Source organism: Odocoileus virginianus, chromosome 10, assembly GCF_023699985.2.
Source record: "Odocoileus virginianus isolate 20LAN1187 ecotype Illinois chromosome 10, Ovbor_1.2, whole genome shotgun sequence".
NCBI classification, from domain to species: domain Eukaryota; kingdom Metazoa; phylum Chordata; class Mammalia; order Artiodactyla; family Cervidae; genus Odocoileus; species Odocoileus virginianus.
This window is the reverse complement of record NC_069683.1, coordinates 53,211,735-53,355,913: the sequence shown is the minus strand read 5'-3', so window position 1 is coordinate 53,355,913 and position 144,179 is coordinate 53,211,735. Positions and strand designations below refer to the sequence as shown.

At 38.5% G+C, this 144,179-nt stretch overlaps 4 protein-coding genes and 1 pseudogene across 5 annotated transcripts in view; 3 read left to right on the top strand and 2 right to left on the bottom strand.

Moving 5' to 3' along the window:
• Positions 1-28,096: 28,096 nt before the first annotated feature.
• IL18 (interleukin 18) lies at positions 28,097-54,675 on the bottom strand. Its single transcript, XM_020882273.2, has 6 exons — positions 54,535-54,675; positions 36,927-37,016; positions 35,952-35,963; positions 32,267-32,401; positions 31,284-31,417; positions 28,097-28,679 (listed from the first exon to the last, which is right to left on the bottom strand). The coding sequence occupies exons 2-6, from the start codon at positions 37,006-37,008 to the stop codon at positions 28,458-28,460; spliced, it is 585 nt and encodes a 194-aa protein (XP_020737932.1). The 5' UTR covers positions 37,009-37,016; positions 54,535-54,675; the 3' UTR covers positions 28,097-28,457.
• A 135-nt stretch (positions 54,676-54,810) lies between these two features.
• On the top strand, positions 54,811-63,610 carry TEX12 (testis expressed 12). 2 transcript variants are annotated; one of them, XM_020882281.2, is made up of 6 exons: positions 54,811-55,121; positions 58,319-58,922; positions 60,921-60,999; positions 61,718-61,829; positions 61,920-61,971; positions 62,736-63,610. In XM_020882281.2, exons 3-6 carry the CDS (start codon positions 60,937-60,939, stop codon positions 62,878-62,880), a joined length of 372 nt encoding a protein of 123 aa, XP_020737940.1. In that variant the 5' UTR covers positions 54,811-55,121; positions 58,319-58,922; positions 60,921-60,936; the 3' UTR covers positions 62,881-63,610. The 2 variants fall into 2 exon arrangements, with proteins under 2 accessions (XP_020737940.1, XP_020737935.2); XM_020882276.2 differs by lacking the exons at positions 54,811-55,121; positions 58,319-58,922 and adding an exon at positions 58,952-59,003.
• A 3,490-nt stretch (positions 63,611-67,100) lies between these two features.
• Positions 67,101-136,942, top strand: BCO2 (beta-carotene oxygenase 2). The gene is made up of 12 exons (XM_020882268.2): positions 67,101-67,255; positions 77,440-77,644; positions 111,080-111,291; positions 111,502-111,617; positions 112,440-112,542; positions 117,030-117,158; positions 118,413-118,573; positions 119,498-119,665; positions 133,652-133,789; positions 134,376-134,558; positions 135,470-135,580; positions 136,691-136,942. The coding sequence occupies exons 1-12, from the start codon at positions 67,168-67,170 to the stop codon at positions 136,802-136,804; spliced, it is 1,728 nt and encodes a 575-aa protein (XP_020737927.2). The 5' UTR covers positions 67,101-67,167; the 3' UTR covers positions 136,805-136,942.
• On the bottom strand, positions 124,988-126,930 carry LOC110130359 (arginine/serine-rich coiled-coil protein 2-like; annotated as a pseudogene).
• Positions 136,943-141,758: 4,816 nt separating the features above from the next.
• Positions 141,759-144,179, top strand: part of PTS (6-pyruvoyltetrahydropterin synthase) — a 9,687-nt gene continuing 7,266 nt past the window's right edge. The window contains exon 1 of the mRNA XM_020882267.2: positions 141,759-141,916. Within this exon, the coding sequence (XP_020737926.2) occupies positions 141,834-141,916 (83 nt within the window). The 5' untranslated portion in view covers positions 141,759-141,833. The remainder of the gene's footprint in view (positions 141,917-144,179) is intronic.

The following is a 144,179-nucleotide window of genomic DNA, read 5'->3' as shown; positions in this document are numbered from 1 at the left end:
GACAAAGGAGAAAAGGAAAGCTATACCATCTGAATGCAGAGTTCCAAAGAACATCAAGGAGAAGTAATAAAGCCTTCCTCAGTGATCACTGCAAAGGAATAGAAGAAAACAATGGAATGGGAAAGACTAGAGATCTCTTCAAGAAAATTAGAGATATCAAGTGAACATTTCATGCAAAGATGGGCACAATAACGGACAGAAACAGTATGGACCTAATAGAAGCAGAAGATATTAAGAAGAGGTGGCAAGAATACATAGAAGAACTATACAAAAAAGATCTTCATGACCCAGATAACCATGATGGTGTGATCACTCACCTAGAGCCAGACATTTTGGAGGGCAAAGTCAAGTGGACCTTAGGAATCATCATTACAAACGAAGTTAGTGGAAGTGATGGAATTCGAGTTGAGCTATTTCAAATCCTAAAAGATGATGCTGTGAAAGGGCTGCACTCAATATGGCAGCAAATTTGGAAAACTCAGCAGTGGCCACAGGACTGGAAAAGGTCAGTTTTTATTCCAATCCTGAAGAAAGGCAATGCCAAAGAATGTTCAAACTATTGCACAATTGTACTCATTTCACACGCTGGCAAAGTAATGCTCAAAATTCTCCAAGCCAGGCTTCAACAGTAGGTGAAACGTGAACTTCCAGATGTTCAAGCTGGATTTAGAAAAGGCAGAGGAATCAGAGATCAAATTGCCAACATCTGTTGGATCATAGAAAAAGCAAGAGAATTCCAGAAAAACATGTACTTCTGCTTTATTGACTTTGCCAAAGCCTTTGACTGTGTGGATCATGACAAACTGTGGAAAACTCTGAAAGACATGGGAATAGCAGGCAAACTTACCTGCCTCCTGAGAAACTGTATGCAGGTCAAGAAACAATAGTTAGAACCGGACATGGAACAACATACTGGTTCCAAATTGGGAAAGGAGTACTTCAAGGCTATATGTTGTCACCCTGCTTTTTTAACTTATATGCAGATTACATCATGCAAAATGCCAAGCTGGATGAAGCCCAAGCTGAAATCAAGATTGCCAGGAGAAATATCAATAACCTCAGATATACAGATGATACCACCCTAATGGCAGAAAGCGAAGAGGAAAGTGAAAAATCTGGCTTAAAACTCAACATTCAAAAAAACAAAGATCATGGCATCCAGTCCCATCACTTCATGGCAAATAGGTGGGGAAACAATGGGACTTTATTTTTTGGCGCTCCAAAATCACTGCAGATTGTGACAGCAGCCATGAAACTAAAAGATGCTTGCTCCTTGGAAGAAAAGTTATGACAAACATAGACAGCATTTTAAAAAATAGAGACATTACTTTCCCAACAAAGGTCCATCTTTTCAAAGCTATGGCTGTGGTTTTTCCAGTAGTCATGTATGGATGTGAGAATTGGACCATAAAGATAGATGAACACCTAAGAATTGATGCCTTTGAACTGGGGTGTTTGAGAAGACTCTTGAATCCCTTGGACTGCAAGGAGATCAAACCAATCGATCCTAAAGGAAATCAGTCTTGAATATTCATAGGAAGGACTCATGCTGAAGACATGGGGTCACAAACAGTCGGACATGACTCAGCGACTGAACTGAATACAATAGCTTTACAATTTGATAAGGAGATAAAAATTTGGTAAATAATTCATTCAATTGAATTACAGGCCTGGTCTGGATTCTTGGGTCAGCTGCCCACATTGCTCTCATCTTCTTCTTGTCCTGATTTGGGTGTAGTTTGAGGTCAACAGTCCTTTCAATAGACCAGTCCTGTTTAGAAGCCCTTCTTAAGTGGGAAATACGAGTTCAAGAGTCAGTTTTCTTCAGTTTCATTGTGTATGAGTTAGTTAAGATTACCTGACGAGAGTCTTTTCATCTAGGTTGGAGAGAGAGTCTTTTAAATTATGTTTGTTTTCTAGTATGCATGATCCCCTGGTTGCAGGTCATGGGGCATCTGAACTTTATTTGAAGATTACTGTGATCAGCTTCAGAAATAAGCTTAGAACATCATATTAATAATAATAGTTCAGTTAAACTTTACAATAATGTGGTATAGTAACAAAAAATTATCTTGGATATAGACAATAGATAAAAAAACCTCAATATACATGAAACTTCAATATCAACAAAAATATATTATTGAAACATAACTTTTCTGCTTGAGTTATCCTCATTTTTAACAAGTCTAGCCAAATTAAGACTTATTTGTTTTCAAAATAAGTCTGGTTGCAATAAAGTTGGCCTGATAAGGCTGCTGGTAACTTAAAGCATTTCCAGTTTCTGGAGGAATCAGGTAGAGACAAAAGATAAATATTTCAATTCTATTTACAAATGTATAATCTATCAAGTTTCTATGAACCATAATGAGCTTGAGGGGAACAATTTCTTCATATCTGGATAATACAATAAAAACATAATATTTCAGATAAAAATCTTAAAAATTATAACTATATTCATCAGTTTACTCAGTCCTATGTAACTAATCCTTGATCTTAATCTTTTTTTTAACAGTAACACAAAATCATTATTGTTTCCATTAGAATTATCTAATTTCTCACCCAGATCTGAAAGTTATCAGAAATCTGTATATGTCAAAAAGATTCTAGGAATCTTCAAGATGAAGCATTTTCTTTTGCAAAAGCATTGGAGTGAAACAATAACTAGTTATGAGTGATAAAAAACTTAAAAGACATGTTTAAAGATTGAATTACAGTTTAATTGGTAAAGCTTAACCAAGTTGCTGTGACATGCAACATTTTGAGATAAGAAAAATTATGACTGATAACATTATTCCAGAACATATTCAAATTTTAGAAATTTTATATAATTTCTAGAACTTCTATATTAATGACATTTACTCATACAGCAAAACCTAAGAATGTTTGTCACCACGCATTTGACATTGCTTCCCATGGAATTTAACATACTACGTAATCCCAATTAATTTAATATTTTTCTCTCTTTCTGTGATACTTCAGTGGCCCTGTGAAGCAAACTAGAGTTAACTAGAGGTCAAAAGAACTTAAGAATTTGGTTTGAGGAAGTTTACAAAAAATAAAAAAGGAAAAAACAAAAAAACCCCAAAGCCCAAAAAACTGGTCAAATGTGATCATAGGTCATTGTGAAACAGTACTAAGTCACTTAACCATAAAGTGACAGTAAAAGATTTTAAAGGTAAATATCAGCATTACCTGATTGGCAAATTTATGACCATATTCTGATTATGAAACTGACACGCTGCCTACTGCACTAAGAGGGCAGATTATGACCATATTCTATAATCTCTAAAAATATACATTTTTCCCCTCAGTGTGGTACAACACATGTGTCTAAAATCCAAAACATCTTTAGTATTTTAACAACAATACAAAAGAATGTAAACTTAGGCTTGCCTAGTAATCAGTGTTATAGTATTTTATCTTAATTTAAAATTATAGATACCTTCAATGAGTTTTCATCATTTAACTTAATTTAGCAAAACTGTAAAGTTTCAAGTTACCAAAAAACTGGAAAAACTAAGCCATAATTATTTCTAGGGTTCACTAAAAAGCTTTTCTCTTGTTTACATTTAATTTTTTGTCATTGAATAATTTTTCTTGCTGCAAAATTTGTGACAGATATAATAAGATTTTATTTGACTTTTAGTAACTTTAGGTACATTAGAAGTATTATACACAATGTTGATGACTCTAAAGACATGTCTATGTTAATTAAACCAACAAGCTTAAACTAACTTTAATATCAGACATTAATTTAATGCTGAATATTCCCCAGATCATGTGAATCTGAAATTCATTTGGTTCAGTTTCTTTTATATTTCTTAGAATTTATGTAAGTGCTTGATTTCCTTTAAGCCAATTGAGTAAAGCTCATTTATAAACTGATTTTTAAAGAAAGACACAGCTAGAGATCTCATAGCTTTCTTTCCCCCGCCTACAACGTGAGGCTTGCAGGATTTCAATATCTTGACCAGGGGTTGAACCCAGACCATGGCAGTGAAAGCCCAGAATCCTAACCACTATGCCTTCAGGGAACTTCCTCATAGCTTCATTTTTGAAACTTAGTCATGAATTGGGTATTTCAACATAAGACTTATTACTTTATGAATAACAGTTGGAATAAGTTAAATTTACTCACTTGAGTTTAAAAGTTTTCTTCGCCCTATTTCTTTTTTCATTCAGCTTTGTGTGAAAATGTTAGTTGCTCAGTCGTGTCTGATTCTTTGTGACCCATGGACTGTAGCCTGCCAGACACCGCTGCCCGTGGAATTCTCCAGGCAAGAATATTCAGTGGGTAGCCATATCCTTCTCCAGGGGATCTTCCCAACTCGGGGACTGAACTCAGGTCTCCTGCATTATAGGTGGATTCTTTATCATCTGAGCCTTCCAAGGCCATAGTCTCAGGAAATGTGGGTTGTGTTTGCATTCCAAGAACATGATAAGACTTTTAACTTCAAGATTTCTTCTAGGAATACTTTTGTTCTCTTGGGATCAGAGTTTTGAAAAAATATTTTATCAAGCCATTTTTTCTCTGAAATCTTAAGGATACTGTAGCCAAGTGGTGTTAAAAGGAAATCATCTTCTTTCTTTTCATATGAGTATTGCTGAAAGTTTCCCAATTTTGTAAAATACATCCTAGGGGCCTACAAGATGGAATAGAGATCTAATTTCCCATTTGTTTCTTTCATATGGCTTGTATTACCAGAAATAGACCAGAATGAGGCAACCCAATGCATAGTAGCCTCTAAAAGTCACAGTTCCCTAGCATGAGAATGGAGGATTTCCTACCTACTATTTCAGATGGGGGTGCAGATGAGTTTAGATCTAACAGAGACTTTCAAAATTACTTCTCAGCTGGTAATGGATGATCAAGAAGCTCCCTGGCACAGAGGGAAAAGTTAAAATGATGTTCCACTTGGAGATCAGACCCAGATGACTAAGTCTTATGATTTTTCTTCCTCAAAAGGAAAAGTTCCAATCAAGGAAACCCAATAGGGAGAATACTCTAATGTCATCAGATGTGAGGTTTCATCACTTAGCAGAGACACCTTATAAACCAGGAACAGAGCTTTGCTTCCTTCAACCCAAAATTGAAGGTGATATGGGCCAGCAATGCCTGGTTAGAAGCAAGCACTCGGGGCTATCCATGAGACAAAGTATTCAGGGAGCTGCTGGACAGGATCTGAGAGCTGCCACTGTCCAGACACCTACCTGGGGTGGGAGTCCCTTCATGGTTGCCAAAATTGTTACTTCACTGAACTCGGGTCTGTGCCTAATACACAGCAATCTACTGACACTGGGTTGTGGTAAAAGAAAGTACAGCATTTATTGCAGGGTGCAAAGCAATAAGAATGAGCAATTCATGCTCAAGAGACCTAAACTCCCTGATGACTTCTAAGGAAAGGTTTTTTAAGGCAATATTGGCGGTGTCAGTTGCAAAGTGCCTTTTTAGCTTGTGCATAATTCTCTGATTGGTTGATGGTGAGGTCAAAGGGTGAAGTTTTAGGAATCTCAAACTTCTGGTTCCAATTGGTTTGGGTTCTGTTGGTGGTCAGCATGTAGTTAACCTTCTTCACTTGGGGGAGATTTTGGTATTTGCAGAACAACTCAAGGATATGGCTCAGGATATAATCTATAGACCTTGAGGAGGAACTAAAGGTCTTTGTTTTATGGTTGAACTATTATTATTTTGTTTTGCTTGACTCTTTTCCTTTGTTTCTGTATTTTCTTACTTCTCTGGTTAAATTTGCTCTTTGGAACTTAGAAGGTATAGTAGGCTAAAAATTTTCTACAAGTAAGAGGTGGGGGGGCAGAGGAGATTTCTCCCTGGGAAGGCCTGAGACCTACTCAGTTTCATTAGCACTTATATAAAATCCACACTCTTTACGTCAGTCCACAAAACCTCTGACCAAGCTCCAATCACCTCTCCCACTCCATCCATGGCCATTCTCCCTTCTGCCAACCCTCCTTCAGCCACAGTAGTCTCTTTCCCTGCCTCACACTTCCCAAGCTGTTCCAACCTCAAGACTTTTGTACTAGCTGTTTCCTTTGCCTAGAATGTACTTCCTCATAATCTTTGCATGGGAACTTCTGTGTTGGTCTACAGACCTTACTTTAATGGTCACTTCTTCATAGATGTTCTTGATTGTTCACATTGCATTTTTCACTGTCTGATATTTTTGATCTTTAAAAAAATTGTCTAGTCTCATTTCCCTTCTACTAGAATGTAATCTCCTTGGGAACAGGGATCTGTGTCTCCTATTTGCTGAGTCATTAATACCTATAGAAGAGCTTGGCTTATAGTGGGTGTTCAATAAATATTTGTCAGATGCATGGAATTTACTCAAATAATTTTTAAGTTGGTGTTCCTTGATAGGTGGGTGAAACTAACGTGAGATTTGGGGATGCGATATATAGCTTCCAGGTACTTCCTGGTGGCTCAGACGATAAAGAATCTGCCTGTAAAGTGGAAGACCTGGGTTGGATCCCTGGGTTCGGGAAGATCCCCTGGAGAAGGGAATGGCAATCACTCCAGTATTCTTGCCTGGGAAATCCCATGGACAGAGGAGCCTTGCAGGCTACAGTCCATGGGATCGCAAAGAATCAGACACAACTGAGCAACCAACTAACTAACATACGTTGATCAGTTGGCTGAAGAGCAATGAGGCAAGGAGGTAAGGGAGCAGAGGAAAGACTGATAGAAGATGGTAATGGACCAGGAAACCAGGCTTATATCTTTATGGAACCAGCAACTGATGAAGCTTTGTGACTTTGCCAGGCAGCCCATGCTTGATCATTTTGTAAAGGAGTAGGGGTACTCTGCCCTACTCTCCAATACTTCAGGTTGTTATTGCTTCCCTAAATAATTTGTGAGCATTTGTCATAGACTACATTAGCCTTTGGAGCCTCTGCATTGGGAACTTCATTCATGGATATCTGTATAGTTAAGTGAAATAATATCTAGCATATAATAGGCATTCAATAAGGGGGAACTAACTGGGGTCCTTGAGACTTAAGAGAACTTAGAAGTTTGTGCATTTAATTGACTGACTTGCTCTGTCTGTAAGAAACTATCAAGCCCTAGTGTTTATATATTCCCTTCTTTTTAAAAAATATTTTTTGATGTGGATCATTTTTAAAGTCTTTATTGAATTTGTCACAATATCGCTTCTGTTCCATGCTTTGATTTTTTGGCCATGAGGCATGTGAGATCCCATCTCCCTGATCAGGGCTGAACCTAAACTTCCTGCATTGGAAGGTGAAGTCCCAACCACTGGATTGCATGGAAGACCTTTATTTTCCTTCTTATTTAACTCACATATGGAGTGCTTCCTGTGTTTCAGGTTCTGCACTAGGTGCTTGGGATACATTCATGAATAAAATGAACAAAGATCCCTGCCTTCATGGAGCCAGTACTCCATTGAGGAATCTCACAGTAAATAATAGCATAGAGTGCAAGTTAATTACACAGTATATTAGAAGGTAACGGGCCTATGATGAAAATTAATGCAGTATAAGAGGGATCAATAGTGCCTGGAGGTGAGCTGGCTATTAAATTGAGTACTAAGTGTTAGGCTCATCAAAAAAGGAAGATTTCATCAAATCCTTAAAATAGGTGGGGAATTAGACAATGGACATTTGGGGGCATGGAAAGAATTTCAAGCAGAGAAAACAGGTAGATTCTACCTGTGGAATCATGCTTGGTGTGTTTGAGAAGCAGAAGGCCAATGTGGCTGGAGTGGAATGAATGAGGAGGAGAAAAGTAGGAGACAGACTTGAGAGGTAAGGGGGAACCAGATGATGTAGGGCTTTTGTAAGCCATTAGAGGGACCTTGGCTTTCACTCTGATGGAATGGAGAGTCTGTGCGGAATTCTGAGCAGAAATATCTAATGATTTGACTAATGTTTCCAAAAGGACCACTGATGCTGCTAGATTGAAAATAGATAGTAGGGAAGCCAAGGGCAGGAGCCCAGGGACCAGACTGGGGGTTGTTGTAGTTTCCCAAGTGAGAAATTCTATGGGCCTAATCAGGGTGGTAGCGGTGGAGGTGCTGAGAAGTGATTGAATTCTCAACATACTTTAAAGGTAGAGTTAGGGAATTCCCTGATTGTCCAGTGGTTACGACTAAGTGTTTTCACTGCCAGGGCCAGTGTTCAATTTCTGGTTGTGAACTAACATCTTGCAAGCCACATGGTGAAGCAAAAAAATTAAAATAAAAAAAAAAATAAAGGTGGAGCTAACCTGATTTTATTAAAAAAAATTTTTTTTTCTTTCTTTCGTTTGCTGTGTCACATGGCATGTGGGATTTTAGTTCCCTGAGCAGGGATGGAACCCACACCCCTGCTGTGGAAGCACAGAGTCTTAACCACTGGTCTGCCAGAGAAGTCCAGACTGGATGTAGGGTTGAAAGAAAAGAAGGAATCAAGATTTTGGCTTCAACAACTAGAAGGATAAAGTTGCCATCAACAAAGATGGGAATAACAGGCTTTTGGGGGGAATTCAACAGCAAAAAGTACTGAACTATATGTATATATTTATATAAACATACATACAGTTGTTGTATATACGCAACAATTTGGGTGAATTACCAAGGCATTTTGTTGAATGGAAAAAAACCAGTCCAAAAAATTTACATACTTTATGATTTGTGTGAAACTCCGGAAAAGTTAAAACTGTGTGACAGAAAACAAATCAGAGGTTCGAGTTGAGTGTGAGGAATTTGGTCGTGATTAACTGTTCTATAGGATGGGGTATAAATTGATACCCGACCTTCCGGACAAATAGCTTTGTGAGATATAAGAAAAGGGGAGAACTATGCCCCCTCTTCTGGGTAGAGCTGTTGGAGGCAGCAAGATAGTATAAAATAAATTGTTCTGTGGAATACATAATAGATACGATCTGAACAGCCTCTCAGAGTTCTTCAGGCCCATGTGGGTCCAGAAAAATCAGAATGTTTTCAGGGTGCTCAGGAGTGCCCTAAAGTAGACTGGTCAGAATGCTTCTTTATGGAAGTGATAAAAAAAGAAAAAACCCAATTCAAACGGATTCAAACATAAATGGATTATATTGGCTCAGTGGTAGCGCGTAGGGACAGGGTCATTTGACCAGGCTCTGGTGCTTTGATCAAGCTCTGCCTCCGCGTCTGTTCTCTTATGGGTATTGGCTCTGTCCTGGGGCTGACTTCCCTCCTAACAGCAGAATGCGTGTATCAGTTCCAGGCTTTACATACCTGCCTGTCCAGGAGAACTTCTCTTTTCCCAACCAGGGGAAAATAATCCTGGAATTTCAATTGGACCAGCTCCAAGTAAGTACTCATCCCTAAAAGAACAGCTGTGGGGAATTCCCCCGTGGTCCAGTGGTTAGGACTTGGTGCTTTCACTGTCAAAGGCCTGGGTTCAATTTGGTTGGGGAACTAAGATCCTACAAGCTGCGGGGCAAAGAAACAAAAATAACCACTGTGGATAACAACTGCCATCAAAGCAAGAAGGATGGGATCATGGTTGAGCCAGTCAAGATCAGCCAGAGGAGGTGGTTGGGAGGGTGGTGGCTTCTGTCAGTCCCATCCCACTCATCCCATCCCACTGGCTGCTGCATAAGGGAGAGAGATCCCAGGGATCCTAGAGCAGCAACCAGCAGTTCTCCCCCGCCCCCCGCGGATGAAGCGAGCTTTCCTCCTGAAAGGGCTTTTGGGCAGGAATAAGGGCCTGCTCAGGAGCAACTGTAGACAGGAGGTTAGCTGAGAGCAAGGGGAGACGGCCCCTTCAGCCAAACAGTGTAGCAGCCGCCTCATCCCACCAGGCAGTTGACTAGCTTTGCTCCTGATACACCCCCGCTAGGACTCCAAAAGTAGTCAGGGAGCCAGAAACCTCCCCTCCCCGACCGCTACTGTCGGGGCTTGACCTACGCTAGCGCCTTGTACTGGAGCGGAGTGGTGAACGACGCTGTCACACTTGCCGGTGAGCAGCAAGGGGACCCAGCCAGACAGATTCGTGTGCCATTCTCCCCAAACTCCCCTCCCATCCAGGCTGCCACGTTCCATGGGGGAGAGTTCCCTGCGCTATACAGGAGGTCCTTGTTGGTGATCCTTATTCTGTACCACATTATCCTATACTAAAGTAACCTTGGGCGACCGTTGGACTCATTAACTGCTCATAAATAGTCCATGAACCCATATATCTAATTATAACAGACTGAATTATGGGAAGCACATGAACGGTAGAGCATCTCGTTATATAACCTGCAGTTGTCAATCAAGGCTGTCAATTGATGACGTCCTTGGGTTATGCAAATGATCGTGCCTTAAAAACTGTACCCAGCTCTCAGGGCCCTTCGCCTCCCTCAAGGGTGGCCCCTTCTCTCTTGAGGGGCTCTCTCTGCTCTTTCTGTGTGCTCAGAAGCTCAGTCATGCACGACTTTTTGCAACCTGTTCTTTCTTTCCTTATTGTTAATAAACTTTCTTGCAATAGATAAGACCTTAGATTCCTCTTTGCATCCTTATCTAACCTATCCCCCTTGCCTTGGTATTATTTACCCTATAGAACTTAGATAGAAGTTCTATATTTGCATAGTTCTATATCTACCTTCCCTCTGTGGGGACAGAGAGGCTGTTAGCAATAACTAAAATTTAAGTTTCCACTACCTCAGCATAGTGAGAACTTGGAGTAGAAATTAAAATGTAGAAAAAGACTTAGAAAATGAACTTATGCACATGTAAATCCATGGCTGATTCATGTCAATGTATGGCAAAAACCACTACAATACTGTAAAGTAATTAGCCTCCAACTAATAAAAATAAATGAAAAAATAAAAAAAGAAAAAAAGAAAAGTAAAAAAAGAAAAGAAAAGAAAATGAACTTATGGTTGTTTGGGGAAGAATGAGGGGAAGGGATAGTTAGGGAGTTTGGGATGGGCATGTACACACTGCTATGTTTAAAATGGATAACCAGCAAGGACCTACTGTATAGCACAGGAAACTCTGCTCAATGTTATGTGGCAGCCTGGATGGGAAGGGAGTTTGGGGGAGAATGGATACATGTGTGTGTCTGGCTGAGTCCCCTTGCTGTTCACCTAAAACTGTCACAGCATTGTTAACCCGCTATACTCCAAAACAAAATTAAAAAGTTAAAAAAAAATGTAGAAGGTAAGGTTCCTGGAATTCCCTGAAGTCCAGTGGTTAGGATTTGGCACTTTCACTGCCAGGGCCAGATCGGGGAGCTAAGATCCTGTAAACAGGTGGCATGGCCAAAAAAAAAAAAAAAAAAAGAGTAGAAAGTAAGGTTTCATTTCTTACTCATCAGAGCTTAAGGACTGAGATTCATACCGGCTATGATGATTAGCACTCTGACCTTCAGAGATAACGTCTAACAAATCCAAGTCCACCTGCTCAGGGATGAAAGACTCCTTCCTCCCATAGTCTGTTGAGATGCTGGTTGCCCACCAAGGCTTAGCTTAAATGAAACCTTTTCTGTGAAGGCTGCCCACCCAGCCAATCAGAAGTACTCCCCTGCTCTTCATTTTTATCCCTTCTGTTGCAGGCATCTTTGGAAGGCCCAGAGGCTCTTCCTGATGTGTGCTTCTGGCCTTAGAAGGCATTGGTATCTGAGAGCTTGCTGGAAATATCTCCACCTATCATTTTTGTTTTTTATCAAATGGCTATAAAAAGTGAGTTAATGACTCTAAAAATATCTTGTAGACCATCTTGCAGTCTGGGAGCCAGAAAAACAAGATATCTGTCTTTCGGTCTCCCCCAAAAGACCTCAATTGAGTAGCCCTTTTGGGGGCAGGTGGAATTTCATGACATCTTGCCCCAAATGTTATGATTTTCAATGCCTATACCTTTGACATTCTTCCTCTGATGACTCCGCAGATTAAAAATCTGCCTGGAATGCAGGAGACACAGTTTCGATCCCTGGGTCAGGAAGATCTCCTGGAGAAGGAAATGGCAACCCACTCCAGTATTTTGCCTGAAGAATGGCCAGAGGAGCCTGGTGGTTTATCGTTCACGGGGCTGCAAAGATGCCGACATGACTGAGCAACTAAGAACACACTTACCTTTGACTGTTTTTACTTTCTCATTTCCTGAAGTTGAGCTCTGTGACATATAATTAAGTCCTAGAGAAAAGATGTGTACCATTCATGGGGGTGAGGAGCCATTCATGAGCAAGGTCATTACCATTTTAGGAAAAATCAAAGGCCACATTTTGAGCATAACTACAGATGTGAATATAAAATTTTGTTCCGCTATATGGGTTTTGTGGTTCCAGAGACAATCATATGTAGAGTTAGCAAAATTCCAAGCCATGACTTGCCATTTTCTATAGTCTAGTTTAAACTGGATTTCTTTTGTGCAACAAAATCAAGAATTTAAAATTTGGAAGATAAGCAAACAAAACAAAATATGCTTCTATGTCCTGGCATTTTCTCTTTCAGTTATAAAGTACATGTGTTCAAAGAAGATAGGGAATATGCAACATATGTCTAAGAGCCAGAAAGAATGGTAGGGAAAGCCATGATGTTTTTATTCCTTTGGAGTGAGCAATGAGTTTATACACTGTAGGAAAAGAAGTGACCTAAAGCAAGATGGGTTTATTTCTTTTTCAAATATTTATTTATTCATTTGGTTGCACCAGGTCTTCGTTGAGACATGTGGAATCTTTTTTTTTTTTTTTTTAATTGTGACATGTGGGATATTTTAGTTGTGGAATATGGGATCTAGTTCCCTGACCAGGGATTGAACCCAGGCCCCCTGCATTGGGTGTGTGGCATCTTAGCCACTAGAGCACCAAAGAAATTCCAGGTTTATTTCTTATAGGAAGAAAAGGCCCTGTTTCTGTCTGACAGGTGTGTGTGTGTGTGTGTGTGTGTGTGTGTGTGTGTGTGTGTGTGTGTATGAGCTCAGGTGGAAGTGGATGGTGAGTACATGGAGAAATGTAAGAAGGGAAATAAAGTTTATTAGCTGTCATGGTCCAGTGCCAGATACTACTGAGAGTATATTATCTTATCTATTCTGTAAACTACCCTGTGAAGAGGGTGTTTCCCGCCATTACCATTTTATATGTGAGTAAACTGAGCCTCAGAGAGATGCGTCCAAAGCACACATCTCCCGTGTACTTTGGTTATGGGACAAGATTCAAAACAAGGTTGCATGTCTCCAAAAGTCATTCTCCTCATATCATCTCTGCATACTGCCTCTTTAAATATCCACATTTTCAGGAGTCAAATATAAGGAAGTTATACCAAAATAATTTAGAAAACTAAAGGGCCTACTTGAAAGTTGCTCAGAGACTAGATCTTAAAACTTAACATCACATGAAAAAAATGTTTTGCAACTATGTGTGGTGACAGATGCTAACTAGACTTATTGTGGTGATAATTTCACAATATAGACAAATATCAGATCATTATATCATACATTTTATTAAGAAGAAATAACAGGCCCCAGATACAGTCACTGCTTTAAGACCCTGTGTCAGCAAAACAAACTTAATACCTAAACTAACTGCAGTGATAGCCTCTCCCAGGAAAGTAACCTTTAACCAGTCAATATGGAATTACCTAGTCAGCATTAATCAGATATTCCACCCATTCCTAAAGGGCCCCTTCTGTTACCTTTAGGAGAACTGTGCCTAAAACAATGCTAATTATTTTGCTTTATAATTTGCTAATAATTTCTTTTTCTTCTGGTCCCTTTCCTTTTCTGCAGCTTGACAGAGCCTCTTTCTATTTTCTAGGTGGGATGCTGCTCAATTCATGATTAAATTAATAAAGTCAGTTAGATCTTTGTTAGGGAAATTAAATAAATAGTCTTGTTTAGGCTTCAGAGACAAAGCAGAGCAGGCCCCTGACCTTGCTTCTAACCTGCCTAGACACTGCTCTGACTACCTGCTGTGAATGCAAGACTTGCACCACCATAGATAAGACTGGGGACAAATCTTGAAATTGTTGAGCCCTTGAAGGGACCCTTGAAGGGTCCCTGGCCAACCAACGCCCAGGCTTAACAACAGTCCAAGTTTAACCAGAGCTGCTATTTGCTCCCAGATTGACGATGATATCAGTTTGCATCCTGGGATTATAAACAGGAGCCCCAAACTGCATTCAGCTGCAACCTTTGAAGTCTCACCCCTGGAGTAGATCCACCACCTGGGACCTTTTCCCAATTGGGACTCCACATGTGCTGTGTCACGGGACTGCCAGTGCTGCTTGAGTCTGGATGTTGGTCAAAATCCAATTTGGTGATGTTTCTCCTTCTCTGCTCTTTCTCTACTGTTTTCTGTTTCTCTGCTGTTTCTCTTTCTCTTTTCTTTTAATGTTAGTATATTGAAAGTAAGCTAGATAATTCTTTAATAAATACTGCTATTATTTATTTGTATAGAACGAATGTCTTATTTTGTTAATAAATCCTTTGAACCTGAGATGAAAGTGAAGACTTTCAGCACAAAAATCTTCAAATTTATTCTGATGAATTTTTTTTTTTGGATGAATTTTTATTTATCAAATTTGGGGGCAGCAGTGGGATTAGAAGTGAACTTGACAGCATTTGGGGACAATGAGAAACACAAGACATGTTACTCTTTAATTCACTATCTTTCTTGCCATTCTCAAGGGCCATGAGTAAGTTCTGAGCTCTGCTCTCTTTGCACTGAACTCCTGATCGAATAGGCTTTTCTTCACAGGGCAGATCAGTTTGGTGCCCCGTTGAGCTAGTAGATGGGTCTACCTAAACGCTAGCCCCTAACGTTTTAGCCTGCAATTCCTAGCCTTTGATTCTGCCCAAAGATCCATGTGAGAGTAGTTGGTGCATTGTGCAGTTCCTCATCCATGCAGAGCCCCCAGCCTGCAGTCCTCAATTATTGAGTTCTGCTGGTTCAACCTTTTCCCTTAGTCCAGAGTTCTATGGGAATTGTTGGTAGTTATCAGCTGGAGTTGAACAAGATCCAATTTAAAAACCAGGCTTTGTCTTGGATTGGACTGGATTGGATATGAGTGGACTGGTTCAGTGCTGCAAGATCTTAGGTGAATGAAATTTTGTTTTGAGTAAAAAATGGGATTCTTAAAATCCAAAGAGTTATTTAACTCTTTGCCATCTTTCAGCACATCTGCGTATTTTATGTCTAAGAACTGTGGTTCTGGAAGATACTGAATATCTACAAAATCTTTCAAAACTTGCCTTGTGTTCTGAGAGCTTGGCTTGGTAGCCTCTAGGGTGTATGTGTGTGTGTTAGTTGCTCAGTTGTGTATGACTCTGAGATCCCATGGACTGTAGCCCACCAGGCTCCTCTGTCCATGGAATTTATCAGGCAAGAACACTGGAGTGGGTAGCTATTTCCTTCTCCAGGGAATCTTCCCAATCCGGGGATCAAACTCAGGTCTCCCCCACTGCTGGCAGATTCTTTACCATCTGAGCCACCAGGGAAACCTCCAGGGTAGGAATCCCAGAATGTGGCCAGACAGAAATGAGAATTACACTCCATTTGTGGCTAGACATAGCTGGACATAAATGTGGATCGTGAAATAAAATTAATATTTTACAGCAAGACAAGAAAACCTTAAACAAAATTTTCTCTGCCTTTAGCTTCCTCTGTCCCCACACCATGCATTGTATTTCTACATTATGCATCGACCAAATCTCCCCCCTTGGCAGAAAAAGCTGCTGACCCTGAAGAGTGACAGTTTCCTAGCATCAGCAAGACAACTCCTTAAAAGATAACATTCCATCTTGATCTTGTCAACTACAAATTGGCACTTGCCGTGGGAACTTGCCATAGACCTCTACAAGGATGAAATCATGTGCTGCTGCAGCTGCTGATTTTCAACACCCCCTGAATGGAGTTCAGGGTGGAGAGCAGAAATGAGGCACTCTGTGCTCGGGGAAAACTGGCAAGACAGGTCTTCAGAGAGTTAGATATTTTTAGGAGCCAATATTATGAGCCTAATTCTTGTTTCTCCTCATGTCTAGAAAAATACTAAAATCCTTCATGGTGATGACTGTTTCTCGTGACTAGCAAAAACTTCACGAAACTAGCAGAAAGTTTCTGGAGAAATCTGTGCTTCATTGCCTGCATTCTCCCTTCACCAAAATCACACATATACTGATCTCCCCCACTGGATTTTTGGAGCAGTTTCTCAGAGCTATCTGAGGTGTTATCTTCTGGGCTGCAGTTCTCATTTTGGCCCCAATAAAATGTAACTCGCAACTCTCACCATGTTGTGCATTTTTTTAAAGTCAGTGTCAATGGGAAATTGGCACTTGCCAAGAGCATTTGCCAGCAAGTGAAGAACAACATGGACATTTGCCATCTGCTTGTGCTGCTGTAACTGCTGACCTTGAATACTCTCCAAAGGGAATTCAGATTGGAGAGTGTCGCACTCTGTGCTCTAGGGAAACTGGTGGAACAGGTCTTTAGATACTTAGATATTTTCAGGACTTAATTTCATCCAAATCCTTGCATCTCCTCATATCTAGAAAAGCACTAAATTCCTTCACAGTGACATCAGCTCCTTGTTGACTGGCAAAAAACCTTTTGTAAAATAAGTGCTTTTTTACATTGAACTCCCCCATCACCAAAATCTTATATATTGACCTTCTCCCATTGCCTCTTTGGAGAAGTCTCTCAGAGCTGAGGTGCTATCTCCCAGGTTGCAGTCCTCACTTTCCCCCCAAATAAAACTTAACTCACAACTCTCATGTTCTGCATCTTTTTAGTTGACATCAACAATGTTGTCAGGGGTCACATGTTGCTTAGATTTGAACTATGTAAACTGTCAATAACACATCATTTGATGCATAGTCTCAAAAGACTCACATAACCGTGCCTTGACTTCTAACAGGTGGGACAGTTCTCAGAGCTTTCTGAGGTGCTCGTCCTAGGTTATAATCCTCAAATTTGGCTCTAATAAAGATTTCCATTTCTTAGATTGATTAATTTTTCATTGACAGAATTAAATTCCTACAGCTAGGGTCCTTCTACACTGCTGCCAGCACTTGGAAATCACAAACTAGAATTACAGTGATCATTAGGAGGGATACTCTAATTGGATAAGATCATTTAAAGAAGAGGTTTTGTTGTTTAGTTGCTAAGTTATGTTTGACTCTTGTGTGACCCCATGGACTGTAGCCCACCAGGCTCCGCTGTCCATGCAGTTTCCCAGGCAAGAATACTGGAGTGGGTTGCCATTTCCTTCTCCAGGGGATCTTCCTAACCCAGATACTTATTTTAATTGACATGCTGAAGCTTCCACAAAGCTTCAAAGTTCCAAATTAGTTTCTTTGAAAATTTTGCTGCAAAAGGTAATGAAAAATGCTAAAACATACTAGGACCTCCCTGGTGGTACAGTGGATGAAAATCTACCTGCCAATGCAGGGGACGTGAGTTCTATCCCTGGTCTGGGAAGATCCCGCAAGCTGCAGAGCCACTAAAGCCGTGTGCCACAACACTAAGCCTGTCTTCTAGAGCTTGGGAGCTGCAGCTACTGATCCCACTTGCGGCAACTAGTGAAGATCGAATGCCTAGAGCCTGTGCTCCTCAGCAAGAGAAGTCACCACGATGACAGGCCCCTGCTTCAAAACTAGAGAGCAGCCCTTGCTCACTGCAACTAGAGAAAAGCCAGTGCAGTAACAAAGAAGCCCAGTGCAATAAAAAAAATAAATATACAAAGGAATGATGAAAAAAAAGAGCAGTGTCTTAATAAATATGCATATCTTAAAAGGTATGGAAAACAAAAGCCTATAGGACTGATGTAATTCCTATTGCTCCACTCTAGCTTCCTGTATTTGAGTATTAATTCTAGTCATCATCCATGTAAATTGCCTTTCTACTGTGAAGAGACTGTTAAGGGTTACCTTTTTAAAAACAAAAGCTTGGTTTGGCTTTCTGCCTGCATGGGACATGCAGGCTGGCAGTGCTTTCTTTTGGCTATCTTTGGGAGTGACTCTGAATCTTGGGAATGTAGGAACCTTTGAACCCTCTTTGAGAATGAATGCCTTTTGGGTCCATGAAGTTATTAAATACTCCCAGGAATATTTACTGTTTGTCCTGCCTGAAACCTGATAAGATACTGGAAGAACATATTGGAGCCTGATAAGAACTTTTTCCTTTTAAGGACTCTTCTTCAAAGATACAAATGTATGCCTTTGAGATGTACATATTCTACAGACTTCAGGGAGATAATTCTTTTCTTTTTTTTCCATTTATTTTTATTAGTTGGAGGCTAATTACAATATTATAGTGGTTTTTGCCATACTTTGACATGAATCAGCCATGGATTTACATGTGTTCCCCATCCTGAATCCCCCTCCCACCTCCCTCTCCACCCGATCCCTCTGGGTCATCCCGGTGCACCAGCCCTGAGCACTTGTCTCATGCATCCAACCTGGGCTGGTGATCTGTTTCACACTTGATAATATACATGTTTCAATGCTATTCTCTCAGATCATCCCACCCTCGCCTTCTCCCACAGAGTCCAAAACTCTGTTCTATACATCTGTGTCTCTTTTTCTGTCCTGCATGTAGGGTTATCGTTACCATCTTTTAAAATTCCATATATATGCATTAGTATACTGTATTGGTGTTTATCTTTCTGGCTTACTTCACTCTGTATAATGGGCTCCAGTTTCATCCATCTCATTAGAACTGATTCAAATGTATTCTTTTTAATGGCTGAGTAATATTCCATTGTGTATGTGTACCATAGCTTCCTTATCCATTCGTCTGCTGATGGGCATCTAGGTTGCTTCCATGTCCTGGCTATTATAAACAGTGCTGCGATGAACATTGGGGTGCACGTGTCTCTTTCAGATCTGGTTTCCTTGGTGTGTATGCCCAGGAGTGGGATTGCTGGGTCATATGGCAGTCCTATTTCCAGTTTTTTAAGGAAAGGGAGATAATTCTTATCAGAAGAACAAAATGGTGAAAGGTCATTTGAAATTTGAGTGAATGAAAAATCTTACATCTTCTCCACAAATATTAGTACAAAAAGATTTAGCCATCTGAGCATAAAAACTTAACTTATTCCAACTGTTTCTTTTGTAACTAGTGAATTTTACATTATATACCTGTCTTATGGTTAAAATTTAAAAACTAAACTATCAGTTTGTGCCTGTCTGTATATTCATGTGTGTCTGTACATAAGTGTATGTTGTAGCTGTGTGGTATGTTCAAACCTCAGATAATATTATAAAAATTAATCTCTACAAGATCTCTGTTTAATTGGATTAAATAAATAAGCACTTATATAAATTTATTATTCATAAAAATTCTCAGAAATATAGTGAAAACTAACCCAAGTGCTTTTCAGGTTCACTGTGATCTGGAAAAATATTTGGTACTAAACTTATAACAAGTATCGCCAAAGGATAACATGGTGGCGGCCTGAAGAGGCATTGGTGGCTTGGGAGGCGGCTTTGCAAAGATCAACCCAGAGATGAAGGTGGAAGCAGCGTAGTGACCAGCACCCCCAGTTCCCAGGGCGACCGCGGCAGCAGAGGTGTCGGGGTACCAACTGCTCCTGAGCGGCTGATTGGCTCTGAGACTCCTGGGCAGCGGGTGGGTTCCTGGGCGGCCAGTGGCAGTGATGAGGCTGGTGTGCCTCCCATCCTGGGTGTCCTCCAACATCAACTCCAACTTTCCCCAGACCCTCTTCCCAGCCACTCCAGCAGGGCCTTTGCCTCCATCCCTGGCTACACGTTGACCAACACCCAGTGGCCAGTGAAGGTTCAAATGCTCAAGGAGGAAGAGCAGTGAGACAACCAGGGCGCCCGGCATATCATCCAACTACACTGAGCGGCTGACAGTCATGTCCCTGATGGTTAGAGCCTGACAAAAGGTGGCCCACTGGAGAAGGGAATGGCAAACCATGCCATTATTCTTGCCTTGAAAACCCCATGAACAGTATGAAAAGGCAAAAAGATATGACATTGAAAGATGAATCCCCCAGTTCACTAGGTGTCCAATATACCACTGCAGAAGAGAAGAGAAATAGCTACAGAAAGAACGAAGAGGCTGAGTCAAAGCAGAAACAACACCCAGTTGTGGTTGTGTCTGATGGTGAAAGTAAAGTCCGATGCTATAAAGAACAATATTGCGTAAGAATCTGGAATGTTAGGTCCATGAATCAAGGTAAATTAGTGTGGTCAAACAGGAGATGGCAAGAGTGAACATCAGCATTTTAGGAATCAATGAACTAAAATGGATGGGTATGGGTGAATTTAATTCAGATTACCATTAGATCTACCACTGTGGGCAAGAATCTCTTAGAAGAAATGGAGTAGCTCTCGCAGTCAACAAGAGAGTCTGAAATGCAGTACTTGGGTGCAATCTCAAAAATGATTTCGGTTTGTTTCCATGACAAGCCATTAAATAAAACCACAGTAATCCAAGTCCATGCCCCAACCACTAATGTTGAAGAAACTGAAGCTGAACGATTCTATGAAGACCTAAAGACCTTCTGGAACTAGCACCAAAAAATGTCCTTTCCATCATAGGGAATTGGAATGCAAAAGTAGGAAGTCAAGAGATACCTGGAGTAACAGGCAAGCTTGGCCTTGGAGTACAAAATGAAGCAGGGCAAAGACTAACAGAGTTTTGCCAAGAGAATGCACTAGTCATAGCAAACACTCTCTTCCAACAACACAAGAGACAACTCTACACATGGACATCACCAAATTATCAATACCAAAATCAGATTGATTATATTTGCAGTTGAAGATGGAGAGGCTCTATACAGACAGCAAAAACAACACTGGGAGCTGACTGTGGCTCAGATCATTGGCTTCTTATTGCAAATTCAGGCTCAAATTGAAGAAAGTATGGAAAACCACTAGGCCATTCAGGTATTACTTAAATAAAATCCCTTATGATTATACAGTGGAGGTGATGAATAGATTCAAGGGACTAGATCTGGTAGAGAGAGTGCCTGAATAACTATGGACAGAGGTTCATAACATTGTACAGGAGGTGGTGACCAAAACCATCCCCAACAAAAAGAAATGCAAGAAGGAAAAGTGGTTTCTGAAGAGACCTTACAAATATCTGAGAAAAGAAGAGAGGTGAAAGGCAAAGGAGAAAGAGAAAGATATACCCAACTGAATGCAGAGTTCCAAAGACAAGCAAAGACAAGAAAGCCTTCTTAAGTGAAAAATGCGAAGAAATAGAGGAAAACAATAGAATGGAAAAGACTAGAGATTTCTTTAAGAAAATTGGAGATACCAAGGGAATATTTCATGCAAAGAAAGGCACAATAAAGGATAAAAATGGCAAGGACCTAACAGAAGCAGAAGAGATTAAGAAAAGGTGGCAAGAATACACAGGAGAACTCTACAAAAAAGCTTTTAATGACCCAGATACCCACGATGGTGTGGTCACTCACCTAGAGCCAGACATCCTGGAGTGTGAAGTCAAGTGGACCTTAGGAAGCATTACTCTAAACAAAGCTAGAGGAGATGATGGAATTCCAGCTGAGTTATTTCAAATCCTCAAAGATGATGTTGTTAAAGTGCTGCACTCATTATGCCAGCAAATTTGAAAAACTCAGCAGTGGCCACAGGACTGGAAAAGGTCAGTTTTCACTCCAATCCCAAAGAAAGGCAATGACAAAGAATGCTCAAACTACTACACAATTGCACTCATTTCACATGCCAGCAAGATTATGCTCAAAATCCTTCAAGCTAGTTTTCAGCAGTACATGAACCAAGAAATTCCAGATATACAAGTTGGATTTAGAAAAGGCAGAGGAATCAGAGATCAAATTGCCAACATCTGTTGGCTCATAGGAAAAGCAAGAGAGTTCCAGAAAAAACATCTAATCCTGCTTCATTGATTATACTGAAGCCTTTGACTGTGTAGATAAAGTAGATAAAGTGAAGTCGCTCAGTCGTGTCCAACTCTTTGTGACCCCATGGACTGTAGCCTACCAGGCTCCTCTGTCCATGGGATTTTCCAGGCAAGAGTACTGGAGTGGGTTGCCATTTCCGTCTCTAGGGTATATTCCCGACCCAGGGATTGAACCCGGATCTCCTGCATTGCAGGCAGACGCTTTACCGTCTGAGCCACCTGGGAAGTTTTGACTGTGTGGATCACAACAAATTGTGGAATATTGTTAATAAGATGGGAATACAAGACCACATAACCTACCTCTTGAGAAACCTGTATGCAGGACAAGAAGCAACAGTTAGAACTGGACATGGAACAATAGACTGGGTCAAAATTGGACAGTAGTACGTCAAGGCTGTACATTGTCACCCTGCCTTTTTAACTTATATGCAGAGTACATCATGTGAAATGCCAGGCTGGATGAATCACAAACTGGAATCAAGTTTGCCGGCAGAAATATCAGCAGCCTCGGATATGCAGATGATACCACCCTTATGGCAGAAAGTGAAGAGAAATTAAAGAACCTCTTGATGAAGGTAAAAGAGGAGAGTGAAAAAGCTGTCTTAAAACTCAATTGAAAAAAGGAAAATCATGGTATCTGGTCCTATCACTTCATGGCAAATAAATGGGGAAAATGTGGAAACTGTCTGATTTCATTTTCTTGGGCTCCACAATCAATGTGGATGGTGACTGCAGCCAGAAAATTAAAAGAGGCTTGCTCCTTAGAAGAATGCTATGAGAAACCTAGTCAGTGTATTAAAAAGCAGAGCCGTCACTTTGCAGACAAATATCTGAATAATCAAAGCTATGGTTTTGCCAGTAGTCATGTGTGGATGTGAGAGTTGGACCCTAAAGAAAGCTGAACACTGAAGAATTGATGCTTTCGAGCTGTGGTGTTGGAGAATACACTTGAGAGTCCCTTAGACTCAGGAGATCCAACCAGTCAATTCTAAGGAAATCAGTCCTGAATATTCATTGGAAGGACTCATGCTGAAGCTGAAGCTCCAATACTTTGGCCACCTGAAGCAAAGAAGTGACTCATTGGAAAAGACCCTGATGCTGGGAAAGATTGAAGGCAGGAGGAGAAGGGGACGACAGAGGATGAGATGGTTCGATGGCATCGCTGACTCAATGGACATGAGTTTGAGCAAGCTCCAGGAGTTGGTGATGGATAGGGAGGCCTGACGTGCTGCAGTCCATGGGGTCACAAAGAGTCAGGCCTGACTGAGTGACGGAACTGAATATCATATATAGTGATGGAATATTGATCGATTTCTCTCTAAGATTGAGAATAAGGCAAATATGCTGTTTCTCATCACTTCTACTCAACATTTTAGTGAGGTTCTAACCAATACAGTAAAACAAGGAAAAGAAATAATCCAAACAGATTGGAAAGAAAAAGTAAAAAACATCTACTCAAAGGTCCTCTGGTGATTTTTAAAAATTTATTTTTAGTTGGCAGATAATTGCTTTACAATGTTCTGTTGGTTTCTGCTGTACAACATCGTGAATCAGCTATGGTGATTTCTTTCTACTTAAGCGTCACCTTGCTGTGGTCCTTGATCCAGTCTGGTGCCCTGCGTCACATTGCTTCAGCCCACTTCTGATTTCCATAGTAACTGCAGTGGACAGTGCCGTGCTAGTTCACACTAACTATCTTGTCAAGAGTGTGCTGTATGTTTTCACTTTCTGCCACACATAAATCTGCCTGGCCAAGCACTGCTAAGAAGTGTGGGGATTAACATCCCCCCGGGCAACCTTCAATTAATGGGTGTCCGGAGCTTATGGGTATATACCCCTGCCTCCCTCCCTCCAGGGAGGTAATTTTGGGAGGCATTTTGTATGCTTCTCAGGTGGTTCTGGACAAATCAGGCCCATGGGGAGAACCTTGATAACACAGCTTATATTAGCTTGCACCTTCCCTTTCTCATCATCCTAGTTTTCTCGTTTTTGCTTCCTGGGATTATATCCCACATAAATTGCTTGCACACAAGTCCCTGTAGTAGACTCTGTGTTTTGTGGGAAGGCAGGAAACTCAAGCTAGAATTCTCATGGTGCCCTCCCTCTCAGAGCCTCCTCTTTGCTTATGCAGAACCACCCCTTCTGTCAAGACTCAGTTCAGGCTATCCCTTTGTATGTCCAAGATTTCAAGTGAAGCTTTGAAAGATTATTAAAAAGGTATACCAGATTCTGTCTAGATCAAGAGGCAGGGAATTTTTAGTTTTCCAGCTCACATTTTTATAGAAAGGAAAATTAAGGACCAAAATGTCAAAAATGGTTGTTTGAAGATGGAAACAATGGGCACTTTGAATTTTCTTCTTTCTGTTACACTGTATTTTCTAAAATTTCTGTAACAAATATGTCTTAATTTTACAGTAAGGAAAAAATAATAAAAGTTAACATAAAAATTCAATCAAATGGAATTTTTTAAAGTAATTTTATTAAGGCATAATTTACATACCATAAATTCACCAAATTTGAGGATACAATTAAAGGATTTTTAGAAAGTTTATTAAGTTGTGCAACCACTACCACATCCAGTTTTAGAACATTTTCTTCTCCCCAGTATGATTTTTCATATCTGTTTACAGTTAATCCCCATTCCCATCCCAACTCTAGGCAAACATGAACCTACTTTTCTGTCATGACAGATTTGTCTTTTCTGGACATTGTATATAAATAGAATATCATATAATATGAAATCTTCTGTATTTGACTTTTTTAACATAATATTTTAAAAGTTCATTCATGTTGTAGTATTTATCTGTATTTTACACTTTTTTATTAGTATTGATATTTCAATATGGCCCTACCAAATTTTATTTATCTCTTCACTAGTTGAGGGACATTTGGGCTCTTTCCACTTTTTGCCTATTATGAATAATGCTGCTGTGAACATTAATGTATAACTCTTTGAGGAAACTTATGTTTTATTTTCTTGAGTAGATATATAACAGTGAACATCTGACCCATATGAAAAAATTATACTTAAACTTATAAGAAATTGCAAAATTGCTTTCCAAAGTGACTCTACTACTTCACATTTCTGTCAGCAGTGTATGAGAATTCCTATTTCTTCATATTTTTTGTCAACACTTGTTATTGTCTTTTTATTTATTTATTTTTTACTAACTTAAGTATTTTGTTGTTCAAAAAAAAAAGTATTTTGTTGTTCAGTTGCTCAGTCACATCGACGCTTTGCTACCCCATGGACTGCAGCACACCAGGCTTCCATTAAATACAGTTACTGGGCATATACCCAGAGAAAACCATAGTTCAAAAAGACACATGTACCTCAGTGCTTATTGCAGCACTATTTATGATAGCTAGGACACGCTATTGTAACAACCTAGAGTATTGTTATTACACAAGACAACTTAAATGTCCATCAACAGAGTAATGGATAAAGAAGATGGGGTACCTACATACAATGGAATATTACTTAGACATAAAAAGGAATGAAATAAGGTCATTTGTAGAGACACCTAAAGACTGTGATGCAGAGTGAAGTAAATCAGAAATAGAACACAAATATCATATATTAATGCATATATGTGAAATCTGAAAAAATTGGTATAGGTGATCTTATTTACAAAACAGAAATAGAGACACAGACTCAGAGAACAAATAAATGTATGGATGCCAAGGGAGAAAGAGGGAGTGAAATAAATTCGGAGATTGGGACTGACATATATACATTATTGATACTATGTATAAAATAGATAACCAATGAGAATCTACTTTATAGCATAGGGAACTATACTCAATGCTCTGTGGTGACTTAAATGGGAAGGAAATCCAAAAAAAAGGATATATGTGTACCTCAGCTGACTCACTTTGCTGTGCAGTAGAAACTGACACATATTGTAAGGCAATTATTCTCTAATCAAAGTTTAAAAACTAAAAAAAAATACTTTTCAGAGCCCCCCAATATATTAATTTTACATGTACAGCATAGTAATTCAGTATTTTTATAGATTATACTCTATTAAAAGTTATTATGATAATGGCTCTAATTCTCTGTCCTATATAATGTTAATATGTCCTTGTTTCTTTTATACATAGTGCTTTATATCTCAGCCCCATACCCCTAATTTGCTCCTCCTTTTTCTGTTGTTTTGATCATAGCCATTCTGGTGGATGTGAAGTGGTATTTTATTGGGTCTTAATTTGCATTTTCCTGATAACTAATACACCTTCCCTGGTGGCTAATAATGTTAGGCATCATTTCATGTGCTCATTAGTCATTTGCACCTCTTTGGAGAAATTTCTATTTAAATCTTATGCCCATTTAAAGAATTGGATTGTCTTTTTATTGAGTTGAATATTTCTTTGTATTTTCTGGATACAAATTTTTTTGCTATACATACAAAAAATTTACAAATATTTACAAATATTTGATTTACAAATATTTCCTCTGTGGCTTGCCTTTTTACTTTCTTAATGACATCTTTTGAATAAAAATTTTTTGAAAAAATTTAAAATTTGGAATAATAAAGAGTCACAGACCTTAAAAAGATATTATCTAGAGAGGTCCCATGTACCATTCATCCAGTTTAACTCCCAATTTTGAATTTTGATAAAGTTCAATTTATTAAATTTTTTCTTTTACAGATCATGCTTCTTGGGTTGTGTCTAAAAGAAACCTTTGCCTAACTCAAAGTTCTTTTTTTTTTTTAACTCAAAGTTCTTGACATTTTCTCCTGTTTTATTCTAAAGGTTTTACAACTTCAGTTCTTACATTAAAGTCTCTGATTTTGAATAAATTTCTGAATATAGTGTAAAGAGTATAGCTAATCTCTTTGTTCATTTTGCATGTGGATATTCTGTTGTTCCAGCATCATTTGTTGAAAACTCTTCTATCAAATTGCTTTTTTCAAAAATTAATTGGCCATAAATATAAGGGTTTATTTCTGGACCCTCAAATTTGTTCCATTGATCTATATGTTTACCCTTGTGTCAGTACCAACCTATTCTGATTACTGCAGCTCATATTAAGTTTTAAGATTAGGAAATGAAAGTTATCCAACTTTTTTCTTTTTCAAAAAATTTTGGCTATTCCATGCTTTTGGATTTCCTGCTTCCCAGGTGGCTCAGTGGGTAAAGAATATGCCTGCAATACAGGAGACACAGGAGACACGGGCTTGATCTCTGAGTTGGGAAAATCTGGAGGAGGAGAAGGCAACCCACTCCAGTATTCTTGCCTGGAGACTCCCATGGACAGAGGGTTCTGGGAGACTAGTCCATAGGGTCACAGTCAGACACAACTGAAGTGACTTAGCACAGAGCACACACATACATTTTAGGCACAGGTTGTCAACTTCTGCAAAAAAACCTGCTGGAATTTTGGTGGAGATTGAGTTGAATCTAATGAACGATTTGGGGGAGAACTGCCATCTTAACAACATTGAGTCTTCCAAACAGTGAATGTGAAGTGTTTCGTCTCTCCATTTAGAATGTATTTAATTTTTCTCAGCAGTGTTTTGAAATTTTCAATGTTTAACACTTGTACTTCTTTTGTCAACTTTATTTATATGTTATATTCTTTGTAATATCATTGTAAATGGAACTGCTTTCTTATTTTTGTATTCAGATTGTTCATTCTCATATATAAAAATACAATTCATTTTTGTATACTAATCTTGTATTCTGTGACATCGCTGAACTTGTTTATTAATTTTAATAGGGGTTTGTGTAAACACATGGGTGTATATTCCTTAGGATCTTCTACATTTAGAATCATGTTGTCTGCAAATAAGGACAGTTTTCCTTCTTCCTTTCTAATCTGGATAGGTTTTATTTCTTTTTCTTGTAATTTTATTGGCTTAAACCTCTAGCATGATGTTAAACAGAATTTGCAACAGCAGAAATTCTTGCATTTTTTTAACCGTTAAAGTATGATATTAGCATTAGCTTTTCATAGATGCCATTTATCACACTGGGTAAGTTCCCTTCTCTTTCAAGTTTGTTGAGAACTTTTTACTATGAATTAGATTTTATAAGTGCTTTCCCTGCATTTATTCAGCTGATTGTGGGTTTTTATCCTTTATCCTATTAATATGGTATATTACTTGATTTTAAAATATTAAACCATCTTTGCATTCCTGGATTGAACGGTACTTCATCAGATTGTATAATCCTTTTTATGTGTTGCCAGATTCAGGATCAATCTGACTTTTAAACATATCCTGACTTTGAAAGAAATGCAAAAATTAGTCAAGTGAAGTGGTTTCTTTATAAAATCTTTAAGGTTTTAATCACTTATTGAAAACTAGAAAATTCAAGTATCAGTTTTATTCATCATTAGGACCAATTACCCCAAAGTTTCAAAACATTTCTATTGAATATAATCTATTTTCCAATTAACACTGTACAATGTGTCTTCAAACTATGCATTCTTTTTACACTATACAGATATTTTATTCACCTGGACAAGAAGAAGTCAATTTAATTTTTCAAAAACTTATTATTAATTTTTCAGTGACATCTTTGAGAGCATTATTCATTTTATCATTATCATTACAGGTTCAAACTTACAATCTTATTGAAGGATAAAAACTCAGACAGTTCAAACTATGCCATTTTAATACCTAGTTCTGGTTTTGAACAGTGAACATTACAGATTTATCTCCATTATCATCTTGTTTTTTCAAAATGAGTTTGAAAAGGTCATTCTCTTTTTCACAAGCTAGAAAGTATCCTCTGTACAATGAAGACTCAAACTGTATCTTATCATCATGTCCTGGAACACTTCTCTGAAAGAATATGATGTCATTTCCTTCATTATCAATGTTATCAGGAGGATTCATTTCCTATAAAGAAAAAAATTGCTTAATTTTTTTAGGACATGACCGATTTGAATATGTGTGGTTTATTTTGAAATATTGCACAGAACTAAAGATGCACAGAACTGAAAGTTTATATTCTCAAGAATAAAGAAAAAAAATCTCTGAAAGTAGGAATACTGATCTCCTCTCCCTCTTAATCTCTAATCTTCCATTCTTCTTGACCATTTTGGCTTTCCCCACCATGCAGTGCACATTTAGGTCCGGGCCTCTGTTTTTCCCAATATATCCATCAGATGATTTCCTTCTCTCCTTTGCCATTCAGTGGAATCCATTATCTGCTCAAGATGAAGTAGAGTTCCAGCAAAGGCCACAGCCTTTTTAGGTTAATATCAGTTCTTGTCTTCTTCAACCATTCACAACTGTAGACACTGATGACCTTCAGCCATAAGCCTAGGGTAGCTCCAGTTTGTGAACCAACTGTGAGACAGACAGGAAGGAGCAGGAATCCCAGCTGCTTCCTTCAGTGGAGCCAAGAACCGAAACCAGCTATAAATAGACCTGTTACTTGTTCCAGGGCTTGGTCAGCAACTTTTGGTGCTTCCCTGCCAAGCATTTCATTTCCATAGTAATCCTGAATTTCTGTCCTGAAGGTAGTCTGTCTCTTGGCTGGACCCTGCCCTGGGAGGTCAGGTGCTGAGTCCTTCATCTCAGTGGCAGAATGGGGTTTTCCAAAGAATGGCTAGATCCCTTGAAACTATAACCCTGCTGGTCACCTAACTGACACTACTGCCTGTGCTCTTCCCATTAGCGCATCATGCCTACTTTTCAGGATGGACTAGAAAATGTGAGGACCTCTTCAGGTTCTTTCCATGTTAATCCCAGAACCAGCAGAATATTTGAACTTTATTTTCACCCTCTGGTAGCAAAGATCTTCATGATCCTAACCAAGGACTGACAAAGAGACCTCCAGACCCAAAAGAGCACCCCAGTATCCTCTGTAGATGCCTGAAAGGACCTGGATTTTCCTCCCAGACTTCTCAACTGGAATTTATAAAGCCATAACTCTTGACCTTTGTCCTTTATCAACAAGTGTGAATCTGATTTAATGACACAATAAACTAGTTATCCCATTCTACTATTTCCCAAGCACTATTTTCATCTTCCTGACACTGTCCCCAATCTCTCAGTAAGAGTCTACTTACATGTGAAAGTGAAGAGTTAGTTGCTCGGTCATGTCCAACTCTTTGTGACCCCATGAACTGCAGCCCACCAGGCTCCTCTGTCCATGGGACTTCCCAGGCAAGAATACTAGAGTGGGTAGCCATTCCCTTCTCCAGGGAATCTTCCCAACCCAGAGACTGAACCTGGGACTCCTGCATTCCAGGCAGATTCTTGACTCTCTGAGCCACCAGGGAAGCCCCCACTTACATATAGATCAGGCTTTTCCCAGCTTCTGATCCTATCTCGCAGCTGAATTAGTTTTCCTCTATCCCACATGGCTTGAGCTTGGCCATCTCCCTCCTTCCCTTCTGATTTTGTTGCTAAGTAACAACATGCTTAATCCTCTCCACCCTGCCTGTCCACCTCCAGGCTTCTAAAGCCATTATAGTAACTGAGCTTCCTGACTGACAGATCAGAGAACAGGGATTCCAAATTGTCACTTGAAGGGGTGGTACTTTGCTTGGAAGGGAATGGCTAAGGGTTTTTCTTTTCTTTTTTTGGAAGCTCTATTTGTTACAGATGCACTGATTTTACTTGGATTATATTTTAGTGTGGCTTTTCCTTCTGTCCCAAGTTGCTCCTTTGCATGTCTGTGAAGGTCTTACTCTAACTTTCAGTGTGAACTGGGTGATCTTTATTGTAGTTCTTTATTGGCAAATCTCCACTCAGAAAGTCTTCATGACATGAAATTCACTTTTGAAATACTGCCAATATGTGAGCATCCCCTGGCTGCTCTCATTGGGAAGAAAGTTTTCTGAGTTAACTCATATCTACAGTTGGTTGTTTATCTAATAATAATGGAAAAACTAGAGAAAAATAATGATGGAGAATAGAGAAACAAGCAGTGGCCAAAAAGAATTTATATCTGGCTTTGAGATACATCATACCATTACTTTACAACTGATCCTATTAATTTTGTTCACTTAGATTAACATTGAAAATAACATATATCAACTGAATGTTATGTTGCAAGGTTGTAGCAAGACTTAGGCTAAGAAGCAGGAACAAAATGATTAGGGGTTAAAATATTATCATCATAATTTACACAGTAGAGGGTTTACAGAAGAACTATTAACTTCATTCCTTATAGCAGGACTTACTCTGGAAAGCCACATACAGTTCTTAAAATAAAATAATTCATAAATTATTCTGTTATTATTTATCTATAGGTTGATTATTCAGAAGACCTGGATTATGAAACAAGTGTTGAAAACCCTCTCTATGGCAAGATCGAAAAAACAATGATGTTATTACAGTAGATTAAAGAGTTTAACAATTTTCAGTAAATATGTTAATGGTTCTCTACTTCTTGCTATTCTTGTCCAGACAAAAGGTTGGACTGGGGATATTTGGGTTTTCTAATTTTGCACATAAATATGACTAAAACAAATTAAGGCTCAGTCTTACCTTAAAGGAAAGAATTTTGTTCTCACAGGAGAGAGTAGACATTTTCTTACACTGCACAGAGATGGTTACGGCCAGACCTCTAGTGAGGCTGTCTTTGTACATATATATGATAAATATGGTCTGGGGTGCATTATCTGAAACAAACATTAATAAATGAGAACATTAGTTAGAAGAATTTTTGCAAATAAAATGAGAACATTAGTTAGAAGAATTTTTGCAAATAAGTATTTAGGGGAGTTAGCCAAAAGACAGTCCTTAATAGGCCCATCTCCAATCCCACGCTCTGAGATTCAGTCACTTAGCAGATGGAGACTATGTACAAAGATTCATACATTCTTTAAAACATATTTAAGTATGTATTATAATATAAATACAACAGCTTTTTAAGTGTGTTAGAAATATTCTGAATTCTAAAAGATTTTCTTTAACTTTTAAACACTAAATAGAATATTAAAGCTCTATCTGTTAAGATTAAAAATTGAGCATTTTTCAAGAGTACACCATTCACTTTTCCAACTCTGCCTAAACTCTCATATTTGAAATTCATACCCTGGAAGGCACAGTAAACTTATACATTTTCTAAGCCACTCTAAATTTCTGGTGGAAGATAGACTTATTTGAAGTGCTTATATATTTATATTTAATCTTGAGTTTTGAAAATGTTATCAGCAATTTCAGCTATCACCAGCAGGTATTAAGGATCCAACTCAATGGAGATCACATAGAGTTAATGTTGTTACAGTGAAGGGATTGATGATCTAAGGATAGGTTCAAACAGCATGACCCCTAGCACTATCTTTATAGAATCATTTTTTCAGCCCAACTAAAAAATATGGATTCCCTATAAAGTTTCTTGTCAGTGAAATTCCACCACTATGACTTTTCATGTAAGCTACTGTCTATCACAGAAAATGTAAGCAGTTAAATGGAATAAGAAGAAGTAGCTTGTTATTTCCATATTTACAAATGTATATTAACAATACCTGAACAGTCAGAATCAGGCATATCCTCAAAGACAGGTTGATTTCCCTGGTTAATGAAGAGAACTTGGTCGTTCAAATTTCGTATGATTGAGAGCTTAGGTTCAAGCTTGCCAAAGTAATCTGATTCCAGGTCTTCTAAAATGCACATGAAATCCCATTAAAAAAATCTTTTTTCCAAATTTACAAATAGGCATACTACACATTCCATTTTCAATAACAATCACAATTTTCTGTATTAGAAGCTAAGGTAAAATTGTACAGTGTTTTTAAATGGACTTCCAGGGGACACCTTGATTCTTGTTATCACTCAGAACCACTCTGTTTTTTAAATCTTCAAATATCCTGCTTTTGACCACAATCTCCTATCTTTTTAGTCTCCTTAATACTTTTCTTTCACTTTATCTAGTTTTTCTGATTCTTGATTTTCTTCCTGTCTTCCCTTCCTTCTCTATGCAGCCTGGACCTCATGATCCATCATTTATACCCTTTGCCACTGTCTTAAATCCCAAACTCATTTATCTTTCCACTGCAGAACTCTAAACCTGGCTGCTGAACGCACTGCTGGTAACCAAATATACAAATGTACAAATTGGTGCAATAACAAACCTTCTTTTCCAGCTCAGCATTCTCTTCCATAGGCCATAGCTGCAATTTCAAGCCTTCTTCATTCTCCTCAGTGTCTCTACACTATCATCTCTGCTTTCACTTTCAGCAAATGATTTCCTGCTACTTCACTTACAAACTTAACTATGGCATCACCTCTTATTTCCTCTACCCTTCTCATCCCAAGGGAAATGTGAAAATGGGGCCTCTTCTGGTATCTAAGGCTAAACTCATCTGTGTGTAACGTACTTTCCACGAGTCAATCATTCCCTCTCTTCCATCAACTCAGCAATTTTACTTCCTGGATTTTATCCTGAGGAGATAGCAGACAAATGTGTAAATATTTCTCTACAAGAATGTTTACGGGATGACATTAATAATAAAAACAAACTGGACACAACTTAAATATTCATCAGTTGGGAATTGATTAAATAGATTTTGATATTTCCTTACTATGAATTATCATGAATTTAGTATAATTATGATTTAAAATAATTATTAATTGCCATGAAAAGATGTCCATGTATATTAAACTAGAAAAAGAAGCTTAAGTATGGTATTTTATTAATATATATGTATAAAACATCAAAATAATAGCAATGAATATTTGGGGGTTATTTTCATGTTTTAATTTTTCTCCATTTTCTTATCTTCATTCCTTGAATTATTTATAATTAACAAATTATTTTTATAATCAGAACAACATAAAGCTTTTCATTTTGAGATTTAAAGCACCTCAAAAAAAAAAAAAAAAAAAAAAAAAAAAAAAAAAAAAAAAAAAAAAAAAAAAAAAAAAAAAAAAAAAAAAAAAAAAAAAAAAAAAAAAAAAAAAAAAAAAAAAAAAAAAAAAAAAAAAAAAAAAGAAAAAAAAAAAAAAAAAAACTCACATGTGCAGCCCAAATTTTTATCCTGAGTTTAGAACCACATGTCTAAAAATCTACTGGACATCTCCACTTGGAAGTCATACAGATAAGATCATCAATCACCATCACTAAATACATCTTCTATCTTCCTCTTTGCCTCTCAAACCTCTCCATCTTGCTCTTCCTCCTGTGTTTCCTATTTCACTGAATAGTGCAAATTGCCTATGTGAAAAAACATAGGCATCATCTTTTCTTTCTTTCCATCCTCTTCAAAATCCATGTCCTATTGATTTTTCCAAGTTTTTTTTTAATCCATTCATAGTTCTTCAATGGCACCCCACTGTGCCTATCTTAATTCATGTCACCATCATTTCTTAAAGGGACTACAATAATAGCCTCTTAATTGGCATCCCCTTTTATTGTCCACACGGCAATTCTTTATACTGAAGCTAGAAGGAATTAAAATTCAATCTTAACTAAAGTTAACATTCAGAGAGATGATCATGTTATCTTTTAATTTTAATGAATGACATGGTCACCTTGAATAAAGTTTATATTTTCCATATTTTCCTTGCAGTTTGTGCTATGTGACTAAATTTGAGTCAATGGAATATGAGTGGACTTAATGTTTACAACTTCTAAATAGAGCCTTTCTTTGAAAAGAGTGGACCTGTCTTCCTCTTATTTTGAAGACTTTCTTGCTAGCTGGGATATAGATTCAGAAAGTGTGATGAAGATTTTCAAGTATGTAGATGAGTTCAACAACTAGGGGATGATGGAAGAGAAAAAGAAAAACTTTAGATTCCAATATCATCAGGCTGCATCCAGCCATAATAATACTGAACTGCTGCCTACTTGGATTTATATTCAAGAGAAGTATTTTTTTTAAATCTTATCCAGTTACTCTATTTTGGGATCTCTTTGTTACAGAAAACTAATCTGTATCCTACATCATACATATTGTGCTTAATGAATCCCCAAAACCCAAACATAAGGTTGAGGTTCCATATATCAGAATAAGAGAAACTATGGATCTGCCTCCTATTTTTCATTCCTCTCTCATTATTTTCCTACTGCCGCTCTATTCCCATTCTGAATAACTCGAGTCCTTATACATGCCATGCTTTCCTTTACATCTTTTGCATGTGTTCATCTCTGCCCAGAATACCTTCTCTTGGCTAACCCCTATTGACTTTTCAATTCTGTCCTCCTTTAAAATGCGCCCCCAGAACCTACTAGGCTAAGTTAGGTGCCCTGCTATGTGCCCCCACAGCATCCCGTGCCCTTGTAACACTCCACATTCCAATTGTCTTCCTAATGTGCCTGCTTCTCCCATTAGAACTGGGTTTTGCTTACCATTGTATCGGAGTGCCTAACACAGTGCCAGAGATACAGATGCCAGTACTTGCTGAATCAAGTAAATAGGCGTACAGCAATCTTTCAGAAACATGGAGTTATATGACAATAGTATCTCAATAAATCTGAAGAAAGAAACCTGAACGAATAGTATTTTTCAAAAGTTCCTGTTTTCTACTTTTGGTCTAGTAGGGATCATGTTAAGAATGGGGAAAGTGCTACTTTTAAGGAAAAGCATGAGAAACTAGTGACCTTTAATAATCTGGGGGTCTGTTAGAAGATCATAGGCGTTATATGGGTACGAGCCTCTCTGAATGCCAGAGGGGCAAGGGTTGGGTACATTCACTTCTTAGGAAGGCTTACTGACTCACCCTCACTGGTCTGTTTGCTCTACCCTCCCCCTTCTCCTCTACTTCCAGAATCCCCTGCACCCCGGGAGCCTGCCAGGCTTCTTTCCAGACCATTCTGAGGGGGAGGGTTGAAGAAGGAAGATGTTCCTGATTTGGGGCAACAATTCTCATCCTTCAGTACCCTGTTCCTATGTACTCCAGAGAACCCGTGACTTTCTGCTAACCTCAGGATGTGTGTAACAGGCAAGGTCTATTTTGGAGATTCTAATAGCTAAGAATTTCCTCAGCTGGGAGAAACATATTTTGTTGCAAATTCTTTTTTGTATCCCTTATAGTTATCTTTATTCCAAGGCAGTGCTAGTGAGTCCACATTCCTTTGAGGGAATATTAGCTTCTCAAATAGACTGGTATCAGTTCCTATCAGCTGAGAATGGTATTATGAATGTGTCTGTGGGATGTTTACTCAAGTAGCTATTTATTTTGCAAAGAAAGAGAAATAAAGTTATACTTTACCATCATTTTCAGCTAAAGGGGGGAAAAAAAGAAACAAAATATGTTAATTCTATATTTCAACTCAGAATGTCCTCTCACAAACCCTTTTATTACTCTTTTCTGCCCCTCTGTATTCTTTAACCCATATCTTACTGCTGATGGCCTTTGGTGGTCTCCATAAAAATATATAATCATACAAAAGTTCCCATAAAATGAAGCTAATTAGACTTTGTATGTTCTCAGGTATGGTAGGTATAAAACCTAAATCTAGGTTTCATAAATTTAAATTTGTAGCTAAGAAGAAATTTTATAAAGTGATAGATTTTAATCTTAAATTTATTGCTTCAATGTAAAGTCACTGAAGAAACTTTCTATGAAGCTTTCAAGTGAAGCCAAACTGCCCAAGGAAGATTAATCATAAGAATTTGTTTTTATTTGTCAAACATATTTACATAAAATAACTCACAGAACTCTAGATTTAAGATACATATCTCTTATGCAATTTTCCCATTTGCTTTGGGAAATTGTATTGCCCTAGATTTAAGATACATATCTCTTATGCAATTTTCCCATTTGCTTTGGGAAATTGTATTGCCCAAATGTATCCAATTTTGTGGGATTTTCATGACATGCACCTGCAGCCACCTTATGGGTGGGCTACTACGAACTAAATGCCAGGACAGGTGGCAGGACAAAGTATTGGGACCTTGAACATACTACAACTAATTTCTAGAGGCCCAATGTTTTTTTCCAGAGAAGTGTGTGTATTACAATGGAATTTGGTAACAAAAAACAAGTCACTTAATAGTTTGCCTATAACATCTTTTCTAGTTGAATGGTTGTTGTTCAGTCGCTCAGTCGTGTCCAACTCTTTGTAACTCCATGGACTGCAGCATACTAGGCTCCCCTATCCTTCACCATCTCCTGGAGCTTGCTCAAACTCTAGTTGGATACATATATCTAAACCCTGTATTTGGCCCACTGTTTTGAACTTACCTACAAAATAAAGTGTATTGTTAATAAATTTCATTTCCACAAAGCTGATGCAATAATTGTCTTCTACTGGTTCTGCAGCCATCTTTATGCCTAATGAAAGCAAACAGTCATCTGTTAAAAGGTAGTGATTGTTCCTTTTACAAGAAAGGAATCTTTTACCACTTACTGCCTTGTTCTACTTCCAATTTCAGAAGTCCAGCATGCTGATGAACACTCTGGACATTTAATAAATGCCAGGAGTCTTCAGTTTATGAATGCCTGTGTTCAAATGTTCTCTTGCAAACCGTGAGATATTTGAAACCTAGATAATGGAAGTATATTCTCTTTAAACAGTGCTATAAAGGGAGGATAAGTAGTCCATTATTGAACTGATTTACTATTCCAGTATTTTGTTGGAAATATACATATATTATCAGTATAAACATAGGATGCCAGAAACATATCTAATCCTGTCCTTTCATTAGGGACTGGTTCTGTCTCACCCTTACAACCAATGGGATCCTGTGAGTGAAAGACTGAAGACTGTGACTTCACTGTCAAAGTGCTACAGGTGAGGCAAAGCTAAAAATGGTGTTTCTGCCTGGGAGTGGGGGTGGGGTAGAAGGAGGCTGAAGGGCTCTGCATTTGATAGCTCCCTCTCTGAACCAGAGGAGCTTTTGATCTGGAGTCTGGACTGGACTATGTTATGCTTTTAGCACAAGTAATACATAAATACAATCTTTCTGTTTAAAAAAAATCAAATAATACAGAATTTGAAAATGCTAAGAATTTTTTTGCTCTTTTCCTCTGTTCCACTCCACCCAACCTCACTCCAAAATGGTGTGTATCGTTCCAGACCTTTGTTTATGGAGCAAGAGTTCTTGGATAGGGGGAAAAAAAACCTCACAAATATTTTCACCAACTTCTAACTGAAATTTAACAGTTCCTTCCATTATGCTGCAGGAAACAAACCACAGTATTATTCACAGTATCTGTGACTATCATTAAGAGACATACATATTTTCTACTGTATTATAATTATTGCAGAGATCTTGAAATATGGCTCATTACTACTTTGAAACATATGGACGTTATTATTTTCAACATGACATTTTGTTATTTAACGTGTTAATAAAGACTCACATATAAACCTATTAAAATTTGTTAAAATTTTTTTGGTAACTCTTTAATTATGAAAGATTTCCTTTCTAATCCTAAGTATTTAATTTTATGCATATAAAAACATGATTCTGAAAAGGATTCCACAGACTCACCAGACTGGCCATGGAGTGGGGGGTCCATGTCACAGAAATGATTAAGAAATTCTACTAGACTTCAGAGGTCCATGGCTCCCTGAGGACAGTTATGGTTGGTCCTCCAAGGAAGATGGTTAGGACAAAGCTGTCAATTAGTTTATACGCCTATACTTAGAGGTTGAGAAATGACTCAAATTTTTTCTAGCACAGTTTGCTAGAGGCCAAACATACATAGAGGAAGGAGGAAATTAAAACCCAGTTGAAAACAATTTACTCATTTTAAGCTAATATAAACTGTTACCTGGTGGCTACTTTTGTTACTTTTTATTATGGAAAATTTGTACACATTGTGAAATGATCACCACAGTAAATTTAGTAACAATCTGTTACTGCACAGTTGCAAAAATTCTTTAAAAAAAATTCTTTTTCTTATGATAAGAATTTCTAAGATAATTTATTAGTAACTTTCAAATTTGTAATAAAATATTATTGACTATAGTGTACATGCTGTACTTTACATCCTATAACTTATTTATAACTTGAAGTTTGCACCTCTTGATCCCCTTCATTCATTTTGCCTGTCCCTTCCCCCTCCCCTCTGTTGACCACTAATCTGTTTTCGCTGAGCTTTATTTTGTTTCATTTTTTTTTTATTTCACATATAAGTGAAATTATACAGTATTTATCTCTCTGTTGGATTTATTTCACTGCTAAGTGAAATAAATGAGTGTTATGCTATAACACTATTGGATCCATTCATGTTGTTGCAAGATTTCATTATTTTAATGACTAGTATCCCATTATATACACCACATCTTCTTTATCCATTCACCCATTGATGGATACTTATGTTGTTTCCTATTCAGTTCAGTTCAGTCGCTCAGTCGTATCCAGCACTTTGTGACCCCATGGACGGGGGCACACCAGGCTTCCTCCTGGAGCTTGTTCAAACTCATGTCCATTGAGTCGGTGATGCCATCGAACCATCTTATCCTCTGTCGTCCCCTTCTCCTCTGGCCTTAAATGCTTCCTAGTATCAGGGTCTTTTCCAATGAGTCAGTTCTTCACATCAGTTGGCCAAAGTATTGGAGCTTCAGTTTCAGGATCGGTCTTTCCAATGAGTATTCAGGACTGATCTCCTTTAGGATGGACTGGTTTGATCTCCTTGCAGTCCAAGGGACTCTCAAGAGTCTTCTCCAACACCACAGTTTAAAAGCATCAATTCTTCGGCACTCAGCTTTCTGTATGGTCCAACTCTCACATCCATACATGACTACTGGAAAAATCATAGCTTTGACTAGACAGACCTTTATTGGCAAAGTAGTGTCTCTGCTTTTTAATACGCTAAGTTGGTCATAGCTTTTCTTCCAAGGAGTAATCATCTTTGAATTTCATGGCTGTAGTCACCATCTGCAGTGATTTTGGAGCCCAAGAAAATAAAGTCCTCACTATTTCCATTGTTTCCCCATCTATTTGCCACGAAGTGATGGGACTGGATGCCATGATCTTTGTTTTCTGAATGTTGAGTTTGAAGCCAACTTTTTCACTCTCCACTTTCACTTTCATCAAGAGGCTCTTTTGTTCTTCTTTGCTTTCTGCCATAAGGGTGGTGTCATCTGCATATCTGAGGTTATTGATATTTCTCCCGGCAATCTTGATTCCAGCTTGTGCTGCCTCCAGCCCAGCATTTCTCATGAAATACTCTGCATATAAGTTAAATAAGCAGGGTGATAATATACAGGCTTGATGTACTTCTTCCCCAATTTGGAACCAGTTCATTGTTCCAAGTCCAGTTGTAACTGTTGCTTCTTGACCTGCATACAGATTTCTCAGTAGGTAGGTAAGGCGGTCTGGTATTCCCATCTCTTGAAGAATTTTCCACAGTTTGCTGTGATCCACACAGTCAATGGCTTTAGCGTAGTTAATGAAGCAGAAGTAGATTTTTCTCTAAAATTCTCTTGCTTTTTCTATGATCCAGTGGATGTTGGCAGTTTGATCTCTGTTTCCTCTGCCTTTTCTAAATCCAGCTTGAACATATCTGGAAGTTCCTGGTTCACGTACTGTTGAAGCCTGGCTTGGAGAATTTTGAGCATTACTTTTGCTAGCATGTGAGATGAGTGTGATTGTGTGGTAGTTTGAACATTCTTTGGCATTGCCTTTCTTTGGGATTGAAATGAAAACTGACCTTTTCCAGTCCTGTGGCCACTGCTGAGTTTTCCAAATTTGCTGGCATGTTGAGTGCAGCATTTTAACAGCATTATCTTTTAGGATTTTCCATATCTTGCCTATTATGAATAATCCTGCAATAAACATAGGTTTGAATATATCTCTTTGAATTAGTGTTTTTGTTTTCAACAGATACTCAGAAGTAGAATTGCTATATCATATGATAATTCTATTTTTAATTTTTTGTTTTCCATAGTGTCTGCAGAAATTTACATTTCTACCAACAATGCATAGAGTTTCTTTTCCCACACATTTCTGTCAACACTTGCTATTTCTTATTCTTTTGATAATTTTAAGAGATATGTAGATGATAAATCATCTTTCTGATGATTAGTTATACTGAGCATCATTTTATGCACCTGTTGGTCATTTGTATGTCTTGTTTGGAAAAATGTCTGTTCAGATCCTCTGACAATTTTTAAAGTCAGGTTTTTTGTTGTTGTTGCTGTTAGGGTTGTGTGAGTTCTTTATACACTTTGACTATTAATCCCTTATTGGATATGATTTGCAAATATGTTCTCCCATTCAAATGTTGCCTTTTACTTTTGTTGATAGTTTTCTTCACTGTGCACAAGGTTTTTTGTTTGACATAGTCTCATTATTTGGAGTCAGAGCCAAATATATATATATATATATATATTGCCGGACTGACATCAAGGAGTTGTCTGCTTATGTGTTCTTCTAGGAGTTTCGTGGTTTCTGGTCTTGCATGTAAGTCTTTAATCCACTTTGAGTTAATCTTTCTGTAGAGTGTGAAACAGTGGGCCAGTTCAGTTCTTTTGCATGTGGCACCAGTTTTCCCAATACAATTTATTGAAGAGACTGTCGTTTTCCATTGTATATTCTTGCCTCCTTTTTCATAGATTACCTGGTCATACATGTGTGGGTTTATTTCAGAGCTCTCTGTCTTGTTCCATTAATCTATGTGCCTGTTGTGTGTGTGTGTTTATGTGTGTGTGTGTGTGTGTGTGTGTGTGTGTGTGTGTGCTAATATCATACTGTTTTGACTACTATAGCTAGCAATGTATTAATAGTTTGAAATCAGGGAGTATAATGCCTCCAGCTTTGTTCTTCTTTCTCAAGATTGCTTCAGTTATTCAAAATCTTTTGTGGTTCCATACAAATTTTAGGATGCATTGTTCTATTTCTGTGAAAAATGCCATTGAAGTTTTAATAGGGATTGCACTGAATCTGTATATTGCCTTGGGTAATACACATATTTAAATCATATTATTTCTTCCAATTCACAAGCGTGGAATATTTTTTCACTTATTTGTATCACCTTCATTTCTTTCATCAGTGTCATATAGTTTTCAGCATTATAGGTCTTTCATCTCTTTGACTAAGTTTATTCCTAGATATTTTATTCTTTTTGATGTAATTGAAAATGGGATTGTTTTCTTAATTTCTCTTTCTTGTTCTTTGTTGTTAGTGTATAATAAAGCAACAATGTTTGTATACTGATTTTGTACTCTGCAATTTTACTGTATTCATTTATTAGTTCTAACTTTTTTTGGGTGTAGTCTTAGGGTTTTCTATGTATAAATCATGCTTTCTGCAAATAGTGACAGTTCTACTTCTTCCTTCCCAACTTGGACATCTTTCATTTCTTTTTCATGATGAATTACCCTAGCTAGGAGGGCCCATACTGTGTTGAATAAAACTGGCAATAGTGAGTATACTTATCTTGTTCCTGATCTTAAATTAAAAAATTTAAGCTTTTTGCTGTTGAGTATGATGTTAGCTGTGGGCTTGTCAAATATGGCCTTTATTATGTTGAGGTGAGATCTCTCTATACTCACTTTGTTGAGGATTTTTTTGTGTGGGTGTGTGAAAGGGTGCTGAATTTTGTCAAATATTTTTCTGCATTTATTGAGATGATCATAAGATTTTTATCCTTTATTTTGTTAATCTAGTGTATCACATTGATTTGTGGAAGTGAACAATCCTTGCATCCCTGGAATAAATCCCACTTGATCATGGTGTATGATCCTATTAATGTATTGTTGAATTTGGTTTGTTAATATTTTGTTAGAATTTCTGCATCTATACCCATGAAGGATATTAGTCCATAATTTTTTTCTGGTTTCCTTGTCTGGTTTTGGTATCAAAGTAATGCTAGCCTTACAAAATGAGTTTGGAAGCATTCACTTCTCTTTAGTTTTTTGGAACACTTTCAAAAGGATTGATGTCAATCTTCTTTGAACGTTTGGTAGAATCCATTAGTGAATATTTCCATCCTAGACTTTGGTTTGCTGGGAGTTTTTTGATAGCTGATTCAGTCCAGTCTTTGAAAACTGAGTATTTCTAGCAATTATCCAGTTCTTCTAGCTTGTCTGGTTAGTTGCTGCATAAATGTTTACAAAAGTCTTTTATGATCCTTTGTATTTCTTTGTATCAGTTGTAATTTCTGCTCCTTCATTTATGATCTTTCTTGTTTAAGTTCTTTGTCTTTTTTTCTTGTTTCTTAAGGTGTGTCAATTTCGTTTATCTTTTCAAAGAACCAGATCCTAGTTTCATTGATCTTTTCTATTATCTTTTGGGCTTCCTAGGTGCCACAGTGGTGAAGAACCAGTCTGCCAGTGCAAGAGATGCAGGAGACACAGGTTCGATCGACCCCTAGGTCAGAAAGATCCTCTGGAGAAGGAAATGGCAACCCACTCCAGTAGTCTTGCCTGGAAAATTCCATGGACAGAGGAGCCTGGCTGGTTACAGTCCATGGGGTTGCAAAGAGTTGGACATGACTGAGCACACATGCATGTAGTTGTCCTTTTAGTTTGGATTTCATTTATTTCTGCTCTGATTTTTTATTATTTCCTTCCTTCTGCTGACTTTGGGCTTAATTTGTTCTTTTTTAAGTTCTTTAGTTGTAAAGTAGGATCATTTATTTGAGATTTTTCTTGTATCTTGAGGTAGTCCTGTATCACTATAAACTTCCCTCTTAGGACTCCTTTGGCTGTATCTCATAAGTTTTGGCATGTTAATTTTCCATTTTCAGTTGTCTCAAGGTAATTTTTAAATTTCTCTTTTGATTTGTTCATTGACCCTTTGGTTGGTCATAGGATGTTTTTTAATCTGCACATATCTGTGATTTTTCCATTTTTTTAATAGTTGATTTCTATTTTCAAACCATTGTGATGAGAAAAGATGCTTGACATGATTTTGATCTTAAATTCATGAAAATTATTTTGTGGTAACATACAATCTATCGTGGAGAATGTTCCACATGCACTTGGGTGCACTTAAGAAGAATGTGTATTCTGCTTCTTTTGGCTGCAGTGTTCTGTATATATTCATTAAGTTTGAAATGAGTCTTGTAGGCAGCATATAGATGGTTCTTGGTATTTTCATCCATTCAGCTACTCTCTGTCTTTTGACTGGAGAATTTAGTTCCCTTACTTTAAAAAAAATTTTTATTTTAATTGGAGGATAATTACTTTACAATACTGTGATGGCTTTTGCCGTACATCAACATGAATCGATCATGGGTATACATGTGTACCCCCATCCTGAACCGCCTCCCCACCCCATCCCTCGGGGTTGTCCCAGAGCATTGGCTTTGGGTACCCTGCTTCATGCATCGAACTTGCACTGGTCATCTATTCTACATACGGTAATTACAGGTTTCAATGCTATTCTCTCAAACTATCTCAACTAATCCCCTTACCTTTAAGATAATTATTGATTGGTATGTACTTATTGCCGATTTGTTAATAGTTTTCTGCTTGTCTGCCTGTTTTTTGTTTTTGTTTTTGTTTTTTGCGCTGGACCCTGATTTACTCTTGAATCCTAAGTGCACATTTAGCTGGGGAGCCCCATAAGGGGCTCAGGGCCGCCCCCAGCACCCTGACTGTGAGCCTCACAGAGACGAGCCAGCACGGCGCCGTGGAGCAACAGCACCTGTGTTCTCCCGGCCTGCTCAGGGCCGCTGGCGGTCCCTTCCTGGCCTCGCCTCCGCGGGCGTCGCTCCGCCTCCTTCCTGTATCTGTCTCCAGCATCTTCAGGTCGCTCTGCTCCGTGGCCACACCGTCCTCCCGCACTGACCCCCACCCCCACAGCGTCCATCCCACCCAGACGACCCTACTAAAGAAACAACAGAACATCTAGAAATGAGTCACCTGAAAGGTTGGTACATAGTATAAGACAGAGGTGAAGAGAAAACCTGTTGATGAAAGAACAGGCACCTAGAAGGGGCATAAAGAAACGGTAAGTGGGGGTGGGACCCTCCAGTCCTAAAGCAGGACCCCAGAGCTGGCACAGAACGCACTCAGCTGCAGGAAGTGCAGCACCAAGACGCAGAGACGCGGCCGCTGGGAAGGTAAGCGCTTCGGCAGACGCGGAGCTGGTCCAGGAAGGGAGGCCCTCATGGGGGAGCAGCCACACGGCTGAGAGACGGTCCCCCTGTGCCAGTCATTCTGTGCCTCCCACTAGGAGGCAGGAGTTCTAACTGTTGATGAAATGTGAAGCCCGATTACTTCCTGACAAGAGGTGCTCTTTAAATACAGTCAGAGACCTGATGCGAAAGGAGGGGGCAAAGATTCCCCATCAGCAGGCGTTATGTGTGCTTCTGAAGCAAAGCTTGACAGAATTCAGGGGAGAAATAGATTCACAGACCTGGAGACTCGCCACACCCTTCTCTGCACAAGTGACGTGACTGGCAGAAGGCCAGCGGGCAGAGGACAGCGGCCCGCACACGGCCGGCAGCACGCAGCGCGCTCCATCAACGGCGACAGCGCCCGTCCGCCCCTGCTCAGCACCTCAGGCTGGTTCCGTGCAATTGTGAGGAGTCAACAAGAGAGCTGGAGGGGCCCTGCACTGTCAGCTGGAGCAGTGGTCCAGACCAAACACGTGAGAGCTGAGGAGAGGGCCTGCGGGAGAGGCTCTCAGGCTGTGTCTGGGGAGGTGGGTAGAGCTGAGTCCATTCAAATAAGCAAACCAGAATATAGGGTGTAACTTCCAGAAACCAGCAAACAGGAGACTGGGTGCAGTGGGCAGGGGGAGACAGGAAATACAGGATGAACACTCTCTAAAACAGAAATTCACTCACAGTAGAACTGATGGCCACATCACGTGGAAAGGAAGCCTGTCGCATTGGCTTTAATATGAAAGTCAACTGAATGCCATGAACAAGATGGTGGCAATATGGCAAACTGTATCTTTTAAAAAGTTAGAAATAAACACTTTTAACAATGCTGGGTAGAAAGTCTAAACCCAAGAGCTGACAAGCAAATAGGTCTCTTTAGAGACTGAAAACGAAATTTAAAGTGTTAAGGGCAATCAAGTTCCTCTTCCAATAACACAGTTAACAAAAGACCAACCCAAGAGCCCGAGGCCTCAGGGAGGGGCTCCATGCTCAGAACGGGGTGTGTCCAGAGCAGCACTTGCCTGACGTGAGTGCGAAACAACCGTCGTCCGTAAAGATGCCACACTGACAGCCGACCTCCCGGACCACACTTGTCACCACCTCTGCTCAGCGCTGGGCCCTGGGGGCCCTCGCCAGTCTGAAGCTCGCCGCACCCAAGCCGAACAGCTGCTTCTCACAGTCCGCCTTGGCCACCTCCTCCATGAGCGAGCCCGCGCAGTCCTGCCCCCGGCGGTGAGTCGCACCTGCAAGACTCCGCTCTGCTCCTGGAAGCTGGCCCAGGCCTCCTCCATCCGCCTGCGCTCTGCCGCAGGGTCTCCGCCTGCATGGTGTGCTTGGCCTCCACCAGCTCCAGTTGTTTCTTCCAGAGAATCTCTGCCTGTTTTATCATTCCTTTTTGTTTCATCATTTGATAGCTTCTCTGTTGTTTGATGACTTTCTATAGTGTTATGCTTAGATCCCTTCCTCATTTTTTGGTATTTATCTACTACAGATTTTTGCCTGGTGTTACCATGAGAGTGATATCTAAACAGCTTATATATAAAATATATATTTTAAGTTTATAAGAAGTTTGAATGTATTATAAAACTCTACATTTTCATTTCCACCTCAGTTTATGTTTTGATGTCACACTTTAAATTTTTTACTTTCTGTATCCCTTAATTATTTTGTAGTCTTAAAAATTACCTTTGTTTTTTAATCTTTATACTAATTTTGTAAGTGATTAATCCACTAATTTTATTATATATTTACCTCTATAATGAGATTTTTACTTTTATCTGTTTCTTGTTTCTAATTAGTGCACTTTCTTTTCAGCTTAAGAAAGTCCCTTTAACATTTTTTGTAAGGCTGGTTTAGTGGAGACGAACTCCTTTAGCTTTTGTTTGTTTGAAAAGCTATTTATTTTTTTCCGGTTTTGAATGGTACACTTTCCAGGTAGAGTATTCTTGATTGGAAGTTTCTTCCTTTCACCAGTTGAATATATCATGCTACTCTTCTGGCCTGCAAACTTTCTACTGAGAAATCTGCTGATGCTCTTATGGGGCTTATTTTGTATGTAATAAATTGTGTTTCCTTTTGTTGTTTTCAAGATTCTCTCTTTAACTTTTGATATTTCAATTATAATGTGTCTTGGTGTCTTTGGATATTTCTTTTTTGAAACTCCCTGGACTTCCTCGATCTGGGCGTCTGTTTCATTCCCCAGGTAAGGGAAGTTTTCAGCTATTATTTTTTCAAATAAGTTTTCTGCTCCCCTTTCTCTCTCTTCTCCTTTTGAGAACCCAGTAATGTCAATGCAATTCTGCTTGATACTTGTCCCACCGGTTCCTTAACTTCACTTTTTAAAATTTGTTTTCTATTTTGCTGCTCTGTTCGAGTGAGTTCCACTGCCTTGTGTTCCAGATGATGGATTCTTTCTTTGCTTCATCTCGTCTGCTGTTGAGTCCCTCTAGTGTATTTTTCAGTTTAGTTGTTGTCTTCTTCAGTCTGCGACTTCTGTATGGTACTTTCGTCTATATATTGTCTGTTGAGGTTCTTACTGAGTTCATCCATTCTTCTCCTGAGTTTGATGAGTATCTTTATGACCATTACTTTAAAACCTTTATCAGGTAAATTACTTATCTCCATTTCATTAAGATTTTCTTCTGGGGTTTTATCTTATTCATTCCTTTGGAACATATTCTTCTCATTCCTCATTTTGCTTGACTTTCTGTATTTGTTTTTATATATTAGGCAAAACAGTTATCTCTCCTAGTCTTAAAGGCATGGCCTTGTGTAAAGATGAATCTTAATGTTTAACCTTGCCCTAGTTTTTGGGCACTCAACCTTTGTGGTTGTATATGCAGCCTGATTTACTCTTGATAGGTCCCAAGTGTTGAGGGAACCTGTGAGTATTTCAGAGGGAGAGGCCTCAGTTAGCACCTAGCTTCAGGCTGATTAGAAGCCAGACTCCCAGGCAGCAGTTTTCAAGGTATGTAAATATATATTGCCCTGTGGGACTGCAATTGTAAATTCTGTTAGCCTCCAGATCTGGCCATCTGAAGGTGTCCTTTTGACTACAGTTGGCAAAAATCAGGGCTATAGTAGTGTGTGTGAGATCGTTTCTCATAGGTGTTAGTGAACTGCAGCAAAGCCAAAGAAGAGTGCAGAGATGGTTCCCCCATGGCTTTTAGATGAGATAAACCTGAAGTGTGCTCCTCAGCCTGAAGTTCCAGGACAAGTCATTAGTCCTTTTTCAAGGGACAGTGGAGGTACATTTCAGTCTGCTGTCTGCAGTACCCTGAGGGTGGTAGTCTTCTGAGAACTCCTCATTTGATTGTTTCAGATTCATGGTACCCAGAAATGCATTCCCTCCAGCCACCAAAATTACGAGGTCTAGAACATTCCCCCATGTGGGCTGTGTACACCTGCCTGGACTTGGCAGGGCCAGGAGAGAAATATGGGGGTGCAGTGTGCCCAGTGGTATTAACAGGTTATAGGGAGAGCACCAAGATGGCACTCATCTGTGCCAGTGCTAGCAAGATAGAAGGAAAATGCCAAAACAGCACCTGCCAGTGCCTTCATCCAGGTGGAGAGTGTATTGACCAGCTCCTGCACCTTCCTCAGATGCTTTAAGATTAGCAAATGACTCTTCTTTTAGATTTGGTCTGGGTGCTTTTCAAACTGCTCCTTTTGTGATGGGTCCTACGGTAAATAAATCTGCACACAAGCCCTTTAAGAGCAGAATCTGTTTCCTACAGTTCCGTGGTTCTCCTGGATATAAACTCTACTGATTTCAAAGCCAGATGTATTGGGGGCTTATCTTTTCAAGCGCTGGGGTGCCTGATGTGGGGCGCTGACTTCTTGCTCTTTAGGAATAGCTCTGTTATCAGTCTCTATTGTGGGTTGTTGCACCATAAGTGGGGTTCTTGGTGAAACCATGTTTCTCCATCTCCTACCCATCTGGATGTGGCTCTTTTATCGTTTCTTGTGGAGGAGATTTCAGCTAGTTTTTAGCTCTTTTTCAGAGGGAATGGTTTATCTGTAACTGTAGATCTGGTCTTGGCAGGAGGTGAATTCAAGATCTTGTGAGGCCACCATCTTGAACTGACTGTCCATTTGGTGGCTATTTAACAGTATTACCTAGATTCAGTTCATATATAATATATAAGCATACATATATGTATATATACACATAGGTATGCTTTTTATTTTACATTTATTTTATTTTTTAGAGAACCACATGATTCTCCATAAACATTGTTTAAATTTAAAAAAAGACAAGAATTGAGAGAGTATCAGTGAAGTATATGCATCACCATATGTAAAACGGATAGTTGGTGGGAAGCTGCTGTATAACACAGGAGCTTGGCCTGGTCTCTGTGATGACCTGGAGTGGTGGGATGGGCGTAGGCAGAAGGGAGGCTCAAGAGCGAGGGGATGTATATACATAAATAAACTCATGGCTGATTCATGTTGCTGTATGGCAGGAAGCAACACAACATTGTAAAGTAATTATCCTCCAATTAAAGACAAAAACAAGCGAAAGAATGAGCTTTTGGAATATCCAAGTGCCTTGATGAAAGGGGCCAAGGCAAACTGGGGGTGGGGATATTGAAAATAAATGGCTGAGATTTCCAAAGAAAATTATACCTTCTAGACAATTTCATAAAAATATGGCCTCAAATATTTTAACATGGTTTGTAAATATATCCTTTATTATTTTTTCCTGTGCTAGAATGTAAATTTCATAAGAGTAGGAACACCATCAGCTTCAGTTTTGTGAACCTGGTGAGTAGCAGACATCTGATAAATGCTTGCTGAATGGATGAATAAATATCTAAAATTATAATAAAAATAATGCCACAATAACCTGTTTGTCTCAAGAGCTTCTGAGATATTTAAGAACAGCCTCACTTACAATATGCCAACGTGAAAGCAGATATTTTTACCAGGTAGAAGAGACACTTTTATGTGGCAATAGTGTCAGCAGTTTACAACTCACTTGGCCTACAAGCTTTGAAACTGTCATTCTAAATAAACTATATAATTTGGAGTTCATATGTTTCATTTTGCCTATAAAGTGAGATTAATATTTTTATTTTAAATTGGTTTGATTCTGCCTAGTTCAATTCAAATAAATGCAATTTGCAGTGTAGTTAAGTTTGCCAAAAGCTTGAAAAAGAGAGTAGGCTAAACACTTGAACTTTTTTTCTGAAAGTACTTATTTCCAATAGAAGAAAGACATGGTGAAATTTATGTTTCAAAGAGCTCTCTCTGGCACCAGTATAGAAAATGGATTTGATGAAATATTAATAAATTTTGACAGAGACCAGAAAACAGCTGCAGAAACAATTTTAACAAGTTAAGAGTTGATGAAGCTACAAACTAAGGCAATGGCTGTAGGCATGATTCAAGAGAGACTAAATAGCATTTTTTAGCTGATTAGTTGAGAGTCAAATGGAAAAAGGAGGAACTGAGGATGACTTCAGTTTCTGGCTTGGTCAATTTGTTGAGTGATTACCTCATTAAGAAAACAGAATGAAAGACAGGCTTGAGGAGAAAATTATAAAATCAGTTTTGCAAATCTAAGAGATAAGAATTGTGGAAGTCAAAAAGCAAAGGAACTTCAACAAGAAGGAGCTGGATGGAGTAAAAAGCTGCAGAGTCCATAATTAGATACAAGCTTAAACTTGTTCACTGAATTTGGCAATTAGAAAATTTTGGTAACAGTAGAACAGTTTAGGGAAAGTGGAGGAAGGGAAGGCAAGTGGACAAAGATCCAGAAAAGAATGGGATGAAAAAAAAAGTAAAGGCATTGAATATAAACTGTTCTTTTAGGAAGTTTAACTATAAAGAGAGAGGGTGGCAGTTACTGGGGGATATATAACTTGCAAATTACAATTTCTGGCTCCAGATCCATAGTCCCAACTGTAGGATGTACTAACGAATTACCTTCTCAAGTATGTCCAAATAACCTGTCCCAAACTGAAACCTGGGCTTCCCAGGTGGCAGAGTGGTAAAGAATCTGCCTACCAATGCAGGAGACACAAGAGATGCGGGTTTAATCCCTGGGTTGAAGATTCCTTGGAGTTGGAAATGGCAACCTGCTCTACTACTCTTGCCTGGAAAATTCTGAGGACAGAAGAGCCTGGGAGGAGTCCATAAGGTTGCAAAGAGTTGGACACTAACGACCTACCCAACCAAACTGAAATCTGGGAGTTCTTCTCAATTCCTTTGTTTACCTTCTCCTGTCTCAAAAATACCATAGATTATAACTCAGAAATGTGCCTAGAATTTGGTGTCTCCTCTCCATCTCCACCAGCACGATTTTAAATCTAGCCTTTGTCATTTCTCATGTCTTCTATTTTAATTTCCTCTCCTTACTTTTCTTCCTTTCAGACTCTCCCTCATTCCACTGTTTAGCCAGTTATTTCCCCTCAGGCCAAAACTTCCCCTCCCTTTTTTGCCTGCCAAACCCTTCTTCACTGTTTATCCTTTAAACAATAGCTCAAACATTTCCTCCCAGAAAACTGACTCCTCCACACTTAGCTAATCCTTCTCTCATCAGTGCCCACAACCCCCTCCCTGTGTTCATGCTTCTAGAATAGTTCTTATTACCCTGAATTAAGATTACTTTGATTACAAATAGGTCCACCCATCTTCAATCTGAGTTTATTTAAGACCATGAGATGTCTTTTGGGTTTTGAATCTTCAACACCTGGAAAGAGCTTATCACACAGTAGGAGCTCAAAAAATGTTAAATAAATGTTTGCTATGATAAACCTTGTTGCCATGACAACACTGTGTAAAGAGACTGGTAGAAAATTTTTTTCTATCTTAAAACTAACTCTGGGGCTTCCCTGGTGGTCCAGTTGTTAAGAATCCACCTTGCAATTCAGGGGACATGGGTTTGATCCCTGGTCAGGGAATGAAGATCCTACAGACTGCATAGCAACAAAATCTGCGTGCCACACTGCTGATTCCATGCTTCAGAGCCCCAAGCAACTAAAACCTGACACAGCCAAAATAAAATAAAATAAAACAAAAAACCCTTAAACTCCATCTGAAAGCCAATAAGAAAGGGAAAGAACAGGGAAGGCTGAAGACAGATTTTTAAAAATGGAATTTCTCAAATATTCTTCTTTTTTTCTCTAGTATTAATAGTTTTACTTTCTCTTTTATTTCATGCAAGTGTTTATTTTGAATTCTTTATTTTCTTAGCACTTTTTTTGTTAGATTACAAGTATTGTGTTCCTCTTCCTCTCCCACTGCCCCCAACTTTCCTCTTTTCCTTCCTCATCCATGTTCCTTTGCTTTCTTTAATCTATAAAAATTATAGGTCCCATCAGATAAAAATGCTTTGAATATTTCAGGCTAAGATTCCAAGACTATTAACTTTTTCTTTTTAAAGAGTTATAAACTACTCCAGACAGATCCTTTCAGGAATATGCAGGAATAATTGATTCTTTGCATCAATAAGAAGTTTTAGTTATACAAGCCTTGGAAACTAGCCAGGGGCTAGTGAATGGTAGAAAATCATTCATCAATCATAAATGGTGATTAAGCCACATACGTTCCAATCTTTTCTGGGGTAAGTCATTTAATTCTGAGGGCCTCAGTTTCCTCATTTGGACAAGAGAGTGTTGAATGGTCAATATTTGAGTTTTTGTTTTTTCCCCCAGCTCCAGGTTTCTATAATTCTAGATTCTAGTTAAGGTGGCAGAGAAAGAGCCATTTATATGTGGCAAACACCCCGTAACCACTTCCTCATAATTCAAAGACAATACATACCAATGGAATATTTATTATATAACCAGCTTTATTAAGCCACTGGGAATTTAAAAACATACTATCAGATTAAAAGTCAAAATGTCTTGAAATTGAAAAGCAATAATGATTATGTTTACCTTTGCTGTGGAATTCCAATTCTGTGGAATAGGTACAGGATGAAATGAAGAAGCAGGTTACCTAACTAATTCCCTAAAATCAGGTAGGTAATCATCTTGACAGCAACAAGATCAGAATAGAACTCTTCAGTTCTATAAGTCATTTTGTCCTTCAAGATTTTGCCATCTTATGAAGGTAAGTATGTAGGCATGGTAGAGGTGGGGAGTGGAAGAAGGCTCAGGTAAAAATTTGGGTAGATATTAAATGATAAAAGGTGTACAGTATATAATCAACTGTTAAATACAGACTCAAAGCAAGAAGCCAAAATAGAACAGCTGGATTGACCTTGTGTGAAAAGGAGAATTGAATTTAATCCTGATTGCTTGATTGAAGAGATGGAGTACATGGAAGAGCATTTATGTGATAATTAACACCATACTGTGGTGAGAGGTGGGCTGAATGGAGCTATTTTTTTGACTGAAGTGAAACAATTCTGCTGTCCTGCACTGAACACAAGGTAGGGTGGGTTAGACTATAGGACTTGGAAAAATCACATAGAACATATTTAATCTCACAGGCAATAGGAAAGCAGATTACTGAGCTGGCAATGACACAACGAAAAAGATTAGAAAGGCTATGAAACTATGATAAGAATTCATGAATGAATTAATGTAAGAATTCATATTTAAATAGGGATATTATGGACAAGCCAGATTTTAAAAGATATTTTGAAGGAAGATTTAATAGAACTTGAGATAGCTGCATGCAGGCATGGGCTTCCTGGTAGCTCAGATGGTAGAGAACCTGCCTGCAATTTAGGAGACCAGGGTTCGATCCCGGGGTTGAGAAGATCCCCTGGAGAAGAGAATGGCAACCCACTCCAGTATTCTTGCCTGGAGAATTCCAAGGATAGAGGAGTTTGGTGGGCTACAGTCTATGGGGTTGCAAAGAGTCGGACACAACTGAGCAACAAACACACACACACAGATGGCATAAAGAATTTAAGTGTCCTATTTTTTGTTATTCATGCTTCCAAATTAAGATATTACTCATCCCTTTCCTTGCTGTGAAATAAAATTCTCCTGGGGAACGCTATAATATTGTTCAATGTAGCCCAGCATAAGGGTGCCGATGCAGATTCCATCAAGATTTTGTGTTAATTTTTTGTTTGCTTTTAAAATAGTTGATTCAGAGTTGAGACTCCCTTTAAAGAGAAGCTTATTTATTTTAACATTCTAAAGCAGCGATTCTTGGGGGTTCATGAGGTCAAAGAAATTTTCATAATAATTCTAAGATGTAATTTGTCATTTTCACTCTCGTAAGTGTAAAATAGAGTTTACCAGGGGCTACATTTTGTGTGATATTGCACAGACTGAATGCAGAAGCAGATGAGAATACGCCTGTTTTTTTTAATTAGGCCAGATGTTAAAGAGATTTGTAAAAATGAAAACAATTTCACTCTTCACAGGAGATTTTTTTTAAATATATAGTTATCCATAATTTAAAATGTTATTTAGTTATTTATGCTAATATGTCATGTGCCTATTGTTATCTTCAAATAAACAGATCATTATTTTTTACCTTTCTCAGTTTTAATTTCTAACATAGCAAATGACAGTAATACAATAAATAACCCAGAGAAACAAAAATTCTTCAGGATCCTCAATAATTTTTAGGAGTATAAAGAGGTCATGGGATCAAGAACATTTTCTCTAAAGTGATACTCTCCAAGAGTGGCTAAAAGAGAGAAAAATTTTCCTCTGACTGTGCTATCTATGTTCCTTATGTTGTTACCAACTAGTCTCCCATCATAGTGATGTGAGAGAAGTTAAATTTTTCTCAATCGCTTTTCTGTCTTATCACTTACTTCACATCTCCATGCTTGAGTTTCTAAATAGCAAGTAATGATATTTCTTACCTGTGCTCAATAGCTTCCTAGGAGAGGAAACGTGATCTGAAAGGTTTGAGGTCCCTTTCTTTTCTTTATAGAAGACGGCAGCCCCGTCAGCAGCCCAAACAGGCAGCCAGCAGCGCCGAAAGCATCTGGGAACAGAACTGCCCGTCCGGATCAGACAAGCGTCTGGGAAGGAGGGGGCCTAGGGCTCGGGAGAAAGGAGGAAGAAGGTGGAGGGAGGAGACTAATGTTCTGGCACTCCTAGGACCCGCCTTCAAATGTGGGCTCTTTCCTAAGGCAGTGAAACCTGAAACGAAGTGTCAGAGAATAAGGATATGAAATCACGTTAATGAAATCACTTCTTCTGTTGCAGTTCTGGCCCTTCAAATTTTGTACCTCTTTCCAAAGTACACTCAAACACTTAAAAAAAAAAAAAAAAGCACCTGCTTGGTCAAATCAGAAGCATTTTTCTCACATTAATTTTTCTCTTTTGAGACTTTCTATTCAGGCTTCAGCACATTTTCTCATCTAACTATGCTGAATACCATGGGATGGCAGAAGCGGAACACGAATTAGCAACTGAACAGTGCTGAATAATCAGCCCTACTAGGGTAAGTCCTGTAATGTAATCGCCCCACCTAAAATGAAACTGGTAAAGAGCAGAGTGTTACTATCACAGCCTTGGAAATAACTAACGGAAGCAAAGTTTCTTAGATAATTTTCTCTTGAACATCTGCTAAATTGTATTACCTTGCTAGCAAGGGAATTAGCACAGTGATTTTTTGTTTGTTTGTTTGTTTTCACTTTTTTTTTTCTTTTGCCAGTTCAGAGACTGTATGGAAATAAGGGTTCTAGAATTAGGAAACAAAATGTTTATAAAAACAGCTAATTGAGGTGTTTTTGTTGTTGTTGCTTGTGTGTTTTTTTAATTGTTAACAAGAGAGGGTTTTCATTTCATAACGTCAAAGAAACATTATGTCCATAGCAGTGATTACAAAGGAAGTCTAAGATAGGATGGTTGAGGGTGCTTGGTACAGTGGTTATCTGAAGGGGAAAAAAGCACACTTAAGAAACCAACACAATATTGTAAAGCAGTTATTCTCCAATTAAAAATAAATAATAAAAAAAGTGCATGATGGGACTTCGCTGGTGGTTCCGTGGTTAGGAATCTGCCTGCCCTTGCAGGAACATGGGTTTAATCCCTGGTCTAGGAGGATTCCACATGCCCTGAGGTAACGAAGCCTGTGCACACAGCTACTGAGGACAGGCACCTGTGCTGGCAATGAGAAAAGCCACTGCAACGAGAAGCCCGTGCACTGCAACTACAGAGGAACCCGCAGTTGCTACAGCTAGAGAAAGCCTGCACGCAGCAATGAAGACTCAGCACAGCCATAAATACATAAATAATCTTTAAAACTTAAAGTGTATTACTAAAACTGATGACAAGTTTCAGCCTCTGTGTTGTTCCGTTGGGTCAATTAGCACAAAAGCATTAAGTAGAGTCAAACTGTGATTTAAATAAGCAGAACACCAAGCAAGTTAATTTTAAATGGCCCATTGCCAATTATTTCTCTCCAGTTGTAAAAATGCATAATGCATAATTTACCCATTTCTTACTTTTGGGACAAACATTTTTTTCTTTTACATAGAGCAACCCAATGTGTCTATGTCCTACCTACTGCATAGGGTTGTTTGTGAAAATTAAATGAGAGGATGATAGCTCTTTGAATATTTTAAAGTGCTGGACAATTATAACCCTCTGCACCCTCACATTTACTCTCACTTATGTATTTTATAAAATGGAAAAAAGAAAATGTCCATGGTATCCTCTTAATCCGATGTAAGCATTTATGTATTAGGTGGAATCATTTTTCTCATCCCAATGTGCTGCAGTCCATGGGGTCACAAAGAGTTGGTCACAACTGAGTGACTGAACAAAAGCACAAAGTTTTCCTGGAAATTTTTTTTTTTTTTTATCTTTTTTTTTTTTCTTTTTAATTTTTCTTTGCTATTTTCTTTTTTTTTTTTTAATTTTTTTTAATTTTTATTAGTTGGAGGCTAATTACTTTACATCATTACAGTAGTTTTTGTTATACATTGATATGAATTAGCCATGGATTTACATGTATTCCCCATCCCAGTCCCCCCTCCCACCTCCCTCTCCACCCGATCCCTCTGGGTCTTCCCAGTGCACCAGGCCCGAGCACTTGTCTCATGTACCCAACCTGAGCTGGTTATCTGTTTCACCCTAGATAATATACATGTTTCAATGCTGTTCTCCTGAAACATCCCACCCTCTCCTTCTCCCAGAGTCCACAAGTCTGTTCCATACATCTGAGTCTCTTTTTCTGTTTTGCATATAGGGTTATCATTACCATCTTTCTAAAGTCCATATATATGTGTTAGTATACTGTAATGGTCTTTATCTTTCTGGCTTACTTCGCTCTGTATAATGGGCTCCAGTTTCATCCATCTCATTAGAACTGATTCAAATGAATTCTTTTTAATGGCTGAGTAGTATTCCATGGTGTATATGTACCACAGCTTCCTCATCCATTCGTCTGCTGATGGGCATCTGGGTTGCTTCCATGTCCTGGCTATTATAAACAGTGCTGCGATGAACATTGGGGTGCATGTGGCTCTTTCAGATCTGGTTTCCTTGGTGTGTATGCCCAGAAGTGGGATTGCTGGGTCATATGGCAGTTCTATTTCCAGCTTTTTAAGAAATCTCCACACTGTTTTCCATAGTGGCTGTACTAATTTGCATTCCCACCAACAGTGTAAGAGGGTTCCCTTTTCTCCACACCCTCTCCAGCATTTATTGCTTGTAGACTTTTGGATAGCAGCCATCCTGACTGGCGTGTAATGGTACCTCATTGTGGTTTTGATTTGCATTTCTCTGATAATGAGTGATGTTGAGCATCTTTTCATGTGTTTGTTAGCCATCTGTATGTCTTCCTTGGAGAAATGGAAATATTTTAATAAGTACATAACTACCTGTTTGGCTATCATACAATGTGAAGGCTGGGAGAGGAATTAGATCAGTATTTCTCAGACTTTTGGATTTAATGGACCATTAAGAATAATAACAACAGGAATGATAATAATGAAAAGATAAACATTGATTGGATAACTTTATATTTTACCAAGTGAGGGTATTAAAAAAATTTTTTAATTTTTGTATTTTTATTTCTTGAGAGGACACTTGAACACCAAAAAATTTAGGACATGGGATCAGAATGACAATGTTTCCCTTCATTTTTATCACAGATATGGAATGTTTCTATATACATTGCTACCAGGCCTCCGATGGTGATCAGACTCTTTAATAGACCATCAATTGTGTTCAGTTACACCGACTCTTTTTCAATTCCACCGACTGTAGCCCTCCAGTCTCCTCTGTCCATAGGATTTTCCAGGCAAGAGTACTCCAGTGGATTGCCATTCAGCTGCACATAATCATGTGGCCCAGTTTTACTGAATGACTTACATTTCACAATAATAGCAACTCAAGTTAACCTGAGTCCCTTTTGCCTAGGAGTTGAAACAATCGGCTTTTTCACAAACGATAACTATATACACACAATACTTACAATTCTTAATAAGAGCTAACATTAAAAAAACCAAAGGGGGGGATCATTAATAATATATATATATGTCAGGTATAATTTGCTAAGGTGCAAGATTGTTGACCTGGAAGTTACCTGGATTGTTACAGGAAGTGTTACTGACCTTTGTTTTATGAGGTGATACGCTTTTTATTTTCTTTCACAACTGAACATTAAGTGTAGAATGTCTATCTTTTAAGTTGCAGGTCCAAGTCACCACATTAAGGCTCCCAATGAGAGTAAATTTCAAACACGTGAGCCACAAGCGTTACAAAATATTTTTTTGGAAGCTGCCAATTAAGTTGACTAAACTGAACATCAAGAATGGAATTTTCTAAAAAACTATAATTCCCAAAGTTTGCTTGCACCAAAGAAAAGGAGGTGAAAGAACGGATTTCTGGATACAGAAATCTCGGCGTGCTGAGCCACGGAAACTCAGGTTTATACCGTTCTTGCAAACAGACCATCTGCAACAGGATGTTACTTTTACTCGGAAAGTGGTGGTGGTGTGCCACTGTTGTGTGTTCCCTGTCTGAGGTTTCAAGAGGCTGGGACACACTGCCTTCCTCTGACAGTTCTTCCTTGGTCTTCCTTTTTGAGGAACCATCCTCAGATCTCCCCCTTCTCTAGACAAGCACTGGGAAGCGACAGTTTCGCTTCACGGAGACTCCAAGCCGAGAGGCCTGCCGGGAGAAACCCCCTCTCGGTGGAGGCGGCGTCGGCGTGTCACGTGATCTGCGCGCTGCCTGCCGGGAAGGCCAACGCTGCAGCCTCCTCATTCCAGCGCTTCGGCCTAGGAGGAAGGTATGGCCGCCCGACTGATGTTGGAGTAGGGCAGCGGAGGATGAACGCCCCAAAGGGTGTGATTGCGTGTGAAGCGAGGCAGTGAGAGGGGGATGCTTACCTCACAGAGTCTCTAGTGGGGCTGAAACGCTAGTGGGGAGGAAAGGGGAGGTGGGGTGGGAGGTGAGAAGCAAGGTAGGTGTGGTGGCCTGAGGGCCCCGGTGGGAAGAAAGAGAGGGTGAGGAGAAAAAGATTGCTTGAGGCCGAGAGGTAGTACTTGGTAATGACGATGGCACCAACTCATCAGGCTGCACAGCCAGGGTTCGGGGCTGTAAAGGTTATTTATTGAAGGCGGAGGCCCAGTCTCTTGAGGAGATTCAGCTGAGGCCTTAAAGTGAAAGTGGTGAAAGTGTTAGTCTCTCAGACGCGTTGGACTCTTTTCGACCTCATGGACTTTGGCCCCCCAGTCTCCTCTCTCCATGGGATTCTCCAGGCAAGAATGCTGGAGTCGGTTGCCATTTCCTCCTCCAGCTTATCTTCTTGACCCAGGGATGGAACATAGGTTTCCTGCATCGCAGGCAAATTCTTTATCTTCTGAACCACCAGGGAAGCCCAAAACTGTGACAGAAAAAGTCATCTGTTTTTTACAGAAGCAGAATCACCTAATTAAAAGCGTTTTGATTTGATATACATGCATATTCTTTGAATGAGGCGAGAAGAGGTGTAAAAGGAAAAGGGAAGATAAAGAGGAAGGGAGACGAGAACAAATCTCATGTTGGCTTCCCTGAAACAGTCTCAGACTTCCCAAGGCAAAGCAAGCACTACTGTGCATGTGTTGTATTTTTTTTTAACAAATTAATGTTATAGCGCTTAAGTTTTCATATTAGAAAGATACTGACAGCAATGTAGAAGCACAGTTTGGAGTTTGCCAAACAGACATCTTTATTGTTTGTTGCTGCTGTTTTTCTGTCATATATATGATTCTTAAATATGACTAAGCAAACAAGATTCATTACAATATTGCAGGTCCACATAGTTTCTCAAAAAGCAAGCAAATTGATAACTTGAGTGTTGAGAGGAATTGTCATCTATTAAGATGAAGAGATTATATCATTCTAGGTTTCAACATTTTCCAACTTTAATCTTTCAGGCTCATAGGATAGTTATCTTCAGAATTTTTGGGAAAGCAATTTAAAACTAAAATTTAATGCTATATGAAGGTAAGATAGGACGGTAGAAAGAGAAGTCTATTTTAGACTAGAAAAGATCTTGGTTCTTCTAGTCTGGCCTAGTTTTACATGTTTGCATTTGGTCAGCTATCTCTGCCTCTGCTTTTTCACATCTGTAAAACTGAGATTGAATTAGATGAACTATAGGATTTTTTGGGCTTCCCTGGTGGCTCAGTGGTAAAGAATCTGCCTGCCAATGAAGGAGGTGCAAGTTTGATCTGTGGGTCAAAGATCAAACTGTGGGTCCAGAAGATCCCCTGAAGAAGGCAGTGGCAACCCACTCCAGTATTCTTCCCTGGAAATCCCATGGACAGAGGAGCCTGGCTGGCTACAGTCTCAGACATGAATTAGTGACTAAACATCCAATCAGCAAGATTTGTTTCAACATTAAGATTTTGTGAAGGCAGAAAAATCTTTAATGAGTCCTAAAACAAAGTAGGAAGTGCCAAAAGAGACTAGTTTGATTGTAGAGGGAGTAGAAGGAAATCACTGGACTGGTAGGCTGGCCCCAGGTACTCTACCACACAATTTGAACTTTTTCTGGAACAGTGAGTGATCAAGGAAAGGTTCTTTTGAGTGTAGGAATGCAGTAATCAGAGTTTTGAAAGATTGCCCAAACAGCATTTGGTAGGATGGAACAGAGGAGGGATAATTTGAGTAGTTTAGGTAAGTGATGAATAATGAGAGCCTAAACTAACAGTGACAGGAGGAGTGGAAAGACAGGGAAGGATTCAAGAGAGCTGTATTGTGGAGTTTGCACCTAAAATTGGCATTGCTCTAAACTTTGCAGTTCCTGCCTCCAGAATATGATGGCAAGTCACCTTGTAAAACCTGATACTAGAAATTGCAAGAGACCAAGAGAGTTAGAGGTAATCTTTATGCTTGTGGAGCTTTCCTCTTTTATATACTTCTCAAATTTCTTCATTTAAGATAATTCTGTTGATAAATGGAATTTAATGCCTTCATATTCCCAGAGCTGGTGTTGTCCCAGCAGGAACTATGTTGATTCCAGCAGCCTTTTCACTAAGTATAGGCTTCCAGGAAACTAGTGGGAAGTTTCTTTATGGTAATTTGTGATCTAGAGACAGAAGTGGGTTCATGCCTTTTGATATGTAGGACTTTAAATAATCATTTTGATATATATTAATAAATAGGATACTTAGGTACTGTACCTACTGATATTTTTTGAAAAAGAGTACTGTATCCTGCCATTTTTCACTGCTGCCCCTACCAATTGATCTGTTTACATTTGAGACATTATTTGTTCCCTTAAAGATTATGTTAGCTTGCAAAAATTTGCAAGCGTATGGCTGTTACCCAAATGAAAGTTTTGCTCGTTTGCTATGGCAGCATCTGCTGGCTCAAGATACAGGAGACTTTTTCATCAGGGAATTAATAGCATTTTCAAAGTCTAATGTAAACTTACAATAAAATGAACAAGTGATTATTGGGCCTAAATTTCCAGCATGCTTGCTTTTTTCTGAAAGAAGTTTTATTTGCTCTTTTTTTCTTTTTTTTTTTTTTTACAAAATGTATATATCTTAAGGATATTATTAACTGTTTGCCTATTTCCTTTACTTCTATTAGCCTCAAATGCCAGATAGTCCACAGCTGTCCTCTCTTGGAAAATCAGATTCTTCTTTGTCTGAAAGCTCTGGACTATTTTATAAAGATGAAGCCCTGGAGAAAGACTTGAATGGTGATGTGTAAAGTGCTTATATTTCTATATGTTGATTTTGTAATATGGAAGCTTTATTATAGTTAATAACTTTGTGATTTTCTTAAACAGATATGAGCAAGGAAATTAATCTAATGCTGTCAACATATGCAAAGATCTTAAGGCAAGTACTTATGGTATATTCTTTTGAGTCTTTATTTTAGGTATAGAAGTTTCCTTCTGAAAGCTCCATGATGGGAAGTTTAGCTCAGGGTCTAAAAAACCTATCTGGTAATTATTACTTTTAGATTTTTTATTCTACCTGTTTCTTAGATTAGCTGGTTATTTTCAAAGACTAACTTTTCCACTAAATATCCTTTGTTTTGATACTCAGAGCTGAAATGAGACTGGATATATTTTGTTTTCTAATTAGATGATAAAACACTTAAAATTTTATGAAAAAAATTTCAGAAAAATACCATTTGGTGAAGTTAACCATAATAATAGAGTGATACTGAAGATAAAGCAAATATTTATATTTATGAAATATTAAACATTATCAATATATATTTGAAGGCTGAATTTAAGAATTCTGTTGACCTGAAACTATCATGTTTTATAAGGTGTTTTTTGGAGAACTACTGGGCAGTCACTGTATTTAAAATGAATGGTTTGTGTGGCTGTTAAAATAATGTATGTAGTTTAATATTAGAATTATAATGTATAAGATACACATTCTGCTGTGTCAAGGGACTTTGAATAGTCAAAAATATTTGTGGAACTAATTTAACATATTGAGCAGTGTTGGTAAATTAATGAAGCCGACTACTGTACAAAGCCATTTAAATGAAATAGCTAACAAATACAACATAATAAAGTACATCACTTTGATGGTGTGTTTAGGTATTATGACTATTTGGTTTAACATAAAACCTTTTTTTCCCTTAGTGAGAGAGCAGCAGTAGATGCATCTTATATTGATGAGATAGATGGACTCTTCAAAGAAGCCAATACTATTGAAAACTTTCTAATACAGAAAAGAGAGCTCCTGAGACAGAGGCTTACAGTGATTGCAAACACACTACACAGATAAAATTGTGTACTTAAAATAAGCTGAGAATTTAAGCTCATTATTGTTTTAATGAAAGAATGACATTTGTGCTCAATGTGCTCTAGTTGTTAAAAAAAAAAAGTATCCCTTAAATGTAGAAGGGGAAACTTCCTAAATTTCTTTTCTAGATTTAAAAGCATTAAGATGGACATTAATATGAAGTATGTAGCCTTTCTTTTGAAGTCTAATATTTGGCATATTTTGTAAAAGTGTAAACTTTAAATTTTTTCTTAAACATCCTAGCCTTTCTTAAATTTCTAAAAGAAGACTCAGTGGATTAATTTGATAATATTTAACAATATTGTACTTTTTCTTTTAGAATATTTTGTTTAAATAGTAGATAGAGATTTAAGGTTGTCTTTCATGGTTAGCATTGAAAAGAAATTAAAACCCAAAAGTAATCTGTCCAGTTTCTCAATATGTAAACTGTGCTATTGCTATTTAATATTACCATTTGATTATTTTCACTAATATTATTACACAATGTTAATAAAAATTTGTTTTATTATCATGTTGTTTTTATTATCATATGTTGGAGAAGGAAATGGCAACCCACTCCAGTATTCTTGTCTGGAAAATCCGATGGACAGAGGAGCCTGGTGGGCTATAGTTCATGGAGTCACAAAGAGTTGGACACGACTGAGCACAATAAAAATTTGGCTTCAAATTATTATGTTGTGGTAAAATAAAAACTAGAAATTTCTAACTAGAACTTTATATGAATTGACTTTTTTACACATTAACAGTATCAATGGTGCAGTTAATGAAGTATATTTAGAAGCCTTAGCAAACTATATGGTGTGGGATAAAGATTAGTGGTCCAAAAGTAAAGAGATTGGTTAAACAAGTCAGCCTTAGTGAGTCATTTCAGTCCTGTTATAATTCGAGAATTGAATTTGGACTAGGAAATCTCTAATATTTTTCTAGCAAAAAAATCCTCCCTTTGAGGAGAGTTTGGGGAGAATGGATACATGTGTATCTGTGGCTCAGCTCCTTCACTGTTCACCTGCAACTCACATTATTAATCAGCTATACTCCAATACAAAACAAAAAGTGTTTTTAAAAAAAATCTTTACTTTGTTGGAAGGTACTATGACTTTAATGAAAACTTTTAATATGTTATATATAATTTATATAATAACTAAATTGATAAGATTTTAAAAAATCACAACATTCCCTGTTCAATCATATGGATAATTCTATTATGTGTGTATTTTGCCTATATTGTAATCACAAATTTGGATATATATTTAGACAGTACCACAGGGAATTGGTATTCCTCAGGTGGACAGCATGTTTGCCCTGCTGCCTTCTAAATGTTAAAATCTCATTTCATCAATTACTACCTTAAGGCATATGTACCATTTAAGATAAATATTCATACAAGAAAGGATTGAAAGGATTGAAAACAGTAATGTAGTATTTACTAAGTATATTTACAGTGGAAAACTTATTTGGCTCATAGGCAGATATGTTAATGGCACAGGATAGGTTGGAGGTCAGTAAAAATTAGAAATAGGATTTTAAAAACTAAATGCAACAGGAAGACTGCATTTGAGTTGGTATGACAAATCAGCTGGATTTTGAGTTGTTCTGTTGCCTTACAGAGTTCTTTAATGTTTAACTGTGAAAATGACTGCTAGCTTGGGCAGAAGCTAGCAACATTAAGAAATGTTCTTGAGTTATTTTTTCTTAAATATTTTTTATTAATGTAAAAGATAAGGCTCGCATTGTTTCAGAGTAGATTTTGATTTCATATTATATTTGTTATACCTTTTTTTTTTTTCTTTTTACTGTGCCATATGGGATCTTAGTTCCCTGACCAGGGATGAAGCCATGCCTCCTGCATAGGAAGTGCAGAGGCTTAACCACAGGACGGCCTGGGAAGTTCCAATACTTGTTTTATCTTAATAGGTTCACCATTGCTCAGTATGTGGTTCTTCCCTGTGCAGGTTAAATTTGATCATTTCATTGGGGATGTGTGTAAGACTGGGGAACGACTTTCAGTCATAGTGTTACTTACCGGTCAGAACAGACACCTCCTAGGGAAGAAGTTCGTGAAAGTCTAAATCAGGCTTATTTTTTAATCAAACTTGATATCTTTGGTACCATTCACATGAGAATAATTATCTTAACAACTGGAAATAGGCTATTGCAGGAGTATATTTGCCTTTTAATTTATAGTTATCATTTCAGTAAAATTTTGTAAGTTTATATGTTATTTTTCAATAATTGCAAATCAAAATATATATTGAATTTCTTCATATCATGATCTGCTAGACACTGTAGGGAGTACAGAACTCTTTGTTCTCCCTTCTGACAAGTTTAGCCACTCCTTTCTTTTTTTTTAAATTTTAAATTAACTTATTTAATTGGAGGCTAATTACTTGACAGTATTGTGGTGCTTTTTGCCATACATTGACATGAATCAGCCATGAGTGTACATATGTTCCCCATCCTGAACCTCCCTCCCCATCCCATCCCTCACAGTCATTCCAGTGCACCAGCCCAGCACCTTGTCTCATGTATCAGACCAAGGACGTTGTCTCATGCATGGAGGGAAGGAGTCGCTTGGTGAAATTGATACCCTGGGTCAGCTGACTTAATCAGTGGACAGATCTGAAAGAGGAAACTTTACAGAGGGAGACCATTACTGGTGGTCCAGTTTCAGTATTTCAAGCAGCAACTTATCATAAATAGGGATACTTGTCCTGAAAATGAGACTAAGAGAGATTGTACATGTTTTGAAGCCCCACCCCTCAACTGGGCTGGCGATCTGTTTCATATATGATAATACACTTGTTTCAATGCTGTTCTCTCAAGTCATCCCACCCTTGCCTTTTCCCAGAGTCCAAAAGACTGTTCTTTACATCTGTGTCTCTTTTGCTGTCTCGCATATAGGGTCATTGTTACCATCTTTCTAAATTCCATATATATTCATTAATATACTGTATTGGTGTTTTCCTTTCTGATTTACTTCACTCTGTATAATAGGCTCCAGTTTCATCCACCTTATTAGAACTGATTCAAATGCATTCTTTTTAATGGCTGTAATCACTCCTTTCTTGAAATGCACTTACATGTCTTTGCTGGGAGGACATGTTATATCAATGTTAAAAGTATTTCCTGGAACGCCAGGAATTCCCTGGTGTTCCAGTGGATAAGAACCCACCCGCCAATGCAGGAGACACGGGTTCAGTCCCTGGTCCAGGAAGATTCCACATGTCACGGAGCAACTAAGCCCATGTGCCACCACTACTGGGCCTACATACAGGCGGTAACTATTGAAGCCCATGTGCCTAGAGCTTATGTTCCACAACAAGGGAAGTCACCGCAATGAGAAGCCCGACTGCAACTAGAGAAAGACTGTGCAACAATGAAGACGCAGTGCAGCCAAATAAATTCTGTGGCACTGCTATTAACTCCTTTTAGTGGGAGTTATTAGAAGGCTTTGGCAAGGGGCTCACAGAGGTAGATTTTGAAATGGGCTTTTGAAAAGGAAAGAAGGAGGGTATTTCAGGCAGGGTAAAGTTTGTTTAAAGGCACAGAAGAATAAAAACACTTGGCAAATCATTTTAGCTGACTGAGAATTCACAAAAGGGAATAGTGTATCATCTACACTGCTAGAGAGCAGGATAGAATCTGTTCTCAATTTGTAGCACAGAATTAGGTAGATTGGAGCTCAGAAATATTTGTTATATTAATAAAATGATGTATGGTTATTTGTTTTTAAGGGTATACCTTCACAGGGCTTTATTCATATTAGATTGTTGAGAATGTTTTGTAAATTAAATGACTAGGAAACGAAAGAAGAAATGCTAGAAGGGCAGAGAGACAAAGGATGAAAGGTAGATAGTGGTCAGATTGTAGAGTCTTGTTGACAGATTAAATTTGGACTTTATTCTGTAAAGGAAATCTGAATCATTCAGAGGGAAGGAGTGGCACGATGAAATTGATACCCTGGGTCAGCTGACTTAATCAGTGGACAGATTTGAAAGAGGAAAGTTTACAGAGGGAGACCACTATTGGTGGTCCAATTTCAGTATTTCAAGCAGCAATTTATCATAAACAGGTTGTAGGGATACTTGTCCTGAGAATGAAACTAAGAGAGATTGTACATGTTTTGAAGCCCCACCCCTCAATCCCCAACCCCACCCCCTCCTATTCTGTCAGTGAGCCAGGGACAGCCCAGGAAGTGAGTTTTTGACTGCCAGTCAGCGTGAGGATTTGGGAAACACAGGATCTGCTGCTGCAGAACTCAACACAAAAATGTTTTCTCAAATCTTTCTACGTTCTGTCAGCAGCTTTTCTACCATTGCACTTGATTTCCTTTCTAGGATAGTACGCCGGATCCCAGGTAGGGGATTTGCCCCTTCCTTCTCCTCTCTCTCCTTTTCCTGAACTTAGGACTCTGTGACTCTTTCTTGAAGAATACCAGGGGCTTCTGAAGTTTCTCAGTCTGTGTGGAACAGATTCAGGCAGTAACTCCCACTGCAGAGGTGGGAGTTAAAGGAGATTGAGCCAGGATTTGTCTACTTGTTGTCAGGCAAACAGCCTTTCTGATTGTAGATTTTATGCAACATACAGGGGCGGGATTCAGGGTTTAGAAATTCTCTTGGATCTGCAATAGGAAGGGTATTCACTATTTAGAAATTCTCAACTAAAAATCACTGCTACTTGTTCTAATGTAAATGTTTGGTTCTTCTATTTGCATTCTGGTGGACTGCTTTAAAAATTCTATTTATTGTTTTGTAGCTTTCTACTGAAGCTACAACCTCTTACCTGATTTTATTTCTTGAAAATAGCTGATACAGAGCTATTAGAAATCATACTGATATGCACTAAAAACTTTAAAGTTGTTTAATTCAATAACGTATGCTTGCTCTATGCAGGGCAGTGTATTAGGTACTGGATTGGGAACAAAACAAGACTGTACTCGGAGTACAGGGTGTAGAAGTTATAAGGTATATTCATCTTTATCACATTAGATAGAATAAGATAAATGCCACACAAGAGCTAAAACAGATGCTGTGTGGTTTCAGACTAAGGAAAATCAGTTCTTACTATAAAATGGGAATATTGTGTTTATGAGGCAGGTGATATGGGCACTACATATTGAAGGATGAGGAGGCACTCCAACTTGAAGGATGCATCACCTCAAGGAAATGAGAAATATTCTAGGTGAGGAAGAGTGTACAATTATAATAAGAAGAACTGAAGAGCGGACCAGTTTGGCTGGAGGGGAAGGTGTTAGTGAGAGGCAGATCTGGACAGGTGGGCTGCTGTGACACTGTGCATTGCATCAATGCCTGGCCAAGTAGTTTAGACCCTATTTGGTAGACAGTGAGGAATCATTAGGAAAGGTTTTATGGAGGAATTTATGATATAATCAGATCTGTGCTTAGAGGATTAGTAGCAGTGCTTCCTGTTTTCACATTATAGCACACATAGAAATGATCTTTTTACCTCACACAGGAGTAAACTGGATGGGATCTGGAGCCCCATGAGCTGCTGACAGCTGAAGGTGATTGACATGGGGCCTCTAGCCATATTAAGGGCTAAGCAGGGCAGGAGAGCCCCATAAGCTCTGGCATAGATGATACAATGTCCCATTGTTCAGGCCCAATTTGTGTTTGGAGGACGATTGGAGGAGGGGGAGGAGGTGCCATTCCACAGCAAGCCAGCCAAGAAGTCCTTTGTCATGGTAATGTTTCAACATAGTAACCTTTTACATAATGTTTTTTGTTCTTTCCCTAACTCTTTCCCTGAAGTTTCAGTAGTAAACATGGTTCACAGACAAAGGGCAGCAATGTCCGATAGTCTTCTTTTGGAGGCAGGACAAATGCCCAAGTTTGTCAGCTGACATTTATGCATAATTCTGCTGGGCCCATACACAAAGGAAGGACTTCATAACCTAAAGAAATGTTAGTTTTTCTTTCTCCCCAGGGTGTGACGGTTCCAGGGAGGGGGCATATGGGTGGAGTCATTGGTTGATACTATCGGTCTTTTCTCCGTCTATTTTATGACCTGCAAAAAAAGGGGGGTTGGGTAAGTAAGCCCAGTTGAGTCTGATTAATCAGAGCTCGAATGGGGGGAGGCATAGGCTAGCAAGCTGAGAATTGCCAGGAAAATGTATTCAGGACTCTGAGGCATTCCCTGTTGAGAGATCAAATCTTCAGCTTTATTAGTAAGGGTTTTTATTTGTCCCCAAGTGGGGAGATCATAGGTTTGATGCATAGGTTGATGCATAGGGTTGATGCGCTTTCTGGAGATCTTTAGAGCCGCCATGGCCTGTATTGGAATTTATTCCTCCTGGGGTTCTTGTTGTTTTGTCTCCATTTTGAATGCTGGGGGCCCCCTTGGGTCGAATTTTCCAAGGAAAAAGTTTGTTGGATCCATCTGGGGAAATACAAGCATACCCCTTTCCCTGTAAGATTAATTCCCCAGATTTCTATTGTTTATTGAACCCATCTTGGTACCAAATGGGCAGAGGAAAAGAAGTGTCCTTCAATTCCTTGAAATGTCGTTCTGCTCTTGTAAATAAATAAAGCTGTATTAACAATAGTTACAGGTTTAGAAAATATCTTATGTTGGAATCTAATAAAGTCTGCTTTAGATAAGGAAGACAGTAGTGTTCCTGTGTATTCCCCCTTCTTTAATTTTTTTATTTGTAACTTTAGTGTGTGATGTGTTCGTTCGACTATGTCTTGTGTCTGTGGATTATAAGGAATACCTGTAATGTGTTTAATAGAAAAATATTGTAAAAATTGTTTAAAGTATCTAGAAATATAGGCAGGACCATTGTTTTAATCGAATTAGGAGTTTATGGTGGAGGTTTTTATATTTTTTAATACAATAACTGACTATATAGAGTCAGAGACTATATTAATGGGGTAAGGATGTAGGCAAATAACTTGAATAAGAACATATAATTCATTTTGTTGAGCAGAATGAAATTTAGTATAAAAGACTTTATATTTTTTGAGAGACCAGAATGAAGCTTTGGCGTTTTTAGTCCCATCTATATAAAAGAAATGTGAGAATAAATTCAGTGTTTTTGAAGAAATTCCACAGCTTACCAGAAGGATAGTGAAATGAAATTTCTCCAAAATATTTTAGAAAAGCTAATTGGAAATCGGTAGAAGTTTGTAATGTGTTCTCAAATTGAGATTTATTTGTAATAAAGTTTTATTAAAGTATAAAGGAGATAGCTTCTGACATAGGCATCAGAAGGGGGCAGAAAGAGTGCCTCCCTGCTAGTCTTTAACCAGGTGTCATATAACTACTAGCAGTCTGCTAATTAGAGAAAGGAAATGTCTCAAAACTGAAGAGAATAACACCAGGCCCCTCACCCACAACAGGCATTTTGAGATAACCTTGGCACCAGGTGAGTAGTCCTGGACCACCAAATTATTGACATGAATCTTGAAGAAAGGCAGGTTTCCAAGCAAATACAGTTTCATCAACATTGCTTAAGAGAACATTTGCAAGAGTAAAACATACCGGTTTGTCAAATCATTTCTGAGTCTTAGGCAGAACCAACTTAAAGAATCTGGGGTAAATACATAGTTCATTAATATAGCTTAAGACAAACATTTCCATAAGAAAAATGCATTGGTTAACTCAGGGTTTGAGAATAGTTTACTTCAAGTGAAACCAGGTGTCATTATGGCAACACAGTATTTTAAGAGAAACCTCCTTTTCAATTTGTATAGAGAAGAAAAAAAAAACCGCTAGTTTGTTTCCTCGTGCTGCTTGAGAGAGATAAAAATGTCTGACACTTGCAGCCTATTTTCTCCATTTGGAGAAACTAGATCAGCCAAGTAAAAGATTGAAGGTTTGTGGGGTCAGGGGCCCAAAAAGTCCAGTAGGTATTCTAGAGGGGACTGCTGAGGGTAAAGGAGAAAGTCATTTAGGGCTGGTATATCGAAGGCAGCACTGTCGGATGTTGAGGGTTTGAGGGAAAAGATGGAATTTGCCCCTGGTTTTTGTTGAAGGGGACCTGGGGTGTCTCCTGCTTGGAGTTTCCCAGACCAGGTCTCCCTTCAATATCAAATTTAGATTTACACTCTTTGGCCCAATGCATTTCTCTATGGCAGCGAGGGCAGATTTTTGGAGTTTTTTTTTTTTTTTTTTCTCTTTAGCTTTCTTAGGGCAGTTCCTTTTAAAATGGTACTTATCTCCACATGTAGAGCATCCTTTATTTTCCTTTTCTTAAGGCGGCAACCATTGTTTCAGCCAGTATTTGCATCTTTTGAGTTTCTGATCCTATATTGAGACAAGCCTTCAAATAATAAAAAATAGTCCCTGTCTCACGAATTGGGGCTATAGCCCTTTAACATTCCTGATTTGCATTATCATAAGCAAGTAATTTCTCTAGTCGCCTTTTAGCTTCTCCAATTACTGTATGGGAAATAGCAGTTTCTAATCTAGCTAAGAAATCAACATGTTTCATTAGGTCCCTGCAATATTTTAATGTAGCTACCTGTAGGCTCCCCTTGAGGAGTAATTTGATCCCAAGCTTCAAGGGCCACTGTTTTTAATTGATCATACAACAAAGGAGGGCATCGTATTTGAGCTTCTATGGCATCAAATTGTCCAGTGCCAGTTAACATTCCAAAAGTAATTTGGTTTTGGGGAGCGCCAGCTTGAACATTTTTGTTAGCATGATCTCTGGCTATATCTTGAAACCACATTGTCCATTGAAGATACTCTCTTGGTTTAAGGAGAGCTTTTATTAAAATTCACCAATCATAGGGAATAAAGTTTCCAATAGAAGACGCCATAGTGTTTAGAATCTCTCTAGTAAAAGGCGAATGTGGGCCATACAAAGTTATGGCCTTTTTCACTTGTTGCATGTGAAAAAGGTTAATACCTTCATATTGAGGTGTTATTTGCCCTTGAGCATCAACATTTCTTAAAACTGGAAAGGCGGAGAAACCTCCAGCTTCAGAGACTTGTGATTGCAAAGCCAGCAACTCAGATAGCCTCTGTTGTGAAGGAGGTAGATTATTTTTATTCAGAAAGGTGTTATCAGTTTTAATGTTAAAAGGTGTCTTAAGGGAATCATTGTCAGAATCGTTAGGTTCTATCGAGGGAGAGACTTTGGGATATGTGCCCTCCAGCAGGGAAGGAGCACTTGGAGCAACCAGGGCAGGGTTGGTAGGAAAATGCTGAAATATGCTGTTCTAATTGGGCCTTTCGTAAGGTATCATCGTCTAATTCATATTCATGTAATAAGTGTTCTGCCTGTTGCCAAATATTAGGAGGGCAGAACTCTGTTATGGCAGAATCACAGCTTCAATGAGAGCCCACAGGGGCCAGAAATCTATCGGAATATTTTTTTCCCTGTCTGACGGCTCGTTCAACATTCTCTTTGACCTGATGCCAAATTTCTAAATCAAAACTACCTTCATCAGGGAACCAACGGTTACATACCACTGTCTGAAGGCAAGCCTCTATTCGCTGGCATGAAACCAAAAATCCCTGAACTTTAAATAACTGATAAACTAAAGTAGAAAAGTGATGGGGCTTTCCAGCTGTTTGACCCATGTCTTAATACTTACCAGCTTCAACAGGCCCTCTGGGGTCACTCCGTCCGAATCTTGCCACGTGTACCAGAGTCCCTGTTTCTGGGAGCCACTTGTTGGTCCTTTAATGGACCGGAACCTGGTGGTCCGGAGTCGACGATAAGAAAGTAAGAGAGAGAAAGAGGCTGATATCCCCTGGTTTACGTGGAGAGCCAATAAAACTCTATTCTTAGAACTTGCGCTGCTGCACGTAGGCACCAGGTGCCCTCTTGAAGGGGTGAAGGCACAGTGCACCTTCTCCAGAGGGTCTTAGATGCCCGGGCAAGAAAGTGAACTCAGTGGGCTTCTGTGCTCCAAGGAATTAGCCTGAAAGAGAGAAGGAAAGAAAGAAAGACAGACACGGGGACCCAAGCTCTGATGGAGCAAAGGTGTTTTAATCAACATGGTGTGGGCATATATACTGTCTTACAAGGTAGTTACTCTCAGCACAGGTAAAGATTAAAATTCCAGACTTACAAAACATAAGGCAATCCCTATCAAAGACAGAGAGTTGTAAACAATCACTTTTTACCCTATGGTTCATAAAAAGGGAAGCGGATACTTATCATCGTAATGAGAAATGCCTGGATTCCTCAGCCCTGGGAAAGGCGTGCCTCTTCTCTTAATTCCTGAATATTCAGGAATTAATAAGGACCAGAGGATTCCTGACAGATCCAAAACAGCACACAGGAAGCCTCCTGTTAAATGCTTCCTGACATATGGGATTGCAAAGAGTTAGACATGACTGAGTGCATATACATGCACACAGACAAGATTACCAAGGGAGAGTGTTGAGAGGAGTCAATAAAGGGATTTATTCTGAAATTATCTACTGTTACTATATTTAATTATGATAATAGACATGAACAGGAAGGAACATGAACATGGGAAGTTTTACCCACCTTTTATACTCCTTATCCCCATTTTATCATTGAAAAATCTGAGGCACAGAGTGATTAGTAGCTTGGCCATGGTTTTCAGCTAATAAGTAGGAAGCTGGTATAAAGCAAACAAAGAAGGAGCAGAAAAGTTAGAAAAGTGCAATGTCTCAGAAGCTAAGACAGGAAGAACATTAAAAAATGTTGATTACAACATCAAACACTAAGGGAAATGTGAAGAGTGTCTAAGAAACTGCCACCTGCATGCTGTGGAGTCCGGAACATATAAACATGTAAACATGTAACTACTTTCTAAAGCGTTTTAAGTTGATGAATCTCTATTCAGACAAATGCCTGATCAAGGTATTCATTTTACTTAAGTAAGAGGAGTAAAATACCCAACGTCAGGGAATTTATTGTAACCTAAGAAGGAGAATAAGGTAAATATGCATGTAATAATAAAAGTAACAAGATAAATACCAGAGGGCTTCCTTTTCTAAGTTTCAAAGCATCCTCTTGATACCTCTAATCTTGTGGCTCTCAAATTTTAGTATACCTAAGATTACCTGCTTCTCCTACCCCAGAGATTCAGGGTCTTTTCCATTGAGTCAGCTCTTTGCATCAGGTGGCCAAAGTACTGGAGTTTCAACTTCAACATCAGTCCTTCTAATGAACACCCAGGACTGATCTCCTTTAGGATGGACTGGTTGGATCTCCTTGCAGTCCAAGGGACTCTCAAGTCTTCTCCAACACCACAGTTCAAAAGCATCAGTTCTTCTGTGCTCAGCTTTCTTTACAGTCCAACTCTCACATCCGGACATGACTACTGGAAAAACCGTAGCCTTGACTAGATGGACCTTTGTTGGCAAAGTAATGTCTCTGTATTTTTAATATGCTGTTTAGGTTGGTCGTAACTTTCCTTCCAAGGAGTAAGCATCTTTTAATTTCATGGCTGCAGTCACCATCTGCAGTGATTTTGGAGCCACCCAAAATAAAGTCAGCCACTGTTTCCCCATCTATTTGCCATGAAGTGATGGGACCAGATGCCATGATCTTAGTTTTCTGAATGTTGAGCTTTCAGTCAACTTTTTCACTCTCCTCTTTCACTTTCATCAAGAGGCTCTTTAGTTCCTCTTCATGTTCTGCCATAAGAATGGTGTTATCTGCATATCTGAGGTTATTGATATTTCTCCTGGCAGTCTTGATTCCAGCTTGTGCTTCCTCCAGCCCAGCGTTTCTCATGATGTACTCTGCATATAAGTTAAACAAGCAGGGTGACAATATACAGCCTTGAGGTACCCCTTTTCCTATTTGGAACCAGTCTGTTGTTCCATGTCCAGTTCTAACTGCTGCTTCCTGACCTGCATACAGGTTTCTCAAGAGGCAGGTCAGGTGGTCTGGTATTCCCATCTCTTTCAGAATTTTCCACAGTTTATTGTGATCCACACAGTCAAGCTTTGGCATAGTCAATAAAGCAGAAATAGATGTTTTTCTGGAACTCTCTTGCTTTTTTGATGATCCAGTGGATGTTGGCAATTTGATCTCTGTTTCCTCTGCCTTTTCTAAAACCAGCTTGGACATCTGAAAGTTCATGGTTCATATATTGCTGAAGCCTGGCTTGGAGAATTTTAAGCATTACTTTACTAGCATGTGAGACGAGTGCAATTGTGTGGTAGTTTGAGCATTCTTTGGGATTGCCTTTCTTTGGGAATGAAAACTGACCTTTTCCAGTCCTGTGGCTGAGTTTTCCAAATTTGCTGGCATATTGAGTGCAGCCCTGTGTTCTAAAAAACTTATATAACCCAACTCATTTATTATTTATAGCCTTGGGAGCAATAAGGCTTATTATTATCCATCTTAGAAAGAGGAAGCAGCCCAGAGAGATGGTCTTATTCAAGGTTAGTTATTTGGAAAACGACAGACCAAGATTTGAACCCAAGGATTCTCAGGCCAGTAAGAGTCTAAGTTCACACTTCTAAGTATTATACCATGCTGCCTCTTAAAGGGAGTAGCATTTAGATAGACTTTGAACAACAGATAAAACTTCTTTAGAAAAAAAAAAAAAACTTCTTTAGGGATAGACTAGTGGGAAGGACATTTAAAGTGAATTTTCTTTGGGAAATAAGGAAATAGTTGGATTTGACAGAATTGGTTACTTATGGTGCTTCCCAGATGGTGCTAATGACAAAGAACCCGCCTGCCAATGCAGAAGACATAAGAGGTGTGGGGTTCTACCCCTGGGTTGGGAAGGTCCCCTGGAGAAGGAAATGGCAACCCACTCCAGTGTTCTTGCCTGGAGAATCCCGTGGACAAAGGAGCCTGGCAGGCTACAGTCCATAGGGTCAGACACAACTTAGTACGCACGTGCTTTGAACCTACATCTCTGAGAAGGTCTCAAGTGCTCTAAACTGAATTTTTGAAAGATTTTAAAGAAGTGGGATAACTCCTGGGCATACACACCAAGGAAACCAGATCTGAAAGAGACACCTGCACCCCAGTGTTCATCGCAGCACTGTTTATCATAGCCAGGACATGGAAGCAACCCAGATGCCCATCAGCAGATGAATGGATGAGGAAGCTGTGGTACATATACACCATGGAATATTACTCAGCCATTAAAAAGAATTCATTTGAATCAGTTCTAATGAGATGGATGAAACTGGAGCCCATTATACAGAGCGAAGTAAGCCAGAAAGATAAAGACCATTACAGTATACTAACACATATATATGGAATTTAGAAAGATGGTAACGATAACCCTATATGCAAAACAGAAAAAGAGACTCAGATGTATAGAACTGACTTGTGGACTCTGGGAGAAGGCGAGGGTGGGATGTTTCAAGAGAACAGCATTGAAACATGTATATTATCTAGGGTGAAACAGATCACCAGCCCAGGTTGGGTGCATGAGACAAGTGCTCGGGCCTGGTGCACTGGGAAGACCCAGAGGGACCGGGTGGAGAGGGAGGTGGGAGGGGGGACCGGGATGGGGAATACATGTAAATCCATGGCTAATTCATTTCAATGTATGACAAAAACTACTGTAATGATGTAAAGTAATTAGCCTCCAACTAATAAAAATAAATGGAAAAAAAAATAGATAACCATCAAAAAAAAAAAGAAGTGGGATAATAGATGCAATGTTGTAAAATATTTTGCTAAGAGGCTAGTATTCTTATGTTTTAGTTTGGTTTTCTAGTTTAGACTTCTATATCACTGTTAGTTTTATGATTTAAAATGAAAGATTATCTTATAGTATCCAATTAATTATGTACTTGACCACCCCTCTGTGTTAGGCAATATTGCCTGTGAACACTGAATACATATGAAATAATAGGGACAATTTTCAGCTCTCTATTTTAAAATAATTTTTTGGTGGCTTTTGAATTTGAATTAATTTCAGAACAGGTATCAGTGCACTATTTAATTTATAACACCTCTTTCCTAGGAAATGCCGTGTACGTTCATGTGTATACCATTAAAATAGAAGAAATTAAATTGCAGATCCTATTAAATTCACATAAATCCTGTGAAACCTTTAGAATCACATTCTAGTGTGTCTAAAGTACTGAGATTAATGTAATTGTGATAATATCGAATGGTGGTTATTTATATTTCTTTAATTTTTTAAGCTGTGTGGCGTGTGGGGATCTTAGTCCCCCGACCCAGGGATCAAACCCCTGCCCTTGAGGAGAAAGCTCAGTCTTCATTAATCACTGGAATGCCAGGGAAGTCCTGGGCATTTTTTATTAAACACTGAGGTGTAGCTATTAGCATATCTGTGGTTAACATGTAGATTCAGTCTTGTGAAAAGGCCAGCATTACTCAACCATGAGAGATGGTAGCAATGGTAATTTAAGTCCTGAGTTAATTAAGCAGATTTGTATTGTAGAAATATAAAAAGGAGTGTTGTGGTTCAAAAATGGAGAACTGAAGAGTTGATGGTCTGAGAATAAGGAAGGAGACGAATTTGGAGACTGTATTTGGTGTTAGGTTTACATTTCTCTTACCAGTAGATGAGACTGTCTATGGAGAAACAGGCATGTTTATGGAAGACTGGGAAAATTTTTGTGCTTTTGATTTCCTCTTCACAGTTTTGAAGAAGTACATGGAAAATACTCATCAGAAAACAGTGATCTTTGCTCAGGGGAAGACTCTTCCATGCATTGCACCGCTTCTAACCACGGTGGAAGAGACTCCGCAAGTCATCTCAGCTCGAGTCCAGGGACATCTTCCTGAGTGGCTCAATGGCTATCTACTTCGTACTGGACCTGGGAAATTCGAGTTTGGGAAGGATAAGTAAGCCTTGATTTTGGAGAACAGTTTAATTTTCTTAGCATGGGCTCTTTCTATGTAATGTGCATAATATCTGCTTCCTCTCAGAGGCTAACATTGCTACACAATCCCTTTGATCACAGCTAAGGAAACTATAGCCTACAGGGGAAAAAAAAATGGAGAATTTTAATTCTTTTTAAAAAGTCCTGACTTCTGCTTTGCAGACTATTTTAAATTTTAAGTCATCTGAAAGTTTATGCTAAAAGAGAAGTGTCAGAAACTATGACTACTGAGCTCCATTTCATCACAAGTTCCTGGAGGAAGGGACAATGTCTTCACTCCATACCACTCTCTTACCCAGTACTCCCCAGACACAGTGGCTCTTTCAGTTCCTCAAACCAGGAATGTTTATTTTTGCTCAGGGCCTTGGCATTGGCTAGCTCATCTCTCTTCCCAAGTCTGATTCTTGTCATTCAGATATCAGCTCAAATTTCACATCCTTTGAGCTTTCCCTGATCTCCCAATCTAAAGGTGCTGTTTTTTATATTATTTATTTTAATTCCCTGCATTATCAATAGCTAGTATATTTTTGCTTATTTACTTATGTATTAGCTGTTTTTCTCACTATATGGCAGTTTCATAATGGAAGGGACCTTTTCTTGATCAACCCGTATCCCCTGTATCTAGGATAGTACTCTGTAGTTAAATAGCAGCGAATACTTACATGTAAGTAAATGAGAAGCCCAGCAACTCATTGGTGTATCATTTCTCTGTGTGACTACTAGGGACATGAAGTGATGTGCAGAAACCATTGTGGTCAGAAAGAAATCTACTTTGCTTTAAACATTTAAAAATTTTAGAGACTTTTTTTTTTATTGTGAAAGTTTTTACCTGTATTAAACTTTTTGAAATATAGAACCAAGTGAGGGAAAAGTGTGTACCACATCCTCCATTAGCACTTTGACATATTTCCTGCTGATCTTTCCCCCATCTCTATAGATTTGTTTTAAATAATTATAATCACATGAAAAAAATTTTTAGTGAGGTATAATTGACATTAGTTTCAGGTGTACAACATAATGATTCAATATTTGTATATATTGTGAAATTATCATCACAAGTCTAGTTAACATTCATAACCATACATGTTAACAAAAATTTGTTTTTCTTATGATGAGAAGTTTTAAGATTTACTGTTGTACATGCTGCATGGTAAGTTGTTTCAATTGTGTCTGACTTTTTGTGACCCTATGGACTGCAGCCTACAAGGCTCCTCTGTCCATGGGATTCTCCGGGCAAGAATACTGGAGTGGGTTGCCATGCCCTCCTCCAGGGGATCTTTCTGACCCAGGGATCGAACCTGCTTCTCTTATGTCTCCTCTATTGGCAGGGAGGTTCTTTACCACTAGAGCCACCTAGGAAACCAAAGTTTTACTGTTAGCAACTTTCAAATATGCAATACAGTTTTATTAACTATATTCTGACTCTGTACTTTACATCCCTTATTTATTTTATAACTGGAAATAAATTTTCATCCCATTTACCTCTTGCAATAACCAATCTCTTGCAACCACCAACTTATTCTCTGTGTCTGTGAGCTTATTTTTCTTTCTTTCTTTTTAATCTTTATGATTTAATCTTTAAGATTCTGAAAGGTTGTTGCTGACCCACGAAAAGACTCTGGGATTCTTGGCCTCCGGAGGAGAAGAATTCAATCTGGGGCCAGAGATGAGGCTTGATCACTCAGAGCTTTTGTGTAATAAAGTTTTATTAAAGTATAAAGGAGATAGAGAAAGCTTCTGACATAGGCATCAGAAGCAGGCAGAAAGAGTACCCCCCTGCTAGTCTTCAGCTGGATGTTATATAGTCACTAGCAGTCTGTTAATGAAAGAAGGAATGTCTTAAAACTCAGAATGGCACCAGGCCCCTCATCCATAAGATGTGTTTTGGGATAATCTTGGCACCATATGATTCATCCTGGGCCATAAAACAATTGACTTGAATCTTGTAGAAGGGCAGATTACCATACAAATAGTTTCATTTACACAGATTAGGGGAACAATGTCTGAGTATAACATACTGGTTTGTCAAGTAGGTTCTGAGCCATTAGGCTAGAAGGACTTGAAGACAGAGTCTGGGGTAAATGCATAGTACATTAACATAGCTTAAGACAAACATTTCCATAAGAAAAATGCATTGATTAACTCAAGGTTTGAGAATAGTTAACTTCAGGTGAAACCAGGTGTCATTATGGCAACACAGTATTTTAAGAGAAACCTCCTTTTAAATTTGTATAGAGAAGGGGGGTAAAAAAACATCATTAGTTTGTTTCCTCCTGCAGCTTAAGAGAGATAAAAATGTCTGACACTTGCAGCCTATTTCCTCTGTTTGGAGACCCCTGGCCTTCCTGTCTGTTACCCTCTCAATTCTACATAGAAGTGAAATCATATGGTATTTGTCTTTCTGACTTATTTCACTTAGGATAATGCCCTCAAACTCTACTCATGTTGCAAATGGCAACATTTCCTTCTTTTTTATGGTTGAGTAGTATTCCATTGTGTGTGTGTGTGTGTATGTGTATATATATATATATATATATATATATAGGCACTTAGGCTGTTTCCATATCTCAGCTATTATAAATAATGCTGCAGTTAACATGAGGGTGCATGCATCTTTTATGAGCTAGTGTTTTTTATTTCTTTGAATTAATATCCAGTGGATCATATGGTAGTTCTATTTTTAATTTTATGAGGATCCTCTATTTTTTGTGGTTTTGGTAGTGCATGTGAGGCTGCCAGGGCTAACACTATGACAGGCGGCCTGGACCTAAGTTTCGATTTCCCCTGAAATGGTAAGATTCCCTACCCCCATCAGGCCGCCTGGAGCCAGCCAGTCAGCAGGCGCCCAAAAGGGAACAAAGGGAACTTATCAAGGGAAAGCTGAAAAGCCCGCGAACGCCTAAGTTTGAACAAAAGCCTGCGAAAGTTTGGACCAATAAAATTGCTTTGCAAACATGTAACCAATCCGCTTAAGCCAGCTACCAACTGCCTATGTTCACCCTATAAATTGGTGTAACAGCTGGGGCTCAGGGCTCTCTGACCCTGCACCACTGCGTTGGATGCAGCAGGAGCCCTGATTCGAGTCAGTAATAAACTTCCCTTTTTGCGAGTTGCATTGTCTTGGTAGCCTTCTCTCTTCCCGCTCGGGGATTCGGACATCGGGCATAACAGTGCACACTCCGGGAGTTTCTGATGGACAGGGAGGCCTGGCGTGCTGCGATTCATGGGGTCACAAAGAGTCAGACACGACTGAGTGACTGAACTGAACTGATACTAATTTATGTTTTCACCAACAATATGTGAGTGTTCTCTTTTCTCCACATGCTCCCCAACACTTGTTATTTCTTGTCTTTTTGACAATAACCATTCTAATAGGTGTGATGTGGTATGTCACTGTAGTTTTGATTTTCATTTCCCTGATGATTAGTGATGTTGAGCATCTGTTTGTATACCTGTTGACCATCTGTATGTCTTTTTTGTAAAATGTCTATTTAGATCTTTGGCCCACTTTAAAAACAGGTTTATGTGTTTTTTTGCTATTGAGTTGTATAAGTTTTTAAAAAAATATATTTTATATATTAACTGAATTTTTTGTCTTTATTTTAAAAATTTCATACAAAAGTCTTAAGGCTTTTCACCTGTGTTGCTACAAAATCTGAATGATTTACTTTTTTGGTGACTATCTAAATGTAACCTTTATTTAAAAACTTTCTTGTATTTAATTTATTCATGTTTAATTTTTTATTTTTAAAATTATGAGCATATGATAACACATTTATAAGAGACTTGGAAAATACAGAACAAAGTTACATATAGTTCCACTATATATTACAATTATTTTTTTTAAATAGATAAATTAAGATTTTTAGTTGGAGTTTCATATCAAGCTCTCAAAAAATTAATAGAATAGACAGAAAAGTGGAAGATATAGTAGACCTGAAAAGCACAATGAATAAGTTCAGCATAATTAAGATTTATACAATTTTCACACAGTAGCAGGATACAAATTCTATTCAAGTTTCCATGGACTATGAACCAGGAGACACTGGAACATATCCAGGGACATAAAACAAGACACAAAAATTTCATGGTCTAAAGGTACTGAAATCATATAGAGTTTGTTCTCTTATCATTGTGGAATTATGTTGGAAATCAATATCAAAAGATATTTGAAAATAACCCACCTATTTTCAAGTGCAATGTGACATTTCATGAATCTTTGACTTAGTCATTGAAAGTCTTAATAAAGCTAAAAGACTGAAAAATCACAGAGGGTGACTGAAGCAAAGAAAGCATTTAAATGAGAAATTAATATAAATATGAGAAATTGAAATCAAAGACACTTTAAAAATGCTATGTATTTGGAAATTATATGTCCACTTTTAAATGATGGACGTGAATGACTTACTTTTAATGGCTGGATGGTATTCCAGGTAACTTTCTAAAAAAATGTGGTAAAATATACATAACATTTACCATCTAAAATTTGCCAACTATTTTTTGATTGTACAGTTCAGTAGCATTAAGGATATCCACACTGATGTGCCACCATCCATCTACTTTTCATCTTGCAAAACTGAAACCCGTATCCATTAAACAGTAACTCCTCATTCTCCCTTTCCCCAAGCTTGGCAGCTACCTGTTCTACCTTTTATTAGTTATATTCCTATGGGCCTGGTGGGAATCTGGTCATGGCCATACTGTGCTTTTCCACCTGTTGTTAGAAACAAATCAAGAATTAGGGCATGTTTAAGATATATTTCTTAATAACTCAGATACTTTAATTTTCTGAATCTGTTGCATCTTGTTTTCACTGAGTATTAGACTTATAAAATGACAGTGCTAGAAGGAAACAAAATACAATATTCTTCTACCACCCTATCCCTCCCCAATCAGCTGCTGCAAGAAGCCCTTGAGAAATTATTTTAAATACTTAGGGCAATGGTTGGGGGACTGGGAGGGTAGAGAGCTGATTTGGAGGTAGAGAGAAAGAAAATTACTGGTTTATGAATCTCCCCCGCCCCCTTTATCCCTAACAGAGAAGTTCTTCTTTTCCCTATTTTATCTGGATTTCATGAAATTTATAATTGGAAAAAAAGACCATGAAGCATAAAGAAGGAGGAGGAGGAAAAAGAAAAGTAAAAGTACTAGTCCACCTCCCAGAGGGTCACAGCCTCTTACAAAAAGCACATGGCATTTCATTTGCCGCAGAAGTGGCTCTGGTCAGTAAACCAAACAGCAGAAAGATCTTTGTGGGGGAAGGAAAGTGGGTGGTGTAATTGGTTGGTCCTTGTAAGTATCTACTTTGCCTTCAAATCAATATTTTTCAGAGCCAGCATTAGGCATGTATAGCAAGAACAAAATCTTGCCTGACCCCTGGGTGAGAAGTACAGATATCTTCAAATTAAAGAGGTGGAAAACTGAGGCTTAGTTTAGTGACTGGCTTGCAACTTTGATTGATTGATTGATTGATTTTCATGGGAGAATGTTTCCCTTTTTTATTTATAAAAGGCATCATCAGTTATCATAATATACAGCTTTCTCTTTTGTGGATCCCCAAGTCTCTTTCATATATATCTTTTCGATAGAATTTACTTGCAAATATTTGGGGGGCATTTCTTTGTTTTTAGACTTTTTATTTTATATGGGAGTACAGTCAATTGACAATATTGTGATAGTTTCAGATGTACAGCAAAGTGATTCAATTATATATATACATGGTATATAGTTGCTAAATGGTTGTGTTTACTCACTAAGTCATGTCCAGTTCTTTGCAACCCCATGGACTATAGCCCACCAGGCTCCTCTGTCCATGGGATTTCCCAGGCAAGAATACTGGAGTGGGTGGTCATTTCTTCCTCCAGGAGATCTTCCTGACACAGGGATTGAACCCACATCTCCTGCATCTTGTGCATTGCAGGCGGATTCTTTACCACTGAGCCACCAGGGAAGCCTCCATGCATGTGTATGTTCTTTTCCAAATTCTTTTTCCATTTAGGTTGTTACATAATACTGAGCAGAGTTCCCTGTGCTATACAGTAGGTCCTTGTTGGTTATCCATTTTAAGCATAGCAGTTTGTACATGTTAATCTCAAACTCCCTAACTACCCTTCCCACCCACACTTTCCCTGGGTAACCATGAGTTCCTTCTCTAAATCTGTGAATCTGTTTCTGCTTTGAAATAAGTTGATTTGTACAATTTCTTTTTAGATTCCATATATAAATGATACATAGATATTTCTGAGTTAATTCATTCAGTATGACAATCTCTGTGTCATCCATATTGCTACAGATGGCATTATTTCATTCTTTTTAATGGCTGAGAAATATTTCACTGTATATATGTGCCACATCTTCTTAATCCATTCACTTGTTGATGGACATTTAGGCTACTTCCTAATGTCTTGGCTATTGTAAACAATGCTACAATGAACATTGGGGTGCAAGTATCTTTTTGGACCGTGTTTTTCTCTGGACATATGCCCAGAAAGGATTGCTGGGTCATATGGTAGCTGTATTTTCAGCTTTTTAGGGAACCTACGTACTGTTTTCCATAGTGGCTTTATCAATTTATATTTCCACCAACAGTATAGGAGGGCTCCCTTTTCTCCACACTCTGTCTAGAATTTCTTGTTTGTAGTCTTTTTGATGATGGCCATTCTGACTGATGTGAGAGGGTATCTCATTGTGGTTTTAATTTGTATTTCTCTAACAATTAGTGATGTTGAATATCTTTTCATGTGCTTCTTGGCCATCTGTTTGTCTTCTTTGGAGAAATGTCTATTTATGTATTCTGCTCAATTTTTGATTGGGTTGTTTGTTTTGATGATATTAAGCTACATGAGCTGTTTGTAAATTTTGGAGACTAATCCCATGCTGGTCACATAATTTACAAATATTTTCTCTGAATCTTTTCATGTTATTTATGGTTTCATTTGCTGTGAAAAAACATTTAATTTGGTCTCATTTGTTTATTTTTGTTTTTATTTCCATGACTCTGGGAGATGGATTGAAAAAAATATTAATATAATTTATGTCAGAGAGTGTTCTGCCTATATTTTCCTCTAAGAGTTTTATAGGCTCTGATCTCACATTTAGATCTTTAACCCATTTTGAGCTTATTTTTGTGTATGGTGTTAAAGAATGTCCTAATTTCATTTTTTTACATGTAGCTGTCCAGTTTTCCCAGCACCATTTATTGAAGAGACTATCTTTCCACCATTGTACAGTCTTGCCTCCTTTGCTGTAGATTAACTGACCAGAGGTGAGTGGATCTATTTCTGGGCTTTCTGTCCTGTTCCATTGATCATATTTCTATTTTTGTGCCAGTACTATACAGTTTTGATGACTATAGCTTTGAAGTATAATCTGAAACCAGGGAGCCTGATTCCTCCAGCTTTATTTTTCTTTCCCAAGGTTGCTTTGGCAGCTGCTGCTGCTAAGTCACTTCAGTCGTGTCCAACTCTGTGCGACCCCATAGATGGCAGCCCACCAGGCTCCCCCATCCCTGGGATTCTCCAGGCAATAACACTGGAGTGGGTTGCCATTTCCTTCTCCAATGCATGAAAGTGAAAAGTGAAAGTGAAGTTGCTCAGTCCTGTCTGACTCTTCACGACCCCGTGAACTGCAGACTACCAGGCTCCTCTGTCCATGGGATTTTCCAGGCGAGAGTACTGGAGTGGGTTGCCATTGCCTTCTCCATTGCTTTGGCTATTCAAGGTCTTTTGTGTCTCCAAACTAATTTTAATATTTTTTATATTAGTTCTATAAAAATGTCATTGATAATTTGATAAGGATTGCATTGAACCTGTAGGTTGTCTTAAGTAGTATAGTCATTTTGGTAATATTAATTCTTCCAATTCAAGGTCAAGATATATCTCCATCAGTTTGTGTCATTTTTTATTTCTTTCATCAGTGTCTTATAGTTTCAGATGACAGGTCTTTTGTCTCCCTAAGTAAGTTTATTCCTAGACACTTTATTTTTTTTTTTTTTACTTTACAATATTGTATTGGTTTTGCCATACATTGAGTTGAATCCACCATGGGTGTACATGTATCATGCATCGAACCTGGACTGGTGATTCGTTTCACATATGATAATTTACATGTTTCAATGCCATTCTCTCAAATCATCCTGCCCTCGCCCTCTCCCACAGAGTCCAAAAGACTGTTCAATGCATCTGTGTCTCTTTTGCTGTTTCGCCTACAGGGTTATCGTTAACCATATTCTTTTTAATGCAGTAGTAAATGGGATTGTTTCCTTAATTTCTCTTTCTGGTCTTTCGTTTTTAGTGTATAGAAATGCAACAGATTTGTGTGTTAATTTTGTAACCTGCAACTTTACGAAATTCACTGATGAGCTCTAGTCGTTTTCTGGTAGCATCTTTAGGGCCTTCTATGTATGGTATCATGTCATCTGCAAACAGTGACAGTTTAACCTCTTCTTCTGCAATTTGGATTCCTTTTATTTCTTTTTCTTCTCTGATTGCCATAGCTAGGACTTCCAAAACTATGTTCAATGAGAGTGGTAAGCATGGACATCCTTGTCTTGTTCCTGATCTTAGAGGAAATGCCTTCTGCTGTTCACTGTGGATTATGATGTTAGCTGTAGGTTTGTCATATATGGCTTTTATTATGTTGAGGTAGGTTCCTTGTATGCCCACTTTCTGGAGAATTTTTACCATAAATCAGTGCTGAATTTTGTCAAAAACTTTTCTGCATCTATTGAGATGACCATATATATATATATATATATATTTTAAATTTTTTATTGATGTATAGTTGATTTACAAAGTTTTATTACTTTTAGATATACAACATAGTGATTCAATATTTTTATAGATTACACTCCACTTAAAGTTATTATAAAAGACTGACAATATTCCCCATGCTGTCCATTATATCCCTGTATTGTATTCATTTTATACCTGGTAGTCTGCACCTCTTTTTATTTATTTATTTATTTTAATTGGAGGATAATTACTATATTGTCGCTAAGGGTCGGACATGACTGAGCGTCTTCACTTTCACTTTTCACTTTCATGCATGGGAGAAGGAAATGGCAACCCACTCCAGTGTTCTTGCCTGGAGCAGTCCCAGGGACGGGGAAGCCTGGCAGGCTGCTATCTATGGGGTCGCACAGAGTCAGACACGACTGAAGTGATTTAGCAGCAGCAGCAGCATCTCTTCTCCTGTGGTTTGATGACCATTTTTAGTGTTGTGTTTGGGTTGCTTTCTCTGAGTGTGACTCTGTTGTAGTTTTTGGGTTTGCTATTCCCATGAGGTTTTGATATAGCAATCTATATGTGACAAAGTTTTTTTAAGATGCTGATCTCGTCCTTGCCTAGAGGAGTTCTTTAGCATTTGTTGCAAAGCTGGTCCTTCAGCATTTGTTGCAAAGCTGAAGCAATTAGGTAAGCAATTACTCTTAGGTGACAGAGGCCTTCAAGAGGGCTCATGCCAGTGAGCACTTCCCAGGACTACTGCTGCCAGTGTCTTCGTCCCCACAGTTGCCTGATCCACCACCTCTGCAGGAGACCCTCCAGTACTGGCAGATAAGTCTGGCCCAGTCTCTTGTGGGATCACTGCTTTTTTCCCATGGGTCCTGGAACACTCAAGAATTTGCCTGTGCCCTTCAAGAGCAGAGTTTCTGTTTCCTCCAGTCCTGTGGTGGTCCAACAATCAAATCCCACTGGCTTTCAAAGCCGATTCTAGTGACTTCTCTTCCCGTTGCTGGACTCAGGGCTCAGAACCTGCCCTCCAGTGGGGGAACTTCTGTGGTATGACCGTTTTCCAGTTTGTGGGTCCCACACCCTGTGGGCATGAGATTGAGTCCATCAAGTTGTGCCCTCCCTACTGCTTCCCTGTGGCGTCTCCTTTGTCTTTGTGTGGAGGGTATCTTTTTTGGTAGCTTCCAGCATTTTTCTACTGATGGTTGTTTACAAGTCAGTTGTGATTTGGTGCTCTCACAATAAGGGGTGAATGAATGTCCTTCTACTCCACCATCTTGAGATTCCCAACTTATTTGAAGGGAGTGGTGGAGACCTGAAGCAAACACGACTCTTAACCTGTAAACAAGAATCGCTCTGCTTGGTTGTTCAGCCCACATCTGAAGCTTATTCCACAGAATTGCCTACCCCTGAAACCTTGAACTCTGAAACTCTACTCTCTTCTCAAAACCCCAATTTCCACACCCCTCCATTCCTGTGAAACTTACCTTTAATTGTTTCATGTTCTCGTCTTACTCTTCTCCATCTTTTCAGTTTATTAACTTTCCTTTAGTTTCTTCTCCCTGGTATAGATTCCACTATCTATAGATTTCTATAGATTCCTTCACATACACCCTTACTGCCACCATCCTCTCTACCTTTGCCCTGGTGAGCTACCTGCCTCTGACCATTTCTGGTCCTACATTAGCCTATTTCTGGTTTCCTCTGCTCAGTGTCCAGGCCTGCTAAGCATTTCTAGAGGAAATCACATAACCTAACAGATTGATTCAATGACAGAATTATGATTTCCAGCCCCATCTGAGTCTTTGGTGCTTCCAGGAAGTCTTTAGCTCTTTCCAGCTTCCCACGGGGTCCCTTTCCCGAAACTTCCTTCATTCTCCCTGTGTCTTTGACTGTCAACAGACAGACCTGCCCACTTCATTATGGATAGAGGGGCAATGGAATTTGAGCTCCTTCAACTGCCCTCTTCCTCACCTCCCTAGTTCTGCAGAGTTACTCCTGCCTGTCATCGGAGCAGGAAGAGTCTTCTCCCCCTCCTCTGAAACCTCGCCGCATCATTCCTGCCCTCCCTTTGTATCTGTTCTCCTTCACTAATCCCTCATCTCAGCCTGCAAGTGTCCTCTCAGCCTGAAATCCCCTCATTCCTTCGCACCTTCTTCTCCAACTAGTACCCTATCTCCTCCCCTCACTCTTTCTGTTTTCCTGCTTCCTGAGGTCTTCTCAGTTCACTTCCATCTAACTTTTCACCCCTCCATGCTACAGTGCATGCATGTGTGCTAAGTTGCTTCAGTCATGTCTGACTCTTTGTGACCCTATGGACTGTAGCCCGCCAGGCTCCTCTGTCCATGGGATTCTCCAGGTAAGATTACTGGAGTGTTTTTTCATGCCTTCCTCCAAGGGATCTTCCTGACCCAGGGATCAAACCTGCATGTCCTGCTGTTCCTACCTTGCAGGCGGATTCTTTTACTGCTGAGCCACCAGGGAAGTGGTATCAGTTCTCAAAAAGGTCGCCAAAGCCTTATGTGTTAAGTGAAATGGGTTTTCCAGTCCTCAGTCCACTTTTCTACAACATTTGACCTTCTTATCAATGTCCTAACATTCTCTGGTCCTGGATTCCCACATAACACTTTCCTGATTCTTCTCCTGTCCCTCTGATTGTATGTTCTAAAATAATTTTTTGCTGTTCACTATACTTCACTTGTCCCTTCAGTGTTGATGTACCCCAGTCCCTGACCTGAGTATTCCTTCCTTTTCTCTCATTGTGTGCTTTCTTTGCTATAGTAGAAATAGTATATTCTTTAAGTAAGATGGAGTGGGTTCAGATTCCATGTTCACCATGTATCAGCACTATAATCTTGAGCAAGTTTTCCCATATGAAAAATGGAACTAATAATACTGATTTTAATGACTGAATATGAGGATTAAAGGAGATAATGCCTATAAAGGGCTTCACTCAGTGGCTGACAGGAATGAACACTTAGTGCATTTTCTTTCTCTTCTTTCCCTTCAATGCCCTCTTTCCCCATTCCTCTTCCTGATAAGTAACTTCTAGTTCACCTTATTTTTGTAGATTCCAGGATGTGGAGTCAGCACTGGGCTGAGATCCTTGTTCTGCCATGTGCCTGTCCTATGACCTTGATTTGTTGTTGCTGTGAACCTTGGTTTCGACATCTATACTATGGTGATAGTAGTTCCACATCTGTAATCAATGTTGGGTCAGGGGACTTATATATTTGACCCTTGAACAACACAGGGGTTAGGCATGCCAAACCTCTGCACAGTGGAAAACTGTCTATAACTTACAGTCAACCTTTTGTACCCATGGATCTGTCACATCTGTGGGTTTTTATCAACCAACTGCAGATTGTATAGTTTACTACAGTATTTCAGTCCAGTTCAGTTTAGTCACTCAGTCGTGTCTTGACTCTTTGTGACCTCATGAACTGCAGCTTGCCAGGCTTCCCTGTTCATCACCAACTCCCAGGCCTTCCTCAAACTCATGTCAATCAAACCAGTGATGCCACCCAACCATCTCATCCTCTGTCGTCCCCTTCTCTTCCTGCCTTCAATCTTTCCCAGCATCAGGGTCTCTTCCAATGAGTCAGCTCTTCACATCAGGTGGCCAAAGTATTGGAGCTTCAACTTCAGCATCAGTCCTTCCAATGAATATTCAGGATTGACTTCCTTTAGGATTGACTGGTTTGATCTCCTTGCAGTCCAAGGGACTCTCAAGAACTTTCTCCAACACCACAGTTCAAAAGCATCAATTCTTCACTGCTCAACTTCCTTTATGGTCCAGCTCTCACATCCATACAACACTACTAGAAAAACCATAGCTTTGACTATACAGACCTTTGTCAGCAAAAATCTGTGTATAACTGGATCCATACAAAACAAACTTATGTTGTTCAAGGGTCAACTGTATACACACACATTATATATATGTATATATACATATATATCTTTTCATAAGTATTATTGTTGTTCAGTTGCTCAGTCGTGTCCAACTTTTGTGACCCAATGGACTGCAGCATGCCAGGCTTCTCTGTCCTTCACCATCTCCAGGAGCAGTGAGTCAGTGATGCCATCCAACCATCTCATCCTCGGTCGTCCACTTCTCCTCCTGCCTTCAATCTTTCTCAACACCAGGGTCTTTTCAAATGAGTCGGCTTTTTGCACTAGGTGACCAAAGTATTGGAGCTTCAGCTTCAGCATCCATCCTTCCAATAAATATTCAGTGTTGATGGCCTTTAGAATGGACTGGTTTGATTTCCTTGCAGTCCAAGGGACTCTCAAGAGTCTTCAGCACCACAGTTCAAAAGCATCAATTCTTCAGTGCTCAGTTTTCCTTATGGTCCAACTCTCACATCCATACATGACTGGAAAAAACTATAGCTATGACTAGACGAACCTCTGTTGGCAAAGCAGTTCTCTGCTTTTCAATATGTTGTCTAGTTTGGTCATAGCTTTTCTTCCAAGGAGCAAGCATCTTTTAATTTCATGGCTGTAGTCACCATCTGCAGTGATTTTGGAGCCCAAGAAAATGAAATCTGTCCCTGTTTCCATTGTTTCCCCATCTATTTGCCATGAAGTGATGGGACTGGTTGCCATGATCTTTGTTTTTTGAATATTGAGTTTTAAGCCAGGTTTTTCACTCTTCTCTTTCACTTTCATCAAGAGGCTTTTAGTTCCTCTTCACTTTCTGCCATGAGGGTGGTGTCATTTGCGTATCTGAGGTTACTGATATTTCTCCCGGCAATCTTGATTCCAGCTTGTGCTTTATCCAGGCCAGCATTTCGCATGATGTACTCTGAATATAAGTTAAGTAAGCAGGGTGACAATATACAGCCTTGATGTACTCCTTTCCCAATTTTGAACCAGTGTGTTGTTCCATGTCCAGTTCTAACTGTTTCTTCTTGACCTGTATACAGGTTTCTCAGGAGGCAGGCAAGGTGGTCTGGTATTCCCATTGCTTCAGGAATTTTCCGCAGTTTGCTGTGAACCACACAGTCAAAGGATTTAGAATAGTCAATGAAGTAGAGTAGATGTTTTCTTGGAATTCTCTTGCTTTTCCTATGATTCAATGGATGTTGGCAATTTGATCTCTGTTTCCTCTGCCTCTTGTAAATCCAGCTTGAACATCTGGAAGTTCTTGATTCATGTATTGTTGGAGCCTAGCTTGGAAAATTTTGATCATTACTTTGCTAGCATGTGAAATGAATACATTTGTGCAGTATTTGAACATTCTTTGGCATTGCCTTTCTTTGGGACTGGAATGAAAACTGACCTTTTCCAGTCCTGTAGCCACTGCTGAGTTTTCCAAATTTGCTGGCATATTGAGTGCAGCACTTTCTTTTAGGATTTGAAATAGTTCAGCTGGAATTCTATCACCTCCACTAGCTTTGTTCATAGTGATGCCTCCTAAGGCCCACTTGACTTCACTCTCCAAATGTTTGGTTCTAAGTGAGTGATCACACCATTGTGGTTATCTGGGTCATTAAGATCTTTTTTGTACAGTTCTTCTATGTATCCTTGCCACTTCTTAATGTCTTCTGTTTCTGTTAGGCCCATACCACTTCTGTCTTTTATTATGCCCATCTTTATATGAAATATTCACTTGAAGTGAACTGGAGTGAAAGTCACTCAGTCGTGTCTGACTCTTTGGGACCCTATGGACTATAGAGTCCATGGAATTCTCCAGGCCAGAATACTGGATTGGGTATCCTTTCCCTTCTCCAGGGGATCTTCCCAACCCAGGGATCAAACCCAGGTCTCCCACATTGCAGGCAGATTCTTTACCATCTGAGCCACAAGGGAAGCCCATATTCCTCTGGTATCTCTAATTTTCCTGAAGAGATCACTAGTCTTTAACGTTTGTTGTTTTCCTCCATTTCTTTGCATTGATCGCTGAGAAAGGCTTTCTTATCTCTCCTTGCTATTCTTTGGAACTTTGCATTCAGATGGGTATATCTTTCCTTTTCTCCTCTACCTTTTGCTTCTCTTATTTTCTCAGCTGTTTGTAAAGCCTTCTCAGACGACCATTTTGCCTTTTTGCATTTCTTTTTATTTTTGAGGATGGTTTTGATCACTGCCTCTTGTACAATATCACAAACCTGCATCCATAGTTCTTCAGGCACTCTATCAGATCTAATCCCTTGAATCCATTTGTTACTACCACTATATAATAAGGGATTTGATTTAGGTTATACCTTAGGGACTTGTGGTTTTCCCTCCTTTCTTCAACTTAAGCCTGAATTTTGCAATAAGGAGTTCATGATCTGAGCCACATTCAGCTCCAGGTCTTGTTTTGCTGACTGAATAGAGCTTCTCCATCTTTGACTGCAAAGAATATAATCAATCTGATTTTGGTGTTGACCATCTGGTGATGTCCATGTGTAGAGTCATCTCTTCTGTTGTTGGAGGAGGGTGTTTGCTATGATCAGTGTGTTCTCTTGGCAAAAGTCTGTTAGTTTTTGCCATGCTTCATGTTGTACTCCAAGGCCCAATTTGCCTGTCACTCCAGGTATCTCTTGACTTCTTACTTTTGCATTCCAGTCTCCTGTGATGGAAAGGACATCTTTTTTTTGGTGTTAGTTGTAGATCCTCATAGAACCATTCTGTTTCTGTTTCTTCAGCATTAGTGGTTGGGGCATGGACTTGGATTACTCTAATATTAAATGGTTTGCCTTGGAATTGAACCGAGATCTTTCTGTCGTTTTTGACAGTACTGCATTTTGGACTCTTTTGTTGACTATGAGGGCTACTCCATCTGTTCTAAGGGATTCTTGCCCATAGTAGCAGATACAATGGCCATCTGAATTAAATTTGCCCATTCTGGTCCGTTTTAATTCACGTATTCCTAAAATGTTGATGTTCACTCTTGCCATCTCCTATTTGACCACTTCCAATTTATCTTGATTCACGGACCTAACATTCCAGGTTTCTATGCAATTTGTTCTTTACAGCATCGGACCTTAGTTTCACCACCAGACACATCCACAGCTGGGTGTAGTTTCTGCTTTCGCTCAGCTTCTTCATTCCTTTTGGAGCTATTTCTCTGCTCTTCTCCAGTAATATATTGGGCACCTGCCAACCTGGGGAGTTCATCTTTCTGTGTTATATCTTTTGCCTTTGCATACTGTACGTGGGGTTCTCAAGGCAAGAATGCTGAAGTGGTTTGCTGTTCCCTTCTACTGAGGACATGTTTTGCAGAACTCTCCATCAAGACACATCTGTCTTTGGTGGCCCTACATTCAGTTCAGTTCAGTTCAGTAGCTCACTCATGTCTGACTCTTTGTGACCCCATGGACTGCAACATGCCAGGCTCCCTGTCTATCACCAACTCCCAGAGCCTACTCAAACTCATGTCCACTGAGTCGGTGATGCCATCAACCATCTCATCCTCAGTCATCCTCTTCTCCTCCCAACTTCAATCTTTCCCAGCATCAGGGTCTTTTCAAATGAGTCAGGTTTCACATCAGGTGACCAAAGAATTAGAGCTTCAGCTTCAGCATCAATCCTTCCAATGAATATTCAGAATTGAGTATTTCTGTTAAGATGGACTGGTTGGATCTCCTTGCAGTCCAGGGGACTCTCAAGAGTCTTCTCCAACACCTCAGTTCAAAAGCATCAATTCTTCTGCACTCAGCTTTCTTTATAGTCCTACTATCACATCCTTACATGACTACAGGAAAAACCATAGCTTTGACTAGATGGACCTTTGTTGGCAAAGTAATGTCTCTGCTTTTTAATAAGCTGTCTAGGTTGGTCATAACTTTTCTTCCAAGGAGCAAGTGTCTTTTAATTTCATGGCTGCAGTCACCATCTGCAGTGATATTGGAGCCTAAGAAAATAAAGTCTGTCAGTTTCCATTGTTTCCCCATCTATTTGCCATAAAGTGATGGGACCAGATGCCATGATCTTAGTTTTCTGAATGCTGAGTTTTAAACCAACTTTTTCACTCTCCTCTTTCACTTTTATCAAGAGGCTCTTTAGTTCTTCTTTGCTTTCTGCCATAAGGGTGGTGTCATCTGCATATCTGAGGTTATTGATATTTCTCCCAGCAACCTTGATTTCAGCTTGTGCTTCATCCAGCCTGGCATTTCACATGATGTACTCTGCATATAAGTTAAATAAGCAGGGGACAAAAATATAGCCTTGACATATATGGCGTGGCTCATAGTTTCATGAGTTAGACAATGCTGTGATCCATGTGAACAGTCTGGTTAGTCTTCTGTCATTTTGACTTTCATTCTGTCTGCCTTCTGATGGATGAGGATAAGAGGCTTGTGGAATCTTCCTGATGGGAGGGACTAGATGTGGTTCTTGCTCTGGTAGACAGGGCAATACTCAGTAAATTTTTAATCCAATTTTCTGCTGATGGGTGGGGCTGTGTTCCCTCCCTGTAGTTTGGCCTGAGGCCAAACTGTGGTAAGGGTAATGGCAGTAATGGGGACCTCCTTCAAAAAGACATATGTCAGCATGCAGTTGCTCCCAGGACTGTTGTATTCAGTGCCCCTGACTCCACAGCAGGTCGCTGTTAACCCACACCCCCACCAAAGACTCACAGACACTCACCAGCAATTCTGGCTCACTCCCTTTTGGGTTCACTGCTCCTTTCTCCTGGGTCCTGGTGCACACAAGGTTTTGTTGTGCCCTCCAAGAGTCTGTTTTCCCGGGGATTTCCAGTTCTGTTGTCAGATCCCCAAGCTGGGAAATCTGTTTTGGGTCCTAGAACTTTTACAACAGTGCGAGAACTTCTTTGGTATAATTGTTCTCCAGGTTGTGTGTCATCTGCTCAGTAGCTCTAAGTGGGGCTAATGGTGACTTTCTCTATGAGGACTTATGCCACTTGCTGCGCCTCCCAGGTCCCGCGGTAGGTCACTGCTGATTCGTGCCTCCACAGGAGACCCTGAAACACTCAAAGGCAGGTCTGGCTCAGTCTCTTATGGGGGTCACTGTTCCTTTCCTTTTATCCTGGTGCACACAAGGTTTTGTTTGTACCCTCTGATTGTCTCTGTCGGGTCTGATATTTGATTTCACAAGTGTATATTTCATAAATATATATATTTTATATAAAATTACATTGTTCAAGGATCAACTGTATATACACATTATGTACATACATATCTTTTCATAAATATAGATTTTTATATCCTGGTGACGTGCCCAGCACAGTTTCCGACACACAGTAAGTCCTCAGCAGATGGTGTTGTTATCCCAGAGCCATCCCTATTCGTGTCACACACAGACACTTTCAAACATCTCTTTTCCACACCACACCCATCTCTTGTATCCTAGACCTGTATCTTGCCAGCTGGCTGTGACACATCTCTACTCTGATGATTTGCAAATGGCTCAGCCTCTTGTTCAAAACTGAACTGCTTGCTTTTCTCCCAATATTTGCTCTTCCTGTATTTTCCATGTCAGTTAAAGAGTCATCATCCATTCAGGGGTGATTTTTTGGACTCTCTCTCTTTGTTACTGCCTACCTCATGACAGTCATCTCTGACTTATTTCTGCAGTTTGTCCTTTTCTCATTGTACTGTTTCATTTTAAGCTTTCATCTTCTCTCACTTGAATTATTACCTGGTTGTTCGTTTTTCTGTTCCATATTCTAGTGTGTTCAGAGTGACCTTTCTAAGACACAGGTTTCACTCTTTCACTTTCCTGTTCCTAAACTCCATGCTTTCCTGTTGAAGCTGACCTATTTCTCCATCATCATTGTCTGCCACTAATGGCTAATACTGATTTGTTAACTGGCTGCTTCAAGATACCATATACCTTCAGGTTCTTCCTTTTTTTTTTTTTTTTCTTTTAATCACCTAATCCTAAGATCCCGTTTTACTCTTTTCCTCCTGGCAAACATCCTTAAAGAATCATGTTCTTCTCTCTTGACTTTTCCCTGATGTCCACATCCTTCCATTCTGTTGTTCCTCCTGTGCATAGACAGTTAAAAAAAATAAAAAACAACACTTTTCCATTAGTGCAGTGATCATTGTGTTCTTCCCAGGTGGTGTTAGTGGTGAAGAATCTGACTGCCAATCCAGGAGATTCACAAGATGTGGGTCTATCCCTGGGTTGGGAAGATCCCCTGAAGTAAGAAATGGCAACCTGCTCCAGTATTCTTGCCTGGGAAATCCCAAGAACAGAAGAGTCTGGAGGGCTCAAGCCCATGGAGTTGCAAAGAATCAGATGTGACTGAACACACACACACACACACACACACACACACACACATCATGATAGTTATTTATACACCTATAATTTCTGGGCTTGGACAGTGCCTCTCAGATAGCAGAGACTCAAGAAATGTTGGTTGATTTGACTCAATAAATACCTAGAATGACAGAGTCAAGAAGGATCTTGTGAGATGGAATCTAACAAGTTAATTATCTAAAAGTAATTTGGGTCAAGAAAATCAGTTATACAAGAATGAGCACGGAAGAGATTGGCTTAATAGCAGAACGTGCCAAAAATTAGGGGTTTGCTTGACAGCTCAGTATGAGTCAACAATATGAGATGGTAACAAAGAAAAATAAGAAGGAAAGAAAAAAATATGAATAAATGAGGAAGCTGAGTGTCTGAGTTTACGCCCAGAGTATAGGTTTGGCTCTATGTATCATGATTTTATTGGGATTTAGACTGGAATAACAATAAAACTATTTTGTTTTTAATGTTTTTTGAAAAAAATTACCAAAATATGGTGAGAAACTGATAGCTGTTAGCAAGGAAAAAAGGGAGAAAGCCCAAATGCACAAAATAAGAAATGACAATGAAGGAATTCTCTGGCAGTCCAGTGGTTAGACTCCATGCTTCCACTGCAGGAGGCACCAGTGTGATCCCTGGTCAGGGAACTAAGATCCCACAAGTTGTATGTTGCAGGCAAAAAAAAAAAAAAAAAAAAAGAAATAATTAAAAAGAAGTCATTGAATAGATAAAAAATTATAAAAGACTTTGTGGGTCTCTATGCAAATACGCTTGGAAACCTCAAGGAAATGAATAATTTCCTGGGGGAAATACAGATTAACAAAATTGACAGAGGTAGAAAGTTTAAAGACACCAGTTTTTGTAGAAGTAAACAAGAAACTTATTGAATAGCCGCCTCTTTAAAAAAGCACTAAACCTCAATTATTTCACAGAGAAATTCTACCAAACTTTTGAATATCAGATAGTTCCAGTGCTTTATAGATTATTTTTGTTCAGTTGCTCAGTCATGTCCAACTCTCTGCAACCCCATGGACTGCAGCATGCCAGGCCTCCCTGTCCTTCGCCATCACCCAGAGCCTACTCAAACTCATGTCCATTGAGTCAGTGATGGAATCCAACCATCTCATCCTCTGTCATCACCTTCTCCTCCTGCCTTCAATCTTTTTCAGCATCAGGGTCTTTTCTAATGAGCTCTTCGCATAAGATGGCTGAATTATTGGAGTTTCAGCTTCAGCATCAGTCCTTCCAATTAATATTCAGGATTGATTTCCTTTAGGATTGACTGGTTTGATCTCCTTGCAATCCATGGGACTCCCAAGAGTTTTCTCCAACACCACAATTCAAATGCATCAATTCTTCATCGCTCAGCTTTCTTTATGATCAACTCTCATATCCATACATGACTACTGGAAAAATCATAGCTTTGATTATACAGACCTTGTCGGTGAAGTAATATCTCTGCTTTTTAATATGCTGTCTAGTTTTGTCATAACTTTTCTTCCAAGGAGCAAGTGCCTTTTAATTTCATGGCTGCAGTCACCATTTGCAGTGATTTTGAAGCCCAAGACAATAAAGTCTCTCACTGTTTCCACTGTTTCCCATCTATTTAACTTGAAGGGGTGGGACCAGATGCCATAATCCTAGTTGTTTGAATGCTGAGTTTTAAGCTAGATTTTTCATTCTCCTCGTTCACCTTCATCAAGAGGCTTAGTTCCTCTTTGCTTTCTGTCATAAGGGTGGTGTCATCTGCATGTCTGAGGTTATTGATATTTTTCCTGGCAATCTTGATTCCAGCTTGTGCTTTATCCAGCCTGGCATTTCACATGATGTACTCTGCATAGAAGTTAAATAAGCAGGGTGACAATATATAGCCTTGAAGTACTCCTTGCCCAGTTTTGAACCAATCTGTTGTTCCATGTCTGTTTCTAACTTTTGCTTCTTGGGCTACACAGGTTTCCCAGGAGACAGATAGGATGGTCTGGTATTCCCATCTCTTCAAGAATTTTTCAGTTTGTTGTGGCCCACACAGTCAAAGGGTTTAGAATAGTCAATGAAGCAGAAATAGATGTTTTTCTTGAATTCTCTTGCTTTTTCTATGATCCAGCAGTTGTTGGCAATTTGATCTCTGTTTCCTCTGCCTTTTCTAAATCCAGCTTCAACATCTGGAAGTTCTCAGTTAAGGTACTGTTGGAGAATTTTGAGCATTACTTTGCTAGCATGTGAAATGGTTTTGATCACCACCTCCTCTACATGTTACGAACCTGTGTCCATAGTTCTTCAGGCACTGTATATCAAATCTAATCCCTTGAATCTATTTGTCACTTCCACTGTATAATCATAAGAGATTTGATTTAGGTCATATCTGAATGACCTAGCAGTTTTCTCTACTTTCTTCAGTTTAAGTCTGAATTTTACAATAAGGAGTTCATGATCTGAGCCATTGTCAGCTCCCAATCTTGTTTTTGCTGACTGTATAGAGCTTCTTCATCTTCAACTGCAAAGAATATAGTCAGTGTGCTTTCAGTATTGACAATCTGGTGATGTTCTTGTGTAGAGTCGTCTCTTGTGTTGCTGGAGAGAGAGTTTGCAGTGACCAGTGCATTCTCTTGGCAAAAGTCTGTTAGTTTTGCCGTGCTTCATTTTGTACTCCAAGGCCAAATTTGCCTGTCACTCCAGGTATCTCTTGACTTCTTACTTTTGCATTCCAGTCCCCTGTGATGGAAAGGACATCTTTTTTTTTCTTTTTGGTATAAGTTCTAGAAGGTGTTGTAGGTCCTCATAGAACCGTTCAACTTCAGCTTCTTTGGCATTAGTGGTTGGGGCATAGACTTGGATTACTGTGCTATTGACTGGTTTGCCTTGCAAAAGAACAGAGATCATGCTGTTGTTTTTAAGTCCTTTTGCTGGCTCCCTGGGTTGGGAAATCTGTTTTGGGCCCTAGAACTGTTGCCACAGTGCGAGAACTTCTTTGGTATAACTATTCCTCAGTTTGTGTGTCATCTGCTCAGTGGCTCTGTGGTGGGGCTAATGGCGACCTCCTCCAAGAGATTTATGCCACATGCCGCGCCTCCCAGGTCTGCTGCAGCCAGAGCCACTGTCCCCGTGGCAGGTCACTGCCGACCAGGGCCTTCACAGGAGACTCTCAAACCCTCAAAGGCAGGTCTGGCTCAGTCTCTTGCGGGGATCACTGCCCCCTTCCCTTTATCCTGCTGTGCACAAGGTTTTGTTTGTCCTCTCTGATTTTCTCTGGTGGATCTGAGATTTCATTTTAAATGTGATTGCGCCTCTCCTGTTTTATTGGGGCTTCTCCTTTGCCCTTGGATGTGGGGTATCTTTTTTTGTTGATAGCCAACATTCTCCCGTTGATGGTTGTTCAGCAGCTAGTTGTGATTTTGGTGTTTTCACAAGAGAAGATGAGTGTACATCCCTCTACTCTGCCATCTTACTTACAGCAGATATAAGATTAATTTAGAGGCTTGAAAATGCAGGGACGTTTCCCAATTCTTCTTATGAAGCAAGTCTAATATTGGTATCAACACATGACAAAGTTGATACAAAAAAGAAAACAATTATTCCTATTATTTATGAATATCCATTAAAAAGTACAAAATATATAGTACTAATAGAATGCTAATAAATATTTTCTTAGGAAACAGAATCCAACACTACATTAAAAGCATAATTCACTATCATCAGGTAGGATTAATTCCAAGAATGCATGAGAGGTTCATAATTTGGAAATCTATCTTGTCATTCACAATATTAATAGGTTGGTGGAAAAATAATCATGTGTGTGCATGCTCAGTCATATCTGACTCTTTGTGACCCCAAGGACTGTGGCCCGGCAGGCTCTTCTGTCTGTGGGATTCTACAGGCAAGACTATTGGAGTAAGGTGCCATTTCCTACTCCAGAGGATCTTCTTGACCCAGGGATTGAACCCACATCTCCTGCATTGGCAGGCAGATTCTTTACCACTGTGCAACCTGGGAAGCCACACACACATATATTATATACACATATGTATATACATGAAGTGAAGTGAAGTCGCTCAGTCGTGTCCTACTGTTTGCGACCCCGTGGACTGTAGCCTACCAGGCTCCTCCATCCATGGGATTCTCCAGGCAAGAATACTGGAGTAGGTTGCCATTTCCTTCTCCAGGGGATCTTCCCAACCCAGGGATCGAACCCGTGTCTCCTGCATTGCAGGCAGACGCTTTAACCTCTGAGCCACCAGGGACGCCCCATATATATACATATATACACACACACACACATAAATTGATATATTTTCATCTTAGTACTAAAGCCAGTACTACTAATTGGGAAACACTACAAGTGTTTTATTTATTTTTTTTATTGAAGGATAATTGCTTTAAAGTATTTTGTTGTTTTCTGTCAAACCTCAATATGAATCAGCCATAAGTAAACATATATCCCCTCCGTTTTGAAACTCCCTCCCATCCTTTGCCCCATCCCACCCCTCTAGATTGATACAGAGCCCTTGTTTGAGTTTCCTGAGCCATACAGCAAATTCCCATTGGCTATCCATTTTACATATGGTAATGTAAGTTTCCATGTTACTCTTTCCACACATTTCACCCTCTTCTCCACTCTCGCCATATCCATAAGTCTATTCTCTATGTCTGTTTCTCCATTGCTGCCCTGCAAAGAAATTCTTCAGTACCATTTTTCTAGATTCTGTATATATGTGTTAGAATATGATATTTATGTTTCTCTTTCTGACTCATTTCACTCTGTATATAGGTACTAGGTTCATCCACCTCATCAGACTGACTCAAATGCATTCCTTTTTATGGCTGAGTAATATTCTATTGTGTATATGTACTACAACTTCTTTATCCATTCATCTGTCGATGGACATCTAGGTTGCTTCCATGTTCTAGCTGTTGTAAATAGTGCTGCAATGAAAAATGGGATACATGTGTCTTTTTCAATTTTGGTTTCCTCAGGGTATATGCCTGGGAGTGGGATTGCTGGGTCATATGGTGGTTTAATTCCTAGTTTTTTAAGGACTCTCCATACCAACTTCCATAGTGGCTGCATCAATTTACACTCCCACCAACAGTGCCAGAGTGTTCCCTTTTCTTCACACCTTTTCCAGCATTTATTGTTTGTAGACTTTTTGATCATGGCCATTCTGACTGGTATGAGGTGATGTTGCATTGTAGTTTTGATTTGCATTTCTCTAATAATGAACGATGTTGGGTACCCTTTCAGGTGTTTGTTAGCCATCTGTATGTCTTCTTTGGAGAAATGTCTGTTTAGGTCTTTTTCTTACTTTTTGATTGGGTTGTTTGTTTTTCTGGCTTTGAGTTGTATGAGTTGCTTGTATATTTTGGAAATTAATCCTTTGTCAGTTGTTTCACTTGCTATTATATTCTCCCATTCTGAGGATTGTCTTTTCACCTTGCTTATAGTTTCCTTTGCTATGTAAAAACTTTTAAGTTTAATTAGGTCCCACTTGTTTACTTTTGTTTTTATTTCCATTACTCTAGGAGGTGGGTCATAGAGGATCTTTCTTTGATTTATGTCATCGAGTGTTCTGCCTATGTTTTCCTCTAAGAGTTTTATAGTTTCTGGTCTTACATTTAGGTCTTTAACCCATTTTGAGTTTATCTTTGTGTATGGTGTTAGGAAGTATTCTAATTTCATTCTTTTACATGTAGCTGTCCTGTTTCCCCAGCACCATTTATTGAAGAGGCTGTCTTTGCCCCATTGTATATTCTTTTCTCCTTTGTCAAAAATAAGGAACCCATAGGTGCATGGGTTTATTTCTGGGCTTTCTATCTTGTTCCATTGGCCTATATTTCTGTTTTTGTGCCAGTACCATACTTTCTTGATGACTGTAGCTTTGCAGTATAATCTGAAGTCAGGAAAGTTGATTCTTCTTTCTCAAGAGTGCTTTGGCTATTTGGGATCTTCTGTGTTTCCATATGAATTGTGCAATTTTTTGTTCTAGTTCTGTGAAAAATGCCATCGGTAATTTGATAGGGATTGCATTTAATCTGTAGATTGCATTTGGTAATAGTCATTTTCACAATATTGATCCTTCCTTTTGTTTGCTTAGGTAAGTTTATTCCTAGATATTTAATTCTTTTTGTTACAATGGTGAATGGGATTGATTCCTTAATTTCTCTTTCTGATTTTTCATTGTTAGTATATAGAAATTCAAGTGATTTCTGTGTATTGATTTTGTATCCTGCAACTTTGCTAAATTCACTGATTGCCTCTAGTAATTTTTTGATAATATTTTTAGGATTTTCTATGTACAGTATCATGTGATCTGCAAACAGTGAGAGCTTTACTTCTTCTTTTCTGATCTGGATTCCTTTTTTTCTTTTTCTTCTCTGATTGCTGTAGCTAGGACTTCCAGAACTATGCTGAATAATAGTGGTGAAAGTGGACATCCTTGTCTTGTTCCTGATTTTAGGGGGAAGGCTTTCAGTTTTTCTACCATTGAGAATAATGTTTGCTGTAGGCTTAAAAATAATGTAGGCTTATCATATATGGCCTTTACTATGTTGAGGTAGGTTCCTTCCATGCCCATTTTTTGAAGCATTTTAATCATAAATGGGTGCTGAATTTTGTCAAAAGCTTTTTTCTGCATCTATTGAGATGATCATATGGTTTTTATCTTTCAATTTGTTAATATGGTGTATCACATTGATTGTTTTGCATATATTGAAGAATCCTTGCATTCCTGGAATAAACCCAACTTGATCATGGTAAGCTTTTTGATGTGTTGCTGAATTCTGTTTGCTAAAATTTTGTTGAGGACTTTTGCATCTATCTTCATTAGTGATTGGCCTGTAGTTTCTTTTTTTGTGTTGTCTTTGTCTGGTTTTGGTATCAGGATGATGGTGGCCTCGTAGAATGAGTTTGAAAGTGTTCCTTCCTCTGAAATTTTTTGAAAGAGTTTTAGAAGGATAGGCATTAGCTCTTCTCTAAATGTTTGATAGAATTCTCCTGTGAAGACTAGGCTTTTGTTTTTGGGGAGATTTTAGATCACAGCTTCAATTTCAGTGCTTGTAATTGGGTTGTTTATAATTTCTGTTTCTTCCTGGTTCAGTCCTGGAAGATTGGACTTTTCTAAGAATCTGTCCATTTCTTCCAAGTTATCCATTTTATGCCATATAGTTGTTCATAAGAGTCTCTTATAATCCTTTGTATTTCTACATTGTCTGTTGTAACCTCTCCTTTTTCATTTTTAATTTTATTGATATGATTCTTCTCTCTTTTTCTCTTGATGAGTCTGGCTAAAGGTTCTTCAATTTTGTTTATCTTCTCAAAGAATCAGCTTTTAGTTTTATTAATTTTTACTATTGTTTTCTTTCATTTCTTTTTCACTTATTTCTGCTCTGATCTTTGTGATTTCTTTCCTTCTACTAATTTTGGGTCTTTTTGTTCTTCTTTTTCCAGTTGTTTTAGGTGTAAAGTTCAGTTGTTTTTTCTAAACAAAGTTTAGATGTTTTTCTTGTAAAGTTTCAATGTTTTTCTTGTTTCTTGAGGTAGGATCGTGTTGCTATAAACTTCCCTCTTAGAACTCCTTTTGCTGCATCCTATAGATTTTGAGTTGTCGTGTTTCCATTGTCATTTGTTTCTAGAAAGTTTTCAATTTCCCTTTTGATTTCTTCAGTAACCTGTTGGTTGTTTAGAAATGTGTTGTTTAATCTCCATGTGTTTGTGTTTTTTAGTTTTTTTTCTTGTAGTTGATATCTAGTCTTATAACATTGTGGTCGAAGAAGATGCTAGATATGATTTCAATTTTCTTAAATTTACTGAGGTTTGATATGTGACCCAAGATGTGGTGTATCCTGGATAATGTTCCATGTGCACCTTAGAAGAAGGTATATTCTTCTGCATTTGGAAGGAGAATGTCCTGAAGATATCAATGAGATCCATCTCATCTAATATATCATTTAGGGCTTGTATTTCCTTATTAATCTTCTGTTTTGATGATCTGTCCATTGGTGTGAGTGGAGTGTTAAAGTCTCCTACCATTACTGTGTTACTGTGAATTTCTCCTTTTATGTCTGTTAATGTTTGTCTTATGTACTGAGGTGTTCCTATGTTGGGTGCATAGATATTTACAATTGGTTGTGTCTTCTTTTTGGATTGATCTCTTGATCATTATGTAGTGTTCTTCCTTATCTCTTGTAATCTTCTTTATTTTAAGGTCTATTTTGTCTGATATGAGGATTGCTACTCCAGTTTTCTTTTGCTTCCTGTTGGCATGGAATATTTTTCCATCCTCTCACTTTCTGTCTATATGTGTCTTGAGGTCTGGGGTGGGTTTCTTGTAGACAGCATATATATGGGTCTTGTTTCTGTATCCATTCGGCCAGTCTGTGTCTTTTGGTTGGAGCATTTAATCTGTTTACATTTAAGGTAATTATTGATATATATGTTCCTATTGCCATTTTCTTAATTGTTTGGGGTTGATTTTGTAGATTTTTTTTTCTTCTCTTGTATTTTTTCACTGTTTAAGTCCCTTTAACATTTGCTGTAAAGCTGGTTTGGTGGTACTGAATTCTCTTAACTTTTGCTTGTCTGATAAGCTTTTTATTTCTCCATCAATTTTAAATGACATCCTTGCCGGGTACAGTAATCTTGGTTGTAGATTTTTCCCTTTCACTACTTTAAATATATCCTGCCACTCCCTTCTGGCCTGCAGAGCTTCTGCTGAAACATCAACTGTGAAGTGTATGGGGTTTCCCTGTATTTACTTCTCCCTTGCTACTTTTAATATTTTTTCTTTGTGTTTAGTCTTTGGTAGTTTGATTAGTGTGTGTCTTTTGGTGTGTTTCTCCTTGGATTTATCCTAAATGGGACTCTTTGTGCCTCTTGGACTTGACTATTTCCCTTTCCATGTTGGGGAAATTTTCAACTATAATCTCTTCAAAAATTTTCTCATACCCTTTCTTTTTCTCTTCTTCTTCTTCTGGGACCCCTATAATTCAAATGTTGGTGCATTTGATATTGTCCCAGAGGTCTCAGATTATCCTCAGTTCTTTTCATTCCTTCTACTTTATTCTGCTCTTCAGAAGTTATTTCCACCACTTTATCTTCCAGCTCACTGATTCATTCTTCTGCTTCAAATGTTCTCTATTGATTCTTTCCAGAGTATTTTTAATTTCAGTAATTGTGTTGTTTGTTTCTGTATGTTTATTCTTTAATTCTTCCGGGTCTTTGTTGATTCTTACATTTTTTTCTATTTTATTTTCAAGGTTTTTGATCATCTTTACTATCATTATTCTGAATTCTTTTTCAGGTAGTTTGCCTATTTCCTCTTCATTTATTTGGACTTTTGTGTTTCTAGTTTGTTCCTTCATTTGTGTAGTATTTCCCTGCCTTTTCATTATTATTTTTTTAACTTATTGTGTTTGAGGTCTCCTTTTCCCAGGACTCAAGATTGAATTCTTTCTTCCTTTGGGTTTCTGCCCTCCTAAGGTTGGTCCAGTGGTTTCTGTAAGCTTCCTGTGGGGTGAGATTTGTGCTGAGTTTTTGTTTGTTTGTTTGTTTTTCCTCTGATGGGCAAGGCTGAGTGAGGTGGTAATCCTGTCTGCTGATGATTGGGTCTATTATATGAGGCATCCTGCACAGGGTGCTACTGGGGGCTGTGTGATGCCGGTCTTGTATTCAGCTGGTTTCCTTTGTATGATTTCTCACCATTTGACACTCCCCAGGGTTAGTTCCCTGGTGGTCCAGGGCTCTGGAGTCAGTGCTCCCACTCCAGAGGCTCAGGGCTTAGTCTCTGGTCAGGAACGAAGATTCCACAAGTGGTTTTTTTATGGCATTAAGTGAGAGTAAAACAAATATCCAAAAATGAGAAGCCAAAGATGAGTCCCAGACAAATGGCAGTTACAAAATCAGGCAAATAATAATTAAATAATGGAGAATACACATATACATACACCTATGGGCAAAGTCAAAACAGTCCAAGAAAAATAAAGTATAGTAGATTGACCTGGCAAACAAAGGAAATCAAAAATTTTATTTACCATTTAAGAACAAAACTAACTAAAGTGCAAACTGAAAACAAAACTAAAGCAAGATGCCAAGTGGGGAATAAAGCAATGAAAACAAAACTAAGAAACATGTTGAGAGGAAAGGGAAGAAAGAAAGAATAGATATGCAAAGTTAAATAGAGGTAGATGAAGATTTATATATGTTAAAGTTTAACTTCAAGGGGAAAAGAACAGTAGGAAAGGCAAACAAAGGAATAAATGTAGAAAAAATATAACAGGTTTAAAAAATTAAAATAATAAAATTAAGATTATATTTTAAAATTAAAATATATTTATATTTTATATTTAAATATAATATGTTTAAAAATTAAAATTATAAAATCAGAATTATATTTTAAAATTAAAATATATTATATTGTATATTATATTTATATTTAAAATAAAAATATATATTAAAAAATAAAATTATAAAAAAGAGAAAAGAAAAACAGAAGAAGAAAGAAAAAAGGAAAAAAAATGGAAAACTCCACAGAACTGCAAAAGCCCAACATAGAGTCAGAGGTTTATAACAACAATAAAAAGTGTGACTGAATATACACATATTCATATACACCCATAAGCAAAATCAAGCAGTCCTACAAAAGTAAAGTACAGTGGATTGACTCAGTGAACAAAGGAAACCAAAAATTACATCTACCAGAACAAAACTAACTAAAGCACAAACTGGAAAGCAAAACTAAAGAAGGCACCAATTGGGGAATAAAGCAATGAAAAAAAACTAGCAAATATGTTGAGAGGAAAGGAAAGAAAGAAAAGAAAGAAAGAATAGATATGCAAAGTTAAATAGAGGTAGATAAAGAAGATTTATATACATTAAAGATTAACTGCGTGGGGAAAAGAATAGTAGGAAAAGCAAACAAACGAATAAATGTAAAAAAAAATAATAGGTTTAAAAAAATTAAAATTAAAGAGAAAAAAAAGGGAAACGCCACAGAACTGCAGAAGCCCAACATAGAGGCAGAGGTTTATAACAATAAAAAATGTGACCTGGGGGGAAATAAAAATCTCAAAAGCTTAATTAGATTTCATAGTGCCAATAAAATTGACAACTACAACATAGGGGGAAAAAAAAAGAAAAAATCCAAAGGAATCTCCAGAACAAATAAAAACTTAAGAATAATAATAATGTTTTTCTTGAGTCACTGCTGTCCTTTCCCTCGCTGGGAGTCACAGTCCACCTCACCTCCCTAGGATGCCCCCCAACACTGTGCTGATCTCTGGACCTGCTGTGGAGGCAGCTCAGATCCTAATCTTGTCCTACTCCTGTGTGTTCTTGCCTCCAATGTCCACTAGTGCATTTTCTTTTGTGGGAACTCTCAATGACCTTTTTTATATTCCATAGACACAGAGTCTGGTTACTTGGTTGTGTGGATTTAATCTGCAGTGTGTACAGCTGGTGGGAAGGTTTTGGGTCTTCTTCCTTAGCCACACTACCCCTAGGTTTCAACTGTTGTTTTATTTACACCTCTGCATGTGGGTCGTGCACTGGGGTTTGCTCCTGAGGCTGTCCTGGAGGACTTGGGTCTGCCCCTGTGAGGGCCAGGTGTGGAGGTGGTGCAGCTGCTTGGGTCACAGGGTTTCTGGCAGCACCAGGTTCTCAGGGGAGTAGGTGGCTAGGGAACCAGGAAATATAGCGCTCTAGAAGGGTATGGCAACCAGTATTGGCCAATATGCTCCAGTATTCTTGCCGGGAGACTCTCCATCCCTGACAGAGAAGCCTGGCAGGCCACAGTCTACAGGGTTGCAAAGAGTCAGACACAACTGAAGTGACCCTGTGCCCATAGACGCAAGACATGTTTTGCCTGTGGCAGCTCTGCCCCAGTGAGAGTCAACCATGAAGGTGGCGCAGCTGCTTGGCTTTCGGGGACCCTGGCAGCGCCAAGTATGCAGGGACAGGCTGCCTCTGCCGCAGGAGTTATGGTCCTCTCAGAGTCTTTATTCCAGCCTCTTGTAGCTGGCAATCGAAGGCCTCTTTGGCTAGTCTTTCTCCATAGCCCCGCCCGTTCAGGCACTTAGAGGGCTTCCTTGCCTGGGGTCCTTCTCTGTTGTTCAGCGCGCCAGGCACTTAAAGGGGCGCCCTGGCTGGGGTCCTACTCTGTAGATCAGCATGTCAGGCACTTAAAGGGGCGCCCTGCCTGGGGTCCTGCTCGTAGTTCAGTGCCTCAGGCGTTTTATGGGCCAGTCTCTCTATTGTTCAGGTGCTGGTGTGTAGAGAGAAAGAGACTATGGTGATGGCTCCACCCGCTAGGCATGACTCAGCAGTATCGCCTTGCTTCCATGGCTGCCTGGCTTTCCTCCACAGGGCTTTCCCACCACAACCTCTTTCCTCACATCCCCTCAGTGCACCTCTCTGCAATCAACAGCAGCCCTTGCCCTGGGATTGCTCCACAGTCCCCAAACTCCATCTCCCAGCCACTGCACCTTCCAGGGGACCTGCGTCCCTGTCCAGGGTATATATAGCTGCAGCAAGGACTGTCTGATTCTCATTCCATTTAGGCTGCCATAGATCGGCTGTTTCACTCTCAGCCTTAAATGTTTCTCCTCTGACTCAATCACCCTGATGTGGGGATTGGACCCCTGCTTCAGCTCCCCCACTCACCAAGGGCGGATCTAGTCCTACAAACACTCCTGTTTTCCCCCTAGTTCCTTGTCCTGCTGAGTTCTGTGTGGTTCTATATATTCTTTACCTCTGGTCAGGTACTCCTCTCTGCTCTCAACTGGTGTTCTGCATGCACTTCTGTGTCTGAAGGTGTATTCCTGATGTTCCATGGAGAGAGATGTACTCCATGTCCACCTACTCCTCCACCATCTTGTTCTCTTGGATCCTCTGTTCTTTGAGTAGGATGGATGATTCAATATCACAAAGATGTCAGTTCTCCCTAAGTCATTTTTTAAGTTTAATACAACCTTAATAAAAATCCTAGTTTTTAAAGGAAATTAGATGAATGAATACTAAATTTCATGTGGAAAAATAAATACACAAGAATAGTCAAGAAAACACTAAGAAAGAAAATTGTCTGAGCGGTGGAAACTAGCCTTGTTGTTGTTGTTGTCTTGTCGCTCAGTCATGTCTGACACTTTGCAACCCCATGGACTGGAGACTAGCCTTATCAGATCTTAAAATATAATTTTATATTATTTTAATTAAATATGAAAATATAATTAAAATATTATGATATCAATATATTAATGGACAAATAGGCAAATTATATAGAATAGAAAACCCAGAAATGGACCCAAGAACTTACAGAAATTTAGTTTATGATAAAGATGGCATCTTAAATCAATATGTAAAGAGGGTCTTTTATAAAAACTTTATTTCTCGCAGTTTAACACAATTGTGATGAAAAATAAAATATACTATCTCAGCCATATTTAAATGTACAGGTTAGTCTTGTGGAACAGATCTTCAGAACTTTTTCATCTTAAAAAACTGAAACTCTATACTCATTAAACAATAGATCCCTATTTCTCCCTCTGCTGAGCCCCTAATAACCACCATTCTACTTCATGTTTCTATGAGTTTGATTACTTTAGATACTTCATGTAAGTGCTATTGTATAGTATTTGTCTTTTTGTGACTGGCTTATTTCACCATGTTATAGCATGTGACAGAATTTCTCTCCTTTTTGAGGCTGAATAATATTCCACTATATGTTAAATTTTGTTTATCCCATTCTTCAGCTGATGGATGCCTAGGTTCTTTCTACCTTTTGGTTATTGTAAATAATGCTGCTATAACTTTAAGATAAGACCAAGCATTTTTGCTTTCTTTTCCATGCTGAAGACATTAAACATTCGATCTGTCAAGCATATGAGAGAAAAGACTAATGATAAACCCTTCAAAAAGTAAAGTGAAAATTTTTCCTTATAGTGTTTTAATGTTCCATCATTTAGATACATCATTTCTAGTGTGATAATATGGACAAAAATGATTATCCATTAAGGACAGTCATCTTATTTGCTTACTTTAGCATAGTTTTGATAAATTTGACAAAAATTTAAATAAACAGAAAATGTAATACATAAAAGATATGAAGATAACTACATCTAAAAGTTTTGGAATCCATTTTAATTTGAGAAATATCAAGCATTCCATATGCTATTACCTTGGCTATAGGGTAAAGATACAATTATCTTAGAAGTCAACAGCTTAGGGTTTTCCTTTAGCCCTCTGATGTATGAGGTTTTTGATAAGGGGTTAGGATCAAAAGAACATAAGTTGGTCTTTCATTGTTGTACTCCAGTATATACTCAAAATCTGTTGTCATCCCTTAATTTCAAGTTCTTTGACTAATCAGGTTGTGCTAGGAACCCATCCCATTCCCTTATCTCTGTATTTGAACTCTCTCCTTTGACCCCATGTTTTTCTTCCTAATACTTATTTTTCTATTTTTGCTCCTACCAAGGTACAATCACTGGTTTGATGGAATGGCTTTACTTCACCAGTTCAAGATGGAGAAGGGCACAGTGACATATAGGAGCAAATTTCTACAGAGTGATGCATATAAAGCCAACAGTGTTCATGATCGAATTGTGATCTCAGAATTTGGCACATTGGCTCTCCCTGACCCATGCAAGAATGTTTTTGAACGTTTCATGTCAAAATTTGAAAAGCCTGGTAAGCACCCTTTATTATGCCCAGAATTTTCAGGTAATAGTGATGATTCTTTTAATTATTATGACATATGTCAATCTTTATAAATATGGATCTTGATGTTTATTTATTTTGATATGAGAGGATGGTTCAACTGCTTTCTCCCTTGATTGTGTGCTTAGGATCTGCTATAGTAAGTTGTGGTGTTTAAATAACTTTGGGATTTGGTTTCAGCAATTACTGACAACACCAGTGTCAACTATGTGCAATACAAGGGTGATTACTACCTTAGTACGGAAACCAACTTTATGAATAAAGTGGACATTGAGACCCTGGAAAAAACAGAAAAGGTAAAATATAGGTTAAAAATATAATAGAGCCTAAAATTTCTCTCCAAATAATCTCAAATACTTTTTAGAGTAGTTATTATCAGAAGAAAAATTTGGATTCTTAAACAAAATCAAAGTTACCCACTGATTCAGGTCATTATGTACCCTCTGTCTTCATTAGAATGGTCCGTGGTATTGGTTGTCCTTAAAGATAATTCTAGATTTCTTCTTTAGTCCAGTTGTCTGAAGGTTAGGGCAAAAGAGGCATAGCATAGTAAAGATTTATTTCTGTCATTTCATTTTCTGCTTAGCTACAGGTAGAATTGGACTGGAGATTATCTAGACCCATACTGCCCTGGAGAAGGAAATGTCAACCCACTCCAGTATTCTTGCCTGGGAAATTCCATGGACAGAGGAGTCTGGTGGGCTACAGTCCATGGGGTCACAAAGAATCAGACATGACTGAGCAACTAACATATATTGCCTTCATGTTACACATTAATTTGAAGCAAAATAAAATTTGGGGCCAGATTTTAATCCTTATTCTTTTGAGCTTTCTTGTGATCTTAAGCAAAAAAATTTCTTACTGGATAATCATTTTTGTCCATTTCTTGGTGGTAGTGATGCTGGGAGGGATTTTGTTTGGTTTTCTTGTTGTTTGTTCTTAGTGTCTTTTTCTTCAGTAGGAAAAATAATTTTGATTTCATAGAGGTGAGACATCAAGACTTAAACTATAATTTTTATATCTTATTTTAAAAGTATTTGCTGCATCCCTACTGTCTGTGCATCTAAATAGAGACCTACCCATGTAATTTAAGTCTCTGAATGGTCTTAAATTTTCAGGTTGACTGGAGGAAATTTATCGCTGTGAACGGAACAACTGCACATCCTCATTATGATCCAGATGGAACAACGTACAACATGGGGAACTCCTATGGGAAACATGGTAACATTGGGGTGGGAGTCTTTGAAAAAATAATTGGGAGCTAACTGTCTTCCCAGAGTTCCATTACGGCTAAGATGTTAACTTATATGAAACTCATTTGAAAATTTCAGAAAGAAATCTCTGAAATTGCATTTCTGAACTCAAAATATGTAATTTATTGTTATGTTCTGTGGTCTTTTTGTGCATATACTTAGAAGCTGATTTTCTATTTTGTCTTTTCATCATGACTCACATTTTTATGTTCCATTATGCTTTTTGGCTCACATGCATTGTAGGGATTTTCAGTATATATTTCTCAAACTTGAATTTTTATAAGGTACCATACTATAAGAAATTTAGAATGGTACAGCAAAGAGATAAAGAGAAGGTACACTGTATGTTACATAGAGAGGAATTTATTTTTACCATGGGAGTAATACACTACAAAGTAAGTTAAGGTTAAAGTTTGGTTGCATTTGCTGCTACTTGTGTCACATCCCTTTCCTGTTCATCTGTATGCTTTCCTAGCTGTTAGTCTGTTCCAGAAAGTTCTAATGGCTAATAATGATAGCTGACATTTATAGAGTAACTAGTATGTGCTGGTGTTAACAATTTTTTCCCATATAGTTTCTCGTTTAATCCTATATCAAATCTCTGAGAAAGGTACAATTATTTTTCTTTTTTAAATTGAGGTATAGTTGATTTACAATGTTGTGTTAGTTTCCCATATTTTTTTCCATTATGGTTTACTGCAAGTTATTGAATATAGTTCCCTGCGCTATACAGCAGGACCTTGTTGTTTATCTATTTTATAGACAGCAGTTTGCATTTGCTAATCCCATACTACTAATTTATTCCCCACCCATTTCCCCTTTGGCGACCATACATTTGTTTTCAATGTCTGAGTCTATTTCTGTTTTGTAAATAAGTTCATTTTTATCATATTTTAGATTCCCATACAAATGATAACATATGATTTGTCTTTCTCTGTCTTACTTCGCTTAATTGATAATCCCTAGGTCCATCGATGTCATTAAGAAAGGTATTATTACCCCCATTTTATAGATGAAGGCAGTGAACCTTGAGAAGATTTAAGATGCTTGCTTAAGCAAGCCTCAAGTGTCTAATACCAGGCTTGGAACCAAGCCTGAATAACACAGAAAAAGCTTGCTATTGTCATTCTGTTAGACCATCTTAATAATTATTTATCACTGAGTACAGAGGATTCTCTCAGGGCATGCAAATTCATTATCATATACCCGAATATACATCTCTCTCTGTTTGGAAAGGAATGTGTAACTACAAGTATTAGAAGTTTCTGACTGTCTATCTTAGCTGTCAATCTATCATCTATAACCTATGAATCCTTTGTATAGGTTAATTTTTGAATAGGTTAATGTATACCTCTGGTAAGGAATTGGCTTTTTGGGTTGTTCATCTTTACCTCTCCATATTTCCACATATGAGTATATATGAAAGTGAAGACTTCAGGTTTGTTTTTTTACTGGCTCAAGAAAAGATAGGGTACCCTGGAAACTTCATCACCCAGCCCTCTCTGCCCTTTGTTACCTGGCCTCAGGTAAGAATGTTCTTCACATCTGTTATAGGAAACATCAAACATCTTTTTAGGTAAAGTCTTTAAGCAGGTGGGTAAACTGACTCAGCATTTTTTTTTTTGGGTCCACTCACTTTTTTTTTTACTATTAAAAATTCATTTCTTAATAAATTAACTCTGATAACCAAGTGAGGCTTCCCTGGTGGCTCAGATGGTAAAGAATCTGCATGCAATGCAGGAGACTCAGGTTCAGTCCTTGGGTTGGTAAGATCCCCTGGAGAAGAGAATGGCTACCCATTCCATTCATCAGGTATAGATGTGAGAGTTGGACCATAAAGAAGGCTGAGTGCCAAAGAATTGATGCTTTAGAATTTTGGAACTGGAGAAGACTCTTGAGAGTCTTGGGCAGCAGGAGATCAAACCAGTCACTCCTAAAGGAAATGAATCCTATTCATTTGAATGACTGATGCTGAAGATGAAGCTCCAGAACTTTGGTCACCTGATGCAAACAGCTGACTCATTGGAAAAGACCCTGATCCTAGGAAAGATTGAGGGCAGAGAGGAGAAGGGGGCAACAGAGGGTGAAAGGATTGGATGGCATCACCGACTCAATGGACATGAGTTTGAGCAAACTTCAGGAGATAGTGAAGGACAAGGAAGCCTGGTGTGCTGTAGTCCATGTAGCAAAGAGTTGGACACGACTTAGTGACTGAGAAACAATTAACAGCCCACTCTAGTATTCTTATCTGAAGAATTCCATGGACAGAGAGGAGCCTGGTGGGCTCTAGTCTATGAAGTTGCAAAGAGTTGTAGATAACCTTGTATATAGTCCATAAGATAAGAAATACTGTTTAACCATTTTAATTTATTTATTTTGTTTTGTTTTTTTTTTTTTTTTTTTAATTTTTATTAGTTGGAGGCTAATTACTTTACATCATTACAGTAGTTTTTGTTATACATTGATATGAATTAGCCATGGATTTACATGTATTCCCCATCCCAGTCCCCCCTCCCACCTCCCTCTCCACCCGATCCCTCTGGGTCTTCCCAGTGCACCAGGCCCGAGCACTTGTCTCATGTACCCAACCTGAGCTGGTTATCCATTTCACCCTAGATAATATACATGTTTCAATGCTGTTCTCCTGAAACATCCCACCCTCTCCTTCTCCCAGAGCATTTTAATTTATTTTTCTAAAATAAATGCTCACTAGGTCAGTGATTCTCAGACTTCCCTGGTGGCTCAGACAGTGAAGCATCTGCCTACAAGGTGGGAGACCTGGGTTTGATCCCTGGGTTGGGGAGATACCCTGGAGAAGGGAAAGGATACCCACTTGTGTATTCTGGCCCGGAGAATTCCATGGACGGTATAGTCATGGGATGGCAAAGAGCTGGACATGACTGAGCGACTTTCACTTTCATCACCTGAAATGCATTTCTCCCAGATATCCTCAAGGCTCTCTTCCTCCCTCCCTTCATGTCTTGACTCAAATGCCACCTTCTTAGTGAAGCCTTCCCAGACCGCCATAATTTAAATTGCAAATAGTAGCAGCCCACATCCTTATACACTCACTTCTAATTCTCATTCCCTGTTTATTCCTCATTACAGTTCTCATCTGGTGCATTATATTTTTACTTATTGTATGATTTTTTTTAATTTGAGTTTTATAAAAGAAGAGCCTTTTGTCTATTTTGTACATTATTTTGCTGTACACAAGTGTCTATAATATGGTGCTTAGGACTCTTAGAGAAGAGTGCCTAGAATATAGTTGACATTCAGTAAGGGCTTCCCAAGTGGCGCTAGCAGTAAAGAACCTTCCTGCCAATGCAGGAGACTTAAGAGATGTGGATTGGATCCCTGGGTCAGGAAGATCCCCTGGAGGAGGAAATGGCAACCCACCCCAGTATTCTTGCCTAGAAAATCCCATGGACAGAGTAACCTGGTGGGCTATGGTTCATAGGGTTGCAAAGAGTCGGACATGACTGAAGTGACTTAGCTTTCAAGGAGTTGCTAATAAATGAGTAGAGATGGATGGTTATCCTGTTCCAAAAGAGGTGAAGAGATTGTGAAATTCTATAAGTTACAGGTTCTTCAGGACCTACATTGGCACTTCTAACACCAGAAAGATAATTCAATATGATCTCAGTATTTGTTCATTCATTGAGTTATTTAACAAACATATGTTCTTAGTCAATCCACCAGTAGTTTTTTATAGTTCACCTACAGGTCAATGTTTGGTACTAAGGATGCAAAGATGTGTCAGTTTTAGTTCCTGCTCCGGAAGAGCATAGTCTGCTAGGAAACTGATAAATACACAGAAAATTAGAGTAAATTAGATAAGTACGATGACAGTGTAGAATATAATCAGAGCATAAAGGAGGGGCAACAAATGTCTTTGGATGGGAAAAGGCTGCTTAAGGTGTGGGTACCTAAGTTGATTGTTGAGGAAGTAATAATAATCAAATGAATAATTGCATGAGTGAATGTTGATAAGATGGGAGGAGAGGGGACCCAAAGTGACCCCAAGGATCTAGAAGACTGAAAGGAAGAAGTTGGACATAAGTACAAATGGAGACTGTAGTTTTTGGAACTGGGGAGTGGGGAGAAAGACAAATAGAATTTGAAGATATTCCTGGCTGCTATCATATTTTTTTCTATGAAGCTGGGATTGAGTTCATCTTCAGAGAGCTAGAAGGGAACCATTTGTGAATATTAAAATACAATAGCTGTTGGTTAGTTACTTTGTATATGATGTTTCAAAACCTTAGCTAATACTGTTTCTAAAGTTAATATATTTTTGTATCCAAGTCTTTGAAATAACCCCTTATGAAATATATGTGTCATGCATATTGCATAAATCTCTTAATTGCTTTTGCCTAGTCCACAAATGCAAGGGTTATCTTTTATTCTTCAAATGTATGTAAAACAGTTAAGACAGGACTTTCCATTTTCCAGGTTCCTGCTATAATGTTATTCGGGTTCCTCCAGAAAAATCTGACCCTGGGGAGACAATCCATGGAGCCCAGGTGATATGTTCTATTGCTTCTGAGGAGAGGATGAGACCTTCTTACTACCACAGCTTTGGTGAGCCCAAAATAAGGCAAAATTTAATAAGGACCTGCCTTAATGTCACTGTTGCAGGGGGACTAGTTTTGGAAAGTACTATGTTAATATAGTTTATTAGAGTATGATGATAAGAGACAAAGGTTGCACTTTAATGTGAATTAAGTTCATTCTGTTTAGTCATGTACAGCTTATCCTAGCCAAATGACTGATGGAAAAGATATTTTAATACAAGCAATTATGAAAAAATTGTTAACAAGTTTTTCATTAATTGACTGCTCTAGGAAAGAGCTGTCAGTTTAGGAAGTTATCAGTTTCTTCTCAGCACCCTGAGTCAGGGAGAAATAGGCTGAGATTTAGTCACCCAACTGTAATTCCACTTAAGTTCTCTGTGGAGAACAGCCTTTCCCTCCAGCCCCCTGCTCCAGGATGAAACAATGGATAACCCCTAGTCATAGAAATCAGTTTCTTTGGTTTGTTTTGTATTGTGTTGTCTGTCATTGAATAAATACAAAGGAAAAATATACATTTTTGCATGTTTCCACAATAGAAGCTATGGGCTTTGGATGATTATGATGTGTCAATATAGATGCATCAGCTATAATAAATGGACCACTCTGGTGGAGGAAATTGATAAAGTGGGGGCTGAGAGTGTATGGGGATGGGGGTATATGGGAAATCTCTGTACTTTCCTCTTGGTTTTATTTTGAGCTTAAAATTGCTCCAAAAAATAAAGTCTTAATAAAAAAAAATTTGACTGTAAAAAGTTGACAGAATTCAGTATTTTAGGCGACTTTAAAGACCACAAATAATAATCATGCTAATATTTTTGGGAGGAAAATTCATATTCCACATAGATTGCTTCAGATGTTTTTCAGAACATTTATTTTCTGTATCCTAAACTTTTATAGCCTATCTGCTCCTGGATCCTTACCTCCGATGTAGATAGCAAAAGGATTAGGGAATAAAGCTCCAGATCATAAATGACACTTTAATATAATGCTTCCTAAACCAAAACAATTTGAAAACGAAGAAAAAAAAGATTAAAAAATGCAAGTTGAGGGCATTTAACCCAAGCTATTCTAAGAAGTTCCTGTTTTTATGTAGGAACAGAAAATATATATAGCAAAGCTGAGAAATGATGAAGAATTATTTCTGATTGGCATTTGTTTAGGTCAGCAGTAATATGTCCAACTATTCTGACAAGTCCCCATAACTGTTGCATTTCAGACATTTTGCCAAATAACATTTTATTGTTTACTTGAACCATTTTAGGAATGACAAGGAACTACATCATCTTCATTGAACAGCCTCTAAAGATGAATTTGTGGAAAATTATCTCTTCTAAAATTCGAGGAAAGCCCTTTACAGATGGAATAAGCTGGGAACCCCAGTATAATACACGATTTCATGTGGTGGATAAGCATACTGGTCAGGTAGAGAATTTTGACTGTGAATGGTTGGACATGAAAGCAAATTTCCATATCACTGATTTTTGCCTTGTTGGGTATTTCTTGCATAAGCCACTCTTAATTAAAGGATATTGCCTTCTTCTATAAGGAGAGCTAGCTATTTATTAATTAATACAGTGAATTTTGCATATCAGAAAATTGTAGGAAATGGTTTTATCCTTTAAATTATCTGATTCAATTACAAAATGAATTGACAACAAAAATGACATCTAGGAAATCCTCTTAGCATGTTAGCATGGATTTTTCTGTATAATAATATTTGCTAAAGAGAATACTGTTTATGCAGAGGTCTTCTGTAACTTTTGCAATTATATTTTTATTAGTTGTTTTTATGACATTTTGGTATACAAGTGTGATAATACTACCAAAATCCAAAGCATATTGGTTAAATATCTTTCTATAGATGCCTGATAAATAGCATTATTATATTTGTCTACTTTTTAACCCCTTAAAGAAATAGTATCCTAAATTTACTGTAGTCCCACATATAATTTCATTACGAAAAAATCCCGTTTTAGCAATGAGAACATTTTCCAGAGGATTAGTCACTTAATTTATCATAAACTTTTTAATAGAAGTATTTTCTATTTAACCATGTACTAAAGAGTTTAGAATTTATTTATTCTTCAAAATATTGGGCCATATTTCATGAGAACTTTGAAGTTAGTTAAATCAGTTGATTGGTCTATATCAAATAGCCCCAGTTTATTGATTAATATGAGATGAGATGATTTTAAATCAAAACATATTTGCTTCTACATTCCAAATTCTGGTTTTTATACCTACCAGTCCTGTTACTTAAAGGGGGAGAAATCTTAACTTGAGCTTTGTCGATCTGTACCTTAAAGGAAATAAAATCTCTCTTTCTCATTGTCTGTGTTCCTGCAGCTTCTTCCAGGGATGTACTACAGTAAACCTTCTTTTACTTTTCACCAAATCAATGCCTATGAGGACCAGGGCTGTGTTGTCATTGATTTGTGCTGTTACGATGATGGAAGAATTTTAGAAGTCTACCAACTACAGAATCTTAGGAAAACTGGGAAAGAGCTTGACCAGGTAGAATTCTCTGATTTGTCAAGAGTAGTCAAAATAATTTTGCTCTAGCCAAGTTCTGGCTTTGGGCTTGGAAGTTGCAGTTTCTCTTGCCTCTTTGGCAAATAAAGAGGGAGAATGGTTTTAAAGCATTGAAAACACAAGTTTGTAATTTATTTATTTAATACTTCAAAATAATTCAAAATATGAACTTAATGCCTAATAAATAAAAATTATATTAAAGAAAGCAAAGAAATATATTTTGAAACACTTGTGATTAGTTCCTTATTACCCTTGAGCACTAAACATAACATTTCTTAGAAGGGATAGTAAAATGATAAATAAAGCAGAACTATAATATTAATTCTTCAATAAAAGAAAATGTCTTAGTTCCTCAGCTTGAAGGGATTCATTTTTTCCTGATAATCAATCTAAGGAAAAATTTTTCCTTGGATTATGTAATGAAAATTGTTTTCTGCTGTAGTTTTATTTTTAAATTTTTTGAAAACATTACTTTTAAAGTTTACTTACATTTACTTAGCTTACTTATGTTATTATATCTGTATGGTAGGTCTTGATATCTTGGTGTTTACATTATAAGTCCTTTAGCTCCTTTCTGTTTAAAGATTGCCTCAGTTTTTGTTGTTTTGTTATTTCCATAAGTTTTAGAATCAACTTATTAGTTTTTGTAAAAGCAAACAAGCAAACAAAAAAAAAAAAACCATGGTTGGGATCATATTGTATGATCTATATAGATTAATTTAGGCATACTGACATCTTTACAATAATGAGAAATATTGAGTCTTCCAACTCATGAACAGGGACTATCCATTTATTATACCTCTCCATTTATTTTACTCTTTTAAAATTTCTTTTTGAAAAGTTACCTTTACATTAACAAAATTTATTCTTTCTATTTCTTTGACTGTGCTGGATCTTCTGGGCTTTCTCTAATTGTGGTGAGCAGGGTCTGCTCTTCACTGGGGGCCCTGGCTTCTCACTTGTTGCAGGGCATGGGTTCTGGGCGCATAGGCTTCAGTAGCTGTGGCACATGGGCTCAGTAATCATGGCTTGCAGGCCCTAGAGAGCGCAGGCTTCAGTAGCTGCGGTGTGCTGGCGTTAGTGACTCCTCAGCATGTGGAATCTTCCTGGATCAGGGATTGAACTGTATCCCCTGCAGTGGCAGGCAGATACTTGCCCATTGTACCACTAGGAAAGTCCTGAATCTTTTAAAATTACTTGAAGTAATGTTCATAGTTTTCAGTGTGAGGATATTACATGTCTTTGGTTAAATTTATCATTAGGCAGTTAGAATGTTTTGAAACTGTTGTAAATGGTATCTTTAAAATTTTCATTTTGTTTTTGATGGTATGTAGACATGAAGTTGATTTTGTATGTTGATCTCATATTTAGAGATCTTGCTAAATTCACTTGTTAGTTTGATCTGTAAATTACTTTGGATTTTCTATGTATACACTCATATTATCTGAAAATGATGAGTTTTCTTTCTTACCAATTCTTATGCATTTTCTTTTTTTCTTCTTTTCTTACTGTACTAGTTAAGACTTTAAGTTGAAAAGAAGTGCTGATAGCAGGAATTATTTTCCCACCTCATTTGGAAAATGTTTAATAAATCACCACTAAGTATGAAATTGCTGCAGGTATTTTATAGATACCTTTATTAGATTATCTTAATGGTACCTTTAGATAAACAGATGTGGTCCAGTATATCAGTATTTTCCTTTATGAGTAATACATTGTGAATCCTGTTTTGGACATCTTCCTATGCCAAGGTCATATATTTTATGTTATCTTCTAGAAGAATTTTTAATTCTAAAAATTAAGTATCTATATATATTTATATTGTTTCTGGACTTCATTTTTTAGCATATCATAATTAGCTATTTATTCCATTTTATTTCTCTCTCTCTCTCCTGTACACTTGAACTTTCTTTTGGCTGAAAGGCATGGTAAGCTGTTATCATGCTCAGTGGAAAAAAATCCATTTTTTTTTTTTTACATATAATCTATCCTTTTTATATCTTTTCCCATTTAGGTTATTAAGCAATATTGAGCAGTAGGTCCTTGTTGGTTATCTATTTTAAATATGGTAGTCTGTTTATGTTGATCTTAAACTCCCAGTTTATCCCCTCTTTCCCCTGTGTAAACCATATATGCTAATTGCTTCAGTCATGTCTGACTCTGCAACCCATGGACTATAGACTGCCAGGCTTCTCTGTCCATGAACACTGGAGTAGGTTGCCATGCCCTCCTCCAGGGGATCTTCTGGACCCAGGGACCAAATCTGCATCTCTTACGTCTCCTGCATTGACTGGCGTGTTCTCTACCACTAGTGCCACTTGGCAGGCCCCTTGTAAACCATAAGTTTGTTTTCTGGGTCTGCAAGTCTGTTTCTGTTTTGTAAATAAGTTCATTTGTATCCTATTTTTTAGATTCCACATATAAGTAATATCTTGTGATATTTGCTTTATCTGATTTACTTCACTTAGTATGATAATCTCTATCCATGTTGCTGCAAATGGTATTATTTCATTCTTTTTAATGGCTGAATAATATTCCATTGCATATATGTTGCACATCTTTATCCATTCTTCTGTTGATGGACATTTAGGCTGCTTCCATATCTTGGCTGGGGCTTCTCTGGTGGCTCAGATGGAAGAGAATCTGCCTTCAGTGCAGGAGACCCAGATTTGATGTCTGGGTCGGGAATATCCCCTGGAGAAGGGAATGGCTCCCCACTCCAGTATTCTTGCCTGGAGAATTCCTTTACAGAAGAGCCTGGCAGGCTACAGTCCATAGGACTGCAAAGAGTCGACACAACTGAGTGACTAATGCTATCACACTTCATGTCTTGACTTTAATTTGTATTGTAAATAGTGCTGCAGTGAACATTGGAATGCATATATCCTTTTGGACTGTGGTTTTTGTTTTTTGTTTTTTTTTTTCCCTTCTGGATATATTCCCAGGGATTGCAAGATCATATGGTAGCTCTATTTTTGGTTTTTTAAGGAACTTCCATACCATTCTCCATAGTGGCTATACCAATTTACATTCCCACCAACAGTGTAGGAGGGTTCCCTTTTCTCCACACCCTGTCCAGAATTTCTTGTTTATAGTCTTTTGGATAATGGCCGTTTAGAGTGGTGTGAGGAGATATCTCATTGTAGTTTTAGTTTGTATTTCTCTAATAATTTGTGATGTTGAGCATTGTTTCATGTATCTCTTGGCCATCTGTATATCTTATTTCTTTTTTTATTTTTTAAGTTATGAAAGTATGACAACACATTTATAAGAGACTTGGAAAATACAGAACAAGGTTACAATATACTCCCACTATATGTTACAATTATCTTTTAAAGTAGATAAATTAAGATTTTTAGTTGGAGTTTCAATATCAAACTCTCAAAAATTAATAGAATGACTAGAGAGAAAAGTGGGATGATATAGTATACCTGAAAATCAGTATGAACCAATTCAACATAATTAAGATTTTCACACAACAGTAGGAGACAAATTCTATTCTATTCTATTCAAGTACCCATAGACTATAAACAAGGAGACACTGGAACATATCCAGGGACATAAAACAAGGTGCAAAAATTTTGTCATCTAAAGTTATTGAAATCATACAGAATCTGTTCTCTTATCACTGTTATACTGGAAATCAATATCAAAAGATATTTGAAGATAACCCATATATTTTCAAGTGCAATGTGACATTTCCCAAGAGAGAACTTTGACTTAGTCATTGAAAGTCTCAATAAAATTAAAAGACTGAAAAACACAGAGGGTGATTGTAGAGAAGAAAGTATTTAAATGAGAAATTAATATCAAAATGACAGATCAATATCAAAGATACTTTAAAATTGCAATGTATTTGGAAATTAAATGTCTACTTTTAAATGATGGGTGTATCTAAGAAGTCATAACAAGGAAAATTAGAAAATATTTGTAACAGCATAAAAATGAAAAGAGAATTTATCAGAATTTGTTGAATGCAGCTGAAGCTGCTCAGTGCAATTAAATACAGTGTGGAGTCTTGAGTAAGGTATAAAAACAAACAATGGACACTAGAATAAAATTTTGTGAAATTTGAACAAAATTTGTACTTCAGTTAATAACTATGGTTGTTCAATTGCTAAGTTGTGTCCAACTCTTTGTGACCCCATGGACTGCAGCGTGTCAGGCTTCTCTTGTCCTTCACTATCTCCTGGAGTTTGCTCAAATCCATGTTGATTGAGTCGGTGTTGCTATCTAACCCTGCTTCCCTCTCCTCCCTTTGCTTTCAATATTTCCAGTATTGAGGCCTTTTCCCGTGAGTTGGCTTTTCTCATTAGGTGGTCAAAGAATTGGAGCTCAGTTTCAGCACCAGTCCTTCCAATGAATATTTAGGGTTGATTTCCTTTAGGATTGACTGGTTTGATCTCCCTGCAGTCCAAAGGACTCTCAAGAGTTTTCTCCAGTATCACAATTCAAAAACATCAGTTCTGTGCTCAGTCTTTGTGGTCCAACTCTCACATTTGTATATGACTACTGGAAAATCCATAGCTTTGACTATATGGACCTTTGTCAGCAAAGTGATCTCTTTGCTTTTTAATACACTGTCTAGATTTGTCATAGCTTTCCTTCCAAGGAGCAAATTTTTTAAATTTCAGACTACAGTCACCATCAGCAATGATTTTGGATCCCAAGAAAATAAAAGCTGTTACTGTTTGCACTTTTCCCTCTTCTATGTGCCAAGAAGTAATGCAATGATCTTAATTCTTTGAATGCTGAGTCCTAAGCCAGCTTTTTCACTCTCCTCTTTCACTCTCATCAAGAAGCTCTTTAGTTCCTCTTCACTTTCTGCTGTTAAGAGTGGTATCTGCATAACTGAGCTTGTTGATATTTCTCCCAACAATCTTGATTCCAGCTTTTAATTCATTCAGTCTGGTATTTCACATGATGTGTTCTGTATAGAAGTTAAATGAACAGGGTGACAATACACAATCCTGACATACTCCTTTACCAATTTTGAACCAGTTCATTGTCCCATGTCCAATTTTAGCTGTTACTTCTTGACCCACATACATATTTCTCAGGAGACAGGTAAGGTGATCTGGTATTTGCATCTCTTAAGAATTTTCCACAGTTTGTTGTGATCCATACAGTCAAAGGCTTCTGCATAGTTGATGAAGCATAAGTAGATGTTTTCTGGAATTCCCTTACTTTCTTTATGATCCAACAAACATTGGCAATTTGCTATCTATCATATGTTAATCTCCTGTTTTTTTTTTCAGCACAGTATTTCTTAATTTTCTCAGAATTGCATTAGAAGTTTCAAGCCTCATTCAAAAGGTTTTTATTTTATTTTTTTATTTTTTATTTTTGAGAAAGCCAATTTTATTATCATTACCACCCAGCTTATTTGTGCTGGATTATGTACCAAATGGCCAGATCTTCTAAAGAACATCTACATAACATTTCTTTCATGTTTCAAGAGATGAAAATAACTGTACAAGGTTAAGTACAAAAGGTACACAAGACAGCGGACACCAAAAATTCATGTATGAGATATTTATCCCACCTGCAGCTTTTATATATTTGAAAAGTAGAATTCATGAACTAAAAAATACTGTCCTTCTATAGTCCTGTCAAGTTTAATGGAAGTGGGTTTAACCTGATTACAACACTAACACCAGTATCACTGATCTGATATTTACAAAAAAATCATATTTTTCAATAAATTAAAGTCAGTGCAACACCCATGCAAGCTAGAATGCTAGCTCTTCGGTGAACAAGGACCTGACATCAGAACCAGAAGTCTATAAAAGTCCCAAATATAAAGTGTGATCTTCTTCAAACTGCATCCATTCCTCGCATTGATGATGTGAAACCCATTCCTCTCTGTGTGTGGGTTTCTGATCTTGCCATTTCATACTGAGCATCTAGATTTCTAAACACTTCTTCCTGCTGTTTCAGTGTCTTGTAACGTTCCTCATCAACAGAGCTACATCCAGCTTCATCTTAACTCTTAATACCCATTAATTTCCTTAATTTGACGTTTTGGTCCTTGTTTCCAAAATTCAATTTCTCCCATATTTCAGCAGACTGGGATTTGTCTCCTTCTTTCTTGCATTGCCATAGCATTTTCCTTTTTTTCTCTTGTTCAGCAAATTTCATTGGATTCACAGCTGCTGGGTTGTAATAGCTAGGTACAGCTATTCCGGTCTCTGCCAAAGCTTTTGCTTGCAAGGCTGCCATCTGAGCTGCCATAGCTATCTGAGAAGTTACTTGTGTTCCTGACGCCAAGAGGGCAGCAACATTGAGAACAGAACCTCCAGTAGCGGCAGCTGCTGCAGCTATTTCCTGTTGTTTTTGTTTTTCAACCATTTCCTTTCCTCTCTGTTCTTGTAATTTCTTTCCAACCTCCGAGCTAAAGCTTCTTGGGCATCCATTGCTGTGTTTCTGCCTCTAAAGGGAGGTGGACTAGGAGTTCGGCTTAAACTTCTGCTAAATCTTCTTGGTCTTTCAGTTCTCTTCTTCCTATCTCGACTTCTACTCCTTGTCCTACTCCTGCTTCTACTCCTATGCCTGTGTCTTGATCTTGAGCGGGAACGAGACCGGATCCGACGTTTTCTTCCCCTGCTTCTGAATCGTGATTTCTTCCTCTCTCTGCTTCTGGATCTTAACTTCTTCCTGTCCCCACTCCTGGATCTTGACTTCTTCCGCTCTCTGCTTCTACTACGATGACGCCTTTCACGAGACCTAGACCTTGAGTGACTTCTGCCTCCTGATGATTTTCTTTCTTTGCGTTTGTGTCTGTCCTCACCATTTTCAGATGAATTTAGCTGCTCTCTTCCTTTATCAGAAGAATGTTCTTTGTCGTTATGTTCCTCAGACTTGTGTTTCTTAGACGACTTCTCTTTGGATTCATGTCTTCTTGCCTCTTTGCTTCTGCTCCGGCTCCTGTGTTTTCTTCCTTCATTATCTGACTTTCGTTTTCTTTCTCTTGACCTTGACCGTGATCTTGAATAATGATGTTTTGAGGCTCTGGGAGAAACAGCTACATCAGACTGCTCTTTTTTCTTATCTGTATCTAGGGATGTTTTTTCTGGGGCTAGTCCATCTCGTTCTGCGTCACTAGCCGCCATAGTCCAGAGTCTTGGCCGCAACGGCGGCGCCTCCACTCGCCGCTTTCCACAGTACTGGCCGCTTCAATGCTTCGCCACAGACTGAATAGCTCGCGCCAGAGACCCGGATGGCACAAAGGGGAAAAGGCCCGGCGCACAGCACAGCTTGCTGGGAGGACCAAAAGTTTTTTAAATCACTAAGATAATAAGTTTTCTAGACTTTTAGCAGTAATACCAGATTCCGGAATGAATGGAACTATATCAAAGTACTGAACAAATATAAATGATAAATCTAGCATTCTATTCATACTTAGTCAAACAGCTGAAATCAAGATGTCATAAATTTTTAGCTAGGCCAAAATTCATGTTTTCTTATATATATATATATATATATTATATTATACATATATATGTGTATATATATATACACACACACAAAACCTTTATAAATATATGTGTATATTTATGTATATATGTATACAAAAGCTTTTAAACTGCACTTGATGAAAGTTTGAAAAAGAACAACAAAAGGAGAGAGCTGGAGAAGTAGGAAAACATAAACTAAATGAAATGGGAGCACTGAATATGAAATAGAAAAGTGAAACAAACTAGATAAAAGTAAAAGATCATCATATAGTCCAGTTGTTTTTAAACATGGCTGCTCATTAGAATCATATCTGGAGCTTTGGAGAGAGAAACAACACCTGGGTATTTGTATTTTTCAAAAAATTCCAAGATTTTGCATCTGGTTATGCATCTGTATTTTAAAAAGTGGTTATAGGTTTTTCTATTAAATGGTAGTTTCAGTAATACAGAATTCTATTATTTTCTGTTGACCAATCATGATACAATGGTATTAAATAATAGTTACATAATGGAAAAGATGTTATCAGTTTTCACAAACAATAGCCAGACAAAAAATAAAGGATAATTATAATTGCAAGTCATAATGGAAATATGATTAACCTAACAATATAAAATAATTACATACAATTTGAGGGGTTAACTAGAGTGATGTGGTAAGCGGAAGTGCATACATGCGCATGTTTTCATCTGCCCAGCCAGTCTATGTCTTTTGGTTGGTGCATGTAATCCATTTACATTTAAGATACTTATTGATGTACATGCTCCTATTACCAATCTCTTAATTGTTTGGGTTTATTTTTTGTAGGCCTTTTCCTTCTCTTGTGTTTCCTGCCGAGAGAAGTTCCTATAGCATTTGTTATAAAGTTGGTTTGGTGGTGCTGAATTCTCTCACCTTTTTCTTGTCTGGAAACTTTTCATTTCTACATCAAATCTGAATGAGAGTCTTGTTGGGTAGAGTATACTCGGTTGTAGGTTCTTTGCTTTCATCACTCTAAATGTATCATGCCATCTCCTTCTGGGTTGTAGAGCTTTTTCCTACAAGCCAGATTTGAGAAATCAGTCGATAACCTGATGGGAGTGCCCTTATATGTTATTTGTCGTTCTTCCCTTGTTGCCTTTAATATTTTATCTTTGTCTTTAAATTTTGTCAGTTCAGTTCAGTTCAGTCGCTCAGTCATGTCCGACTCTTTGCGACCCCATGAACCGCAGCACGCCAGGCCTCCCTGTCCATCACCAACTCCCAGAGTCCACCCAAACCCATGTCCATTGAGTCGGTGATGCCATCCAACCATCTCATCCTCTGTCGTCCCCTTCTCCTCCTGTCCTCAATCTTTCCCAGCATCAGGGTCTTTTCCAATTTGTCAGTTCAATTACTATGTGTCTCAGTGTATTCCTTCTGGGGTTTATCCTGCCTGGAACTCTCTGTACTTCCTGGACTTGGTTGACTATTTACTTTCCCATATAAGGGAAGTTTTCAACTTTTATCTCTTCAAATATTTTCTTGAGTCCTTTCTCTCTCTCTTCTCCTTCTGGTGCCCCTCTAACTCAAATGTTGGGGCATTTAATGTTGTCCTAAAGGTCTCTTAGGCTGTCTTCTTTTTTTTTCATTCTTTTTCCTATATTCTGTTTTGTGGCAGTGATTACCACCAGTCTGTCTTCCAGGTCACTTATCTGTTTTTCTGTTTCAGTTATTCTGCTATTGATTTCTTCTAGTGTGTTGTTCATCTCTGTCTGTTTGTTCTTTAGTTCTTCTACATCTTTGGTAAACATTTCTTGCATCTTCTCCGTTCTTTTTCTGAGATTCTATATCATTTTCATTAGCATTATTCTGAATTCTTTTTCTGAAGGTTTGCCCATCTCCACTTCATTTAATTATTTCTCTGGGGTTTATCTTGTCCGTTCATCTGGGACATAACCCTCTGCTCTTTCATTTTGATTAACTTTCTGTATTGTGGTTTTCATTCTAGCTGCTGTGGGATTGTGGTTCTTCTTGCTTCTTCTCTCTGCCCTCTGGTGTGAGGTGATATCTCATTGTAGTTTTGATTTTCATTTCTCTAATAATGAGCAATGTTGAATGTCTTTTCATGTGTTTATTCGCCATCTGTTTGCTTTTGAGAAATGCCTGTTTAGGTCTTTTGCCCACTTTTTGATTGAGTTGTTTGTTTTTCTGGTATTGAGTTGCATGAACTGCTTGTATATTTTGGAGATTAACCCTTTGTTACTTGTTTCCTTTGCTACTATTTTCCCCCATTCTGAGGGTTGTCTTTTGACCTTGTGTATAGTTTTCTTTGCTGATTTAGCACAATATATTATATTGATAAAGTAGTTCTTTTAATTCTTTCCAGACAATGCAGGGAGTCTGGAACACTTTAACTCCATTTATTATATTCCTGACTTATATGCTACTGTTCATTATATATTTTAATTCTCTCTTTATATAACCCCTGTAAAGCATTATTATCAATGTTGTTTTATGTAAACATAATTATCCATACTATCCATTTACCTACATCAGTACCTTCTCTTGCTCTTAATTCCTTCTTGCCTCTCTGAGCGTCCATGTAGTATCATTGTCTTTCTGATTGAAGAACATCTTTTACTATCTTCTTTAGTTCAGATATGCTGATATGGTGATGAAATCTCTATTTTTGTTTGTCAGAAAAATCTCTTTATTATACCTTCTTTCTTGAAAGATGTTTTCATTGGATAAAGAATCTAGGTTTTTGTTTTCTTTCAACACTGTAAAGATATCATTTTATTGTCTTCTGATTGCTGTTGAGAAATCAGTTGTCAGTTAAAAACTTTGCTCCTTTGAAGTTGATCCATTATCCCCCAAAGATTTTCTGAAGTTAGTACTATGATATTTTTCAATATGATTTCCTTTTGATTTATTTTCTTTTTTCTTAAGGATTTTTGAATCTATGGTTTGCTGTCTTTCATTAGCTTTGAAAAATTTAACCCATTATTTTTTCAAATATTGCATCTAATAAATCTTTTCTCTCTTTTTTTTCTGGGACTAGAATACACATATGATACCCCTTTTCACTATAGCTCTCTGTTACTTATGTTATTTTTTAGTATCTTCCATCCTTTGCTCTCTCTAAGTATCTTGCTTTGGATATTTTCTTCTTATCTTACCATTCAAACTTTCTTTCTTCAGCTGTATGTATCCTGCTCTTAAATCTAGGCACTATGGTCTTAAACTCATTGCTTTTTTCAGTTCTAGAATTTTGATTACCTTCTCTTTTATAATTTGTGATTCTCTGCTATAACCCCAGTTTAAAATAATTTCCTCCAATGTATTCAGAATAGTTAAAGTTTGATAACTCTATTATCTGGATCCCTTGTGGTTCAGTTTGTATCATCTATTGCTTTTTTTTTTTCTTTAAATTATACTTTGCTGTCTTCCTAAGTGCTGACTAAGTTTTATTCTACACAGAATATTGTGTTTGAAAAATTTTAGGAGGAATATTTGGAGACTCTGTTGTCTTCCTTCAGAAAAGATTTTCATTTTTTTTTCTGGCATATGCCTAAGGTACATTATCAATTGCAGACATTCTTAATCTAGTTATAAAGACTGAGATAATTTGAAACAGGACACAGTTGCTGCAAGAGCTGGACTGTTTTTGCTTATTCTTACTGCTAGGGTACAGCCTAAGGGGTCCTGACCGAAAGAGCTAGAGGTTTATCAAGACTTTCCCTTCTTGAAGACTTTGAACTACAACTTTTGTCCCTCAAGCTTTTCAAAACTATCAAAATCTCTTCTCATTAGGGTCAAGTGATGAGGGAGTTGATGTGGCAATATCCTCATAAAAGCGTAACATGAAGGATCCTGGTAGTGATGGAACTGTTCTGTATCTTGAGTGTGGTGGTGATCATATACGTTTACATATGATAAAATTGCATAAAACACACACACACACACACACAAAACACACATAAATGAATGCATGTTAAATGGATAAAATCTGAATAATGCTGGTGGATTATATCCATGTAAGTTTCCCGGTTGTGATATTGTAGTGTAGTTATGTAAGAGGTCATCATTGTTGAGACTTCATGAAGGATATGTGAGACATCTCTTCATTGTTTCTTTTTTGTGTGGTTAAAGTATACATAACACAAAATTTACCATTTAACAATTTTATGTGTATAATTCAGTGACATTAAATATAGTAACAATGTTGTGCAACCAGAATCACTGTTCATTTTCAGAACTTTTTCATGATCCTAGATAGAGGCTCTGTACCCATTAAATAACAGCTCCCTATAACTTCCCTCTCCCAAGGTTGTGGTAGCCTTTATCCTACTTTCTGTTTCTATAAATTTGTCTATTTTATGTACCTCATATAAATGGAATCATATAATATTTCCTCTATTGTGTCTGGCTTACATTTTTTCATGGGTCACTCATGCTGTAACATGTATCAGAATCTCAGTCCTTTAAAAGGTTTAATAATATTCCTTGTATGTAGATACTAATTTTGTTTATTCATCTGTTCAGGGACATGTGGGTTGTTTTCAGCTTTTGGCTATTATGAATAATGCTGTTATGAACATTGGTGTACAAGTATCTGTGTGAGTCCTTGTTTTCAGTTCTTTTTGGTGTATACCTAGAAGGGAATTGCTGGATCATATAATTCTATTATCTAACTGTTTGAGGAACTTCCAGATTGTTTTTAACAGCAAATGCACCATTTTACATTCCCACCAGCAATGTAGAAAAGTTCCACTTTCCTTATATTCTCAAACCACAAACACTTGTGGTTTCTGTTTTTGTTTTTTCTTGATAATAGCCATCCTAATGAGTGTGAAGTATTGTCATTTTGCTTTGTATTTCCCAATGACTATTATGTTCATCATCTTTTCCTATTCACCATTTGCATATCTTGGTGAAATGTCTAGGTAAAATGTCCTTTGCCCATTTTAAAATCAGTTTTTTTCGGTATTGTTTCTTACAGCTGCATATGGGTCTGCAATAATCTCAGAATGAAAGTTTTTAATAAAGTTTAATAAAACATGTTTCTGTTTTCTTAGCCTTTCAACTGCCTCTTCTTAAAAGTAGCTGATGTCCTTAGTGGAAATTTGCCCCCAATATGTAGTTTCTATCTGTGGGTTTCCTTTTCTTTCCAAATCTATGCTCTATCATTCTTTGTTGGCTTTTTAGCTCACCAGTGCCTTCAAACAACTGTTTTAACCATTTTGTCCAGCTTTTCTATCTGTTATCAATGAAATGGTTGATCCATGCTGCCTAATTCACCACTATTGGAACTCTCTTTTTGTTCACCTTTGGTTTTGCAAAAGACCAAACATGTTTAAATAAATTTAAAAGTAAATTTTTAAAAGCTAATTCTTTTTAAAAATTATTTATTTGGTTGCACTAGCTCTTAGCTGTGGCATGTGGGATCTTTGCTCTTCGTTGTAGCATGCATGATCTTTAGTTGTGGCATGTAAACTTAGTGTGGCATGTGGGCTCTAGTTCCCTGACCAGGGATCAAACCTGGAACTCTTGCTTTGGGAGCGTGGATTATTAGCCACTGGACCACCAGGGGAGTCCTCAAAGCTAATTGTTTATGAAGCTTAAAAACAACACTAAATCTTTACTTAGCAGGAGTATTGAAAACACTTCTGCATGTTACATAGATAATATGGACTAGGTATATAGGATAAAATGATACAGTTTATTCCCCATCTTAGAGTATTTCCAGAGAGGAAGATGTGCTTAAACCATTCTTACTGTCAGAAAAGACACTTATTTTATTAGGGTCTCCTGCTTAAACATCATCTCTGCAGAGCGGCTGTGTCGAGGGGCCCCCAAAACTGTTCTTTGTTTTGATGATTCACTAGGAGGGCTCATAGGTCCCAGAAAAATCAACAGAAAGGAAAGATACATGGTTTAGAGGAAGTTTAGACGAAACCAGGGGCGTGCTTCCAAGAGCCCTCTCCTAGGACTTGCCTAATTGCTCCAGCAACTGATTGTGACATGTGTGAAATGCTGCCTGCCAGGGAAGACCACCCAAGCTGGTTGCCCAGAGTGTTTGTTGGGGATCAGCACATAAGCACAAGCCCCTACATGAGTAATTTCAATCATTGAAGTTCCAGAGCCCCATAGAGAAAGACCAAACCTGAGGAAGGAAGCACCCATTTTACCCTCAATCCCGCACCCTTCAGTGTGTTTCTTAATGGCACTTAGCACTATCTGACTTGAGTGTATAATCATTATTTATTTGATACTACTTAAGTGGCATATATTTTATTTCTTATCTATTACCATTCTTCCTCCACTAGAATATAAGGCTTGAAACTGTTTTGTATTCCCAGTGTCTAAAACAATGCTTGGTCTAGAGAAGGTACTCAACTGATGTTTGATGAGTAAATGAATGAATGAAAATGATTGTTTATGCAGTTACTTAGAAATGCCAATACTGTTGACTGGATCTCAATGATTGGGATGTGCTGTTATTCTATGCATGACAGTTTTCTCATCTGTTTACTTCTCTCTCCTAAACAGGTCTATAATTCAGTAGCCAGATCTTTCCCTCGACGGTTTGTTTTGCCCTTACATGTCGATTTGAATGCCCCTGAGGGAGAGAACCTCAGCCCATTGTCCTATTCTTCAGCCAGTGCTGTGAAACAGGCTGATGGAAAGGTATGCTATGAATGGACATTAGCCTAAGACTTTGACCCTCAGCAGTGTTTCTTTATCCACTAGTAAAGTAGTGTGACTATGTAGTGTAGCTGTTCTCCACAGTGTTTGGTGCCCGGTAAGTTTCATAACATTCAGCTGAGCTGGGTAGGATCATGGAGCATGGCTTGCAAAAGAGTTGCAGAATTCTAGGTGGGAGTGAGCACTGTATTTACCTATCCCTTTTGTGTCTTGAAACAGGTTTATACAGCTTTCAAATTGTCATAACATGTTTAAGTATTTAAGATTGGCACTGCCCATTCCCACCTTTTAGATGGTTTGTGCTTACATATCACTATATAGCTATCAGTGTCTCAGCTCTAGTAAAATAAAAACCCATGTCCACCTCCTATGCCATTTGACAACTTAATCACAAAACCCAATAATCTTTTGTGTCCTTACGCATGATGAAAAGAGAAACAATGTTTTAAAAAATGATGTAGAACCTCAATTCTCAAGCCCTGTCACAAACTTTTATATGGTGTTAGCCCCCACACTGACCTGAAGAAAGTATGAATTAAGCAATCAGTTCTTTTGTGCCCTCTTTTAGATTTGGTGCTCTTATGAAAATCTATATCCTGAGGACCTAGAAGAGGAAGGAGGTATTGAATTTCCCCAGATCAACTATGGCCAATTCAGTGGCAAAAAGTATCAGTTCTTTTATGGCTGTGGCTTCCGGCATCTGGTGGGTGATTCTCTGATCAAGGTCGACGTGGTGAACAAGACGCTGATGGTAATGAAATTCCGTTTCCTTTTCTGAATTCTTTAAAGACATGTTCTGCCCTTTGAATTAATTCCTGTTTTGTTTAAGGTAGATCTTGAGATTTTAAAGCAGCTACTTCCTTTTTTTTTTTAAAGACTTTTTATTTTATATTGGAATACAGCCCATTAACAATGTTGTGAGTTTTAGGTGGACAGCAAGGGCACTCAGCGATACATATACATGTATCCATTCTCTCTCAAGTTCCCCTCCCATCCAAGCTGTCACCTAATATTGAGCAGAGTTTCTTGTACTAACATTAGGACCTTGTTGGTTGTCCATTTAATTGTAGCAGTGTGCACATGTCGATCCCAAACACCCTAACTCTCCCTTTCTCCCATTCTTTCCCCAACAATCATGTTTGTTCTCTAAGTCTGTGAGTCTGTTTCTGTTTCATAAATAAGCTCACTTGTATAATTTCTTTTTGGATTCCACATACAAGGAATGTCAAATGATATTTCTCCTCTCTCTGACTTACTTCACTCAGTATGACAATCTCTAGGTTCGTCCATGTTGCTCAAATGGCAGCCACTTACTTCTATGAAATCTGAGGATCATGGAATTAGGAGTATGTTCCCTCTAGGGAATCTAAATGAAACACAAGCCCAGAAAAATAATTCTATGCTTGATGGTATTTTGAGGGAAATTGTGGGACACCTCTATTTCCGGTTGATGGGAAATTATAATTATACAACTTGTGTTTGATGATGATGGAATTTGCTACTGCAAAGGCTCCCTCTCCTATATTCAATTCAGTAAGCCTGATTCTTCCACTGTTGGACTGTTGTATTGGAAGCCAGATTCATGCTGGGACTGACAAAAGCTATAGAACACTTCCAGTTCATAACCAGTCTTCTATCAAACACTCTTTTGGGGACTTGCAGGTTTGGAGAGAAGATGGCTTTTATCCTTCCGAACCTGTTTTTGTTCCGGTACCAGGAGCCAATAAAGAAGATGATGGGGTCATTCTTTCTGTGGTGATCACCCCGAACCAGGTAAATGTATTTCCACCACTAGTCAGAAAGAAAAGTAGCACTGGGCCCTTTGAGGGTTATATTTATTGATGCTGTTGATGGTTTATTTTGATTCCAGTTTGACACCTTCTCCCTTTTGTTTCTCTCTTTGTTATTTAGATACCTTTTTATCCTAATCAGTACCTTATTACAGTTTTAAAGTTCTACTTGTAGAATCATAATAATTTACATTTGGATAGGAATTTATTTATAAACTACTTTCATACATATTATCTTATTTAGTCATCAAGACAGCTTTGTGGGTATCATTTTACACATGTTGAATTTGTAACCTAAGGAAGTTGAAAGAGACTTGCATCAGATCTTATAGTTGTAAAGCCAGTATTTAAATCCCAGTCTTCTGAATTCTAGTCTAATATTTTATACCACCATCTGTGCTGCCAATTTTAATTGAGAGACTGAAAAATCTAATGTGATAGCCTCTGAGCTAGTGTCTCAATAATCTTGATATCTAATTTCTTGTCGAGGGAAGCCTTGTGGCTGATAGATTCACTTGGAGTTTCAACTTTGATCATTTATAAGTAGCGGCCTAGGGACAGGATTCTGACGCTTTTTAAGGTTTTGGTGAGAAAAGTGTAATCAGTTAGTAATGTCTGCCATGGTCTTGGGACTTAGTCCTTATACAATGTGTTTGCTACTCCTGTAATTAGACCAGGGCAAATCTCAATCTGCCTTGCAACGTTACCTTTTGAACAGCTCCAGAACAACACAAAATGGAGGCATTTTATTTTGGAAGAAAGAATTTTTATATCTCTTAGGAGATGGAAAGGGGGCAGGTAGGAAGATCCTTAAACCCAAAGAGATTCTGTGAAGGTGATAAATATAAATGTAACTTCTTTGCTCTAGGTATCAACTTCTTCAGCCATAATTTCCTTTTTTTTTTTTTTTTTGTTTAGTTCATCATTCTGCAAACACTTAGTGAATGAATCAGCAAGGCACTGTGCCCAGTGCTGGGAATGGATATGAAGATGAGAAAGATAGTCTCTCCCTTAGGAATTTTACAGCCCACCAGAGGAAACAGATTTCTGATAGAAACAAAGAGAATTTTCAGCATTGTCCTTCCTTTTCTAGAATGAAAGAAATTTTCTCCTTGTCTTGGATGCCAAGAACTTTGAAGAACTGGGCCGAGCCGAAGTGCCTGTGCAAATGCCGTATGGGTTCCATGGCACCTTTGTGAACATCTGATGGAACAGCCACAAGCTCTGATAACTAGGTTTGAATGAATGTGCTCTCTACATAAGAGAGAGCAAAAGTGTACCTTACCTTCCAAACAGTAGACATCTGCTTTTAAAATTTCTATTAAAAATTGAATTCATGAGATAATTATGGTGTTATATTTTCTTAGGGATCTTTGAAAACCTTAAGCATTGATACAACTTTTAAAGAGAGTTTTAAATTTATATTTACTGGAAATATCTTATGGGCAATAAAGATACATGAAAGAAAAACTAGACCTGGATCAAAAACTAAAAATTGTCACCGCCAGATAGATAGGTAACAGAGGTTCTCATACTTGGAAGAAGAAATAAAAATAAATCTAGCTAGTAGAATATGAATATAGGTCTGAAAAAGCCCCCCCCCCCCCTTTTCCCCATCACAGCCTACCTGTTGCTTCTAAGTACTCACAGAGGATGTTAAAATGGCTACTTTTTCTGCTGTCCAAGCAGATGCCACTGCAGTTGAACCACCCACTACCACCTCCTATCCTGCCCCCAGCTCAGGCTTGGGAGGCTGTTGTTTTGAGGGATGTTGTTAAAATCAGGCATTTTTCCTAATCTTCAGGTGTCTGGTTCCTCAGAGATTCATGAAAAGTTGGTATTAGGTTGGTACAAAAGTAATTGCAGTTTCAGACCATAAATTTTAAATCATTATAACTAGGCTCAACACATCTTTATTAATCAAAATAGGAACCATTACAATCAACACATTTTTGCCAATGAGAAATAAGTGTAAAAACCCATGCTTCAGGATTCGATAAACTCTTAGAAAACATTTTCTGCCTCCTGCTGGTTGTGGAAGCATTTTCTCTGCAAAAAGTCGTCGAAATGCTTGAAGAAGTGGCAGTCGGTTGGCAAGAGGTCAGATGAATATGGTGGATGAGGCAAAACTTTGAAGCCCAATTCATTCAACTTTTGAAGCATTGGTTGTGTGACCTGCGGTCCAGCGTTGTCATGGAGAAGAATTTGGCCCTTTCTGTTGACCGATACTGACTGCAGACCTTGCAGTTTTTAGTGCATCTCACGGATTTGCTGAGCATACTCTCAGATATAATGGTTTCACTGGGATTCAGAAAACTGTAGTGGATCAGACAGGCAGCAGACTACCAAACAGTGACCATGACCTTTTTTTGGGTCAAGTTTGGCTTTGGGAAGTGCTTTGGAGCTTCTTCTTGCGCCAACCACTGAGCTGGTCATGATGGGTTGTTATATAAAATTCACTTTTCATCACAAGTCACGATCTGATTGAAAAATGGCTTGTTGTTATTGCATAGAATAAGAGAAGACTATACTTCAAAATGACAATTTTTTTTTTTTAAATTTCTGGTCAGCTCATGAGGCACCCACTTATTGAACTTTTTCACCTTTCCAATTTGCTTCAAATGCCAAACAACTGTAGAATGGTTAACATTGAGTTCTTAAACAACTTCTTGTGTAGTTTTAAGAGGATCAACTTTGATGATTGCTCTCAATTTGTAATTGTCAATTTCTGATGGCCAGCTACAATGCTCCTCATCTTCGAGGCTCTTGTCTCCTTTGCAAAACTTCTTGAACCACCACTGCACTGTATGTTCGTTAGCAGTTCCAGGGCCAAATGTGTTGTTGATGTTGCAAGTTGTCTCTGCTGCTTTACTGCCCATTTTGGACTTGAATAAAAAATCCATTTGAATTTGCTTTTTATCTAACATCATTTCCCTAGTCTGAAATAAATAGAAAATAAACAAGTAATAAGTCATTAGCAAAAAACATAAAGCAAGAAATGTGTATTAAAATGATGTATAACATAACCACATTTATTAAAAAATGTATTCCAATATAAAAAGGCAAAGTTCAGCAGTGCAAAACCACAATTACTTTTGAACCAACCTAATAGTTCTTCATTTAGTTGGGCAACAGGTGGCACTAGAGACCATATAATCTTTGCATTTCTAAAACCCATCAGTTTTTACCAACAGCCCAGATCAGGTTAGATCTGTCACTTAAACCATATGCCCAAATGCCTTGTTCTCTTTTCCTTCAGTTATACTCCAAGCCCAGGCCAGTTACACTTTGCATGCTCCTTGTGCAAATTGAATGTTGCTGGAGGAACCCCCGCTTCCCCGCAAACATGTAGTTTGGGGCAATGTGAACTCATTAGGCTCACTGTACAGTCCTGGACCAACATAGTTTCTTCTCAGTTTTCATTGAGGGTTATTATAAACATCACAAACCCTATTCACTTTAGCAGAGAGATGCATACACACAAATACCACATGTTGGGGTTTGTACTGTGGCAATGAAATAAAAGTTCTAGGTTTCGTGTCTGGGTTGGTGAGATACAGAACAACAACCATAGGTACAGAACGGCAAGAAGATGCCTAAACAGAACTTAATACAACAGACGTGGGCACTTAGAGGCTGAGATAACCATAATAACATAAACCCCTTGATATTCACAGGAGTCTTTAAAAAGGCATTGTACTCCCCCAGACAAAACATGGAAGTTTTATCCAGATCTTATTTGGATCTGAAGGGTGAAGAAGACTACAGTTGACATCTGGGAGGTACATAGATGTATCTGATCATGTCTTTCTTCTCTTTATAAATCTTTACTCTGTCCTACTACACAAAGAGTGAGTTTCAAACGTATGAAGATTAGCAGTATAAAAATAAGATTTTGGTCCAAAAATGCCTGGATTCCACCTTGGCCCTGCCATCAACACAGTTCTCGAAGGAGAAGACAAAACAGGATCAACAACATTTTATAGTCTAAGGGTGTATGGCTGGCAAACCTGTGCACAAAGTTCTGGAAATTAAATGAGCATATGACTTAGGCTTGGGACTTTCCTGGTAGCTCAGCTGGTAAAGCATCCACCTGCAAGGCAGGAGACCCCTGTTTGATCCCTGGGTCAGGACGATCTCCTGGAGAAGGGATAGGCTACCCACTCCAGTATTCTTGGGTTTCCCTGGTATCTCAGATGGTAAAGAATCTGCCTGCAGTGTGGGAGACCTGGGTTTGACCCTGGGTTGGGAAGATCCTCTGGAGGAGGGCATCGCAACCCACTCCAGTATTCTTGCCTGGAAAATCCCATGGACAGAAGAGCCTGGTGGGCTACAGTCCGTGGCATTGCAAAGAGTCAGACAGACTGAGTGACTAACCACAGGAAAGCATGACTGAGGCTCAAAGCCTATGGAGTGCCTCTTCCTTTCCATAAGTTCAACTCATAACTGGTCAGTGTCCAAAGACTCAGGGAAAGAAGTATGTGGTATATAAGTGAAGGGAAAAGGGATTAGGGTGCACCCTAGTGACCTTATTAATTCTGCAGACTATTTTCAAAAAAGCTATATTCTGAGGTAGTGAGGGTTGAGACGTCAACACCTTTAACTTTGAGGACACAATTCAATTTGTAACAGGATGAATGCAAATTCATTATTGTATTTGAATACAATAGAAACTCACCACAGGGGTTTGTGCCCCAGTGAATTTGAGGGTGAATTTGGTGAGTGTCTTCGTATAGAATTAGCTTCAATAAAAAAGAGCAAGAACTCTGCAAATACTGTGACATATTTTACTAAAACAAATAAGTAAAGCAACTTTTCAGAAATTCTTTCTACCGTTTTACCTTTTGTTTTGATTCCTTAAACTGTATTCAGAACAAGGGCAGTGTTAGAGGTTTGAGTGCTTATCTCCCATGCAGTCAACACCTGAGAAACATTTATATTATAATTGATCTTGGATAAATAATTCACTTATCTGGGTCTGTGTTCTCTTATCTGTGAAGTGAGAGGACTGAACTAGAGTGTGAATCTCTAGCTCAAAAATCTCTGGTTTATAATTATTTAAAGTTATTTTATTTCCAACCCAGTGGGGGAAAGGAAAAAAATATTTGAAAACGTGTGAAGAATATTTGCTGTATAATAATAATTTAATGCAGAACAAAGAGCATATATAGTTGGAGTCAGGAGGCATTTGAGAGAAACCATCACAGGGGCTTTAATTTCTGCCACGCCCATGATTTTATCTATCCTTTCCAGTGGGTAACTATTTAATGAAAGAATGAATTGAGGAAAGATATGATCTGGTGTATACTGGGAACTGTAAATAGTTTGAGTAGATGCAAGAAAACAAGATCTTTTCAACGCAAGAAAACAAGATCTTTTCACTCTGGACATGTCTACAATGGACAGAGAATTGCTAATGTCTGTGTGTTTCTCAAGTGAACGTGCTTGCATTGTGACAACCTCGAGTGATAAATGGCTCCATGCATGCATGTGGATGATAAAGACAGCTTGAGCCGTCTCCTTAATATGACTCATTACAAATAGCCCAAAGGTAGTATTTCTGAAAGCCGCGTGATACCCCACGTGCCCTCAAATTTTGCTCCCTTTAAATAAACTATATTTAGGCTGGCCCTGGGACTCATCTCAGAATAAGCAGCAACTGGCGGTTTCTGTAACCCAGGGCTTTCTAGAAGAGAGTGGGAAGGACCTCGTTGAGCAGAGGCAACAGTGAAGGACACTAAGCCCCAACCACCTTATTCTGTCGCTCTGAGGCACGCCCACCTCTGAGTGCTTGCTATTTCAAGAGATGAGGATGGTAAGGGACCTCGGTTAGGGCTTCCCAGGTGGCGCTAGTGGTAAAATGGTAAAGAACCCACTTGTCAATGCAGGAGACATAGAAGAGGCCGGTTTGATTCCTGAGTGGGGAAGATGCCCTGGAGGAGGGCATGGCAACCCACTCCAGTATCCTCGCCTGGAGAATCCCATGGACAGAGGAGCCTGGCAAGCTAAGGTCCACAGTGTCGCAGAGAGTCGGACCAGACGGAAGCGACTTGGCACGCACAAGGGCTATTAACGGCCTCCGGCCGGCAGAGGGAACCCAGCCGCAGCGAGAGGCAGAGAGAGTGTCTGCCGGGCGCCCGCCGCGTTGCGCCGCCGCGGAGCGGGGCTCCGCCCATCCCAGGCTGGCGGCGGGCCGAGGGGTGGGGACGCCGGCCGGGTCGGGGGCTTGCAGAGCCATGAACGGGGCAAGGTCGGGCCCTCGCCGGCGGGCGCGAGTGTCCCGCCTCGTCTCCTTCAGCGCGACCCACCGCCTGCACAGGTGGGGTGCGCCCTCCACAGGTGGTGGGGACAGGGCCGTGGAGCCCCGGGGCGACGGCCCGGGTGTGGGAGGAGCCGGGCTGCGGCGGATGAAAGGCTGGGTGCGCGCCGCGGCCTCCTTTGGCCGCCAAGCTTTCTTGTTGGCGTCACAGCAGTGGCCGCTGGAGTTGACCCGGTTCCCGCGGTCCCTGTGATGTTCAAGGGAGTTGAATTCGCCCAGGTTACTCAGTGCCAGGCACATCGTAAACGGGCAGAGCGTGCTAAGTCGCTTCCGTCGTGGTCTGAGTCTGCGACCCCAGGCTCCTCTGTACATGGGGATTCTCCAGGCAAGAGTACTAGAGTGGGTGGCGATGCCCGTCTTCAGGGGATCTTCCCGACCCAGGGCTCGAACCTGGGTCTCCTGCATTTGCAGGAGATTCTTTACCACTAGTACCACCTGGGAAGCCCGAAACGCTCAATACGTGTTAGCTACGATAATGTATCAAAAGCGTCGTCTTCCCTCGCTAATGTCGCTACAGCAGGGCGAGTTTTGTCCACTTGTTACTGAACAGAAAATGAACCTGGATGTTCACTTTCCCGAGATTAGAAGCACAGTTGGGGTTCTGAACGCAGAGTACTCAGACTGCTTGATTGCACTGAAGAGCTGATTTTGAGGAGGGTGTTGCCACTCACTAGCAAGCTCTGCTGTCTGAGCATGTGTTTCGTGGTCTATAAGATGAAGATAATAATTTCTACCTAACAGGATTCACCCATCCATTCATTCACTGGAGCAGTTATTTGTTATTAGATCTTGGTGCTAGGCAACAGGAATGCAGCAGTGATCAAGACCTGTCACAGTTTTCTGTCTGAAATGTACAAACTGGTCCGTTTTGTGGCAGGTACAGTGAGATAATTTTGTGCAAAAACTTTGTGAACAGTAGCACTCGAAATGTAAGAAGTAGGTGAGCAGGAGAAAGGAAAGTAATAGAATCTCAAAAAGAAAGGGGTTATTTATTAGGAAGCTCAAATGTATGAGAGTGGTAAGGCCTCACTGAAGGTGAACGGTTGACTGGACAGGTATAGGCGCAAAAATCTATTAAGAAAGTGGTTCTCTGCCTGGAACAATAATTGAGTATTGTAATTTTAAAGTTTACCCGGGTTTGAATACCCCTCAATGGATTGGTGGGGTTATCAGTAGGCAATAGTTGAGGAGAAATAAAGCAAGAATTTAAAGAGATGTACTAGGTCATGTAATTATTTTTTTAGGAGGAATGAGTTTTTTATTCAGATTTTTGAAAAACTTATTTTCTGTTGGGGTATAGTCGATTAACAATATTATAGTTTCAGGTGAAGAGTGAAGGGATTCAGCCATACATACATGTATATCCATTTGCCCCCAAACCAAGAGGAATAAGATTTCAAGCTACATGAGGATAACCGTCTTCTTTTTTATTTAAGTTACCGTGTACCACTGCTTCATTCAGCCCATGCCTAGTGTGTAGTAGGTGCAGTCAGTCCCCACTATACAAACCTTGAAGTTGTGTACTTCTTTTTTATTTTATTTTTTTTAAGTTGTGTACTTCTTAAAGATGCGGACACACACCTGGTTCCAGCAAGGAACCAGAAACTGTGCCATCAGTGTCAGGCGTGCGTGAAGGTGCAGCCTGCTCTTTGTCTCCTGTTGTTGACGATCCTTCAGCTCTACCATTTTCCACCTCCTCTAAGGAAATCAGTCCTGAATATTCATTGGCAGGACTGATGCTGAAGCTGAAACTCCAATACTTTGGCCACCTGATGCGAGGAACTAACTCATTTGAAAAGACCCTGATGCTGGGAAAGATTGAAGGCAGGAGGAGAAGGGGACGACAGAGGATGAGGTGGTTGGATGGCATCACCGACTCAGTGGACATGAGTTTGAGTAAACTCGGAGAGTTGGTGAGGGACAGGGAGGCCTGGTGTGCTGCATGCAGTCCATGGGTTTGCAAAGAGTGGGACAGGACTGAGCCACTGAACTGAACTCCCTCCTCCAGTCACTAGCTCTGTTTGCCTGTTCACTTGATGCTACGCTAGTTCTTGTACCATACTACTGTACTTTTCAAGGTATTGTACTGTAAGATTACAAATGTTTTATTTTTTGTGTTTGTTTTTTATGTATTATTTGTATGAAAAGTCTTCTAAACCTATTACAGTACAAAACTATATAGCTGATTATGTTAGTTGGGTACCTTAGCAAACTTTGGGCTTACGAACACACTCTCAGAATGGTGCTCTTCATATGTGGGGGA

Bases quoted from the DNA above. Each gene is read 5' to 3' on its own strand.
- IL18 (XM_020882273.2), bottom strand. From the start codon at position 37,008: ATGGCTGCAGAACCAGTAGAAGACAATTATTGCATCAGCTTTGTGGAA. The intron at 31,418-32,266 runs GTATTGTTAATA...TGTTTGTTTCAG, and splicing joins GCCTGATTCTGACTGTTCAG to ATAATGCACCCCAGACCATA. The intron at 28,680-31,283 runs GTAAGACTGAGC...TTTTCTTTATAG, and splicing joins ACAAAATTCTTTCCTTTAAG to GAAATGAATCCTCCTGATAA.
- TEX12 (XM_020882276.2), top strand. From the start codon at position 58,963: ATGAACGCCCCAAAGGGTGTGATTGCGTGTGAAGCGAGGCA. The intron at 59,004-60,920 runs GTGAGAGGGGGA...TAAACTTTGCAG, and splicing joins ATTGCGTGTGAAGCGAGGCA to TTCCTGCCTCCAGAATATGA. The intron at 61,830-61,919 runs GTGATGTGTAAA...TTTCTTAAACAG, and splicing joins CCTGGAGAAAGACTTGAATG to ATATGAGCAAGGAAATTAAT.
- BCO2 (XM_020882268.2), top strand. From the start codon at position 67,168: ATGTTTTCTCAAATCTTTCTACGTTCTGTCAGCAGCTTTTCTACCATT. The intron at 112,543-117,029 runs GTAACATTGGGG...TCCATTTTCCAG, and splicing joins GAACTCCTATGGGAAACATG to GTTCCTGCTATAATGTTATT. The intron at 117,159-118,412 runs GTGAGCCCAAAA...GAACCATTTTAG, and splicing joins TTCTTACTACCACAGCTTTG to GAATGACAAGGAACTACATC.